Source organism: Schistocerca nitens, chromosome 8 (genome assembly GCF_023898315.1).
Source record: "Schistocerca nitens isolate TAMUIC-IGC-003100 chromosome 8, iqSchNite1.1, whole genome shotgun sequence".
NCBI lineage: Eukaryota > Metazoa > Arthropoda > Insecta > Orthoptera > Acrididae > Schistocerca > Schistocerca nitens.
Genome location: NC_064621.1, coordinates 607,107,348 through 607,227,219, shown reverse-complemented (window position 1 = coordinate 607,227,219; position 119,872 = coordinate 607,107,348). Strand labels below are relative to the sequence as shown.

General features: G+C 41.6%; 2 protein-coding genes across 2 annotated transcripts; one reads left to right on the top strand and one right to left on the bottom strand.

Moving 5' to 3' along the window:
* Positions 1 to 19,758: 19,758 nt before the first annotated feature.
* LOC126198742 (proteasome maturation protein) lies at positions 19,759 to 65,013 on the bottom strand. Its single transcript, XM_049935292.1, has 4 exons — positions 64,849 to 65,013; positions 64,579 to 64,676; positions 20,202 to 20,262; positions 19,759 to 20,109 (listed from the first exon to the last, which is right to left on the bottom strand). The coding sequence occupies exons 1-4, from the start codon at positions 64,849 to 64,851 to the stop codon at positions 19,849 to 19,851; spliced, it is 423 nt and encodes a 140-aa protein (XP_049791249.1). The 5' UTR covers positions 64,852 to 65,013; the 3' UTR covers positions 19,759 to 19,848.
* A 337-nt stretch (positions 65,014 to 65,350) lies between these two features.
* Positions 65,351 to 119,091, top strand: LOC126199245 (uncharacterized). Its single transcript, XM_049936043.1, has 5 exons — positions 65,351 to 65,466; positions 117,878 to 118,011; positions 118,091 to 118,336; positions 118,420 to 118,645; positions 118,753 to 119,091. The coding sequence occupies exons 1-5, from the start codon at positions 65,410 to 65,412 to the stop codon at positions 118,885 to 118,887; spliced, it is 798 nt and encodes a 265-aa protein (XP_049792000.1). The 5' UTR covers positions 65,351 to 65,409; the 3' UTR covers positions 118,888 to 119,091.
* The last annotated feature ends 781 nt before the right edge of the window (positions 119,092 to 119,872 follow it).

Here is a 119,872-nt window from a genome sequence, read left to right as displayed (position 1 = left end):
CCTGTTGTCCATCTTAAAAATGTAGCAGAAACTGTAATGTTTGCTGATGATGTAACAGCACTAATCAATTATCCAAACTCAAACTCACTACAGTTCATACAATACATGGTTTAGTACAGCAACATTTTATCCAATGTCTATCTAGCTGGCGAATGATGATCACCACAGTATAAGTATTTTATTAACTATATCTAAAAAGAAAGAAAGTGATGAGACTTACCAAACAAAAGCGCTGGCAGGTCGATAGACACACAAACAAACACAAACATACACACAAAATTCTAGCTTTCGCAACAAACGGTTGCTTCGTCAGGAAAGAGGGAAGGAGAGGGAAAGATGAAAGGAAGTGGGTTTTAAGGGAGAGGGTAAGGAGTCATTCCAATCTCGGGAGCGGAAAGACTTATCTTAGGGGGAAAAAAAGACGGGTATACACTCGCACACACACACATATCCATCCGCATATACACAGACACAAGCAGACATTTGTAAAGGCAAAGAGTTTGGCCAGCGCTTTTGTTTGGTAAGTCTCATCACTTTCTTTCTTTTTAGATATATTTTTTCCACGTGGAATGTTTCCCTCTGTTATATTCATATTTTATTAACTAATTAGATTAGAATAGCAAGCTGCTTGGAAGTTTGTTACTGACTGCACATGTACATTGATATGGACGGATGCCAGTGTCTTCAAGATGGGATGACGATGGCAGTTTTGCTACACATTGCGGTACCTGCTGGCTTGGTAGTTATTCCTCACTATGACACCCCGGTACAGAGAAGCAGGACTCACCACACCATCAAATGAAGGAGGCATGTTGACAATGGTGCTGACATCACAGAAGACAAAGTTTTCATTAGCTGTCATTAATGTCATACAGAATTCATTTAATATCATAGCGCATGTATGAACACAACAGTGTTATGAAGTGTTGGCGTATTGTAACTTTTCTTATTCTCGTAACAGAAAAAGATACTTACACTACACAGTTATGACATTTTGTAACAGAAGAAGCACTATAACTGTATTTCAGATGAAGAGTTTGCTATTATTTAGTAGACAAGTGAAGATAGATAAAAGCCTCCAGATACCAGCAAAGGACAATAGCAACAGTGAAGAAGTCCAAGCACAGAAGAAAATATATGGTACGTCTAAGCAGAATTTAAAGAGGCAGTGTTTCAGAACTCAAGAGTAACAGTGCTCATAGTCTGAATATATACTATTTCAGAGACCAGTAATATTTGGGATAGAAGTGGCTCATAGTTTAACCTCATGTAAAAGAAAAACCATGTGAAAAGTCCTTGGGGTCAACCGGGTTACAAGGAGGAGGGGAAGAGGACATTAGTGTTTAATGTCCCATTGACAGTGAGATCATTAGAGACAGAGCACAAGCTCAGATTTGGGAAGGAAATTGGCCATGCCCTTTCAAAGGAACTATCCCCGCATTTGCCTGAAACGATTTAGGGAAATCATGGAAAACCTAAATCAGGATGGCTGGAGACGGGTTCGAAGCATCATCCTCCAAAATGCGAGTCCAGTGAGCTGACCACTGTGCCACGCCCCTCGGTAACTGGATTACAAGTCAACGCATAGATAGATTAATCAGGATGCTCGGTTCAGAATTTTCTGTATTCAGAAGTATAAGAAAGTTGGCCTCTTTTGCATATTTCCATTCCCCATAGTTTTCTGGATTCATCGTCTGGGGCAGTGTACCTAAACTATATTGTGCCCACAATTAAAGTTCCAGTTTCAAAATGCCATAGAAAGAGAACCATGGTTCAGAATGACAGAAATTTGAACAACATATTATTGATGCAAGGGGAAACATATTGGAATAAAAAAATATATAACAAAAATTTGACAAATAGATGGCACTGTAAGCGTCAGAATATGCACAGCAACAGCCACGCAGCACATGACTGCTCTTCAGGTTGCATCCGTGACACCCAACATGACTGCCTCCATGAAGGATCACGCACAGCTGGTAAAGCTCTTTTACAATAACAGTTACTGTTCATCAGTAGTCCTACACAAGTTCTGAACATTAGTCTAATATCTGTTAAGGGTCTGGAGAAAATCATTATGAAATTCGAAAAGACAGGTTCTTTTCAAGTGCGGCAAATGGAGGAAAGCAGTTGATCCACCGTCTGTCAAAGATGTGGCCACAGCTTTGATAGAGGGGTCGAGCAGTGGTGTGCAAACAAGCAGTGCACGGGGAATTGCCCTAACTGGACATGCCTGTGAGCATGGTGCGTAAGATCCTACGAAACAACCATACAAAATGTCTTCGTTCAGAAGCTGCTTCCTGCTGACCTGCCAGCATGACAAGCATTCACTCTGGAATTTCTTGGCTGCATGTAAGTCCAAGGACATGTCAATAAGCAGAAATGCAGAACATGTGCAACAGAAAATTCACTCACATCAACATGTACTTCATTCTGCAAAGGTGACTGTGTGGTGCAGGTTGAGGGCATCGTTTAATGTAGGGCCGTATTTTTTTTTAAGAGATGAGTCCTGCAGGTCCTGTTACTTGTGCAGTCACGGGTAAACGCTATGGGAGACTTTTACGCACCAACATTATTCCAACCCTTTAACAGTGTGGATGTATGGGAACAATTATTTTTATGCAAGATTTTGGTCCTCTGCAGATTGCACAGCAAGTTAAGTGGCTGCTGCAGAGGCATTTTCGAAATTCTAGAATTATCAGCCATCATTTGCCTACAGTCTGGCTGTTCAGATAACCTGATCTTAATCCATGTGACTTATGTCTTTGGGATTATCTGAAAGATTCTGTGTTCTGTGCACACATTACAAGCGTAGCTGAATTGAAGGCATGCAATGTGTAACACATTCTGAGTGTGATCTCTAGGACAGTCTGATCTGTTGTGGAACGTGCTGTTTCTCAATTTCAACTTGTGACGTACAGTGGTAGACAGCATACTGAACATGTCTTGCGCCTGTCTCACGGCAATTAGAAACTGCTGTTGTTTTGCGTTTATAGGGCTTTTGCCCAATGACAATCAAAAACCGATTACATTTTGCTTCTTATGCAGTTTTTGGCCTCATGACAATTAAAAACCTATTTTTTCCATCCAATGTGGTACAACCTTGCCATGGTGGGTGGACTTGCCTAACTGACAGTGCCACAACTGTTGCCTGCCAAACTTGTGCATTCATGCACACTGAACTGTACAGATGGTGTAATGTGTAACTCGAACCATAGGCATCGTACTGCGATTCATCTGTCATTTGTAATCGACCTCATTTACATTAAGTTGCTTAAAGTGCCATGTATTCATAAAATTTTTGTTAATTTAGTTTTGTTCCATGACAAGAACATGCCATTCAAATTTGGTATCATCCTGAGCATTTCTATAGCATTTTGAAAGGAACTTTCATTATGGATACCCTGTAAATAAAGTGTTTATTCAGGAGATAACTGATCATCTTTAGGAGGTGTAATAGGATCTTTGACATTTTCCAATACATTTACTAACTGATGGTTTTTGCGGTTGATAGTAAAACATAAACCATGGACCTTGGGGAGGTAGGGTGGCTTGCCTGCGTCAACGATACAGATAGCCCTACTGTATGTGCAACCATAACGGATATCTGTGGAGAGACCAGACTAGCCCAATATTCATGAAGAGGGACAGCAACCTTATCAGCAGTTGTGCAGGCAATAGTATGGATGATTGACTGATCTGGCCTTGTAACATCAGCCAACATGCCTGCGTTGGTATTGTACGGAGGGGGGATGGGTAAGTAGCAGAAAGGAGACAAATAAAAAGAAATTAAAAGACTGGGTGTGTCGGTGAAATGATGGCTGTGTAGTGCTGGAATGGGAACAGGGAGGGAGCTGGATGGGTGAAGACAGTGACTAACGAAAGTTGAGGCCAGGAGCATTATGGGAACGTAGGACGTATTGCAGGGAAAGTTCCCACCTGCGCATTTCAAAAAAGCTGGTGTTGGTGGGAAGGATCCATATGGCACAGGCTGTGAAGCAGTCATTGGGATGAGGGATATCATGTTTGACAGCGTGTTCCGCAACAGGGTGGTCCACCTGTTTTTTGGCCACAGTTTGTCAGTGGCCATTCATACGGACAGACAGCTTGTTGGTTGTCATGTCTGCATAGAATGCAGCACAGTGGTTGCAGCTTAGCTTGTAAATCACATGACTGGTTTCACAGGTAGCCCTGCCTTTGATTGTATAGGTGATGTTAGTGACCTGACTGGAGTAGGTGGTGGTAGGAGGATGTAAGGGACAGGTCTTGCATCTAGGTCTATTGCAGGGGTATGAGACATGAAATGAGGGGTTGGGAGCAGGGGTTGTGTAAGGATGGACAAGTATATTGTGTAGGTTCAGTGGACGGCGGAATACCATGGTAGGAGGGGTGGGAAGGATAGTGGGCAGGACATTTCTAATTTCAGGGCACGACGAAAGGGAATCGAAACCCTGGCGGAGAATGTAATTCAGCTGCTCCAGTCCCGGTTGGTACTGAGTTATGAGGGGAACGCACCTCTGTGGCCAGACTGTGGGACTTTGGGAGGTGGTGGGAGACTGGAAAGATAAGGCACGGGAGATTTGTTTTTGTATAAGGATGGGAGGATAATTACGGTCAGTGAAGGCTTCAGTGAGGCCCTCGGTGTATTTTGAGAGGGACTGCTCGTCACTGCAGATGCCACCCGTGTGGCTAGGCTGTACGGAAGGGACTTCTTGGTATGGAATGGGTGGCAGCTGTCAAAGTGGAGGTATTGCTGGTGGTTAGTTGGTTTGATATGGATGGAGGTACTGATGTAGCCATCTCTGAGGTAGAGATCAACATCTAGGAAGGTGGCTTGTTTGGTTGAGTAGGACCAGGTGAAGCAAATGTGGGAGAAGTTGTTGAGGTTCTGGAGGAATGTGATTAAGGTGTCCTCACCTTCAACCCAGATAGCAAAGATGTCATCAATGAATCTGAACCAGGTGAGGGGTTTAGGATTCTGGGTTTTTAGGAAGGATTCCTCTAGATGGCCCACGAATAGGTTAGCATAGGATGGTGCCACGCAGGTGCCCATAGCCGTACCGCGGATTTGTTTGTAGGTAATGCCTTCAAAGGAGAAGTAATTGTGGGTGAGGATATAGTTGGTCATTGAGACTAGGAAGGAGGTTGTTGGTTTGGAATCCATAGGGTGTCTGGAAAGGCAGTGTTCGATAGCAGTAAGGCCATGGGCATTAGGAATGTTAGTGTACAGGGAGGTGGCATCAATAGTGACGAGCAGGGAACTGTGTGGTAAAGGGATAGGAACTGTGGAGAGTCGGTTGAGGAAATGGTTGGTATCTTTTATATAGGAGGACAGGTTCTGGGTAATACGTTGAAGGTGTTGGTCTATGAGAGCAGAGATTCTATCAGTGGGGGCACAGTAACCGGCCACAATGTGGCGTCCTGGGTGGTTGGGTTTATGGACTTTAGGAAGCACGTAGAAGGTGGGAGTGCGGGGAGTGGTAGGGGTTAGTAGAGAGATGGACTCTGGGGAGAGGTCCTGGGATGGGCCTGAGTTGAGCAGTGACTGGAGATCCTACTGGATTACTGGAATGGGATCACTGTGACATGTCTTGTAAGTGGAAGTATCTGACAGATGATGGAGTCCTTCTGCCACAAAAGCCTTACTGTTCAAAACAACAGTGGTGGAGCCTTTGTCTGCAGGTAGGATTATAAGGTCGGGATCAGTTTTTAGATGGTGTACTGCAGTTCTTTCTGTGGATGTAATGTTAGTTTGCATATTGAGGGATTTGGGGAATGATGATGAGGCAAGGTTGAGGTTAAGAAATTCTGGAAAGTTAACAGGGAGTGGTTTGGAGGCAGTGGGGGTGGATCACGGTTGGATAGAGGAGTGAACTGAGTTAGGCAAGATTCAGTATTGGTATTTGGTTGAGTCTGATTGGTCGGGTTGGTGGCGAAATAGTCCGGCCACAGGGGAGCATTCCCCTCGTAACTCAGTACCATCCAGGACTGGAGCAACTGAATTACATTCTCCGCCAGGGTTTCGATTACCTCTCGTCGTGCCCTGAAATGAAAAATGTCCTGCCCACCATCCTTCTCACCCCTCCTACCATGGTATACTGTCGTCCACCAAACCTACACAATATACTCGTCCATCCTTTCACAACCCCTGATCCCAATCCCTTACCTCATGGCTCATACCCTTGCAATAGACCAAGATGTAAGACCTGTCCCATACATCCTCCTGCTACCACCTCCTCCAGTCCAGTCACTAACACCACCTATACAATCAAAGGCAGGGCTACCTGTGAAACCAGTCACGTGATTTACAAGCTAAGCTGCAACCACTGTGCTGCATTCTATGCAGGCATGACAACCAACACGATGTCTGTCCGTATGAATGGCCACCGACAAACTGTGGCCAAAAAACAGGTGGACCACCCTGTTGCGGAACACGCTGCCAAACACGATATCCCTCATCTCAATGACTGCTTCACAGCCTGTGCCATATGGATCCTTCCCATCAACACCAGCTTTTCTGAATTGCGCAGGTGGGAACTTTCCCTGCAATACGTCCTACATTCCCATAATTCTCCTGGCCTCAACTTTCGTTAGTCACTGACTTCATCCATCCAGCCCCCTCCCTGGTCTCATTTCAGCACTGCACAGCCGTCATTTCACCGACACACCCAGTCTTTTAATTTCTTTTTATTCTCTCCTTTCCCCCCTCCGCACCTTCTCTCCTGCCCTCCATATAAACTGCAACACTTCACTGTCCGCTACTCCCACCATACTATCCCTCCCCCTCCCCACCCCAGCCTCCTCCTTATCCCACCCACTTGCCACTCCCATCATGCACTGGTGCTGCTGCTGTGTGAATCTTTTTGTTGCACCTATCGTGACTCAGCATCTCCGCTATATGGTGAGTAGCAACTTTCCTTCCATGGTATTGATAGATTGAAATTAGATACAGTGGGAATGAGTGAAGTGCAGTGGCAGGAAGGAGATTTCTGATCAGGTCAGTACAGCGTTAAAAACACAAAATCAAATGAGGTAATGCAGGAGTACACTTAATAATGAATAAGAAAATAGGAATGCACGTAAGCTACTATGAACACCATAGTAAACTCATTAGCACAGCCAAGATAGACATTTAGTCGACATCCACCATAATAGTACAACTTGACATGCCAACTAGGCCCACAGATTAAGGGACTAAATTTAATTTTGAAAGGTGACTGCAATTCAGTAGTAGTAGGAAAAGGAAGAGAAGGAAAAGTTGAAGGGAAACATGGACTGGGGGAAAGGAATGAATGAGGTGGGCACTTGTTAGAACTCTGCACAGAGCATATTTTAATCATTGCTAGCACTTAGTTTGAGAATAATGAGAGAGACGGTTGTATACATGGAAAGGACCTGAATAAACTAGTAGATTTCAGACTGATTATATTATCTTAAGACAGATCTTGAAATCAGATTTTAAACTGTAAGACATTACCAGAGGCAGATGTGGAGTCTGATCATAATTTACTGGTTATGAACTGAAGATAAAAACTGAAGAATCAGCAAAAAGGCAGGGATTTAGAGAAATAGGACCCGGATAAACCGAGCAAACCTGAAGTCGTTGAGAGTTTTAAAAGGCGCATTGTGCAATGTGGAACTGAAACAGGGGTAAGGAATACAACATAAGATGAACAAGTAGTGAATGCACCAGAGGACCACATAAGCAAAAAACAAGCCCCGGTAAAAATCCTCAGATAACACATGAAATACTAAACTTAAGTGACAAAAGGAGAAAATATAAAAATGTAGCACAGGAAAAAGGTGAAATCGAATACAAATGCCTAAAAAAATGAGATTTACAGGAAATTCAATATGGCTAAGCAGGAATGGAATAGCTAGAGGGGGAATGCAAAACTGTAGAAACATGGGGGAAAGATAGTTGCCATCTCCAGGGAAATTAAAGAGATCTGTGGAGAAAAGAGCAGGAGCATATGAGCTAACATCCCATAGATATTTGGGCTGACATGCGGTTCCTCTTCGTTGATATGTCTTGGCTCAAACTCGTCTAGGAGTTGAACTGCACATGTCACATTACACGCTGTAAATTAGACACTTGAGACCCTTTGTAATTGTCTGGTTGATGGCAAAATGCAAAGTTAATATAACATATAATAACTGTAATAATAATATCTGGAACTAAATTAAGGACCCATAAATGATGTAAGGCCACACAGTTGCGATTTGGTTAGAATAATGTTTGTTCAGAAAGCAAACCAACACAAAAAGTTGCCATATTTAGAATTACTGTTACACTCGAGTGCATATCCATTTGACAGAGTTCGATCACTCACAATCTCATCACGAAACACAAGTCCAATACTCGACCTCGATATTTACACGACAAGTTTGAGTTCACACCAGGCACACGGCTGCTCACCGTTCAGAGACTAAGTCCCACGATACCACACAATGTGAAATTTTCTACATCGTTTCACTTCCTAGCTACCTAGAGACCGAACATCCGCTTTCACGTCTCCACCAACACTGTTCCCTTTGGTGCCTAGACCAGAACTCTCCCTCTGCCTGTTCCCTGCATGCCGAACATCGTCACTCAACTGACTAGGGCAGTTCCATTTGCTGAAGCCGTCCAACTGATTGGCTACAGCTTATTCTACATTATTTTACATTTTAAAATATTTAAATAATCAAAGCTCGACCACTTTTACGTTCTAAATAAAGTAACAGTAATATCCATTACATAATAGACATTAAATTCTTTTACATAAAACCAATACAATTTCCTTCTTAGCTTTGAATGCCATGGCCAGTAGCCTTGCACAATGTGCTTTCTGATAAATAAATAAAGAACAACAGTAACTATTATGCACTAAGCTTTACAACAAATATTCTATTACCTAATGATTTAATAAGGTATCATGCTGTCATCATTCAATGTGTTTTGTGTGGAGGAAATGATGATCTGATGGTTAACTGAAAATACTGATAATTTACATTAACTATATATTTTAAACAAATAAAGTTACAGAGTTGATATTTACAACATGTGCCGTTTTAAAGATGCACTTCTATATGAAATATTGATCATTAAGATCGACCAAAGCGTTCAGATTTTAGCATTCAGGTCTTTGTTACAAAACTTGTTAGTTTCACTTTAACAGTAAATCCTGAACTATTATAGATATGATCAATATTCAAGTTTAATTGGGATCACTATGAAAATTTATGGAGGATGGTAGATTAAAATTACTGTGGCTTCATTCCCTGAATTATACAGAATTAATTAGTTTTCATAAATGCGTCCCTTTATGGCTGATCTTAGGTCCGCCCTATTTAACACTGCTACGTCTCCCTGGCCATTAAAAGCTTCTACGGGGTTTCCCTATGACGTAAGTTCTCGTCCGTCTGACTCGCACACTACAGCACTTAGGCCTCATTCAGCACAACAGACGCCTGTGAATTTCCCCATTTTGTGGCAAATCTGCGCTCTTTGTGGCACCCGGTCCTGGACAACAGAATTCGTTTCACAGTTCCTGAGGGCTGACTCTTTCGGCTATATACTTAAGTGAGAGCAAAAAGCTCGTTAACTCACAAGCTGTGTGAATATCAAAAGCTCAGAAGGCAAGCCAGCACTAAGCAAAGATGGGAAAGCTGAAAGGTGTACAGAATATATAGACAGTCTAGGAAGGAGAAACAAAAGTTAGGCCACTGTTATAGAAAGAGAGGAGAAAGTAGGTGAGGATGAGATGGGCGAAATGATACTGAGGGAAGATCTGACAGAGTGCTGAAAGACCTAAATGCAAACAAGCCATCTAAGTAGATGTTCCCTATGAATTACTGATATCATTGGGCATGCTAACCATTACAAAACTATTCCACCTGGTGTGCAAAGTATACGAAACAGGGCAAATACCTTCAGATTTCAAGAACAATGTTAGAATTCTAACTCCAAAGAACACAGAGCTGATAGATGTGAACAAGGTTGTCATCGGCGGGGAGGGGGGAGCGTGGGGGACAGGGTGGACGTGGCCCCATCACTATTTTTTTGAAAAGCAATTTCAATTTTTGGTGTCCTAATTGACACAAAAGGATGCTGTTGAATGAATATCTCCAAGCTTAACTTATTACACATAGTAATAGCTCTTGTGCAGTTAGAATTTAGGGTTTGCAGGATTTACTAATGTGCCAGAAAATCAATATTATTCACTAAAGCGACAATATACCAAGTTTATGTGTACTGTGTTGGTATGACTATGAGTGGTGAAGGAGCATGGTAGATAAGCACAAATCTGATTGCTTTTGCTATAAGTTTTTTAGAAGGGTGACAAAGAGACACATGGCTAACAATTGAATGCCATGCGACAATCACTTATAATCTGGTGTTGGTATAGTAATATCACAAACTGTATCAAGAGGAATTGCTATGAAGTGAGTTCAAAGCAGTCCACCCATAGTGATTTTTTTTAGGCAAAGGTATGATGGTAAACAAACATTTATTACAAAATGTATTTCACTTTACTCAAATTTACCACCACAATGTAGTAGAAACATAGTTTATATGAATTTATGAACTATCTCTTAAACTGATCTAAATACAGTACACAGACTATTAAGTTCTATATATAGGGTGTATACATGGACAAGGAAAAACATTCCTGGATTTTCCAGTTAAAAATACACTTTTCTCCAGGTGGAAACAAACATTTTCCTGAGCGGGGAAAAAAAAAAAATTGGCACACGCTTTGGAAAGATTTTTGATGAGCAGCAACTTGTACGCTGTGTATTTTTGTTTTATAGATGCATAAATACAAATTCCACCAAACATAACACATTGTCTGAAGTTTTGAAATCAAGATTGTAATATGCTTTTGTCAGTCAATCATGGTTCAGGTCACATAATCTCATCAGCCAATGACAGCAGATATTCAGAGCATGGGACACATGATGTAGTCGGCCAACAGCATCACTTAAGTAGTGTGAACACACAAATAGGGAAAGTTAATAGTTTAAATTAATATAGGTATAGTACAGCTACAAGAAAAGCTTAGCTTTCACATACAATATTGGTCTATTTGCGTGTGTTATGTTTTAAGATATAACAAATGTGCGAGTAAAATTTTAAATAATAACATAAATGTCTGGTCTTCTGGCCTGAAATTTTTCTAAATGGCTGGTCCTCAAAGTGTTAAGTTTCAAATGACAATCAAATGCTTCACGATTTGAGAAATTCATCACACATTCTCACATATGGCACAATTCATCTGGTGTAAAAGAAAATTACTTTGAAAGTAACGCTTCTCAAATTACCATTCCCAATATTTTTTTCCACGACCAGTTAGAAACGTAAACAGTTGTGACGTCACGCTCAAACAAACTAGTTACTTGTTATAAAGTATTGCATAGTCTTCGTCGTAAAGCCTTTGACACATTCTATGGAGAAACTTGGAAAGAGAATTAAAGTTCAAGGAGAGAAAATAAAACCTGAATTTTGTCGATGACATAATTCTAGCAAGGCAGCAAAGAACATGGAAGAGCAGGTCTTGAAAAGTGATTGCAAGATGAACATCAATCAGACTTAAAGAAAGATAAATGGAATACAGTCAAATTAAGGCAGATGATGTTGAGAAAATTAGATTAGGAAATGGGACAAAAAAGATAATGATTTTTGCTATTTGGGCAGCAAAGTAACTGATGATGGTCAAAGTTGAGATTCCATTAAATGCAGATGGGATATACGAGGGTAAGTCAATTATTATCCACAGTTTAGTTCTATTTTTGTTTATTTTGGTAGTACTGTCATTTTACGTTGATGACACATGCTTTGTTTATTTTTTATTATATCTTTGCAATTTTCAAGCTGCTAGGTTAGTTTCATTATTGCTGCCATGCTGTTAATCATAGCTGCTCTGCTCTCTATTTGCACCAAAGAAGAGCAACATTCAGTGATCCATTTTTTGTGCTCGGAAGGCGTATCAGTGCCCGAAATGCATCGAAGACTTTCGGTACACTACAGGAATAGTGTTTTGCCACAATGGAGTGTCTATGAACGGATTGAAACATTTCAAAATGGTCGCACAAGTGCAACGCACGATGAAGGAGTCGGACAACTGTTTACCGCCACAAATGAAGAAAACATTGAGCGTTCACGTGAAACGATTCTCTTACACAGACGATTAGCTATTGACGAAGTGGCACATTGTCTGCAAATTAATCAAGGTTCTGCCTACGAAATCATCCACAACAGACTTTGGTTTCATAAAGTTTGTGCCAGATGGGTCCCAAAACAACTCAAACAGTTGCATAAACATACATGCTTGGACATCTGCAAAAAACATTTGGATCGCTTTGGTAACAAAGGGGACAACTTCTTTGACAGGATTATTACTGGTGACAAAACATGTATCCATCATTACAAGCTGGAGGGTAAACTGCAGAGTATGGAATGGAAACATCCAAATTGGCCATGCAAGAAAAAGTTCAAGACCCAATCGTCCACAGGAAAACTGATGCTTACGGTTTTTTGGGATGCACAAGGTCCAGTACTGCAAAATTATGGGGAAAGGGGCACAACAATAAAGTGTACATTATAGTGAGTTGCTTACTGCCAGACTAAAGCCTGCAATTCGAAGCAAACGCCAAGGATTGCTGTCAAAAGGTGTTGTGTTGTTGCACAACAATGCCCGTCCACATACTGGTGCCCACACTGCTCAAACGCTCCAGAAACTCTGGATCATCTTCCATATAGTCCCAGTCTAAAAGCAGGCACCTCACGCATATGACCACCATCACCAGCACCTTGTGCCGGAATGGCAGGTGATGGTCACGTGTGCATGAGGTGTGCCTGCTTGTGTGAATGAATATATATCTGCATATGTGTGTGCGTGCGCGTGCACTTGGTGAGTAGCAATCTATCTCTTCCTTATACTGTTGTTACTCCAACGTGGAGTTTCTATTGTTTACACTCCTCTAAACAAAATTTTATATTGCGAATCTATGTAAACAAAAATAATACCTAATTCAATACCCCATTAGATCACTGTAAAATATTAAATAAGCATCGCATGAGTCATGTTGTATATTAATGATCTTGCAGACAATATTAATAGTAAAATCAGGCTTTCTGCACATATGCAGTTATCTATAATGAAGCATTGCCTGAGAGAAGCTGCATAAATATTCAGTCAGATCTTGATAGGATTTCAGCCATGGTGCAGACTGACAACTTCCTCTAAATGTTGAGAACTGTAAAATTTTGTACTTCACAAAATGAAAAAATGTAGTATCCTTTGATTATAATGTCAATGAGTACTGTTGGAATTGGCCACTCATACAAATACCTGGGTATAACACTTTGTAGGGATATGAAATGGAATGATCACACAGGCTCAGCAATGGGTAAAGCAGGTGGTGGTAGATTTGGGTTAATTGGTAGGTAGAATACCGGGGAAGTGCAATCAGTCCACAAAAGAGATTGCTTACAAATCATGGCTTTCAATTATTACTGTAGGGATATACAACAACTTCCTATGTATCACTCACTCAGGGATCATGAGGATAAGATTAGCATAATTACTGCATGCACAGAGGCATTCAATCATTCTTCCTGCACTCCATATGTGAATGGAATAGGAAGAAACTCTAATAACTGATACAATGGGGCATACCCTCTGCCATGCACCTCAAGGTGGTTTGCAGAGTATGGGTGTAGATTTAGAGCTGTCCTAAAAATGCTAAATCATTCAAAATGAAACTGCAAATGTGAAAGTTTTCCCACCAATCCAGAAGATGAATATTATGTGGTCAAGCAAAAGTAATATATTACTTCATTTGTTTCACTGATCAAACCTGAGACAACTTTTTCATTAAAATTAATAACTATGTTGTTTATTAAACAATGGAAACTACAGGATGGAATAACAACATTATGAGAAGGATAGATTGCTACTCAGTATATACAGGAGATATTGAGTTGACAAGCACACATTTAAGCTTTTTGTGTCTTCTTCTAAAGTGAAAGCGCGTGTGCATAAAAACGTGCACACGCACACATCATCTCTGGTCACAGAGGCTGTGCTGCGAGCCATCCAGCCTATGTTATCACACACAATGGTGTGTGTGTGTGTGTGTGTGTGTGTGTGTGTGTGTGTGTGTGTTCCTGCTTTAGAAGGCCTTTTGGCACAAGTCTTAAAAGTATAGTGTGTGCTTGTTGTGCCTGTCCGCAGTATCTCCTCTATATGGTGGATAACAAACTATCCTTTTCATAATATGTTGTTTGTTACTGCTAGGTGAATGACTGAAACAGACATAATGCCCATAATGTCTGTACATTCCTCGAAAATGTAAGTTATAGCTACCAAACATGTTGGACATTAACTGGAAAATAAAAATATTGTGACTGAAAAATAGAATGTTATTAATAAACTAGAGTCCAAACCTAGAAGAAGTTACAGACAGTCCACTAACATTAAAGTAGCACTGAAATTAGTTCCCATTTATAAGATGGAACCTGTAAGATGTGTGTGTTTACAGGGATAGTACACGTGAAGGGATGTATTTCCACTTGATATGTGCCTGAATTAAATTCATACACGAAAGGTACAGAGCAAAATGAAACATAGCCTTTGCTGGCTTATAAGCAAGTAAGCTCATGCTGAGATGCGGAAGATTGTGTTTCATATTTTATGTTTACCAAAAGTCTACTTCAATATTTTTCTTCCGATGTAATGTAGCTGACCATAACAGGTACCAACTACTAAATGCCATATGAAAGAGAGGAGACAATAAAATGATCAAGTGAGGTAGAGCACAGAAATTCAAAATTTTGCTACAGTAAAGTTGTTTTTGTTTTGTAAAATTGAAACAGTTTAAGTAACTAGATATGCTCATTCAGAACAGATCCATAAATACTGTAAATTTCAAGCTTTGAGTGTACAGTAACATAAGTATTTATTATGCGTTTTAGATTCTGATTTTAATAAAGTGTAGTGTCAGATGACTATCAGTTTATTGGATCTTGTTACAAAGTATTTCCGATGAAGATACTGGATTTTGGGCATGTGTTTAAAACAAATACTAAAATCAGTTTTTTTAAGCGAAAGGTGAAGTCATAGTGTATATTGCCAAACTAATGTAATACTGGATCCAAAACCAAATAATATAAAGGAAGATTGTATACACATCAAAGTTCAATATATTGCTAAACTCAAGTTAAGAACAAAGCTGACTGCTCTGAAGTAGAGGAAGTGGCAGAAAGCATGACACAGGGTATTCAGGGACTCCATCCAGCATGGGAATTTGCTCCCATATGCAATTTGAGCACCTTGACTACTCGCTCGGTAACAACACTCAGGTTCATAATAATGAAACTGTTTGGTGTTTACTGCATGCAAGACTTCACAGTACTATAACTGCTTGTCTGGTTTGGAATTAGTGCATAAATGTGAAAAAAGTTGCTCTTGTAATAACACAACACTACAGTAGATTGGGTCTCTTACATTTAAGTAATATACATAGCATGCATGGAGACCTAATGTACTGAAAGTCCTTCAAACTGTCATACTTTACAATATTTAACTTATATTTACTACGTATTGTCATCATATTACCTACACTGCACAGCCAGATGGATGTCTTCCACCCAAATATTCTGCACTTTGTAGATAGCAGGTGTTTCAAAATAAATGTGCAGTTTTAAAGGTTTTGTGGCATTTATTACATTCGACTTACAATAATAAATAATATCTCAAATGAAAGAGCAACTCAAAACAGATTTGTATGTCTGTCTGTGTGCCAAGGGAAGAGTATGGAATGACCATAGGTGCCTGAAGAACATATTGAAAGAGTGGGAGTCTTTCACGCATAGCCCCAAGAAAGTTTGGGAGGCTAGTTGTGAACTAGCAATTCCAATTATGTCTGTGTGGAGACTTTTAAGGTGACATTTACACCTGTTTGCAGTTCTTACCAGCTCTAAAGCCTACAGACTACAGTTTACATACCATCTTTGCAAATGAAATGTTGCTGCATGACACCGATTTTCTGGATCCTGTCATCTTCAGTAATGAATCGACATTTCATGCAAATGGAAATGGAAATGTGAACACACACAATGTGCACATTACTCTCTTAAATTCGATGTTTTTGTGCAATATCCCAACAAAAAGTTGATGGGCCTTTCTTTTTGGATGAGGCACCTGTAACTGGCGTTTCTTATCTTGATGCACTAGATCTGTGGCACTTTCCACAACTGGAAGAAGCTGAGTCATATAACTTCATTTGACAAAATAATGCCACTTCACCGGCATAACTTAGTATGCAAATGGGTAAATGACATTGTACCTGAGAGCTGGATTGGCCGCAAGTGGCCAGATGACAGACCTTGTTCTCCGACATCCACATTCACACACGATCTGATGCCTTGCGATTTTTACCTTCGGGGGTTCGTTAAGGATCATTTGTATGTGCTTCTGCTCCCAGCTGATCTACTCAACTTTTGAAGAAACAGCATTGTTGCAACAATTATTCTAGACACACTGATCAAGGTTTAGGAAGAACTCACTTATCGGTTCGATGTGTAATGGCACTCACCTCAAACACTTGTAAAACGTTTGAGTTGCTCTTTCATTTGATGTATTATTACTTAAAACCCATATACATATTTTGAAATACCCTATATACCTTCAGTTGGGAATGTACTCATATCTATCACTTTGTGTGTAATCATTTAATTGTGTAGACTGTTACACAGTGTCTTTTCATTGTGCCTCTTTACAACTCAACATGTCATCTTTATGGGGAGTAGCGATCTACCCTTTTCATAATTGTGGATATTTCAACGTGCATTTTCCATTGCCCCCCCCCCCCCCAACCCTTTTTTTGTATGGCATGGAAAGTTATGGAAGAATATAACTAGGAATAAAGGAAATCTCTCACCGAATAGTGGGAGAGTTAAGTCTTAGACAGGCACACACAGGAATGGAGTTCTACAGGTTGGCTGGAGTGAGGATTTGTGGTGGATGAGTGTAGAAAAGAAAAGACATGGAGCAGGAGGAAGGGTGGGTAATCAACCTTCCCTCCTGCTCCACGTCTCCCTTTTCCAATTACACTTACGCATTATGTATTTTGTTAATTTTACACAGTTTAAATAATGAATCTAAGGTGAAAACTTTATTTAAGGGACACAATATTAAAATCATACTTACCAACCTAAACAATGAGGTTATTCTGTGTTTCCTCTGCTGCTAGGTTTGTTCTGCATATAATGGTAACAGCAGTTGTAGTCAAAGATTTTCATTACTATTTAATCACTCACAGTATGATGATCAGTTGTTCGCAATCAACAAACATTAGGCATGAACCAAAACTCTTAATGATAGCCACAGTTTTAAATTCACTTCAATCTGCACTGGTTTTCAAATGGTATACAGTACTTCAAATACTTAAAACAGAAATGTTCTGAACACAGGAATACATAAAAAAAAAAAAAAAAAAAAAAAAAAACCAGCTTACATGACTACAAAATGCTAACCGAGATAATCTTAACATCAAAATTTATGACCATGTAGTAGATGACGAGAAGGATTTCTGCTATGTCAAATGAAAAATAATTCATCACAGATTAAGTGAAAAGGATAAAAGAAGTCCACTAGTACAGGCAAAGAGCAGTTTTCACTAAATTCTGTCAATTAATATCAAACATAGGTCTTAAAATGAGAAAGAAATTTCTGAAAATGTAGCTCTGGAGCACAGTATTGTATGAATGTGAATCTAGAACTGAGGGGGAAATGCAAGAGAATGTAAGTGAATGAGATGTGTTATAGATGGATGAAATCTGAATGGGTCAATAAGATAAGAAATCAGGAAGTACTCTGCAGAATTGGCAACAAAATTGTGTGTGGAAAACACTGACTAGAAAGAGGGTAAGGATGATGGTAAATGTCCAATCAGGGAATAGCTACAGTGGTATTAGGAAGCCATTGGAGAGGGGGGGGGGGGTAGGTGTTACAGGAAGAGAGGGAAGGTACAGGAAGAGAGAGACTAGAATATATAAATCAAATAATTGGTGCCATTAGGTGTAAATGCAACTCAAGGATGATGAGAAAGACCTAGGCGAGGAAATTGTGGAGCGCCATATCAAAGTGATAACAAGACTGATTACCCAAAAGAAGTTATCGCCTAACACTCCTAATCCGCTGTTTCATCTGTATGGTTACATTAAGGAAGACATTAGTGATGTAAGTAATGAATGCAAATAATAATTGCACCCATAGGCATTTCTGAAGATGACTTTTAATTAACAAGAAAAAGTTTAAGGACATTTCATACACACTTACCAACAGAGTAAGAAAGGAAAATTTGAACTAGTTGCAACAAACAGTACATTTATCGAGTTCGACAGCAAAAATAGTGACCACACATTTCAACAAAAACACATTCTGGGCTTGAATAACAAAATTACACAATTCAAATTAAATTAAATTCCAGGCAAGTGAATGGTGACAGGAGCGCAATAATTTAGCTACTGCAGACCCATATGAGTTTAAAATGTTACACCAACTGCACATGTGTTGAATAGTAAACACATGAAGGTCAAGCAGTAGTTACCTTTACTGGCCAATAATTAATTTAGTGGGTCAATAACTGTATGTTAAGCTTTAGGATTCACTAGTAGGTCAGCCAGGATTTGTCTCAGTTATCACTTTTCACCTACAGCAAATGTTGGTTAAGCTGAAAAACTCCAAGTTACATCATAGTTCACAGTCCACGTTAAACTGTAGGTACCGACATTTCTGTGTGGGTAAGTCAGTTTAAAGGCCAGAGGAAAGTAAGGAGGTAACACCTCCAAAATGGCCATGCCTAGTAAATCACACTGGTGCCCAAATCAACCACTCAGTTGTTTACCGCTCTACTTAAGCCACTTGCTCTGGCAACAGCTATTTAGCATTGAATACCAGTGACTTTAAAACTTGTAAGCTACTGAAACTTTTGTCCTCATAGAAAACCACCCACAACCATGACCGATAGTCTACAATGCATTTTTGCATCATGCTCAGCAAACAGCTGAAAGCCTAATTCATTGCTACACTACAGTCAGCAACAGTTTGTGTTCAAAGTCAAATTGTTTGTGGCAAACAACAGCATATATCAGGTGGCTGTGAGTGTGGGGCTGTGGGTGGGTAGCTTCCAGATGACTTATTCTCTATGGTGTTGGTCACATTGGGAATTCTGACAACACTGTTTTGAAAACATACAGCCAGAATATGCCACTTGCTGTTTTCATAATATCCTGTGCCACTGTGGTGAGCAGCATACTGTATTCCAGAGGCTTAAGTTCTGAGAAGTAGATTGCTTATTTCATTTACTGTACGTACATTTGACTTTGTTTCTTTTGGCTTTATAAAAAATATCTTGAAATTTGAGAAGTTTCTTCAACTTATTTTCCTCCATTTTCACAACATGGAAACACTAATAATAAATACTGTGTATCTACAACGTGCAATAAATACCTGTGGTCAAAGTCCAATATTCATGTTGATAGCTGATTTAGCTGTGTTGCCAAGCATGCCTTGTACTTATTTCGATTAATACTGAACCTTTTTAAGTTGAGTGAAGTTCAGTGTTATACAAAATAGCAAATTCATGAACTGGATTTTCTGCCAAAACTGATCTCAGTCAGTGAAGTTTACACATTCGCTCTAAATGTTATGTAGCTTTAAAACAACGCCATTAACTATAACGTCCAAAAAAAAAAGGGTACAACCATTGGATTTTTAAAACATTTTATTATAATGTCTAAATTACAAGTTATGATCCAAAAATACAGGAAAATGGGAACACACAGCATTAAAATTACTATTTGTCCCAAAGCTTCTCCAAAAGAAGGTGAGGTTGTGCCATCTCCTCACGGAACTCTTCGATGTTCAGTATGTCTTCGAAACCTATGCGGTCGTCACGCCCCGTCAGGGTGTCGTACATGAGATTTGAGCTGGGCAGAAAGGGCAAGTGACCCACCCTTCGTGCAGCACGCAGCTCCATTGCAAACTTCAGCGGCCCCTGCAGGCCTTGCAAGTTCTGCATCATCTGCATCGACATGTGGAGCTCGTTGGCAGCATACTGCAGTTGGAGAACAAAAAATATAACTAAATTTCAAAAATTTTACAATTCACTGCATTTCAATGAAAATAATTTTTTTTCTTTTCACTTACATTACTTTCAGATTCTTCCAAAGGATGTGAAGGAACTAATTTTTCTTTTGTTGCAGCAAGTCTGAAAAAGACAAGTATTAAATTTATGATTAATCCTCTCTCAAGCTGTTTATTCTAAACAGAGGAATTATCTTTAACCCTGTGAGAATAATATTTCACCATACTCATATCCCACAGAAAAGAAGAGATGTAACAGAAATAACTTAATGGAGGTATTAAAAATGAACCAAGACAGGAAACATAATAAAAGGACACAGCAGACAGCTTGTCAAATTTGAACAAAATAAGTGGGAAACATTATACAGAGAGAAAAAAAGAAGTTACCATTAAACGACACTGTAAGAGGCAGAATATGCAAAATAAAAGATGCAGGGTCCACAGTTGTTCCTCAGTTTGTATCAAAGACTCTTGGCATGACTTTCTCATGTGGGATCACGCACGACTGGTAAAGCTCTTTTACAAGAATGGTGATTGTGTGCCAGAAGCTCTGCATAAGTTCCAACATTCAATGGCATGCAAAACGGCACTGGCCCAATGTCTACCAAAGGTCTGGAGAAAATGGTTAAAAAATTAAAAAAGACAGGTTCTTTTGAAATGCAATGTGACAAGGGAAAGAAAACAACTGTCCGACGTCAGTAAAAGATGTAGCCACAACACTGCAGGAGCACTTGAGTGGTGGTGTGCACACATGCAGTGCGTAGGGATTTGCCCAAAACTGGGATATGCCTGTGAACACAGCGTGTAAATCTCTACGACACACACTGCACAGCTATCCACCCATAATTACCCATGTTCTGGAACTGCTTCTTACTGATGTGACAGTAAGGCCAGTGAAGCATCTACTGCAGCGGCATTTTGCAAGAGCTAGAATTATCAGCCGTAATTTTCCTTCAGTTTGGCCATCCAGATCACCTGATCTCAACCCATGTGACTCCAAGCTGTGCAGTTATCTGAAAGATGCTGTGTTCAGTGCTCCAATTACAAATGTGGCTGAATTAAAGGCACACACTGCATAAGACATTCTGAACATGAGCCCAGAGGCACACCGATCTGCTGTGGAATATACTGTTACTCAATTTCAACTTGTGGCATACAACAGTGGACAGCACGTCAACTCGCCAGTTTCACAATGATTAAAAATGGATTTCAGTTTCTTTTTATGCAGTTTTTGGCCTCAGGAAATTCAAAACCAATTTTTCCCATCCAATGCGATGTGACCCTGCCGTGGCGGATGGACTTACATAATTAACAGTGTCACAACTGCTGAATGCCAAACTTGTGCTGCGATACACGTGGCACAGTATGGCTGATTTAATGTGCAACTCTCACCATAACCATCATATTGCTATTCCTCTGTTATTTATTATTGTTGTTGTTGTTGTTGTGGTCTTCAGTCCTGAGACTGGTTTGATGCAGCTCTCCATGCTACTCTATCCTGTGCAAGCTTCATCATCTCCCAGTACCTACTGCAACCTACATCCTTCTGAATCTGTTTAGTGTATTCATCTCTTGGTCTCCGTCTACTATTTTTACCCTCCACGCTGCCCTCCAGTACCAAATTGGTGATCCCTTGATGCCTCAGAACATGTCCTACCAACCGATCCCTTCTTCTAGTTAAGTTGTGCCACAAACTTCTCTTCTCCCCAATCCTATTCAATACCTCCTCATTAGTTATATGATCTACCCATCTAATCTTCAGCATTCTTCTGTAGCATCACATTTCGAAAGCTTCTATTCTCTTCTTGTCCAAAATAGTTATTGTCCATGTTTCATTTCCATACATGGCTACACTCCATACAAATACTTTCAGAAATGACTTACTGACACTTAAATCAATACTAAATGTTAACAAATTTCTCTTCTTCAGAAACGTTTTCCTTGCCATTGCCAGTCTACATTTGATATCCTCTCTACTTCAACCATCAGTTATTTTGCTCCCCAAATAGCAAAACTCCTTTACTACTTTAAGTGTCTCATTTCCTAATCTAATTCCCTCAGCATCAGCCGACTTAATTCGACTACATTCCATTATCCTCGTTTTGCTTTTGTTGATGTTCATCTTATATCCTCCTTTCATGACACTGTCCATTCCGTTCAACTGCTCTTCCAAGTCCTTTGCTGTCTCTGACAGAATTACAATGTCATCGGCGAACCTCAAAGTTCTTATTTCTTCTCCATGGATTTTAATACCTACTCAGAATTTTTCTTTTGTTTCCTTCACTGCTTGCTCAATATACAGATTGAATAACATCGGGGAGAGGCTACAACCCTGTCTCATTCCCTTCCCAACCACTGCTTCCCTTTCGTGCCCCTCAACTAACTGCCATCTGGTTTCTGTACAAATTGTAAATAGCCTTTCGCTCCCTGTATTTTACCCCTGCCACCTTCAGAATTTGAAAGAGAGTATTCCAGTCAACATTGTCAAAAGTTTTCTCTAAGCCTACAAATGCTAGAAACGTAGGATTGCCTTTCCTTAATCTAGCTTCTAAGATAAGGCGTAGGGTCAGTATTGCCTCACGTGTTCCAACATTTCTACGGAATCCAAACTGATCTTCCCCGAGGTCAGCTTCTACCAGTTTTTCCATTCGTCTGTAGAGAATACGCGTTAGTATTTTGCATCCGTGACTTATTAAACTGATAGTTGGATAATTTTCACATCTGTCAACACCTGCTTTCTTTGGGATCGGAATTATTATATTCTTCTTGAAGTCTGAGGGTATTTCACCTGTCTCATACATCTTGCTCACCAGATGGTAGAGTTTTGTCATGACTGGCTCTCCCAAGGCCATCAGTAGTTCTAATGGAATGTTGTCTACTCCCGGGGCCTTGTTTCGACTCAGGTCTTTCAGTGCTCTGTCAAACTCTTCACGCAGTATCGTATCTCCCATTTCATCTTCATCTACATCCTCTTCCATTTCCATAATACTGTTCTCAAGTACATTGCCCTTGTATAGGCCCTCTATATACTCCCTCCACCTTTCTGCTTTCCCTTCTTTGCTTAGAACTGGGTTTCCATCTGAGCTCTTGATATTCATACAAGTGGTTCTCTGTTCTCCAAAGGTCTCTTTAATTTTCCTGTAGGCAGTCTCTTCTATCTTACTCCTAGTGAGATAAACTTCTACATCCTTACATTTGTCCTCTAGCCATCCCTGCTTAGCCATTTTGCACTTCCTGACGATCTTGTTTTTGAGACGTTTGTATTCCTTTTTGCCTGCTTCATTTACTGCATTTTTATATTTTCTCCTTTCATCAATTAAATTCAATATTTCTTCTGTTACCCAAGGATTTCTACTAGCCCTCATCTTTTTACCTACTAGGTCCTCTGCTGCCTTCACTACTTCATCTCTCAAAGCTACCCATTCTTCTTCTACTGTATTTCTTTCCCCCATTCCTGTCAATTGTTCCCTTATGCTCTCCCTGAAACTCTGTACAACCTCTGCTTCTTTCAGTTTATCCAGGTCCCATCTCCTTAAATTCCCACCTTTTTGCAGTTTCTTCAGTTTTAATCTACAGTTTATAACCAATAGATTGTGATCAGAGTCCACATCTGCCCCTGGAAATGTCTTACAATTTAAAACCTGGTTCCTAAATCTCTGTCTTACCATTATGTAATCTATCTGAAACCTGTCAGTATCTCCAGGCTTCTTCCATGTATACAACCTTCTTTTATGATTCTTGAACCAAGTGTTAGCTATGATTAAGTTGTGCTCTGTGCAAAATTCTATCAGGCAGCTTCCTCTTTCATTTCTTAGCCCCAAGCCATATTCACCTACTATGTTTCCTTCTCTCCCTTTTCCTACTACCGAATTCCAGTCACCCATTACTATTAAATTTTCGTCTCCCTTCACTATCTGAATAATTTCTTTTATTTCATCATACATTTCTTCAATTACTTCATCATCTGCAGAGCTAGTTGGCATATAAACTTGTACTACTGTAGTAGGTGTGGGCTTCGTGTCTATCTTGGCCACAATAATGTGTTCACTATGCTGTTTGTAGTAACTTACCCGTACTCCTATTTTTTTTTATTCATTATTAAACCTACTCCTGCATTACCCCTATTTGATTTTGTATTTATAATCCTGTATTCACCTGACCAAAAGTCTTGTTCCTCCTGCCACCGAACTTCACTAATTCCCACTATATCTAACCTTAACCTATCCATTTCCCTTTTTAAATTTTCTAACCTACCTGCCCAATTAAGGGATCTGACATTCCACGCTCCGATCCGTAGAACGCTAGTTTTCTTTCTCCTGATAACAACATCCTCTTGAGTAGTCCCTGCCCGGAGATCCGAATGGGGGACTATTTTACCTCCGGAATATTTTACCCAAGAGGACGCCATCATCATTTAATCATACAGTAAAGCTGCATGCCCTCAGGAAAAATTACGGCCGTAGTTTCCCCTTACTTTCAGCTGTTCACAGTACCAGCACAGCAAGGCTGATTTGGTTAGTGTTACTAGGCCAGATCATTTTTTTTTTTTTTTTTTTTTTTTTTTGTGGTTTTAGGGCGCACAACGTCAACGGTCATTAGCGCCCAGACTACTTTAGGAATGCACCGTGAGTCACAAGTTTAAAACAACAACAAAACGGAAAACACGATGAAAGACATACTGACAGGCATAGGATTAAAAAAGAAGACAGCATAATCAAATGTCCTTTGAGAGGGTTGTCAAATTGATAAAATGAAGAACGCGAGCAGCTGCTCGTGGGTCATCCGCTAAAATGGCTTCTACAGTACATGGCAGGCCAATATCGAGACGTAGGGTGTTAAAATTCGGACACGACGTTAAAATGTGGCGGACCGTCAGCAATTGCCCACATGGGCAGAACGGCGCCGGCGCAGCCGTCAGCAGATGGCGATGGCTGAACCGGCAGTGGCCAATTCGCAACCGGGCCAAAACTACCTCCTCCCGCCGAGAAGGGCGTGAGGAGGACGTCCAAGCCACGGGTAGAGCTTTCAAGGCCCGAAGCTTGTTGTCTGAAAGTGCAGCCCAATCGGCATGCCACAGCGAGACAATGCGCCGACAAATTACCCTGCTACAATCTGACGAAGGGACACCACAAGAAGCTGTCCGAGGCTGGAGGACCGCAGCCTTGGCCGCGGCATCTGCAGCTTCGTTCCCAGGGATACCGACATGGCCAGGAATCCACATAAAGCTAACCGGAGAACCGACGTCCACCAGCTGCTGAAGAGAGCGTTGGATCCGGTGCACGAAAGGGTGAACCGGGTACGGATCACCGAGGCTCTGGATAGCGCTCAGGGAATCGGAGCAGATGACATATGCAGAATGGCGGTGGCGGCAGATGTAAAGGACAGCCTGGTAGAGGGCAAAGAGCTCAGCTGTGAAGACCGAACAATGGCCATGGAGCCGATATTGGAAACTGTGCCCCGACAATAAAAGAACACCCGACCCCGTCATTGGTCTTAGAGCCATCTGTATAAATGAAGGTCATATTAATGAACTTCGAACGAAGTTCGACAAAACGGGAGTGGTAGACTGAATCGGGGGTAACCTCCTTCAGGAGTGAGCAGAGGTCAAGGTGGACGCGAACCTGAGCCTGGAGCCAAGGTGGCGTGTGGCTCTCGCCCACTCGAAAGGTGGCAGGGAGTGAAAAATGAAGGTGTTGAAGGAGGCGATGAAAGCGAACTCCAGGGGGTAGCAGGGCGGAGACATACAACCCGTATTGACTGTCGAGAGAGTCATCAAAAAAGGAACGATAAGATGGGTGGTCAGGCATTGCCAGTAGCCGACAGGCATACCGACAAAGCAGTATATCGCGCCGGTAGGTGAGTGGCAACTCACCAGCGTCAGCATGAAGACTCTCGACGGGACTAGTATAAAACGCTCCGATCGCAAGTCGTAAACCCCGATGTTGTATGGAGTTGAGGCGGCGTAAGATGGATGGCCGTGCAGAGGAGTATACGAAGCTCCCATAATCCAGCTTGGAGCGGACGATCGACCGATATAGGCGAAGGAGGACGGTTCGATCCGCTCCCCACGACATACCACTGAGAACACGGAGGACACTGAGAGAACGGGTACAACGGGCAGCCAAATAAGACACATGTGGAGACCAACTAAGTTTCCTGTCAAATGTAAGACCTAAAAATTTTGTTGTCTCCACGAATGGGAGAGCAACGGGACCAAGTCGTAAAGACGGTGGGAGAAATTCTTTGTAGCGCCAGAAGTTAATACAGACCGTCTTCTCGGCAGAAAAACGGAAGCCATTGGCGACACTCCACGAGTAAAGACGGTCAAGAGAACGCTGAAGACAGCGCTCCAGGAAACACGTACGCTGCGCGCTGCAATAGATGGTAAAATCGTCCACGAAAAGGGAGCCTGATACATCAGCTGGGAGGCAATCCATTATTGGATTGATCGCTATGGCGAAGAGAGCGACGCTCAAAACTGAGCCCTGTGGTACCCCATTCTCCTGGCGAAAGGTGTCTGACAGGACAGAACCCACACGTACCCTGAACTGTCGATCCATTAAAAAGGAACGAATAAAAAGAGGGAGGCGACCGCGAAGACCCCATGTATGCATGGTGCGGAGAATGCCCGCCCTCCAACAGGTGTCGTAAGCCTTCTCCAAATCAAAGAACACAGCCGCGGTCGGGCGCTTCCGCAAGAAGTTATTCATAATGAAGGTCGACAAGGTAACCAGATGGTCAACAGCAGACCGGCGCCTACGAAATCCACATTGTACATTGGTAAGTAGGCGTCGAGACTCGAGCAGCCAAACCAATCGAGAGTTAACCATTCGCTCCATCACTTTACAGACACAGCTGGTAAGCGAGATGGGTCGATAACTGGAGGGCAAGTGCTTGTCCTTCCCCGGCTTAGGAATCGGGACAACAATAGACTCGCGCCAGCATGCGGGAACATGTCCCTCAATCCAGATGCGATTGTAAGTACGAAGAAGAAAACCTTTACCCGCAGGAGAAAGGTTCTTCAGCATCTGAATATGAATAGAATCAGGCCCTGGAGCGGAGGACCGTGATCGGCCAAGTGCGGTTTCGAGTTCCCGCATGGTGAATGGGGCATTATAACTTTCACGATTCGAGGAGCGGAAGTTAGGTGGCCTAGCCTCCTCTGCCTGTTTGCGGGGGAGGAAGGCAGGGTGGTAATGAGCGGAGCTCGAAACCTCTGCGAAAAAGCGGCCGAAGGCATTGGAGACAGCCTCAGGGGCCACAAGGACGTCATTCGCGACCGTCAAGCCAGAAACTGGTGAGTGGACCTTAGTGCCAGATAGCCGGCGCAGGCTACCCCAGACAACAGAAGAAGGAGTAAAACTGTTGAAGGTGCTTGTAAAGCAGCCCAGCTGGCTTTCTTGCTTTCTTTAATAATACGACGACACTGTGCACGTAATCGTTTATAATTGACACAATTCGCCACTGTAGGGTGGCGTTTAAAGGCGTGTAAAGCACGTCGACGAGCACGTAGAGCGTCTCTACATGCTGCGGTCCACCAGGGGACCGGTACGCGACGTGGAGAAGAAGTAGGGTGAGGGATGGAATATTCAGCAGCAGAGAGAATGACTTCCGTGAGGTGTGCGACCTGACTATCGCAGCTTGGGAATGTTTGATCCTGAAAGGTCGCCCTTGAAGAGAAGAGCCCCCAGTCTGCTTTGGAGATGTTCCAACTAGATGAGCACGGAGAGGGGGTATGCTGCAGGAGATGGATAACACACGGGAAGTGGTCGCTCGAATATGTATCAGAAAGAGCATACCACTCGAACCGGCGTGCAAGTTGGGGAGTACATATAGAGAGATCTAAATGGGAATAGGTGTGAGATGTATCCGAAAGAAAAGTAGGGGCGCCAGTATTGAGGCAGACGAGATTGAGCTGGTTGAAAAGGTCTGCTAACAGGGAGGCCCTCGGGCAGGATGCTGGAGAGCCCCAAAGGGGATGGTGGGCATTGAAGTCTCCAGTTAACAAAAATGGTGCAGGTAGCTGAGCAATAAGTTGCATCATGTCTGCCCTGGTAACGGCAGACGACGATGGAGTGTAAACGGTACAAATGGAAAATGTAAAAGTGGGGAGATTTTTTTTTTTTTTTTTTTTTTTTTTATTTTGGTTTTAGGGCGCAAAACTGCTATGGTCATTAGCGCCCGGTCCGTGACTGAGGAAAGAATAAAAACTGAAAATGGAAAACAGCAAAAATGGGAACGAAACTCAAAAAATTGGACACTAAAAGCAGAAACAAGGCTTAAAAGTCCACTACAGAGAGGGGTTGATAGTCCCCGATAAAACTTCAAATGACTGACGTCATTTCACTGTCACTAATAAACTGGAGAACGCGGTCGGCTGAGCGCGTGTCATCTGCTAAAATCGACGATAGATCAGGCGATAGCTGTAGACGGGAGCGTAACGGATTAAAATAGGGGCATTCAATTAAAAGGTGTCTTACCGTCCACAGCTGAGAGCAGTGGGGACAGAGTGGGGGAGGATCGCCGCTTAAAAGATGTCGATGGCTAAAAAGACAGTGCCCTATCCGGAGTCTAGCTAAAATTACCTCCTCCCGACGACGCGTTCGGGAGGAAGAGGTCCAAGCGCAAGGAAAGGCTTTCACTTCCCGCAATTTATTGCGGGGAAGTGTTGACCAATGCGCATGCCATAAATGAGCAACTTTGCGACATAAACCGCTCCGTAGATCGGTGAAGGGAAGCGACTGAATAGCTGGCCGAGGAAGAGAGACTGCAGCCTTGGCCGCTATATCGGCCGCCTCATTCCCACAGATACCAGCGTGTCCCGGGAGCCAGAGGAACGCCACCGAGACGCCCCCCAGGTGGAGCAAGCGCAGACAGTCCTGAATCCGGTGGACCAGAGGGTGCACAGGGTAAAGAGCTTGGAGACTGAGGAGAGAGCTGAGAGAATCTGAGCAGATTACGTACTGTATCCGCTGATGGCGGCGGATGTAGTGGACAGCCTGGAGAACAGCGAAAAGCTCCGCAGAATAAACCGAACACTGGTCGGGAAGCCGAAAGTGATTTGGGGCGTCGCCAAGAATATAGGCACTCCCTACACCCAACGATGTTTTCGAGCCGTCGGTGTAAATAAAGGTGGCGTCCGTCATTTGTGCACATAGAGCAGCAAATGCCCGACGATAAACAAGTGAAGGTGTACCATCCTTGGGAAATTGACAAAGATCACGGAGCAGACAGATCCGGGGACGGAGCCAAGGCGGTGCTGTACCCCAAGTTGTCAAGAAGGTTTTAGGAAAGCGGAAGGAAAGAGAATGGAGCAGTTGACGGAAGCGGACTCCCGGGGGTAGTAGGGAGGAGGAGCGGCCTGCATACCCTACATCAAAGGAGGCGTCGAAAAAAGGGTCATGTGCTGGATTAGCAGGCATGGAAGACAGATGGCTAGCATAACGGCTCAGAAGGACCGCTCGCCAATTGGACAGCGGAGGTTCAACAGTCTCAGCATAAAGGCTTTCCACAGGGCTAGTGTAAAAAGCTCCAGACGCTAAACGTAATCCACGGTGGTGGATAGAGTCGAGACGCCGAAGAATAGACGGCCGAGCAGAGGAGTAGACTATGCTTCCATAGTCCAATTTCGAGCGCACTAAGGTGCGATAGAGGCGGAGAAGGACCACTCGGTCCGCTCCCCAGGAGGTACCATTCAGGACACGGAGGGTGTTGAGCGTTCGCAGACAGCGAGCCGAAAGATAGGAAACGTGGGAGGACCAGCACAGTTTTCTGTCAAACATAAGACCCAAGAATTTAGTGACGTCTGAAAACGGAAGGTTGACAGGACCTAGATGTAAGGAGGGCGGAAGAAACTCCTTACGTCGCCAAAAATTAATACAAACGGTCTTACTGGGAGAAAAACGGAAGCCGGTTTCGAGGCTCCAAGAGTGGAGGCGATCGAGACATCCTTGAAGACGGCGTTCAAGAAGGCTGGTCCGTTGAGAGCTGTAGTAGATCGCAAAATCGTCCACAAAGAGGGAGCCCGAGACGTCAGGAAGGAGACAATCCATAATTGGATTTATAGCGATGGCAAACAGTACAACACTCAGCACGGAGCCCTGGGGTACCCCGTTTTCTTGAGAGAAAGTACGGGAGAGAGTAGTGTTCACCCGCACCCTAAATGTTCGCTCTGCCATAAGTTCGCGAAGAAAAAGGGGCAGCCGTCCTCGAAAGCCCCAAGAGAACAGTGTGCGGAGGATGCCTGTCCTCCAACAGGTATCGTATGCTCTCTCCAGATCAAAAAATATTGCTACCGTTTGGCGTTTCCGGAGAAAATTGTTCAGGATATAAGTGGAGAGAGCAACAAGATGGTCAACTGCAGAGCGATGCTTTCGGAATCCGCATTGGGCAGGTGTTAAAAGACTGCGTGATTCCAGCCACCAAGCTAAACGGTAATTCACCATACGCTCCAAAATCTTACAGACACTACTCGTGAGAGAAATGGGGCGATAGCTAGAGGGGAGATGTTTGTCCTTTCCAGGTTTCGGAATGGGAACGACGATAGCTTCCCGCCATCGTCTGGGAAAGGTACTGTCGGTCCAAATTCGATTATAAAGGCGAAGGAGGTAACGCAGACTATGGGTTGATAAATGCAGCAACATTTGGACATGGATACCATCCGATCCAGGGGCGGAGGAGCGAGAAGAAGAGAGGGCATGTTGGAGTTCCCGCATGGAGAAAACAGTATTGTAGCTTTCGCGATTTTGAGAGGAGAAAGCAAGAGGTCGCACTTCCGCTGCACGTTTCTTCGGGAGAAACGCTGGCGGGTAATTTGAAGAGCTCGAAATCTCGGCAAAGTGCTGACCCAACGAGTTAGAAATTGCGACGGGGTCCACTAATGTGTCATGCGCGACAGTGAGCCCAGAGACCGGGGAGAAACTAGGCGCGCCCGAGAACCGCCGAAGCCGACTCCAAACTTCCGAGGAGGGAGTGAAGGTGTTAAATGAGCTAATAAAGAATTTCCAGCTTGCCTTCTTGCTATCGCGGAGAACGCGACGGCATCGCGCACGGAGTTGCTTATAGCGGATACAGTTTGCCAGAGTAGGATGGTGACGGAAAATGCGAAGAGCACGTCGCCGCTCACGGATTGCGTCACGGCATGCCTCGTTCCACCAAGGAACTGGGGGGCGCCGGGGCAATTCGGAGGTGCGTGGTATTGAACGTTCCGCAGCTGTAAGAATAACGTCGGTAACATGTGTGACCTCATCGTCGACGCTGGGAAAGCGACGGTCATCGAATGTCGCGAGAGACGAAAAAAGTGTCCAATCGGCTTGGGCAAACTTCCAGCGTCGCGGGCGCATATATGGCAGTTGAGGCTGCAGCCTAAGGACACATGGAAAGTGGTCACTCGAGTGTGTATCATCAAGGGCGAACCATTCGAAGCGCCGAGCAAGCGGAACAGTACCGATCGCAAGGTCCAAATGAGATAAATTTGTCGTGGAGGCAGACAAAAACGTGGGGACCCCAGTGTTGAGGCAAACTAGATCCGCTTGGTGGAAGACGTCGAGCAATAGGGAGCCACGTGGACAAGGATGTGGAGATCCCCAAAGCGGGTGGTGGGCATTGAAGTCCCCAACCAGCAAATATGGGGGTGGAAGCTGACCAAGAAGATGAAGGAGATCAGCTCGTGCCATTGGTGTGGACGATGGAATGTATACAGTACAAAGAGAGAACGTGTATCCAGAAAGGGAAAGACGGACGGCGACAGCTTGGAAGGAACTGTCTAAGGGGATTGGATGATAATGGAGAGTATCATGGAGAAGAATCATGAGTCCTCCATGGGCTGGAGTGCCTTCCACAGAGGGGAGGTCACATCGGACGGACTGAAAATGAGGGAGAACAAAGCGGTCATTAGGACGCAGCTTTGTTTCCTGAAGACAGAAGATGACCGGCGAGTAGGATCGTAAGAGGATCGACAATTCATCCCGATTGGCGCGAATGCCGCGGATATTCCAGTGGATAATGGACATAGGGTGAACAGAAAATGGAGGAATGTGACCAAGGGTGCTGTCAACTCAACGACTGCTCAGAGCTTGCGACCAACAGCATGGAATGGCATTCAGCCGAAGGCAGAAGATCCTGATCCATAGGTTGGTCAGGAGCAGCTCCTGCCACCAGCGATCGGCCGGTTGACCGGCCACCAGCAGTGCGCCTCGGCGACACAGAAGACGGCCGAGGGCGATTTCCGCCAGGTGGCGCTGTGGATGGGACACGCCTTGGCGGAGAAGGAGAGGAACTGGGTTTCTTTGTAGCCTTCTTGGAAGTATGAGGTTTAGAGGACGGAGGAACCGATGGTGGTGAAGTTGCCGTACGTAAAAACTCTTCACGAGTATGCTCTTTCTTCGAAGACTTGGTGTCTGACTTTTGGGCTCGAGATTTAGCAGAACCCGACGAAGGGTGAGCCAAAGAGTGGGCAGGCGAAAGTGGTGAAGTTGAACGGGCGATCTTTGCGCTGGCCGATCGGACGACCGTGGCACTAAAGGTGAGGTCGCAAGTCTGCGTGGCCGCCTCCGTTGTTGGCCGAGGAGAAGCAAGGACAGTGCTGTATTTGCCTGTCTGAGGCACGGTGGGCTGTCGACTGGCGAATAATTTCCGAGCAGCAAAGGTCGACACCTTTTCCTTCACTCTTATTTCCTGGATGAGCTTTTCGTCCTTAAAAACTGGGCAATCTCTAGAGGAAGCAGCGTGGTCACCCATACAGTTGATGCAGCGAGGGGATGGAGGTGGACAAGCACCCTCATGGGCATCCCTGCCACACGTAACACATTTGGCTGGATTAGAACAGGACTGGCTGGTGTGATTGAATCGCTGGCACCTATAGCAACGCGTAGGGTTTGGGACGTAAGGACGAATGGAAATTATCTCATAGCCTGCTTTGATTTTCGATGGGAGTTGCACTTTGTCAAATGTCAAAAAGACAGTGCGGGTTGGAATGATCTTCGTGTCAACCCTTTTCATAACCCTATGAACAGCCGTTACGCCCTGGTCTGACAGGTAGTGCTGAATTTCTTCATCAGACAGTCCATCGAGGGAGCGTGTATAAACAACTCCACGCGAGGAATTTAAGGTACGGTGCGGTTCCACCCGGACAGGGAAAGTGTGTAGTAGTGAGGTACGCAGCAATTTTTGTGCCTGGAGGGCACTGTGTGTCTCTAACAACAGGGTGCCATTCCGTAATCTGGAACAAGACTTTACAGGACCTGCAATTGCGTCGACACCTTTCTGAATAATGAAAGGGTTGACTGTGGAGAAGTCGTGACCTTCGTCAGACCGAGAAACAACAAGGAACTGTGGCAACGATGGTAGAACTGACTGTGGTTGAGACTCAGTGAACTTACGTTTGTGAGCAGACATAGTGGAAGGTGAGGAAACCATTGCGGAAGAATCCCCCATGATTACCGGCGTCTCCGATGGCGCGCTCCTCCCTTGTGGGGGCCCTCTCTGAGGGCACTCCCGCCTTAGGTGATTGTTCACACCTCAGGTCACACCTCCCGACAAACGGACGGAGGGACCAATCGGCACTTTCGGAAGGTATCAGCTCGGGTAATCACCCCTCCCTGGGCCTGGCCGTTACCAGGGGGTACGTACGTGTCCTACCTGTCTACCCGGGGCGGGGAATTACGCGTTACCCCGTCACCGGCTACGCATGGAAGTGCGTGGGTCGGCCTTCAGACACGCACAGGGAGGAAGAAAGAGAAAGGGAAAGGGAAAGGAAAGAAGAGGTCTCAAACGCCGCAGCGGAGAATAGGGTAGAGAGAAGAGGTAAGGAAAAGAGAAGGACAAAGGAAGGACGAAGACTTGCAAGTAAGGAAGGCGAAGAATGTGGTACATTTACAAGCGTCCGTCTCCGGACGTAGGCACAAACCATTCCCCCAGAGGGGGAGAAAAGGAAGGAAAGAGCCAGAGGTGAGGGGGGGGGGGGGGGGGGGCGAAGATGGGGGATGGGGAAGGATGCGGAAAGGGAAGGTATGCAGCCCGGAAAGGAAGGAAGGCCACATCAGCTCGGTGTCCCGTGCTCGCTACGCACGTATCCACAAAAGAGTTGTGGATCCCCTGGGGGGTAATAAAAGTGGGGAGAGTAATGCGGATGGCAACTGCCTGCAGGCCGGTGTGCAACGTGATGGGATCGTAGTAAATATCATCCCGGACCAGCAACATAACCCCTCCATGAGCTGGGATACCTACCACAGGGGGTAGGTCAAAACGCACAGAGGTGTAGTGTGCCAAGGCAATGTGATCGCATGGACGTAGCTTCGTTTCCTGGAGGGCTACGACAAGCGGACGGTGCAAGCGAAGCAGCAACTTCAAGTCCTCTCGGTTGGAGCGAATGCTGTGAATATTCCAGTGAATAAGTGCCATCGGAAGAAAAAAGGAAGATGAAAGAAGGGGTCACCTCGAAGGCCGCTGAGGGCCTGGCTTCGAGCGAGCACTGCCGCCGCTATCAGTAGGCGGACAGTCATCGTCCATTGGGTCTATAGGTTCATCGGCCATCTTGGGAAGATGGCCGGGAGGGGGAGCTTCCTCCGCCAGTGAACGGCCAGATGTTCGGCTACCAGCGGTGCGGCCAGGCGAAAGGGATGACGGCCTGGGGCGGCAACCGCTGGGTGGCGCAGGAGAAGAAATGCGCCGTGGCGGAGAAGGAGAGCTGTGCTTCCTATTAGCCTTCTTGGATGGTCGTTTGGTGGAAGTACCGGACGAAGGCTGGGAGGTCGAGGTACGTAGGAAGTCTGCACGGGACGGTTCCTTCTTGAAGGCCCGTGCATCTGACTTCTGGGTCTTCGTCTTAGCAGAAGCTGATGAAGGGGCTGGTGTCTGTGGGGTGATGGGACGAAGAGGAGACGTCGACCGCGCGATCTTAGCACTGGCCGAACGGACGACCGTGGTGCTGAAGGTCAGATCGCAGGTCTGGGTTGCCACCTCCCTGGTAGTCCGAGGAGAGGCGAGGACAGTACTGTATTTCCCCGCTGGGAGCAGCGTGGGCTTCCTACTAGCCAATAGCTTGCGAGCAGCCGAGGTGGACACTTTCTCTTTGACCCGAATTTCTTGGATACAGCGTTCTTCCTTATAGACAGGACAGTCGCGGGAGGATGCAGCATGGTCACCCTGACAGTTCACACAACGAGGAGACGGAGGTGGACAGTCACCCTCATGGGCATCCCTGCCACAAGTGACACATTTAGCCGCATTGGAACAAGATTGGCGAGTGTGATTGAAACGCTGACACTGGTAGCAGCGCGTAGGTGTCGGGACATAGGGGCGAACAGAAATAACCTCGTAGCCCGCTTTGATGCGCGATGGCAGCTGAACACTATCGAAGGTCAAAAAAAGTGTCCGGGTCGGTACAAGGTCATTGTTGACCTTTTTCATGACCCTATGGACAGCCGTCACACCCTGCTCAGCGAGGAAAGATTGAATCTCCTCGTCAGTCAAACCGTCGAGGGATCTAGTGTAGACCACACCACGAGACGAATTCAAAGTTCGGTGAGCCTCCACCCGGACAGGGAATGTGTACAGGAGTGTGGCCCGAAGCAGTTTTTGTGCCTGAAAGGCGCTCTCAGTTTCGAGTAATAAGGTACCGTTACGCAACCTGGTACAGGATTTGACAGATCCGGCTATGGCATCGACGCCCTTCTGGATAACGAAAGGGTTGACAGAGGAAAAATCCTTTCCGTCCTCAGATCGAGAAACGACGAGGAACTGTGGGGCAGGCGGTAGTACTTTTGTCACTGGTAGCTGGTCACGTTTCCGTTTTTGGGCAGAAGTCGAGAGAGATGGAGTGAAATCCATTGCGGAGAAATCCCCCATGATTGCCAGCGTCTCCGATGGCGCGCTCCTTCCTTGTGGGGACCCTCTCAGAGGGCACTCCCGCCTTAGGTGAATGTTTACACCTCAGGTCACACCTCCCGAGAAACAGACGGAGGGACCAATCGGCATGGTCAGAAGGTATCAGCTCAGGCAATCACCCCTCCCCGGGCCTGGCCTTTACCAGGGGGTACGCGCGTGCCTTACATGTCTACCCAGGGCGGGGAATTACGCGTTACCCCGTCACCGGCTACGCGTGCGAACGCGTGGGTCGGCCTTCAGGCGCGCACAGGGAGGAAGGAAGAAGAGGAAAAAGGAGGGAGAGAGAGAGAGAGAGAGAGAGAGAGAGAGAGAGAGAGGACAGTGTCTCAAACACCGAGGCGGAGACCAGAGAAGGCAAGGAGAAGAAGGCAATGAGAAGGCAAGGAGAAGAAGGCAATGAGAAGGCAAGGAGATTATGCAGGGGAAAGAGTAAGGAAGACAGTGAGGTGGAGAAGAGCAAAGAAAGGAACCAACCAAAGAAAGGAAGAAACGAGAAGTGAAAAAGCAAAATGACCGCAAATAGAGGTCGTGGAACCGTCCGTCTCCGGACGCAGGCGCTAACTACCCCCTTGAGGGGGTGGGACTCCTTTTAGTCGCCTCTTACGACAGGCAGGAATACCTCGGGCCTATTCTTACCCCGGACCCGCAGGGGGGTAGGCCAGATCAGTCAATCATCCAGACTGTTGCCCCCGCATCTACTGAAAAGGCTGCTGCCCCTCTTCAGGAACCACACGTTTGTCTGGCCTCTCAACAGTTACCCCTCCATTGTGGTTGCACCTACGGTATGGCTATCTGTATCACTGAGGTACGCAAGCCTCCCCACCAACGGCAAGGTCCATGGTTCTTGGTGTGTGTGTGTGTGTGGGGGGGGGGGGGGGTTGTTATTTATAGTCAAACCTATTTCCGCCATGACTCTTAAAGCACTACCTAGTGGTAAAATTTTTTTTCCATACCGCTTCCCCACAATTTGATAATATTCCATTGAAATTTCATGTCATTCTGAGCATTTTTGAACTGGTACTTTAATTATGATCAGCCTGTATACTTACGCCCCATTCCCTTTCACGATTCCAGCTGTGGATCTACATCAAATCTCTCTTTGTCCAAAAGTGGAACGACATCTGGTGTGCTACTGCTCATAGTAATAAACTACGCACAATCAAGGTGTCTACTGCAGTTTGGTGCTCTTTCTTCCATTCCTCTCGGAAGGAGTCCACTGTTTTATGCTGTCTACACATTGGTCATACCAGGCTCACCCATTGCTTCCTCCTGCATTATTAACCACCCCCATAATGTGGTTGTGGAGCCAGACTGACGGTATCCCACATATTGGTGAAATGTCCCCCCATCTTTTAGCCCTTTGCACTAAGTATAGTCTTCCTGATTCCTTAATTTTAATATTATCAGACGATTCACGGATGGTTGAACTGGTCCTCAGTTTCCTCCATGAAAGTGGTTTTTATTTCCAGATATAAAATTTTGCTTTACTCCTGGAGCAGGGGCAGGGTGGTTGTGGATGGGACCTCTCCATGTATTCTCAGTAGGGGGTCCTATGACCACTCCCCCATAGAAAGACTACCCCTTTTTTCCAGTTTTTAGACTTGCTCTTACCTTTTAAGCTTTCTACTGTGTGTGTTTTAACTTCATTATTTTATGATTTGACTTCCCTGACTGGATCCCTCCACTTTCAACGGACCCTCTTTCTTCTGTGAGTAACTTCGGAACTGCTGGACTGATGACCTCACTGTTTGGTCCCATAAACTCTCTCAATCAATCAATCATCTGACACTGTTTTGTAAGAATATCATTGTGTAATGAGCGTGGTAATGTACATTTGATTCTTTCTACTGCATACATCCAGAACTCTGATGAAATATTTGTATGCATGTGCTGTGTCCATGGACAAGGCCACCTGTCATGGACAAATAAGAATACCAAAGATTGCGGCACCATATGCCTGCTTGGATATGTGATGTCACATGGCGGATTTCCCTGGTCAAAACATTGCTATGGTGACCATGACGTCACTTGTGCATATTTATTTTTGTTGTATGCAGAAACTGGTGTTAATTGAGATTGTTTTATTGCATTTTTAGCATTTTTTACTAGTTGCGGTTAATAATGATTGAGAGTGATGGGTATCATGGAGTTCCTTCTAGATATTTCACTCAAGTTAGCTCTTTGATAGTAGATCAGGGAGGCGTTTTATTTCATTCTTGCTATATAGGTCAAGTGGTAGAGTTTTCTATACCAGTTTTTTAAGCGAGTTACAGTTTTTGTGGTACACAACACTGTTCGAGCTGCAAGGTTCGAGTGGAGTTTTTGGTAGAGCCTAACAGTGTTTTTGCAGCTTAATTTGCGTGTTGATATCATAGAGTTAAGTTTATCTATTTAGGTTAACTGAAATTGTCAATGCTAATTTTATGGATTCTGTGTTTAATGTAGACTTGTTGGATTTAGTGCAGGTCTTTGTTTGGGTATATATTTTATATTAGGAATGTCATTTTGTTTGTCATTCCCCAAACCCCCTAATTACTGCAGTTGTCTTCTTAGTTTCATGTTCTTCCTCAATTTATTTTGTTTATATTTTGTATAGTGGGATTGTTTTCCTTTCTCAGTGTCTTGAATGTGTGATATGGTTGCCATATTGCATAAGGGTGAAATGGTGGTGCCTGTCATCTTCATGTCGTCACAGGTCAAAGCTGATGGCAGTTATCAGACTTTAGGTATTTCCCTCACCAACATTTTGGTTGTAGTGTTACAAATATTGTGATGGAGCTTGTTGAAAATAAATGAAATGAAAAATAATTTAAAGTAAAGACATAAAGAAATTACAGACATTGGCTGTGAGCAGGCATTGATTTAAATCAATAGGGAAAGTCAAAAATATGCGCCGGACCGGGATTTGAACGTGGGGCTCCTGCACTGATCACTAAGCCAGGCAGACACAGTTGTCATCACAGCTGTAAGAAATACCCTAGCATGCCTCCTGTCAGACCCAAATTCTCAACTTATCCACACACTACTGTGAGTGTACCTTGACCATTATTCTCGTTATTCGTGGCATTAAACTGATTCCCAGAAGAGTTTAAGCCTAGTGTGCATCTGCCCTGAAGAGATCATTGACCATCCTCACCTCTATTATACATTTGTTACGTCTTGTTAATTTGACATGTCTGAAAGAGCAGACATCATTTATATACAACTTAGAACAACATTACAGCTGCAGTGGCATATGTATGTAAACATAATACTCATATCACACAGAACATTGCAGTATATGGGTTGATGTGACAGTCAATGTGAAAATGGCATAGCATCAAAATCAGCTGATAGTGATATTTATTACAACAATTGTGTAACAGCCAAGGTGAAAAATGGAATTGTCTTTCAATATATTTATGGCTGTGGCACCCAGTATGAAACAACTTATTCAATAAGTTCTTTTTGGATGAGTCTGTTTTGAAATATAGTGGCAGATATAAGCTGCATAGATTTTCTAACCAACTTCTTTAGTGTCCATCACTTATCTCTGCTTTGCTTCTTGTTCTCTCTGATGGACTCCATGTATAACTGGCAGCCAGTCTTCTCACTTTTCTGCAGTTGTGGTACAAGAGAAATCATCTCATCCCCATCGACATGCAAGTCACCAAAGTTCCGTCAACTCAAAAGACTTGCACCAGGCAACAGGCAACAGGTCTACCAGATGGGAGGCCCTAGCCACACGACATTTCCCATTATCTCCCCACATTCATGCTAAGCAAACTGAACGTATCTTGTTGTAGCCATTCATTTTGATGTTTTATTTGATTACTGTTTTGTAGTTGCATGAGCAGAGATGATAGCGAGAGCCAACTGTATATCATTTCCAGTAAATAACATTTTCTCAGCTTTAGTTACATTCATTTTCCTAAACTTATTGGTACAACACATTTTGCAAGCATAGGGCCACCATCAGGGGCCTAAATGTTAACTACACATTAGTTGTTAATTACATATTCATGTAAACTGCAAAAAGATTTTTTGCCAGTCACGTCAGTGGGGTTGTATTCTGAGATGTCACTTTCCAGAAACATTAATGATAACATGTGTTTTTTATTTAAATAATTTCAGAGTACATTATTATCTGCTACACAGAGTGCAAAATCAAAAACTGCTTCATCATTACTTGTCACCTATTCATTGAGGTGTGTGACTCTATGATCTGTTCATCTTGAGGCTTTATTCATTCTTATTAAGAGTTATCATGCTCATTGATTTCAATGACTTCCCTGAACAAATAAGTCTGGCAGGCCTTCCCCCCAAGGATGTGCATGGCAGTGAATTTTATTATTTTATTGGTCTTGCAGAGCAAATGCTCCACCACAGCTGATTCTCCACCTGTCTCAGCCTGCAGTACGATTTGTGTTCTATGATCCTAGTCTTGTGGGTCAGTTACCAATTCATCTTGCACCTGGTACAAGTGTATTAATGATTCCTTTTTTCCGGCTCAAGAGATTATTTGAAAGTTGGCCAGGTATTGGTAGGTGTATGCCACTTACCAATACACTCTGTAGTTGAGATTCTCATCATTCCTTGTAATCAGCACATTTAGAAAGTGTAGCTTTTGGTCCTTTTCTACCTCCATAGTAAATTTAATGTTGCTTTGAATACTGTTCAGATGTCTTATGAAATCGCCAAAATGTTTCCTAGAACAGCCCCACACAACAAACGTTTCATTGACGTACTCTAGCCAGTTCCCTGGGATGACCACATGATTTAGGACCCATAAAAAGACAGCTGAGAAGGCGGCATGGCCAAGGGCAGAGAGATGGTTGTAGATAGCAAAGACCAAAGGGTGATGAGAGTAACATCAGTCGATAGCCTTCAGGCTGCTCATCGAGTGTGAATAAATTAAAACACTGTGGAGGGAGGCCTGAGAAACAAAATGGAGGACTCCGTGAATGGTTAGAAGTGATGCTGTGAACATACTACATGATCATGGCAATACATGGTGTTCGAAACCAGGAGATGTCAAAGCGTGACACAAGAGATACTGTATTTTCCAGTCAACTAACAGTTGCTTTTGACGTTGACGTATCAATTGTATTAGAACCTTCAATGTAGAAGATGGTGGCACCCTGGAACTCTGCAAGGATGGCATGTAGAAGATACTGGAAAACCATAGGGGTGAGAGACCTTAGGATCCTGGAATAGGTCAGTCCTAATCCGTGGTCTAGGCACCACCACAGGAGGGTTATGGGAGGAAATATGTGGGGTGGATTCCAGTGAGTGGAGATGAAAATCCCAACACGAGGAAGTGAGACGCATGCCAACTGACAATCCCACCCATGGGCAGTCATCAGGAGGGTGATATCCCTCATTTGCTAAGAGGATACACGGGATAGTCAGGGAATTGGCAAATGGCGATTGTTCCATCATATTCATAGAGGAAGAATCCCCGCTTCTGTGAGGAGACTGTCAGAGGGAATAGTGCAATAGCCAGATACACCCCACAATGGTGAACAGGTGAAGTAGTTGCAAAGTGGAAGGAGCCGCTGAGCCATAAACCTGACTACCACAAAGATGATGTGACTTACCAAACGAAAGCGCTGGCACGTCGATAGACACACAAACAAACACAAACATACACACAAAATTCAAGCTTTCGCAACAAACTGTTGCCTCATCAGGAAAGAGGGAAGGAGAGGGAAAGACGAAAGGAAGTGGGTTTTAAGGGAGAGGGTAAGGAGTCATTGCAATCCCGGGAGCGGAAAGACTTACCTTAGGGGGAAAAAAGGACGGGTATACACACACACACACCTATATATATATATATATATATATATATATATATATATATATATATATATATATATATATATATTAAAAAGGGGGGAGGGGGGGACAGGGGCGCACTGTGGGTGGTTCATGACAAAAATACATAACCTGCATTTTGGAGGGAGAAAACTGGAAGTCATTGGAGGTGGCCCACGCAGACGCCTGTCAGATGGTGCCTTGGAGCCGGCGCTCAGCAGATGCTACTGCGTGGGAGCTGCACCAAATGCAAAAATCGTCGACGTACATAATCAGGGTAATCACAGGCCCAACAGAGGTTACAAACAAGCCCACTGATAGCTATGGGGAAGAGTGTGACACTTAGCACAGAACCCAGTGCGATATCATTCTCCTGAATCTGAGGGGTGCTGAGTGAAGTGCCAACTTGAGCCTGGAAGAGCCAGTGAGATAAAAACTCACAAATAAAAATCAGAAGGGGGTCACAGAAGCCCCCGTCATGGAGGGTAACTAAAAATGTGAAGGCGCCAAGCCATGTCATATGCCTTATGTAGGTCAAAGAAGACTCTGACAACATGCTGGCAGTTAGTAAAAGCCTGTCGGATGGCAGTTTCCAATCAGAATAAATGGTCGGTTGGAGATCGTTCTGCCCAGATTGGTTGGTTGGGGAGGAAGGGACCAAACTGCCAGGTCATCGGTCCCTTGTTCCGAATAAAACAATGCCACAAGGGTGAGAATAAAACAAGCGAGACACAACACAAAATGGAGAGAAAGTAAAAACAACAAGAATGATGGAAGGGCAACAAACACTTAAATGGACAAAAGAGGACAAGAAAACTACAGAAATGCAAGAAACAGATAGAAGAGATTAAAACAACAAAACAGATTACCAAGGCTGGCTGACCATGAGAATAAAAAAGAGAAGCCAGCCACTCTGCAACACATTAAAACCTCCACCCTAAAAGCACTAGGGTGCAGAACGCAGAGCGACAAAGGACATGCACTAAAACTTAGATCAAATGATAAAACCCACCCTCACAAATAAAGCGTAAAATTAAATCAGCTGATGAGGTGTTGTCAGATAAAATTAGTAGCAATGTGTCCGGTAACCAAGATTTCGTCGCACGGCACTTAAAGTGGGACAGTACACCAGAATATGGGCCACTGACAACCGGGCGCCGCATCGACACTGAGGCAGGTCTTCACGGTGCAGGAGGTAGCCGTGGGTCGCCCAAGCGGGGCCAATGTGGAGCCAGCAGAGAATCACAGAGTCCATGCGAGAGGCCAACATGGAGGACTGCCACACATTCATAGTCTCCTTAATGGCACGCAGCTTGTTGTTCATAATGAGACTATGCCATTCCGTCTCCAAAGCCATAAAACCTGGCGGTGTACAAATGAACGCAGGTCAGTTATTGGAATGCCGATCTAAATAAGCAGTTTCCATGTAGTCTGTTTAGCCAGCCTGTCAGCAAGTTCATGCCTGGGATTCCAATGTGTCCTGGGGTCCACACAAACACCACTGAACGACCGGTCCATTCTAGGGCATAGATGGACTCCTCGATGGTCACTACCAAAGGATGATGAGGGTAGCACTGGTCGATAGCTTGTAGGCTGCTCAAGGAGTCAGTACACAGAAGAAACAACTCCCCAGGGCATGAACGGATGTGCTCAAGAGCACGAGATATAGCCACCAGCTCTGCAGTGAAAACACTGCAGCCATCGGGCAAGGAATGCTGTTGAATATGTCCTCCATGGACATACATGAAGCCAACGTGACCATCCGCCATCCAGCCGTCGGTGTAAACTTCTTCTTGGCCTCAGTACATGTCAAGAATCTAGAGGAAGTGACAGTGGAGATCCGCGGAGTGAACTGAATCCTTTGGGCTGTGTGGAAGGTCCAGGCCAAGTCGCAGCCTAGGTGTACACCATGGAGGTGTACGCAAATGCACCACGAGTATAGGTGGTAAAGGCAAGGATTCCAGTTGAAATAGAAGGGATCGGACGTGAACTGACCTGGGCCGCCGATCGGGAGATGAATCGCCGTGGGTGGGAAAACGAGACAGTAATTCGGATGCGCATGAGAATTACGAACATGTGTGACGTAACTGGCGAGCAGTTGCGCACCCCTGACCTGCAATGGAGGGACTCCAGCCTCCGCCAGCACGCTGGTCACCGGACTCATCCTAAAAGCTCCCATCGCTAGTCGAACGCCACAGTGGTGCACTGATTGAGTTAACGCAACACTAAAGGTGCTAGCCATAAGCCAGACTCCCTTAGTCAAGGCGAAATTGAACAAGGGCTCTGTAGAGCTTTAGCAGCGTAGAACGATCTGCACCTCAGTTGGTGCTGTCAGGCAGCAAAGCTTAAGCTGCCGAAGACGAGGAAGCAAAGTCAAGCGGGAGTCGAAAACCAGTCCAAAAAATCGATACGTCTCCACTACAGTGAGGGGATTGTCAGTAAGGTAAAGTTCTGGTTCCGGATTAACAGTACGACGCCGACAGAACTGCATAACACGACTCTGTGGCCAAAAACTGGAAGCCGTGGGCTACAGCCCATGACTGCGCCTTGTGGATGGCTCCCTGTAGGCGCCACTCAGCAACACCAATACTGGTGGAGCAGTATGAAATTCAGAAGTCGTCTGCATACACGGGGGGTGACACGGACGGCCCTACAGCTGCTGCTAGACTGTTAATAGCCCCTAAAAATAGAGATACACTCAATACAGAGCCCTGTGGGACCTCATTCTCCTGGATATGGGAGGGAGGACTGTGGGAGGCACCAACTTGGACACGGAAAGTACGAAGTGACAGGAAATTCTGGATAAAAATCGACAGCAGGCCTCAGAGACCTCTCGAATAATGTGGCAAGGATATGATGTCACCAGATGGTGTCATACGGTTTTCGTAAATCAAAAAAGATGGCAACAAGGTGTTGGCATCTGGAAAAGGCTGTTCGGATGGCAAACTCCAGGGACACATGATTATCACTGGTAGAGCAACCCAGGCAGAAACTGCCCTGGCACAGAGCCAGTAGGCCATGTAATTCCAGGGCCCAACACAACCGCCAACACACCATACAGTCCAGCAGCTTACAAAGAATGTTGGTGAGGCTGATGGGCCGACAGCTATCCACATCAAGCAGGTTATTGCCGGGTTTCAGCACTGGTATGATGGTATTCTCCCGCCAGTGTGATGGAAAGATGCCATCGTTCCAGATACGGTTGAAGATCTCGAGGAGATGTCGCTTGTAGTCAGACGAGAGATATTTAATCATCTGACTGTAGATATGATCTGGCCTCGGAGCTGTATCAGGGCAATGCGCAAGGGCACTGAGGAGCTCCCATTCTGTAAATGGGGGGTCATAGGGTTCACTGTGGCGTGTAGTGAACGAGAGGACTTTCCCTTCCATTTGCCGTTTGAGAGTGCGAAAGGCTGGGGGGGTAATTCTCCGATGCAGAGGTGGGAGCATAGTGCTCGGCAATCGCATTTGCGGCGGTACGTAACACGCCACTTATGTTAACACAGGGAACACATGTTGGGATCTGGTACCAAAAACTCGTTTGATCTTTGCCCAGTCTTGGGAAGGTGACGTTTGGCACCCAATGGTCGAGACGTATCTCTCTAAACACTCCCATTTCCATCTTTTGATAATCTGGCGAACGATGGCACAAAGCCGCTTAAAGGCTATGAGGTGCTCCAGGGAAGGTTGCCTCTTATGCTGCTGTAGAGCTCACCAACACTCCGTAATTGCCTCAGCGACTTCCGGCAAAAAAAGGGACTGTCTTTCGCCAGGGGCACCCTAAAGAACGAGGGATCGCATTTTCTGCCACAGAAACGATCATTGTAGTTACCTGCTCAACCACCACATTGATGTAACCATATGAGGGAGCTTCAACGGTGACAGCAGAGGTGAAAGCATCCCATTCTGCCTTGCTTAAAGCCCATCTGGGCAGGCATCTGTGGGCCTGACGCCGAGGCAGTGACAGGAAGACGGGGAGGTGGTCACTACCACACAGGTCATCATGTGCTCTCCAATGGATAGATGGGAGAAGACCAAGACTGCAAACCGAGAGATCAATGACCGAGTATGTGCCATGTGCCGCACTGAAATGTGTGGGGGCACCTGTATTTAAGAGGCAGAGCTCGAAGTGAGAAAGTAAGGTTTCGACATCTCTGCCTCGGCCAGTAAGCACGGTGCCACCTCACAAGCAGTTATGAGTGTTAAAATCTCCCAAAAGTAGGAAAGGTTTAGGGAGTTGATAAATCAGCACAGCCAATGTGTTCAGGGGTACTGGACCATCTGGAGCAAGATATACACTGCAGACAGCCACAGCCACAGCTTCAAGAGGGGTTTGAAGGGGCACAGGTTCAATGCATACTGTGTTCAGGACACAGACACAAACTCCACCTGATACACTATTATAGTCACTACGGTTCTTGTAATATCCCTATAGCTGCAGAGGGCAGGGGTCCGCATTTCCGGGAAGCAGGTTTCCTGAAGGGCAATGCAGAAAGCAGGTGTAAAGCTTAACAGTTGCCGTAGCTCAGCCAGGTGGTGGAAAAAACTGCAGAAATTCCACCAGGGGATGACGTTATCGTGAGGCTGGGAAGATGTGAAGCATGCAAGGAGGCAGGTTATGCCTCAGGGTCACCTGCTGCCACCGACTGAGTATTTGTAGCCATTTCTATGGTGGATGAGGCACCAGTAAGATCCAGGTCCGCAGGGGACACTAAGATCTCCACCGCATCCTCAGATGCAGAACTGATACGGAGTGGTAGGTGTAGGGGCCACCAGAGAGTCCTGTATTTTAACAGACTTTTTCTTAGTTTGCTTGCTCTTTAGGGGCTTGCTGGGAAGATTTCTCCGAAGTAGTTTCAGGCATGGAGGAAGACCGTGAAGCTCTTTGTACAGCAACTTTTGGTTCCCTGAGCCACTGGCATTAGTGGAGACCTTGGAAGAGAGGGCCCCAAGGGACCCCTTTTGCACGAGAGGAGCCGGAGGAGGCTGTTGCTTCTGCAGCAGGGGGGAGGGGACCAATGTCCCCTGCGTCTGGGGTGGGCCTTGCTCCTGCAGTAGGTGCTTTGGGAGCAACGGAGGAAGATTTGCAACCTACCACCAAGGGAGCAGATGTATTCTGGTGGCCCGGAGGGGCCACTGTTCGTGGTACAAAGTGAGGAACCACTGGCACTTAGGACAGCAATGGTGACTTAGCTGCAACTTAGGGGTGCAATCTTTCAAATTTACGTTTAGCCTCTGTGTAAGTCAACCAGTCCAGGGTCTTGTACTCCATGATTTTCCACTCCTTTTGGAGTACTGGGCAGTCTGGTGAGCAGGGGGAGTGGTGCTCTCCACAGCTGATGCAAGTGGGAGAAGGTGCACATGGAGTATCTGGGTGCAGTGGACGTCCGCAGTCGCGACATGTGGCACTGGAAATGCAGCAGGAACAGGTGTCCAAACTTCCAACACTTAAAGCACCGCATAGGGGGAGGGACGTATGGTTTATGTTACAGCAGTAAACAATCACCTTGACCTTTTCAGGCAATGAATCACCCTCAAAGGCCAGGATGAAGGCAACAGTAGCAACCATGCTGTCTTTGGGTCCCCTGTAAACACGCCGGATGAAATGAACACCCTGCCGTTCTAAATTGGCACAGAGTTCGTCGTCAGACTGCAAGAGGAGATTGCGATGGAAAATGATCCCTTGGACCATGTTGAGGCTTTTATGGGAGTGACGGAAACAGGAATATCATCCAGCTTGTCACAGGCGAGTAACGCTCGGCACTGGGCTGGGGATGCTGTCTGAATCAAGACTGCACAGTTTCACATCTTGGACAGTGCTGCCACTTCTCCAAACTTATCCTCAAGGTGTTCAATGAAAAACTGAGGCTTCACAGGTAGAAAGGAGTCCTCATCAGTTCTGCTACAGACTAAAAACCGAGGCAAATATGGCTCTCTACGTTCTGTAGCCCTATGTTCCTCCCATGGTGTAGTGAGGGAGGGAAATGATTTAAGGTCATACCTGTTGGCATTGTATTCTATCTTGTCCTTCTTAGAGACTGCTGGTGCCATACGGTCACCAGCAAGAGATGACTTAGCCCGCTTCACTACAGGTCATCCGCCCTGATGCCACCCACTTCGATCGGGGCTCTCCCCACGGGCGCCACCCAGCCACAGCAAAGGCCAAGTGGCATGATGGCTGTTGCAGGGAGTCCTGATGCCCCAGGAAGACAGGCATCTACTCCTTGGCATATGTGGGGAGTTTACAGCTCAGGCATCAGCACAGCAGTGCGATCCATGTGTTGTCAGGGTGCTACCACCAAATGGGTACATGACGGCCCCACCACAATGGATTGGCTACTGTGCTGGATGTTGGGTGCAGAGAAATACAATATTGTCATGCGGACAAAAGAGGACATGAGACAACGGAAGAAGATGACGACATGCCCCAGAAAGGGTCTTCGCCCAAATAGTTGAATCGCACGTGGAGATGCAAATCCATGACAAGAGAATCAGGAGATTGAATATAAGGGTACTATGGATAACTCTTACACCACGTAAGGCATCCTTCCCCATATGGCCCACACTTCTGTAGAATTTTGAAAGTGGCAGGTCAAACCATAGAATGGAACCTGAACTCACAGGGCCAAAAGTGTGCAACTCCTTTTAGTCACCGCTTATGACAGGCAGGAATACCTTGGACCTATTCTAACCCCGGAAACCGCAGGTGGCATTCTGCCCGGAAGACACACCGAGATTCAAGTGCCCAACATGATTTGAAGCTAAGCATCCTCTTGAACAGTTTACAAAGTACATTCATCAGGCTAATCGGGCAGTAGCTATTGCGAGATGTTGGGTTCTTCCCGGCCTTAAGGATGGGGATAGCTGTACTGTCTCAACATTGTGACGGAAACGCACTCTTGAGCCAAATGCGGTTGAATACCCTGAGGAGACACTGCCTCTGGGGAATGTCGAGGTGTTGGATCATCTGGTTGTGGATGGAATACGGGCCTAGGTATATGTCTTGTGAAGATGTAAGAGCCTGCAAGAATTCCCACCCAGTGAAGGGTTCATTATAGGGTTCCATGTGGTGCAGGGTGTGAAACAGAGGGTGGGCTGTTCAACTCGGCATAGAAGGATACGAAGAGGACACTGATGCCTTCACAAAGTGTGTTGCAAGGTGTTCTGGGAGGACCATCAGATCAGTGCACAGAGTACTTTGGAGGTTAAGACCCTGGACAGTTGAATGTTGCTAGCAGCCCAGAAGGTTACAGAGCTTGGACCAAACCTGCAATGAAGAGGCATACGTTCCCTGAGAGAAAACTTAGCATCCCCAGCATTCCTATTTACTATTCTTAATAAAGTAATGAGCCTTAGCATGGATACGATTAAAGGCAAGGAGGTTGGTCTCTGAAGGATGGTGTTTAAATCGCTGCAGCGCCTGTGAGCAATCCACCACGGTACCAATCGACGACAAGAGGGACCTGTGAAAAGGGGGACAGCAGCGCCAGCAACATGAAGAAGTGGCAGAAACACCTTGCACAACCGCATCAATCGAATTCGAGATTGAGGAGTCGAAGTGCACAGCAGACATATATAATGGCCAATTGGCCCTGTGGAATGCCCAATGTGGGGGGCTGTCTACCTGGCGGCAGCAGGGGAACAATAAACTCACCAGAAAGTGGTCACTGTCACAACAGTCATCATCGGATGACCAATGAAGGGGAGCCAGGAGAGCAGGGGAGGTGATTGTAAGATTGACAGCAGTAAAGGTGCATTGAGCGGCACTGAAGTGGATACGGGAACCACTACTGAGGAGAGGCAAATCGAGGTCTGTAGTAAGTTGGTCAGTTAGGAGACCCCTACCCATTGAAGTGGCACTCCCCCACAGTGGGTGGTGAGCACTGAAGTCCCCAAGGATGAGAAATGGGGGGTGCGAGTTGCTGGATTAAGGTAGACTGTTCAACATAAGGAAGTGGCCTACCTGGATGGAGGTAGACATTTCAAATGGTGATTGGCATAGTTTTTGCACTCTAGCCACTATTGCTTCCCAGTTGGTATCTAGGGGGCTCCAGTCACCAATAACATTGGACTGAACTAAAGTGCAGACCCTACCAGATGCTACCCTGGGGCTGTCATGGTCCCAACAGAACGCCTGATACCATGAAATGTTGGAGAGTTGTCATTGTGGAAGGGCGTTTCTCCAAGAGCAAAACAGAACACAGAATAGGAGGAGACAAGACGACATATTTCCAGTAGGTGGTGATAGTATCCGTTGCCATTCCACTGGAAGATCATGTGGCGAAGGACCAGGGACCAGTTTAGACATAAAGAAGCTAAGAGGAGGTCATGTCACTCAGTCAGTGATCATCACCGACAAGGATGGGGTGATATCCACAAATAAGATGTCAGACTCAGGTTGCGAGAGGGAAGATGGCACCTCTGGGGGGCACCGGGGAGATCAATCACCAGCAGGTGCCGAAGAACGGGGGCACTTCTTCGACCGGGGAGAGGGAGTGGCTCCTGGAAGGCAGGTCGTGGGAACTGCAGGGGAGGGGGAGCGGAGAAGGGGACAGGGCTGGGGTACAGAAGAGGTAAGAGGAGGAAAGGATGTAACAGATGCAAAACTTGAAAATAGTGACATTGGATGGAGTCTCTCATACTTTTGGTGAGCCTCAGCATCAGAAAAGCGATCCAGGGACATGTACTCTTGGATCTTCTTTTCTCTCTTGAAAGTCGGTGAGCGATGGGAGTGGCGGTCATGACAATTGACACATACAGGTGGCAGAATACAGGGGCATTCCTTGTGGAGGGGGTGTCCAGTCACCACACAGAGCGTCTGTCATTCAGTGGGAGGACGTATGCCCAAAATGCAAGCATTGAAAGTATCTCATGGATGGTGGGACGTACGGCTTCACATCACATCTGTAGCACATAACCTTGACCTTCTCTGGGAGGGTATACTCCTTGAAAGCCAGAATGAACGTGCCAGTATCGATGCAGTTGTCTTTGTGACCCTTCTGTACACGTCGAACAAAATTAACGCCGTGTCACTCCAGGTAAGCCCAGAGTTCCTCGTCATTCTGCAGGATGAGGTCCCTACAAAAATTACTCCCTGGACCATATTGATAGACTGGTGAGGGGTAATAGACACTGGGACATTTCCAAGACGATGACAAGCACAAAGAGCTACAGATGGGGTGGCAGAACAAGCTTTGATCAACAGGGAGCCCAATGCATCTTACTACGAGACTACACTTCACCAAACTTGTCCTCAATATTCTCCACAAAAAACAATGGCTTTGTGGCATGAATTTGTCCCCATCTGTCCTAGTACAGGTAAGGCAGTGGGGAAAGTGTTTCAACCCAAGATAGTGAGCCTGGCATTCCTCCCATAGTGTAACCAGGGAAGGGAAGGCTGCTGGGTCATACGAAGCACCATTCAATCATCCTTCACCATTCAAAGATGTGGCTATTTGAGAATGGCCCGATTTTTGCAGTTTGATAAGCGTCATGCGCCGAGCATCCATCTTGATACCACCCACTCTGATCAGGGGCTCTCCCTAAGGATGCCACACAGCCACAGTAAGGGCCACCTGGCATGTCAGCTGTTGCCGGGAATACCGGTGCTCCGAAAAGACAAGCAACCGCTCCTTGGCATACACAATGAGGGATCAGTTCAGTGTCAGTAGTGTGATCCCTGTGTTGTCTGGGGGCTCAGCCAGATGGGTACACAACAGCACCACCACACGGACTGGCTGCACTTGCTGGTAACTTACCAGGGTTGAAGGGGGCTAAAGGGGAAGGGAGAGGGGAAGGAAGGAGGGAGAGGAATCCATACCGTAGATGCTACGGAGGGAGTTCTTCCCCAAATGGCTCACACTAAAAACAAAAAAAATTATGAATGGAGGTCAAACCTAACTGCAAACAGGATGGAAGAATGGGCAGAGGTAACAAAATTGCAAGCAATACGGTGAACCAGGTGGATATGGATAACCAGATTGATATAAATCAGAACACCAAGAGAGGGGAAGGAGAGGGCAACAGGGAGGGAGCGAGGACAGGGAGGAAGTGAAGACAGGGAGGGAGGGCAGGGTGAAGGAAATGCAGCCAGGGAAGGAAGAATGGGCTGCAATAACTCAAGGCCCCATGTTCACCACACACAAACTCATGAAAGAACCGTGAGCCCTCTGGGGGGCAGTGTCAGGTGTTGGACAAGTCCTGTATTGGAAAACTGATTTAAATTTGGTAATTGCAGTGGAGTGTATGAGAAACTGACAGGACAACTCAAGGAATGATGTTTTTAGAATGTCAAAAGAAGCAGTTGGAAAGAAATTGGAAAGTTTACATACTTCTCTGGAATGTAAACATATGAATGGGTGCATCTCCTCTCCTGAAATGCTAATGGTGGAACTGAAGTCAGTACGGAAATGTAACTAACTTGTTGAGTTCTATTAAAGTTGCTAAACAGAAAACAATGTAATTTTAAAAAGCTCCCAGAAAACCACATAAAAACAACAAATTACTTTTTCACATCCCAGAAATTTAAAAAATTTCATTTTACAAACAAGGACCAAACCACAAAAGATAACTATGGATATTCAAATAAATTTTTATGCCCCAATAATGCACACAAGATGCATCTAAAATTACTTAGAATTATGTTTTCTTTTAAAGGTAACTACCAACAATGACATTATCTTTCCATACAAAAACGTACAACTTAGAAGTTTTGGATTCCAAGGAAAAAAAATCTGATTTCTGAAATGTTATAAATAATGGTCAGGGGAGTATCTGACTTCCAACTCCTCTCTTGATTAGATGCAGCACTTTCACTTGTTAAAGTTTTTAATTATTTGGCAAGGGAATATATAAACAGTCCTACTGGGTTTTTTTTTTCCTTTTGTGTGTGTGTGTGTGTGTGTGTGTGTGTGTGTGTGTGTGTGTGTGTACAAATATTTCATCAAAGTTCTTTGGATGTAGGCAGTAGAAAGCATAAAAAGTATGTTACCAATCTCATTGCATAATGATATTCTTATGAAAATAAGAAGTGTCATATGATGCTGGGTGAAGAGTATGAGAAACTGACTGGAAAACTCAAGGTGTCTCTTCTGTTCTACAAAATGAGAGTAATGCAGATTATGGCCAATGGGACCTCATGGCTTAACTACAGGTGACATGTTAATCCATGCTATATTTTACCCTATTATTTTGTACATGACCGAATTCTAACTACAATTTTTGCACTGCAGTAGCATTCCACTATTAAAATGACAAAATAGTACCTTTCCACTGACTCTACAAGCATGAAGTTTATAAACATTTACACGTCCAACCATGTTTGTAACATCCTATTGAAACACTGATTCCTGTTGTCCCATTAAAGAAGTGTAGACAGGGCCAAGACACAATCAGAGTGGAAAAAATAAACTCAGACTTCCAGCCAGCCTTTTTAAACTCATGTAAAATATTCATGACACAGATGTCTTGTACAAATCAACAAGATTGCACATTTTCACACAAAGATTTAACGCAGCTAAGAAAACCTTTAAAGCAGAACTTTCAAACCTTAGAAAACAAGTCCACTGTAATGAAATCTCACAATTTACGAGGGCAGTTCAATAAGTAATGCAACACATTTTTTTTCTCGGCCAATTTTGGTTGAAAAAACCGGAAATTTCTTGTGGAATATTTTCAAACATTCCCGCTTCGTCTCGTCTAGTTTCATTGACTTCCGACAGGTGGCAGCGCTGTACGGAGCTGTTAAAATGGCGTCTGTAACGGATGTGCATTGCAAACAACGGGCAGTGATCGAGTTTCTTTTGGCGGAAAACCAGGGCATCTCAGATATTCATAGGCGCTTGCAGAATGTCTACGGTGATCTGGCAGTGGACAAAAGCACGGTGAGTCGTTGGGCAAAGCGTGTGTCATCATCGCCGCAAGGTCAAGCAAGACTGTCTGATCTCCCGCATGTGGGCCGGCCGTGCACAGCTGTGACTCCTGCAATGGCGGAGCGTGCGAACACACTCGTTCGAGATGATCGACGGATCACCATCAAACAACTCAGTGCTCAACTTGACATCTCTGTTGGTAGTGCTGTCACAATTGTTCACCAGTTGGGATATTCAAAGGTTTGTTCCCGCTGGGTCCCTCGTTGTCTAACTGAACACCATAAAGAGCAAAGGAGAACCATCTGTGCGGAATTGCTTGCTCGTCATGTGGCTGAGGGTGACAATTTCTTGTCAAAGATTGTTCCAGGCGATGAAACATGGGTTCATCACTTCGAACCTGAAACAAAACGGCAATCAATGGAGTGGCGCCACACCCACTCCCCTACCAAGAAAAAGTTTAAAGCCATACCCTCAGCCGGTAAAGCCATGGTTACAGTCTTCTGGGACGCTGAAGGGGTTATTCTGTTCGATGTCCTTCCCCATGGTCAAACGATCAACTCTGAAGTGTATTGTGCTACTCTTCAGAAATTGAAGAAACGACTTCAGCGTGTTCGTAGGCACAAAAATCAGAACGAACTTCTCCTTCTTCATGACAACGCAAGACCTCACACAAGTCTTCGCACCCGAGAGGAGCTCACAAAACTTCAGTGGACTGTTCTTCCTCATGCACCCTACAGCCCCGATCTCGCACCGTCGGATTTCCATATGTTTGGCCCAATGAAGGACGCAATCCGTGGGACGCACTACGCGGATGATGAAGAAGTTATTGATGCAGTACGATGTTGGCTCCGACATCGACCAGTGGAATGGTACCGTGCAGGCATACAGGCCCTCATTTCAAGGTGGCGTAAGGCCGTAGCATTGAATGGAGATTACGTTGAAAAATAGTGTTGTGTAGCTACAAGATTGGGGAATAACCTGGTGTATTTCAATGCTGAATAAAACAACCCCTGTTTCAGAAAAAAAAATGTGTTGCATTACTTATTGAACTGCCCTCGTACAAATGTAAGCAAAGCTTCCTGGAAACTGATCAATTACATATGGAAAAACCTCCACAACTAGGGACAGCAAAACCCTTATGTTTACAGGATGGTAATATAGTAAAAGAACCAACAGCATTATGTAACCTTTTTAATAATCATTTAGGGAATATGGAAGTGTACGATTCCACCCCTCTGCTTTGACCTATGACGTCATCAACATGGCGGAAATGGCTATTCTAAGTGTCTCCAACATGGCACCTATGATATCTCTACATACACACGGCACCAGACACTAAAATACGTATAAATAAGACAATAACATCTCCCTCCAAAAATATAATCAAACTATGGGACAACATGTCTGCTTGTCACATAAATGTCAGCTTGTGTCTGTATACGTGCGGATGGATGCGTGTGTGTGTGTGTGTGTGTGTGTGTGTGTGTGTGTGTGTGTGGGCGCGCGCGCGCGAGTGTATACCTGTCCTTTTTCCCCCCTAATGTAAGTCTGTCCGCTCCCAGGATTGGAATGACTCCTTACCCTCTCCCTTGAAACCCACATCCTTTCGTCTTCCCCTCTTTCCTAATGAAGCAACCGTTGGTTGCGAAAGCTTGTATTTTGTGTGTATGTTTGTGTGTCTATCGACCTGCCAGCGCTTTCGTTTGGTAAGTCACATCATCTTTGTTTTTAGATATATTTTCCCACATGGAATGTTTCCCCTATATATATATATATATATATATATATATATATATATATATTAAAAGAAAACATAATTCTAAGTAATTTTAGATGCATCTTGTGTGCATTATTGGGGCATAAAAATTTATTTGAATATCAATAGTTATCTTTTGTGGTTTGGTCCTTGTTTGTAAAATGAATTTTTTTAAATTTCTGGGATGTGAAAAAGTAATGTGTGTGTGTGTGTGTGTGTGTGTGTGTGTGTGTGTGTGTGCGCGCGAGTGTATACCTGTCCTTTTCCCCCCCCCTAATGTAAGTCTTTCCGCTCCCGGGATTGGAGACTCTTTGTCTTTAAATATGTCTGCTTGTGTCTGTATATGTGTCGATGGATATGTGTGTGTGTGTGTGTGTGTGTGTGCGCGAGTGTATACCCGTCCTTTTTTCCCCCTAAGGCAAGTCTTTCCGCTCCCAGGATTGGAATGACTCCTTACCCTCTCCCTTAAAACCCACATCCTTTCGTCTTTCCCTCTCCTTCCCTCTTTCCTGATGAGGCAACAGTTTGTTGCGAAAGCTTGAATTTTGTGTGTATGTTTGTGTGTGTTTGTGTGTCTATCGACGTGCCAGCGCTTTCGTTTGGTAAGTCACATCATCTTTATATATAGGGAAACATTCCACGTAGGAAAAATATATCTAAAAACAAAGATGATGTGACTTACCAAATGAAAGTGCTGGCAGGTCGACAGACACACAAACGAACACAAACATACACACAAAATTCAAGCTTTCGCAACAAACTGTTGCCTCATCAGGAAAGAGGGAAGGAGAGGGAAAGACGAAAGGATTTGGGTTTTAAGGAAGAGGGTAAGGCGTCATTCCAATCCCGGGAGCGGAAAGACTTACCTTAGGGGGAAAAAGGACAGGTATACACTCGCACACACACACATATCCATCCACACATATACAGACACAAGCAGACATATTTAAACTTTAAATATGTCTGCTTGTGTCTGTATATGTGTGGATGGATATGTGTGTGTGTGCGAGTGTATACCTGTCCTTTTTCCCCCTAAGGTAAGTCTTTCCGCTCCCGGGATTGGAATGACGCCTTACCCTCTCACTTAAAACCCACATCCTTTCGTCTTTCCCTCTCCTTCACTCTTTCCTGATGAGGCAACAGTTTGTTGCGAAAGCTTGAATTTTGTGTGTATGTTTGTGTTCGTTTGTGTGCCTGTCGACCTGCCAGCACTTTCATTTGGTAAGTCACATCATCTTTGTTTTTAGATATATTTTTCCTACGTGGAATGTTTCCCTCTATTATATATATATATATATATATATATATATATATATATATATATGTGCGGATGGATGTGTGTGTGTGTGTGTGTGTGTGTGTGTGTGTGTGTGTGTGGGCGCGCACGCCACTGTATACCTGCCCTTTTTACCCCCTAAGGTAAGTCTTTCTGCTCCTGGGATTGGAATGACTCCTTACCCTCTCCCTTAAAACCCACATCCTTTCGTCTTTCCCTCTCCTTCCCTCTTTCCTGATGAAGCAACCGTTGGTTGCGAAAGCTTGAATTTCGTGTGTATGTTTGTGTTTGTTTGTGTGTCTATAGACCTGTCAGCGCTTTCATTTGGTAAGTCACATCATCTTTGTTTTTAGATATATTTTTCCCACGTGGAATGTTTCCCTATATATATATATATATATATATATATATATATATATATATATATATATATCAATGGCAGCCAATAATACCAAAACACCAAAGCCTACAGCAAAAACTATAGAAATTGGAATCAGACATTTCCCTTGACACAGCTGACGGTAACTTACCAAAATGCCTATACCTACATATAAAAATATGAAAATTGGAATCTGGCATTTCCCTTGACCTGTACAGGTCAACTATAACTACTGGTACGAAAAAAACCAACATCTACAACTATGAAAAACAAAACCAAAACCATAACACCTCAAAAATTAAAAACTCAAACATCCCTATGTAAATTAAAACACACTCAACACACAATAAATTACAAATCGAGAGGAAAAAAAAAAAAAAAAAAAAAAAAAACCCCTACTTACCACCAACAAATTTCGGCCAACCATCACACACACACACACACACACACACACACACACACACACAGAGGACGCCATCAAACACAACAAGACGACATCTACAAACATAACCAACTCTAACTCCGTGCTGTAATAACGTCACACACCACAACACCCTTATGTCATGGGTCAAAGCAGACAGGTGGAATTGGACGCTTCCGCTGACCCAACATTTCATCTCACTAACGGGAAATTCAACACACACCTTAGAAGTTTACTGAGAGATACCATATCATACCCTTCAAGTATTGAGTTTTGATTTTGGTGAGACTAAAGAAAAATCATATGAACACAATAATCCTACCATTAAAAAACAAATACTCATCTGGATGGAATGGTATAAGTCTTGTAGTTAAAACATGCATAAAAATAGTTACACCACTAATGTACCTTATAAAATATAGTATTAAAGAAAGCACTTACCCTACTAGTCTAAAAAATAAGCATTGTTAAACAGTGCATAAGAAGGGCAATACAAAAGAGGTTTCAAACTACTGCCGAAGCTCACTGATCCAAACCTTTAGTAAGGTTTTTGAAATGGTTATCATTTCCCAGCTATCGGCTTACTTTAAACATAACAAATTGTTAACAGAAACACAGTATGGCTTTAGGAAAGATCGGTGCACAAGTACTGGAGTTGATGAATTTCTCCATAAAGTGTACAGCCTCCTAGAGCTAGGTATGAAGATAGCAGGCATATAATCCCAGATCTTTTCAAAGACTTTGACTCAGTCAACCATAGGCTGCTCATTAATAAATTGAAGACTTACAACATCAAGGAATCATCTATGCAATTACTGATAACATACTTGACAAATCGCAAACATTGTGCTAAACTTTCATGTAAAATAGATAATAAGGTAATAGAATTTAAAGCCTTCTAGAGATACTGCAGGGATCAATGCTTGGTCCATTTCTCTTCTTGGCTTATGTCAATAACATGACATAACCCTTCCACTCACATCTAGTAACCTATGTTGATGACACTAGCCACTTATTTTATGAAAACTACTTCGAGACTTTACACTCAGTTGCAGCTAAGGGTGTGATGAAAGTAACCACGTATTTTCTACACCAGGGTCTAAACACCAACATCAGTACATCCCAGCTACTAACATTTATGAGGCTGAAATAAACAATATTTGTGACATTACATCAGCAGGGATAGACAACATTAAATTTCTTGGTGTCCACATGAACAAAAATCTGTTGGGTAAACCAAATACTTCTGGGATAAATTCTAGTGTCCGATTCTACGCATCAGCTATGAGCAATGACGTCATACCTAAAGCAAAGATGCTACGTACAGGCAATCTATGAAGGCAATGGGTCATACTCGTAAACAAATGAATGCAGCATACTATAAAATTACCATCATATTTCACTCAGTTATTACTTAGTCGTGAATTGTATCTAAATGAATTGAAAATAATGAAAATAATCAAGAACAAAAATTAAAAACAACTTTTAATATCTGATAAGAAGTATTTTTGTAATTTATGTGAGTAGAAAAGCACAGAGAACCTTTAAATTGCATTACAGCAAAGTGCTTGGTGAAGTCATAATGTTAGAAAATAGTGTTAATTTTATTATTAATTATTGAATGTAACTGGAGAAGTGCAGGAAAGTTGGGGGTTTCGAGCAGGGAGAAACTGACATGCAAAGAAACAGTAGCATGAAATGTGGAGAAACCGATACACAAAATTCTAAAAGAAAAGCCAGTAAGCCTATACAACTAACGAACGAACATCTACAAAAAATAACGAATATTGGAATCACTAACTAGAATTAAACCACACAGGTAAGTTTATTTACCAAGCGCTCCATGATTCAAATGTAAATTATTTTTGCAGGTGTTTTATGCATTTCTACATTTGTAATTGCTCTCTAAAACTAGTGTGAACTATAACAAAAATTGGAATCGCTAAATACAACTGACCTATATAGGTCAATTCTAGTTACCAATTTCAATATTAGCCTACATTTTAGTGCACACACCTGCTGAAAAAAATTATCTAATTAATGAATGATCAAATGGCTGGAATCAGTAACTCAAATTGATCTATGTAGATGGTCACGTCTAATTACCAATTCCAAATATTCTATGGTGGTGGTGGTTTCGGGGAAGGAGACCAGACAGCGAGGTCATCGGTCTCATCGGATTAGGGAAGGATGGGGAAGGAATTCGGCCGTGCCCTTTCAGAGGAACCATCCCGGCATTTGCCTGGAGTGATTTAGGGAAATCACGGAAAACCTAAATCAGGATGGCCGGATGCGGGATTGAACCGTCGTCCTCCCGAATGCGAGTCCAGTGTCTAACCACTGCGCCACCTCGCTCGGTAAATATTCGATGGTTCATAATTTTGAACAGATTTCTATAGCCTATTTCTTATTCATCTCAGAACTACCATGAGAAAGTAACAAGTATTGTAGGTACAGCCTCCAAATTTTTCGCTTTTTCATAGCAGTGATGCAAGTTATACCATATCGTTGATGAAGAAACAATACCGCGTAACTGACAATTTGCCAATTTTTTGTTTTTCAGTCGGATGATGTCATTGACCATACGCACATCTGCTCTTAACACCATAATAACGAATTTTTAATTATTTACCCTGAAAAAATGATCTAAAACAATACCGCGTATGTGACACAGCAAATAAATAGATGGCAATACTGCGGAACTGTAGAGAATTAAATACCGCGTATCTACAATTTATGGATACTGTAAACAATATCGCGTAAATACAAAAGCGCATGCAGCCACAGCACATTGTTACTGCCTTATTACGTATTTAACAGTGCTCAAAAGTGGTTCCATGCTTGTAGCTTCATTTGTGATAATGGACAGCGACATAGATGATCTTTTTACCGAAGAAGAAATTGTTTCTCAGTTGAAATTAGCTTATGAAAGGGGAGAATCGTTCCTGAGAGTGACTGATAGCGATAAGAAAATTGTTTTATTATTCACCTTTGAATGTTAGTAGCACCGCAAGTGTCTTATTGTGATATAAATCAGAACGACCCCATGTCACTCGTTCTGTGCTTTATTCATTTCTGCCGAAGATTTCTAGACTGTTCACTTTCTTGTAGGATCTCCCGTTAATGCAGAACAAACAACAGGTGAGAAAAGTCTTAACGCTGAAGTTACATTTACCGAAGAAGAATTAATTTCGTATATGGGGTTCTCTGTTACTGTCCCTGAAACATATAATGACGCAGGTAAATTTTCTTGGGATTATTGTTAATAATATTACTGGTGCCGTCATTCTCATAAATACATGAATTTGAGCTTCATCTTTGTCTGCTTAATTAATATATAAATATTTTTCCATCTAGAAACTTCAGTGGCTGTATCCAACAATGTTCAAAATGAAACCACAGTCATTGTTTCCACTAGAGAAGGCAGTACTTCACACTCATTGCTATGCGATGGTGCTCACTGTTTGCCAAACACTCTGGATAAATTGTCGGAAGATAACAGAAGCAATAATAATGCTGACAGTGAAGGTCCAGAATTTTATGGTGACGCAAGCAGTGACAGCAAAAGGAAGTCTAAACCACATCATGAAGATAGGAAGAAAAATGCCAATAAAATTCTGAGAATGCATGGACAGGCGTATATTGGATACAAATGAAGTCGGTTTGGTAAAATCAGTCATGATACTCCAAGAGAGGCACGAAAATTAGGTCCAACATGTACTTCGAAGATGTGCCAGAAATACGCTCAAAGGAGGTGTCATCAGTTTTCTGCTGATGATAGGCAGGCAGTATTTAACACATTTTGGGAAACAATGTCATGGGATCAGAGAAAGGTTTACGTTATTAAACTTGGGGACATAATTTCAACCAAACATGCACGGAAGAACACTGGCAAATACATGAGAAAAGGGACGCTCATTTATCATTTCAAAAATGAGCTGGAGAAACATAAAGTATGCTTAAAGACGGTTCTCAATACTCTTGGGATTAAATAATGGACAGTCCGATATTGGCTGGGTAATTCCACGCATGGGATGAGTCCTGATACAGAATTGTCACGACCTCGAATCAAACAGATGAAGAAGAAAGATGAGAGAACCTTCATAAAAGAATTCCTGGACTCGCTTCTGAAACTTCCATCGCATTACTGCAGGAAATCCTCCTCGAAGTTGTACCTTGAGCCTATTCTACAATCCAAACAGGTGTATGGACTCTATGTGGAAAAATGTCATGCGGAGAAGGTTTCACCATTAAGTCAGGCTACCTTTAACTTGATTTTAGAAAATGGTAATATTAGCTTATTTTGCCCCAAGAAAGGCCAGTGCGACTTGTGTTGTAGTGAAGACGTGTGGAAGCAACACACAGAATGGAAAGAGTAGGCAAGGATGCAAAAAGATGCTGACAAGAAAGAAGCCCAGCAGAAGCTCTGCTCAGTGCATACCATGGACTCACAGGCCGTGAAAGTAGCTCCATTTTTAAGTGCAAGTGCAGTTTATTATAAAACAAAGTTGGCTGTTCATAACTTTACAATGTATAATTTAGAAAGTCATGATGCAGTATGTTACTGGTTCAATGAAACGCACGGTGATTTGGTTGCATCATGTTTTGCCTCATGCATCGTGGACACCCTATCCAGAATGATTAAGGAAAATCCCGTTCAAGTCATTCTGTATTTTGATGGCTGCACATATCAGAACAGAAATGTGATATTATCAAATTCTCTTTTAAGATTAGCAATTGATACTGGAGTATTGATCACACAAGTTTTTTGAGAAAGGTCATACTCAGATGGAATCTGGCTCAGTTCACAGCTCCATTGAGTTCATGGTTAAAGGACGTGAAGTTACACTTCCTAGCCAATAGGCTATGATATCTAAAGAAGCGAGAAAAGAGCCACAGCCATATGAAGTCCATTACCTAGATTATTCCTTTTTCATCAACTATGCAGAGAAAAGTTGGTTCCTGTACGACTCAATTAGGCCTGGAAGAGCTGTAAAAAATGAGCCTACAGTTACCAATCTGAGGGCACTACAGTACCACCCACATGGCATTATTTACTACAAGTGCTCTTTCAACGAGGTGTGGTAAGAATTACCGAGGCGTCCGAGGAAAATTCTTGGAGATGTTTGCTTCCCGAAACTATGCAAGGAAAGACGGAAAAATCAAGAAATTCAAATGGGATCATTTACAGCAACTTAAATCTGTTCTTCCTAAAGATTGTCATAGTTATTATGACAACATTCCTAATGAATGAAAATTATCGCGGAGGTAACTGTGTGACGAGTATCAGTGCAGTGTAATTCTCTGTTGCTGCTTTGAGTGACATTTAGGATTCTTCTTGAAGAAATGTGCAGACATTATCGCAACTATGTAAACAGTATATTTATTTAAAATGTTTCTATGAAATCTTTCAATAAAAATTATTAATGCTCCAAAACATGTTCTTACTAGCTTTCCCTTCACCAAATACCAATGTAAATGTGTCAAGTTGTGCCGGGAGACTGACAAACAAATACAGCATACGTAGCAGATCATGGCAGAAATACAAAGACAATTCTGCGTATGTGCCGTAATTAAGCTGAATAAAGCAATTTTTTTTTGTTTCACATATTTATTTGATCCAATATTTCCTTGCAGTGCTACGATGCAAATTTAGTGCCGCTGTGAAATGTATTAGGTACTTTAGACAGTTTTTTTTCTCTCGTGTAAAATTCTTATTTTGTTACTTACGCGGTATTGTTTCTTCACCGATGATATGTAGAAATCCTGTAACACTTTAGTGCACACACTTGTTGTTAAAACGATTTATATAATGAACTGTGGAATGGTTGTAATTTATAACTCGAATTAACCTGTATAGGTCAGTTCCAGTTACCAATTCCAGTATTTGTGAGGCACTACTTTTTGTGAATTTTCGATAGTTGTGTACTAGTCCCATTAGATTTAATAATAATTATTACAAGTTTATGTTATTTCACAGTATTATGACTTCATCATGCGCTATACTGCAATGAATTTACGGGTTCTCTGTGCTTTTCTTACTTGCAGAAATTACAATAATAATGAATTCAGACATGTATATTTCTCTTTTTCTGTTCTTTTTTATTTTCATTGCTTTTAATTCTTGTCAATATAATTTGTGACTAAATATTAATCACATGAACTGTGATTCTAATTTTATAGTATGCTACATTCTTGTTTGCAAATATGATCAGTTGCTTTCAAAGATTAACTCTATGTAGCCTATCTGCCTTAGGTATGACGTCATTGCTCAAAGCCGACAAGTGGAATCAGATACTAGAATTGACCCTACTTCTGTATGTGTGAAAGTAAGCAGTAGCTTGTATGTGGTAAGTCAACTGACATACATAGTCCAAAGTCAAACATTAAAAATTGTTTACTATGGGACAGTTTATCCATTTCTTAATTATGATATTGAACCGTGGCGTTGCGTGGCAGACCTGCACCTGCATACTATAGCAGTATTACAGAAAAGACCCATTAGGTCCTGTCAAGAAACCTTTGCCCAAGATAAATATTTAACAGTATATCCCTCGTATTTGTATAAACTTATATTTTTTTCTTAATAGTAAAAACAAAGTAAATAATAAGTGCAGTGATACACATAATTACAATACTAGAAGTAAGAGTAACTACTTCTGGCAAGGGCAAAATTAAAAACAACAGACAACAATCTTTATATTAATGGGCATATATGGTTCAACAAGCTGCCACATGCTTTGAAAACTGTTCCACAGGGAGTTAAAAGGCTTCTTAATAAATAAATGTTTATATTGACTCAGTGATTCTAATTTATTTGACATCTTTTGTAACATAATTAGACTATTAAGATGAATGTATGCACCACTACTGTACTAAGTGTTATCTATACTAATCTAAACAATCTATGTATGATGTTTGCAAAAGCCATCAGTTTGGCGGCCTACACGCATAAAATATATACACGTTATACTGCAGTTATAATGTTAATATAAATTTGATCACGTAAGCTAATGATCAGTAGTAGAATTAGTAATAATTTTTCATGTCTTCTCACCCGTAGACCATTGGATCCGGAACTCCATAATGGCCTTCCTGGATTTCGAACTTCCCTGCTGCAGAAGGCTTAGGTTTCACAGATGGCAAGCCAAAACTCTGCAACACGAAAACAAATAAATAAAACGATGAGTATCATCAACGATTTATGAAATTAAAGAGCATTTAAACGTTCAAGAGACCCATGTTGCAAATTCAAAATTGCTCTGTCATGTCAAAACTATTCACATTACAAATGAATTGACATAATATGGCATGACAAGAAAATTACCATTCTGATACTAGCTTATTCACAGGCTGTACTTTACACAAACTTATAGACTGGAGTTTATCTCCTAGTTTCCAAGAGCACTTCCACTATATCTCACTGTTTACAAATTATTTACAACAGTATCCTCTTTCGTCTTGACGCGCCAAAGATCACGATGTGGTTTGTCAGCAATTTTACCCAAAGATTATTAGTGATCTAAAAAGTTCATGGACGTTCGAAACTTCTCAAATATCCTTGAAATCGCCACATGCCTGAAAAATATATGAAATTAGCCAGTTTCGAGTTATATGAATAATATAAACTATAACTTATTCGAGTTTGCACAGCTTTATAAAATAATCTGTACATGAATTCTCCGTTCATATACTGCAGATGAATACGGAGATCTTTATTATAACATAAATTAGAATTTATGGCTCATTTAGTTATGAGATTGATTTATTGACGTAAATCCTGGTTTTTTTCCATTAGTCAGCAATTCCTTCTGTTGTTGATCTATCTTTCCAGCGATTTGTGTTATCAATTTTCCCGCGTGTCTGTTGTTCCAAATCATGCTGTGGAATGGCGAACGGGAAGGGGGAAATTCAACAAGCTTATGTACAGGAGAGTGATTCGTCAGTATGTATTGCTTCATATAGCAATTGTATTTACCCACAGATTTTTTTTTAAAACAGTTTAATTGTAGACAGTAGGGAGTTTAAGGAGTGATCCTTGACATTTAACGAAAAATAAACGGGCAAAGCATGTGGGGATATGGTGAAGACAATTGCTGACTTTTCTCGCTAGGAGTTGTCTATTGTGTGGCCTAACCCCCCCCCCCCTCATTAGTTCAGTTTTCTCGTCGTCGTATACAATAAGATCAAAAACAACTGATTTTTGTCGAGTATGCTGCAACTATGCGGATATGCAATTTCAGTATAATTGCTCACTTTCCTGAACCAAAAAATCCAATGCATAATGTTTTTATAACACAGTAGGTGGTACGTAGAGGTCGTGGTGCTTTAAATGATAACAGAAATTGCTTACATACATTGTTTCACTTGTCGCTTTCCACAAATCCTATAAAATACTTCTGTAACGTGTGCGAACAACCAATTAACAGTCAGTGCCAATGAAATCGCATAGATAACCATAGGAATTATTTCTTGATTATATATGCTTATGTACTTTTAAAAAAACTCGCTGCTGTTCTTTCAGCAGTCATCATCTGTTTTTTATGTGATTCACAAAAACAGGTTTACATCTAAGACTTCACATTATCAGATACCTATAATTGCAAGTTAAAGTTTGTTTAATGTGAGTTTTCGTGTTTCACCGTAGTATATATCCCCGAGCTCAGGTATCAGATAAATTATGAATGGAGATGGTAATAAGTTACTCACATTTTCTTGTTGGAGGGGTTTCCTGCGTGACGTCTATCAACAACCTGTTACAGACTTAGCAGTAGAATTTATAAACTCAAATTCTGAACGTTAGATAGTGATACATAGTCTGCATAAAACATAGTTGTAGCACTGTGCCTGTGGAAGCACTCTGGTTGTGGATTTAACAGCTCAACTTCTACACTCCACAAACCATTGTGAAGTGCATGGCAGGGGATACATCCCACTGTACAAGTTATTAGGGTTTTCCCACCATTCCATTCACAAATGGAGTGTGGGATGGATGATTGTTTAAATACATCCATGCATACTCTAATTAATGTAATCGTGTTCTCAAGATCCCTGTGGCAGCGCTAGAGGATTGTAGTATATTCCCATGGTCATCATGTAAAGCCGTTTCTTGAAACTTTGTAAGTTGGCATTCTTGGGTACTTTACACCTTCTTCAGAGGTCTGCAAATTCAGCTTCTTCAGCAACCCCTGTGACACTCTCCCACTGATCAACTAAATCTGTTACCATTCATGCTTCTGCTCTCTGTATGCATCCGATATCCTCTGTTAATCCTATTTGGTCAGGTCCCACACACTTAAGCAATGTTCTAGGATGGGTCGCATGAGTGATTTGTAAGAAATCTGCTTTGTAGACTGAGTGCATTTCCCCAGAACTCATTCAACAACCCAAAGTCTGCCACCTGCTTTACCCACGACTGAACTTATGTGACCATTGCATTTCATATCCCAACAAAGTATTACACCCAGATATTTGTTTGAGTTGGCTGATTCCAACTGTGTCTCATTGATATTGTAGTATACTACGTTTTTTGTTTTGCGATTTACACAGTTTTATGTTTCTGAACATTTAAGGCAAGTTGCCAATCTTTGCACCACTTATCAGGATCCGACTGAATAATTAAGTAGCTTCTTTCAGACAATACTTCATTAGAGATAACTGCATCATCTGCAAAAAGTCTGAGGTTACCATTAATATTGTCCACAAAATCCTTAATGTGAAACGTGAACAGCAAGGGTCCCAACATACTTCCCTTGGGCATACATGAAGTTATTTAAACTTCTGTCGATGAATCTCCATTGAAGATAACTTGCTACATCGTCCCTATCTAGAAAAAATAAACACAATCACAAATTTCCCTTGATACCCCAAATAATTGTCCTGGGGCAAATCCATTGGAAATTATCAGTTGGGGGTTGCATCATGGTTACAGATTTTAATGAAATTTGGTACAGTTAATAACAGCACTAAAGTAAGTTCGTATCTCAGCCTGGGGGGCTGAGCTAGGCCCTCCCAAAGTTACATTTTTTTTTTTTTTTCATCGAAAAACATGCCACCATGCGTGACCTCCTAGCTCCTGTACTAAATCAGATAAAACCAAAAGGTTGGTCTCATTTGAAAGGTAACACCTCTCCCTTGTAGGAGAAAGCAAGAATGTGTTGCAATGATTCATGGTTCAGAAGTAATACATTGACAAACAGCTACACAAGTTATCACATTTTTGGACGTTTCCAATATTTTTTCTCTCGTGTGAATAATTGTACTGAAACAATATTTGGTGTGTATAGAGAGGTGATAAGGCTGAATTCATACAACAAATTTGGTTGTGTTAGTTGCATGCACACATTGAGTTTTTGGATTTGGAAAATCCTGAAATTGTCAAAAATCATTATTAGGGACCTCCCCAAATGCAATGTGTGCAAGGTCAAAGCATGCTGCAAATTGCTTCATTATGTAGCTTGTATCTAAGTCTAATTACAGCCAAAATACCTTTGTGTTTCTCCCATTTATTGTAAGTCATTTAACAATGTTCTAATGCTGATGAACGTATTATACCAGGCCTTCAATGAGTGAATGACCTATGGATGGAAGTGAAAAATGTGAAAGTCATGACAGTGAATAGTTTCAATGGAATCCTAAGGCACTGAAATTACATGTAGAGAATAGCAACATTTCCCCCCTTTCGTTTATCACCAGAGAGAAATTAGTGGTAGTGGTAAACATTAGGTTGTCATGTTGGCAATGATTTCACACCATTATTGACAAACAGCTCATTATTAAACTCGTTTTCAGTAGCATAGCCAGAAAGTCTGGAAATTACACTCACGCTCACAAATTAAGGATAATTGCAAAATCTGGTGCCACACAACGTGGCACCACGCAAAACTGACGCTAATAGCAAAGGCACATAGGGAACACACACAACACAGATCTGCAAGTCCAGAGTATTGGTGATAAGTTGAGAAAACCGTTCCGAAACAAGTGCTACAAAATGCCATTGTTCCCTGCGCATGTACCCCAACATTAGTATGGAATACGATCCCCATGCACATGTACACAGGCCGCACAATGGGTTGGCATACTCTGGATCAGGTGGTCGAGCAGTTGCTTGGGTATAGCCTCCCATTCTTGCACCAGTGCCTGTTGGAGCTTCTGAAGTGTCGAATGGGTTTGAAGACCTGCAGCAATACGTCGACCGAGAGCATTCCAGACGTGCTCGATGGGGTTTAGTTCTGGAGAACAGGCAGGCCACTCCATTCGCCTGATATCTTCTGTTTCAAGGTACTCCTCCATGAAGGCAGCTCGGTGGGGCCGTGCGTTATCATCCATCAGGAGGAAGGTGGGACCCACTGCACCCCTAAAAAGGCGGACATACTGATGCAAAATGACATCCCAATACACCTGACCTGTTACAGTTCCTCTGTCAAAGACATGCAGGGGTGTATGTGCACTAATCATAATCCCACCCCACATGCTCAAACCGCAACCTCTGTACAGGTCCCTTTCAGGGACATTGAGGGGTTGGTATCTGGTTCCTGGTTCACTCCAGATGAAAACCTGGCAAGAATCACTGATCAGACTATACTTGGACTCATCCGTGAACATAACCTGGGACCACTGTTCCAATTACCATGTACTGTGTTCTTACACCAGGCTTTACGGGCTCTCCTGTGACCAGGGGTCAGTGGAATGCACCTTGCAGGTCTCCCGGCAAATAAACCATGTCTGTTCAGTCGTCTGTAGACTGTGTGTCTGGAGACAACTGTTCCAGTGGCTGCGGTAAGGTCCCAAGCAAGGCTGCTGCAGTACTCCATCAACCTTCTGCGGGCACTGGTGGTGAGATATTGGTCTTCTTGTGGTGTTGTACACTGTGGATGTCCCGTACTGTAGTGCCTGAACACGTTTTCTGTCTGCTGGAATCGTTGCCATAATCTTGAGATCACACTTTGTGGCATGCGGAGGGCCCGTGCTATGACCTGCTGTGTTTGACCAGCCTCCAGTCGCCTTAGTATTCTACCCCTCATAACACACAGTCACCATTAGCATGCCTAAAAATGTCTGCACACTTACTCGCTGCACCGTACTCTGACATGCACCAACACACCTCTGCGTATGTGGACTGCTGCCAGCGCCACCGTGCGATGACCGCAGGTCAAATGCACTGCATGGTCATACTTCGAGGTGATTTAAAGCCGCAAACCACCCACCAGAGCGATGTTTCACAATGTATCAGCATTATCCTTAATTTATGAGCACCACCAAGTTCTTTTGCAATGATTTCTTTTTTACAATGAAAGCTCTCCCATCTAGCACTAAAGTCATGCATTGGTTTTTGATTGTAAAGAAAGACTTTAATTTCATTGAGTCATGCTCAAGATCTACTGAATTCTGTTAGTTATATTTTAATTCAAATTGATTTTTCCTACATAAACACTGAGATGGATGGCACATGCTACTCATGATGGATGGGACGATTTATATGAGATAATTAAGTTAAAACCTATCCCCTAAAGCATCAAACCATGACACTGCTATCTTTCAGAGATGTTTTCTGAAGTGTCCAAAGTGCATTAAGCTAATTTCAACATTAAATTTTTAAATTTTCACTCTGTTTTATTTTTATGGTGTTAATCCAGAATTATTAGTCAAAACTGAAGACGACAATAATGGTGAATTACCGAAATTGCCCATTAATCTTGCATATCAAATAATAAATGTTTGAGTTCCAGCTAAAGATATCAAGGATTTAAATTAAACATTTTATATTCATTTCCTTGACTCCAAATATCCCATCTATCACTTGTGGAAAGCCCTTTACATGTAATAATAATTTATTGTTTTATATACAGACAGCAACTTAACATACCACATGTAATACAGTTCTGCCAGCCCAGGAATCCTAATTGGTCCACCACCATCATCGAATCACAGCTGAGCTGTCATGGTGCACAGTATTGAATCATCTTATGAGGAGTGTGCATACACTACAATTCAATATGGAAGTGAGTCATGAAGTGCATGGTCAGTGTATGGATGAAGAGAGAAATGTTTTCTTGGTACGGCATTAGAACAGGAGTGTCATAAACTCTTGCTGTAGACAATCAGGACTCAAACAGATGTGTGATTATAGTGATGAGGCAAAACACCTTTCTGCTGCTCATACAGGATTACAAATTGATGATAAGGAAACTTTGTGTCACTATCATGAGAAGGTATACCTGGACAATTTTAGAGAGAACTATATGCTGCAGCCAGGAGTTCAAATGATAACAGTAGGATTACACACTATAAAATCTACAATAAAGTTCTGAATAAGACCATTCAGGCAGCAAAGAACATGTGCTTGAAGGCAGAAATTGACAACTCGAGCAATAAAGTAAAAACGATCTGGAAATTCGTAAAGAAGGAAACGGGGAAAAATGCAGTTTGTAGTGACAATATCCAAATCAAAAGTGAGGGTAATCTTGTTAGCGATCCAAAAACAGTTGCAGACACATTCAACAACAATTTTTTAACAGTAACAGAAAAAATAGGTTTACAAGGGTCCATGAAGCAAGCCATCAATCTTTTGAAAGCTAGAGTACCTGGTTCAGTACAACACATTAAGGTAAAAACAGTCACTGTTCAAGAAATTGAAAGAGTTATTAAATCCCTGAAAAGTAAAATCTCTTCTGGAATTGGCAACATTTCTAACAAATTATTAAAATACTGCTCCAGCCATTTTTGATGTGTCACTTAAGCAAGGAAAAGTTCATGAGAGTCTTAAGTTGTTGTTGTTGTTGTTGTGGTCTTCAGTCCTGAGACTGGTTTGATGCAGCTCTCCATGCTACTCTATCCTGTGCAAGCTTCTTCATCTCCCAGTACCTACTGCAACCTACATCCTTCTGAATCTGCTTAGTGTATTCATCTCTTGGTCTCCCCCTACGATTTTTACCCTCCACGCTGCCCTCCAATACTAAATTGGTGATCCCTTGATGCCTCAGAACATGTCCTACCAACCGATCCCTTCTTCTGGTCAAGTTGTGCCACAAACTCCTCTTCTCCCCAATCCTATTCAGTACCTCCTCATTAGTTATGTGATCTACCCATCTAATCTTGAGCATTCTTCTGTAGCACCACATTTCGAAAGCTTCTATTCTCTTCTTGTCCAAACTATTTACCGTCCATGTTTCACTTCCATACATGGCTACACTCCATACAAATACTTTCAGAAATGACTTCCTGACACTTAAATCTATACTCGATGTTACCAAATTTCTCTTCTTCAGAAACGCTTTCCTTGCCATTGCCAGTCTACATTTTATATCCTCTCTACTTCGACCATCATCAGTTATTTTGCTCCCCAAATAGCAAAACTCCTTTACTACTTTAAGTGTCTCATTTCCTAATCTAATACCCTCAACATCACCCGACTTAATTCGACTACATTTCATTATCCTCGTTTTGCTTTTGTTGATGTTCATCTTATATCCTCCCTTCAAGACACCATCCATTCCGTTCAACTGCTCTTCCAAGTCCTTTGCTGTCTCTGACAGAATTACAATGTCATCGGCAAACCTCAAAGTTTTTATTTCTTCTCCATGGATTTTAATACCTACTCCAAATTTTTCTTTTGTTTCCTTTACTGCTTGCTCAATATACAGATTGAATAACATCGGGGAGAGGCTACAACCCTGTCTTACTCCCTTCCCAACCGCTGCTTCCCTTTCATGTCCCTCAACTCTTATAACTGCCATCTGGTTTCTGTACAAATTGTAAATAGCGTTTCGCTCCCTGTATTTTACCCCTGCCACCTTTAGAATTTGAAAGAGAGTATTCCAGTCAACATTGTCAAAAGCTTTCTCTAAGTCTACAAATGCTAGAAACGTAGGTTTGCCTTTCCTTAATCTTTCTTCTAAGATAAGTCGTAAGGTCAGTATTGCCTCACGTGTTCCAGTATTTCTACGGAATCCACTGATCTTCCCCGAGGCCGGCTTCTACTAGTTTTTCCATTCGTCTGTAAAGAATTCGTGTTAGTATTTTGCAGCTGTGGCTTATTAAACTGATTGTCCGGTAATTTTCACATCTGTCAACACCTGCTTTCTTTGGGATTGGAATTATTATATTCTTCTTGAAGTCTGAGGGTATTTCACCTGTTTCATACATCTTGCTCACCAGATGGTAGAGTTTTGTCAGGACTGGCTCTCCCAAGGCCGTCAGTAGTTCCAATGGAATGTTGTCTACTCCGGGGGCCTTGTTTCGACTCAGGTCTTTCAGTGCTCTGTCGAACTCTTCACGCAGTATCGTATCTCCCATTTCATCTTCATCTACATCCTCTTCCATTTCCATAATATTGTCCTCAAGTACATCGCCCTTGTATAGACCCTCTATATACTCCTTCCACCTTTCTGCCTTCCCTTCTTTGCTTAGAACTGGGTTGCCATCTGAGCTCTTGATATTCATACAAGTGGTTCTCTTCTCTCCAAAGGTCTCTTTAATTTTCCTGTAGGCAGTATCTATCTTACCCCTAGTGAGACAAGCCTCTACATCCTTACATTTGTCCTCTAGCCATCCCTGCTTAGCCATTTTGCACTTCCTGTCGATCTCATTTTTGAGACGTTTGTATTCCTTTTTGCCTGCTTCATTTACTGCATTTTTATATTTTCTCCTTTCATCAATTAAATTCAATATTTCTTCTGTTACCCAAGGATTTCTACTAGCCCTCGTCTTTTTACCTATTTGATCCTCTGCTGCTTTCACTACTTCATCCCTCAAAGCTACCCATTCCTCTTCTACTGTATATCTTTCCCCCATTCCTGTCAATTGTTCCCTTATGCTCTCCCTGAAACTCTCTACAACCTCTGGTTCTTTCAGTTTATCCAGGTCCCATCTCCTTAAATTCCCACCTTTTTGCAGTTTCTTCAGTTTTAATCTACAGGTCATAACCAATAGATTGTGGTCAGAGTCCACATCTGCCCCTGGAAATGTCTTACAATTTAAAACCTGGTTCCTAAATCTCTGTCTTACCATTATATAATCTATCTGATACCTTTTAGTATCTCCAGGGTTCTTCCATGTATACAACCTTCTATCATGATTCTTAAACCAAGTGTTAGCTATGATTAAGTTGTGCTCTGTGCAAAATTCTACCAGGCGGCTTCCTCTTTCATTTCTTAGCCCCAGTCCATATTCACCTACTACGTTTCCTTCTCTCCCTTTTCCTACACTCGAATTCCAGTCACCCATGACTATTAAATTTTCGTCTCCCTTCACTATCTGAATAATTTCTTTTATTTCATCGTACATTTCTTCAATTTCTTCGTCATCTGCAGAGCTAGTTGGCATATAAACTTGTACTACTGTAGTAGGTGTGGGCTTCGTATCTATCTTGGCCACAATAATGCGTTCACTATGCTGTTTGTAGTAGCTTACCCGCATTCCTATTTTCCTATTCATTATTAAACCTACTCCTGCATTACCCCTATTTGACTTTGTGTTGATAACCCTGTAGTCACCTGACCAGAAGTCTTGTTCCTCCTGCCACCGAACTTCACTAATTCCCACTATATCTAACTTTAACCTATCCATTTCCCTTTTTAAATTTTCTAACCTACCTGCCCGAGTCTTAAGTATGCAGTTGTAAAACCGCTGTATAAGAAGGGGGATAAGACGGATACTGCTAACTATAGGCCAATATCACTACTGACAAGCTTTCAAAGGTTTTAGGGAAACTAATGCATGACAGGATTGTTAAGCATCTCAGTGAACACAATAGCTTCAGCAAAAGTCAGTTTGGATTTCAGAAAGGTTTGTCAACAGAAGATGCAATATTTGCATTTACTGGCAAACTCTTCGAATCTATCAACAAAAAACTGAAAGTGATTGGCATATTTTGTGACCTAACAAAAGCATTTGACTGTGCAAGTCACCAAATTCTTTTACAAAAAGCTGCACATCTCGCTATAAGTGGTGCAGCAGGGAAATGGCTTGACTCATATCTGTCAAACAGGAAACAAAAAGTTGTAGTAGATAGACAAGATGGTGTCTTAGTATATTCAGAATGGGGTACCATCACATGTGGAGTGTCGCAGGGCTCAGTTCTGGGCCCCCCACTTTTTATTATATTTATAAATGATCTCCCTCTCTCTACGAAATATTGTAGATTCACCATTTTCGCAGATGACACTACACTACTTATTGATAATTCAGTAGATAAACTTGAGGAACAGCAAATAAGGTTTTAAATGAAATGGTGAACTGGTTCAACATTAATGGTCTTTCTTTAAAGTACTGTAAAACAAACTATATTCAGTTCCACAAAACATCCAAAGATGAGGAAATAGTAATAAAAATAGGTGAGCAGACAATAACCAGGGTAGATTCCTCAAAATACCTAGGCTTGCATATTGATAGCAAACTGAATTGGTCAAACCACATCCTGGATCAATGCAAAAGACATAAGTTCAGCAACATACGCATGCGCAGTTTTTCTTCCTATAGAAATATGGAAACCATGAAGTCAGGGTATTATGGTTACTTTCATGCAATTATGGCATTTGGAATTATATTTTGGGGAAATCAGCCACTGGCTAAAAAAGTACTGTGTGTACAAAAAAGAGCCATAAGGATCATGTGTGAAGTCCATCCTAGAGTCACATGCAGGAATCTTTTTAAGAAGCTTGAAACACTTACATCCACTGCACAATATATATTCTCTTTGATGTGCTTCATAAGGAAAGAAAAATCCATCTTTAAGCTGAATAGTGTATATCACAGTCACAATACTAGAAGGAAACATGATGTCCACTATGAACAGCCAAATCTAAGCATGGTGCAGAAAGGAGTCCATTTCAGAGGCTGTAAGATTTTTAATGCCCCCCCTTCAAGAATTAAGTGTTTGATAGATGATGATCTCTTGTTTAAAAAAACCTTAAGGCAGTTCCTATTGCAAGGATCATTTTATACAGTAGAAGAGTTCCTGAACTACAGTGTTTAACATTTCTTGTATTGTAAATTGCAAATGTATGCCCAAATTTGTATTTGTAATACCGAATATTTTTATTGTAAACATATATTTTGCAATATTTATTTCTCTGTAACACTTATTATTTTGTTATCTTTATCTATCTCTAAAATGTATTTTTTGTAGTGGGACCTAAGTTACTGTTACTGTTTTTTGTTTTGTAATCTCTATCTATCTCTAAATTGTAGTGGGACCTAAGTTACTGTTTACTGTTTTTGTTTTGTTTATGTATTACCTCAAATTCTGGCCAAAAGCTTGTAAAATTGACACGTTCCATATCCTGTGATAGTGTCACAACATGGATCACCGGAACAAGAGATAAATAAATACATAAAATATAAATAAATAAACACACATTTTTGGTCATGTATGTTGTGACCTCTTCTCTCGTCACAAGACTGTGGTAAAAAAGTTTCTGAGCATTTTTTCCGCACAACTGTGTAGGCAGATTTCTGGTAATGTTAATCTTACACCTGGCAAATCTCTATGCTCAAAATGTTATTGCATGATTAACACCATTATAAGAGGCAACCAAGAGAATGAATGTTCAATAGATACAAGTGACAGTTTTCGACCTACTGAAGAATTTGTAGCTGCAGTGAATACGGCCTGTAGTCCTCTCATTGTGTCACCACTTAAGAAACGGCATCTGAGTAGTAGTAAAAAGTCTCATATGGCCAAAAGAAGTACAAGAAAATCTGTTCTGCTGTTCATAAGCAGTTTGAAAACAGTCTCAAAGTTACAATACCTTATGATGAGGATCATATCCCTTCAACTTCCATCGAGACAGGCTCTGCTGGTCTTATTGAACAGCTAAAACAAAAATGTAAAACGGTTACCTATGAAACAAAAATCAAGATTATCAGTCTCCTTCCTTCGAAGTGGGCAACTGCATATTGTGCTAGGAAATTTGGGGTGTCAGAATATTTGGTTCGGAAGGCCAGGGCACTGAAGGAAAAGCAAGGAACCTTGCCTGATGTGTCACAGTGTGGACGTAAGTCTTTATGTGATAATGTACAACATGCTGTTTGTACATTTTATGAAGATGATGAGTACAGTCATTTGTGTCCAGGGATGGAAGATTTTGTATCTGTCCATTTGGAATGTGGTGTTAAAGAACACAAGCTGTATGCAGCTTTCAAAGAGACGTTTCCTCACTTATAAAACTGGTTTCTCAAAATTTGCACAGTTGCGTCGCAAATGGTGTGTACTCGCGGGTGCTCATGGAACCCATGCTGTGTGTGTTTGTATTCATCACCAGAATATGGAGCTAATGTTAGGTGTCGCCAAGCTTAATAAGACAACTACAGACTTACTTGAGAATATTGTGTTCTCTACAGAAAGCGAGGACTGTATGTTATATAAGTGTCATAAGTTCCCTGGAGTGCATTGTATTTCATCTCTTATTGCAGAATCAGAAGCACTGTGTTTGACTGAAGATGTCCAGTATATGCAGTGGAAACTAACAGATTAGTGTACATTGATATCAGTGGTGGAAACAGTTGATGGTTTCATACACAGTTTTTGCAACAAACTGGAATTGCTGAAAAGTCATCATTTTATAACAAAACAGCAATCACATTATCTAGCTTCACTGAAAGAAACACTTGGCCCAACAGAGTGTATTGTGATTGGTGATTTTTCTGGGAATTACTCGTTTATTGCAAAAGATGCAGGACAAGGATTTCATTGGCAGCAATCCAAGGCCACAGTGCATCCTTTTGTAGTTTATCACCGAAATCAGGGTCAGGGTCATCAACTGTAAAGACAATGTGCACAATAAGTGACTATCTCATTCACTCAACAGCTGCAGTACATTATTATTAGAAAACCATTATTCCCCATATAAAAGATGCAATGCCACACTCAGGAAAAAGTGCATTGTTTCAGTTTAAGTCTTACAGTGGTCTTTGGAATTCTTCTTGCTGTATCGTATCTCCCATCGCATCTTTGCCTATGTCCCCTTCCTTGTCTATAACATTCTTTTGAAGTTTGTTTGCTTTTTTATAATCCTTCTGTAGACTTATTCCACTTTCAGCCTTTCCTTATTTGCTTAGTATTGGCTCACCATTTGAACCTTTAATATTCATACAGCCTTTTGTCTTTTCCCTAAAAGTCTCCTTAATTTTCCTATACACTCCTCCACCTTTCCCATTGTCATGTGTGCTTCTGCAAACTTGCATTTGTCCTCCAACCATTCCTGCTTGACTATTTTACAAGTTCTGTTAATATCATTTTTTAGACAGCTGTATTCTCTTTTTACATGCTTCGCTGCTGATTTTCCCCCACTAATCAAGTTAAACATCTCATGTTATCCAAAGATTTCTACTGGCCATTCTCGTTTTGCCTATTTGATACTCTGGTTTCATCTTTCAGAGGTACTTATTTGTCTTCTACTGTATTCCTTTCCCCTATTTTAGTCAATTGTTGCCTAATGTTCCCTTTGAAACTCAACAACATCTAGTTCATACAGTTTATCCATGCCCCTGCTCCTTAATTTACTACTTTTCTGCTATTGTTTCAATTTTATTCTTTACTTTATAACAAACAAATTATGGTAAGAGTCAACATCTGGTTCTGGAAATGCATTACAGTTTAAAATCTTGTTTTGAATTTTCTGTCTTACCATTCATTACATAATCAGTCTGAAGCATTTTAGTGTGTCCAGGTCCCTTCCACATGTACAGTCTTCTTTCACAATTTTTGAACCTAACATTAGCAGTGATTAAATTGTGCTCTGTGCAAAATTCAACCAGATGGCTACCTCTTTCATTCCTTTCCCCCAGTCCTTACTTTCCTGTTATTGTTTCTTCTCATCCTTTTCCTGCCATTGAATTCTAGTTTCTTATCACAATTAAATTGGCAATAGTTTCTGATCACAATTAAATTGTCATCTCCCTTAAAGATCTGAATAACATCTTTTATCTTATCGTGCTTTCTTTCAGTCTCTTCATTATCTGCTGAGCTACTAGGCATTGCTGTGGTGGGTGTTTGTTTTGTGACTATTTTATCTTTCACAAAGTGTTTGCTATGCTGTTTATGGTAGCTTATGCACATTCCTAGCACACTGGACTTGTATTTGGGAGGACTCGGCTCAAACCTGTGTTCAGGCAGATGCTGGGATGTTTCCTTTGAAAGGGCACGGCCGATTTCCTTCCCCATCCTTCCCTAATCCGAGCTTGTGCTCCGTCTCTAATGACCTCCTCCCACATTCCTCTTTGCTTATTCATTATCAGACCTACTCCTGCATTATCCCTATTTGAAACTGAGTTCTTATACTTCACTCAACTGACTGGAAGTCCTGTTCTTCACTAATTCTACCTTTAACTTATCCATTTCTCTTTTTAATTTCTCTAACTTTCCTAGCTAATTAGGGGTGGAAAGGAATCCAGAATTTACTCCCTTAATTATCAATATTAGCAGATTAGCACAAGCTGGAATTGATTATTAGTACACTTTATAGAAGTAGCCTGCACTTGCTTTATCTACATATCAATTTATTAACTTGGCTTGTTCCACCTCCTTGAAGTCTCTCCTTCATGAAGGGATTTACATAACACGATATGCAAGTGCAGCAGCACTACTGATCATTTCTGCCACAAATCTTTCCTGGATGCCTTAGTAAAACAGAAAATTTCTAAATGTGCAACACTTCAGTTAATTACTACAATATAATAATCAAATACATCATTAGTGCAGGAGATTGGAAGCTACTGTGAATGGATGTGTGATGGGAGAGCTCCCGAGAGTTGTGTACCAGAGATACCAAAAGTGCTTCAAGTACTGTCCTCTGCTTGGGGCGTTACACTCATTCTCCCAAAAAGTTCAAGGCACTGTCTTCCACTGAAACAGAATCTGAGCCAGTCAGATTCACTTCATCTGTTGGTAAACATACTGTGTCAAGAAGAGACAGTTGCAAAATAGTTGAGATCTATTAATTGTCAACAGCTCAAATATACAGCGAATAATGGTACAATGTAGGGAAATGACAGCAAAGGATGGTAAGGAACACCAGGCTCACTCAGTGTGTATGCCTGGGGACATTCTTTCTGAATGTTAAACAGTATTCTGGCAGCCATTGAGGGAACAGGGCGCAACCAAATGCAGATTGTGGTACATGTTGGAACAAATGCATGTCATCTGGGTTCTGAGGTCAGATTTGGCTCATTCCAGTGACTGGCAGAGAAGGTTGAGAAGACCAGCCTTGCTCATGGAGTTCCAGTGAATCTCACAATTTTCACCACTGTTCTCAAAACTGATAAAGGACCACTCATTCTGAATTTGAGTGGAAAGCATGAACCAGAGACTTCAAAGGTTCAGTGACAAGTTAGACTGGAACTTCCTCCACTTGTGCCATAAGGTTGGGAAATGTAGGCTCTCTTTAAAAGGTGCGCATTAGAGACTGCTACGAGGGGCGTTTGAAAAGTCCGTGCAAAAATAAAAACTACTTACATGTTTGGGGTAAACCTTTTTTATTTTTTGACATCATCTCCTTTTAGACTTATACACTTCATCCAATGCTGTTCTAATTTGTTGATCCCTTCTGAATAATAGGAATTATCCAAGTCTGCAAAACAGCTATTAATTGCTGCAATCACCACCTCGTCTGAATAAAATCTTTGTCCCGCCAAATAACGCACTGCTTCCAATTGTGTCTTGCTCCCATCAGCCTCCATTGTTCATAGCAACTCGTAACCATTATTATGTCATTCTAGACCCACTCAATGGACAATGGAAGTACAGCTTTGGTTCCATCATTTCCTTTTTGTATGGGACCCTCTGCCTTGCCTCTGGACAGTTGCATGATGCACGTGCTTCCTCCCATTTGGACCTTGCATGTAGGGCTATGGATGACCGTCCCATTTTGGCACTCCTGTAGCTCACGTTGAGTTATTATCACATTCTGCTCACCGACTTCCATCCCAGTAACTCGTCATCCTCTTTTATTTGCATGAACATCCCCACTGGTTCTAGCTTTACTGGAGAGGTGTGCACCGTGTAAAATTTAAACATCGCATGCTTGTCTGCCACCGATACCTTCACTTACACGTCCAGCTGTGTGGTATCTATTTTTACATCTACTACTGCTCCATGTTAGTAGAAAGACAGGTTGTGGCTACAGGGCTCTGCCATTAACCATAGCTCTGGCAGTAATTCTCTCCACACCTTCATCAGCCCCTTCAGATATTGCTTGAATGACAATAAGATCGGACTCCGTGGCAAATGTAGAGCCTGATGAACGGCATCCTGCAACTCCACTCTTGTGTCCCAGACACTAAACCCAGTGACTTCTATGGTCTTGCATCTAATACTTGCATCTGTGCCTGAATTGCCTCTAGATCCGGGTTTAGACTGCTGAATAATGCTGTGACATAATCCATTAGTTCTCTAGTTATCTGTTGAAGCATGCATGTTTTGTTCGACACACCATTCTCTGGACTTGGAGTTCTCATGGAATGCCACTCTACAATCGCCCTATTCCTTCCCACCAATTCCATTGTGTCTTCATCTGTCGTATTCAGTTTGTTCACGTTGTTTGCATCCACTGTCCCAGATACTGTTTTTGAGTATCTTCCCTCCAGCTTGTATCAATCCTCATTTTTTCTTTTCATGGCTCGGTGATCTACTACTACTACTACCACCACCACCACCACCACCACCACCACCACCACCACCGCCACCACCACCGCTGCCGCCCCCACCACCATTTCCTGCCTCTGCTCCTTCAATTGCGCTGAAGGGTGCGTGATGAGTGGTGGAACCTAATTCTGTAGTGGAAACATTGTTGGCAGTTAAGAATGACTTTTATAGACTTCAATACATGACATAATGAGGTGACAACGCCTCTCTCTGTTATCCCTAGCTGGCACTGACTTACAGATGGCGGCTCCCACTCTGGCAACTGAGCTGGCACCCTGTGATGCTGATGATAGGTCAGTGGAAGACCCGCAACCTTTAGAGGCCACAATCATTGTCATCAGCAGCACACTACTTCCCTTGGTGTTGTGGAGTCCACACGGCCACTTACTCTGCTTGCACCAACACGACGGCGTATAAGGATGCTGTGTACATTTTATAACTCGTTGGCCTCCAACGGGAGTCAGCTGGCACTGTGGTGCTATATCTCATTAGGATCTCAGTGTCAGAAGTGGCAGCAAGCTCAGAACAGCAGGTCAATGGGGCTGTGGCAGCAAGTCCCGTGACAGACTCAGTACTGGTGGCAAGTGCAACACAGTCTTGAACCCTTGGCTACTGCTGGCAGTGTCCAGTCGCTTCACTGTTTGGCTTAGCTACAGTACTGTCATGCTGCTGGTTTCTGGTGTCAAGGTTTCAGCCTCTGCCTCAAAATCCAGACTTATTTATCTGCCTCTGCCATACATTTGTTTCACTAAAACCCAGCACCTCTTCATGTCCCCCATAACAAGGGACCTGCTCTGGTTTGATGACATACACGGTTACTGCTATGCACTGCAGTTTACTGCTGTGCTTGGTTATCCTGGCTTCACAATCCACTTCTGTGTATGTTACTGTGACCCGCATGTCACCATACTTGTGGCTACCAGCTCGCAGCATTAATGCAACACTCCACAGCGGGTTCCACATTACTTCTCATTACTTTTGCTAAGACTTATAATTTTTACTCAGAGAATAGTAGCGGTAGTACAATGCCCCCCTCCACAGAGGAGACCCGGTCCCTCGAGTCTTGTTCTGGCCCAGTTCTCTATTGTAATTCTATCTATCTTTTAATCTGTAAAACAAATACATAATACTAAGTTGGTTACTCATAATTACTACATAAATTACTATATTAATCTCTGACACCTCACTCGGGGTGTCCAGTCTACGGGAACTTGTATAGGGTTCTCGCAAAGCCTGAAGAGCTGTATGTTGCACCCTCGAATGGTCATAGATGTTCGGCATGCACTGTCGTTGACCTTGTCAGCAGCTGCAGCTTCACATTCAATAGCAATGTAGTTTCAGTTACGTGGTATGGGCCCTGGTACATTTTTAAAAACTTCTTATCTTTCCCTTCGGAGCTTAAGGGCTAGACAAAATCACCCACTGGTCTATGCTATACTGAGGGCACCTTTTTCTCTGTACAGCACCTCGAATGGTGACAACTCTGTACTAGTGTGTACTTTGGAGTTATATGTACTCACTGTGAAGGATAGATATGTGTCCAAATCTGAATGGTTAGGATTCACATAATAACTAAGCATATTCCCAATAGTCCGATGAACTTTTTGCATCACTCCATTAGCTTGTGGATAAAGTGGACTGGTTCTCAGCTTTTTTACTTTTAGTAACCAACACAATGCTTTCATCAGATCTGACATCAAGTTCATCCCGTGGTCTATAATTATTGTCTCTGGCACCTCGAACTTCAATAGCCACCTGTTAACCAACACCTGTGCATCTATGATTGCCTGCTTATCTGGCATCATGTAACAAGAAAAATTAAGCAGTAGGAGATCCAGGATGGAATAATGACAATATGTGATGAAAAAAATTATTTATTGTGGTCAACACAAAATGATTACCTGCTGGTGTTTGATTGATTGGGCCCAACTGTCCACCCCAATGAAACTGAACAGTTACGTTGCTTCTGGCAGTCTCTGCAGCAGTACCTGCTTCAGATTTAAATCTGCCCATTGTGCACAGTACACACAATTTCTGACATACTGATCAACATCATTCTTCTTTCCCTTCCACCAGTACGTTCCTGCCACTCTCTGATTTGTCACCCTGCATACTCATGGCCCTATAACATGCTGTCATGCATTTCACATAATACTTCTAGCTTCAACTTGGCTGGCACCACCACTTGTGTCCTAATTTTGTTTCTCTGCATACACATACTAAACTGCTGTTGCTTGCCACACTGTCTAGATTCCTCATCGGCGCTCTGTCCTGATTGCCATTCTCCACAGTCCTGACCTAGTGCTTGTACTACTGCTGTCTTGGTGTTCCACCCGTATGCATTTCCATGTTTCTTCACAGGTTTGTGGATTACTTTGTACTACAGTTCACTGAGATTCAACATCTATCATCTACTGCACTGATCCTTCGAAGCTAGTAACTACTTCGAAACAGTGTGGTCAGTTACTACCTTGAATTTTCTACCATGCTAGTAACACCAGAAGTATGTTCCTCCATACACCAGAAGTACATTACTATGCTAACCATCTCTCTCTCAATTTTGACGCAATTCCTTTCTGCTGAATTCAACTGTCTTGGAGCAAAGGCAATAGGACGTTCCTTATCCCCCACTTCCTTACTTAAAACACACCCAAGAGTGTGATTTGGCACATCACACGATAATAAGAACTCCTTTTGAAAGTCTGGAAACACCAACACTGGGCTCAACATTAACACCTTTTTTAATTCAGCAAATACTCCCTGACATTCCTCCGACCCATTTTCAGCAATTGGGTAAGTGGCTTTTTTAATATCTGCAAACTACACGATCTTCAGTATAATAATTTGCGAGGCGTAGAAAGAACTGCAGTGCTTTTATTATTCCTGGTACTGGAAAATCTTGCACTGCTTTTACTAAGCTGGGGTCACATCATCTTTACCAATGATATGGCCCAAATAGTTAACTTCCTTCACTACAAAGTGACAATTTTCTGTGCCGAGTGTCAAACAGGCTGCTCGTAATCGCTTGGACACCACCCTCAGATGATGTCTGTGCTCTTGCATATCCCTTGAAAAGTCAGTTATGTCATCAATATACACTAAACACTGATGCAGCTTCAATCCTCTCAGCACTTCATGTGGCAACTGTTGGAATGTCGTCAGAGCAGTCTTCAACCCAGAAGGCATCATTCTCTGTTGGTAGTGTCCCGAGGGTGCAGAAAACATTGTTTTCGGGCTGTCTTCCAGAGCCACTTCCAACTGATGGTACCCACTCCTCAAGTCCATTTCTGAGAAGTACTGGCTTTGTCCTATATTATCCATTGTCTCTGTGATGTTCAGAATTGAGTACACATCCATTGCAGTCTTACTATTCAAGTGGCAGTAGTCACAATAACAGCAATACTTCTTTAAAGCATCCATAGACTTGTTGGGGGTGATCACCATCCCCACTCCCCTTCCTGGCACCACTGCTCTCTTCCAGTACCTCATCAGCCTTGACTTATGACCTCAGCAGTTGAGTCCCATAGTGCTCAGAGCCTCATCAGCCAACTGTTGATTTATAAAGTCCTCCAAAACTGGCTGCAGAGATCATGGTATTCCCGTATGGCTTTCTATACACCAGTGCTTCGTTCTCTATCGGAATCCTGTGTTGTGTTATTTTTGTAGCAGGCAGCAGCCCTCGCAGAAAATAATAATCCCAAAATTCTAGCCATAGCCCCCCCCCCCCCCCCCCCCCCAATCTGTCTCCAATCTGTCCACTTTAAATACTTCAATTTCTTACAAAATGCTGTTCTGGTAGCATCCTGTGCCCTTTCATAGTCTACACCATATCTGTGGCAATCCTCCTCATCTGGAGTCTGTAGTGTAGCTAATGACATTCCCTTCGACAACTTAACCTCCTTGGTGCCAAAATGATCCACATTGTCGGGTACTACTTTGGCTCAGTTCCTCTCTTGTACAAATACAATGCTACATTTCACCAAACAACACACTTATTCACTACCTCATTACCTTCCAGTGTTCTCCTACACATATCAACTAGAAGTCAGGCTCCACATTTACCCATATTGACTTTCGTGTGCCTCCCAACACACAGTCATGTGAATCAGGCTTTAATGTCATTACTTGCAGTTTAACTAGGTTGTCTCATATACTAGACATTCCCCGCAGCAGGTGAACACTGTCAACAGTTTCCCCAAGCCGGAATATCTTGCCACTAAGTTCCACTGTATGTTGTCGTCGAAGGACAATTATGGCATGATGCAGAAAGTCTTACTGTAGTCCTCGCCTACATGAGACACCACCTCCCCACATTGCTTAAACTTGGTTGCCTCCAATGAAAATTTCATCACTACTGACCCCAACGGCTGCATATCACTATCTCCTACCTCACACAATTTGAAATGTTGTGGCTTCCACCTTCTCTTGTCTACTAACTGTCTTGAGGCCACTGACACATGCACCCGAGTGTCCAATGAAACTTTATATTCCCTACCATTTATCACACCCCTTATGGTACATTCCACCTCTGCATTAGTCTTTACTGGGAACTCCTTTCGATGGCTGTGGGGTTCCCTCTTGAGATTAATGGACACTTCTCACCACCCAGACAAGCTCTTCCATTCTCCCTGTATCCCTACCATTGGTTTGTATAATTCCTACTGTTGTTTCAATTAAACCACCTGGAATCCTTGCCATCTATCTTACCCCACTTTGGCTGGTAGCATTATTTTCGCAAGTGCTCCACAAGGCCACAATTAAACATCGTATATTCAATGCATGCATGGTCCTCCAATCTATTACTTCCGTGGAAACGAGAATTGGCTTCTTGCAACAATATTTTGTTCACCCTTTCACTCTGTGTTAACTCATAAGTATGCACATTTTGTTTCCTAATCCTATTCGCAAACTCCTCAGCCACTTTGTTATGCCTCGTGGAAACTGTACTCAACTGCTCATGAAAAAACCATGCACTGCTCTGCTTCCTATACCTTTGCTATCGTCCGTGCCTGAGTTGGTCAAAAGTTTGTGCACCGCGTAGCGCCTCTGTGTAATGAACAAGCGACATCACTTCCCCTGTTAAATGTAACTTTAGTATATGTAACAACTGTCTGTCAGATTAATCCCCTATGTTATCCGATGACGTAAGATCCTCCACAAATGCCAACTTGCCTTCAGATGTCCCACCAAAGAAGGGAGAAACAAGATTAACAACTGCCGGATCCACTACTGAAGCCTGTGACCTGAACATCTCTATTTCCTGATCTTTCTCTGCCAGTTTATTGTCTGTGACCACTTCATCTGCCCTTAATTGAGCCATGTGATTCACAGATGACTGTGTAGCCTCCTCATTGATGACACCTTGTGTTCTGATTTTGCCACTACATCCTCCTTACTCATCTTTATGACTAAAAAATAATACCTCAGAACATCACAAAAAATAATCTTCTAATAAAACAATGGAAACTCCAGGTAGGATTATTGATAGTGTAGGAAAAGACAGATTGCTGCTTATCATAAAGAAGACACTTTAAGTTTCAGACAGGCACAATTAAAGACACTTACATACTTACTGATGAAGGCTCTGGCTGATAGCATATGTAAGTGTCTTTTAATTGTGCCTGTCTACAACTTAACATACCTTCTTTGCTGTAAGTAGCAATCTGTCTTTTCCTACATAGTTAATCTACTAATAACCCAGAAAGAACTGGTAGTCACAGAACACTCTACCAACCTACTTTCTCTGCCTAATCTTGAGCCACCTGGACTCTCTACATTGCCTGGCCATGTCACCAAAACGATTACACGTAAGGCCAACAGCTGCTCCAGACTCAGCACAAGGGACAGAATGCCCAAGAAAATTGCACTGCCTACAACACACAGTTACTAACCACTCATTCCTAGAATTCCCCTTAAACTGTTATAAGTCCACTGGTTTCTCCATTTTCATAAAGCTACCTTTGTATAACCACACTCCCTCAAGTTCGATCCCATAACTACCACCACACAAGAACAAAAAATGTCTAACTCACTCCAAATGACGAAAGTGTAGGCTGTGGCTCAGGCATCACACTGCGAGAAGGGCACACCCTCCACTGGTGATTATGGCAATGTCAGCACACCTGGCACCACTCTGAAGGCTGCGGGGTGAGTGGTGGGGCCAAAGCTCCATTGGAAACACTGTTGACAGCAATGTGGAAGGCCAGCAACCTTTAGAGTCCATGGCCATTGACGTCAGTGGCATGCTATTTCCCTCAGAGTCGTGGAGTTTGCACGACCTGTCTCTCTGCTTGTGTCACCACGATGCCTCACAAAGGAGGCTGTGTGTGGGGTGTATCTCGTTGCCCTCTGAAAGAAATAGGATGATGGCTGGGGCTGTGGAGCCAAGTCCCTCTGGGAACTCTGTGTCTGATGCGGCAACAGGCTCGGACGGCAGGTCGGTGGAGCTGTGGCGCCAAGTCTCATGATGGACTTAGTCCTGACGCCAAGTGCAGCCCAGTCCCAAACCCACAGCTGTTGTGGGTGGTGCCCAGTTGCCTCATTGTCTGGCATAGTGATAGCATTATGGTCGCGTTGCTGGTTTCTGATGATGACATGTGATCCTCTGCCTCAAAATCCAGATTCGTTTACATGCTTCTGCCATGAACATTTCACTAAACATGTCACTTAGTCGTACCACCCATAACAAGAGACCAGCCCTGGTTTGGCGACATTGCCCTGCTGGCTTCACAATTGTCACTGTGTCGTACAGTTTACGGCTGCGCTCAGCTATCCTGGCTTCACAATTCACTTGTGTGTCTGTTACTGGACCCCCATGCAACCACTCTGGTGGCTGCTGCCTTGTGGCCATTAATCCGGCACCTCTTGGTGGCTTTCACACTACTACTTATCACTTTTGCTAAAGACATAATTTTTACTCAAACACTAGGTAGCAGCACTACAGTGCATATGCTGCGAGCTACTTCTTGTGTTCTTCCAACACCTGTGTTAGTACTATGTTTCTACTTCCTAATTTTTCAGAATAAAATTCAGTTATCAGCTGCAAATATAATTTTTTTCTGAAAAATAGGTGTTACAGTTGCTGAAAATTGCAGCCATGAATAAAATAATACTTGCTAATTGTTGCAAACACGAAAATACCATTTTAGTCTCCTTCTCTTGTTCTGCAGTACTGAATACGAAACTTAATGATTATTTGTGACTAGATAATACCACATCCTGTTGCCTGGATAACAAAACTCCATCCAGGTGATGATCTTGAAGTGTACAGGTCTGCTAAAACTAGCATTCTTCTTTCCTCACCATCTGAGAATGGCAGCCTAAGTTCAGGGCTTAATATCGCCTTCCCTCCCACATCACCTCCCCTCCCCTCCTCCCCCCAGAAATTTGCTGACACCAAACAGCACCTCTTACCAAATAACTAAAGGTAATCCTTACCCTACAGACACACACACAATCCTACCCAAAATTACTTTAATACACAGTATATTCTGCTGCATGTTCCTCAGCTTCTTACTTTTTCCTTTCTTCCTTGGTTCAACTAATATTCCCCCTGGTATTTCCGATGTGCTCTTGCAGGGTCATAAATGTTTAGCGTGTACAATCGTTAATCTCGTTGGCAACTGTATCTTCACATTCACAGGTGATGTGGTTTCAACCACTTGTTACAAGTCCTGGTGCTGCATCGTGATCTTCTTTGTATTCCTTTTTAGAGTACACAGACTCAGTGTTACTACCTGTTGCCCTATCTTGTATTGAGGTAAAATTCCCTTACACTTCACTGCTGCCTCTTGCCTTTCCAGTGCCTTGGGGTCTGCTTTCTGGACCTTCTTTCAAACATCTCGTGCCATTCTCACAAGCTCTTGGACTGACCCTCTGTTCCTGCTCCCTTTCTGCTTAATCATATTAAATTGTGACAGCATCTTCTTATCATACACCACCTCAAATGCCGACAACTCAGTGTATCTTTGAATTATATGCACTCACCTCAAAAGATAAATACATGACGACCATCCCTGTGGTGGGAATTCACATAACAACTAAGCATCCTCCCAATCATCTGATGAACCTGCTCCCTCTTTCCGTTTGATTGAGATGAAGTGGACTATTTCTTAATTTTTTCACTTTCAGCAACCAACACTGTTCCTTCATCAGCTCTGACATGAAGTTTGTCTCCTGGTCCATAATTATTGTCTCTGGCACCTGAAACTTCACCATCCATACTGCTGATCTGGCATCGGCACCATCGCAGTGTAATGTGAAAAATGGTCCAATATAGCCACAAAACAATTCCCTGCTGGGTTTCGGTTGAATGGCCATACCACACCCACCCCAGTAAAACAAAACGGTTCCGTCACTTCTGGCAATCTCTGTTATAATACTTGTTTCTGACTCAAACCTGCATGCTGTGCACACTGTACACAATTCCTGATGTATTGATCATTTTTCCTTCTTCTCTGCCACTACTTCTCCCCCACCCTCTGAATCATTTCTCCTGGCTCCATTCAGTTATCTCAACACCAAAGCAATAGGATGATTTGCAAACACCCTCACGAATTTTCTATAATAATTTGCAAAGCCCAGGAAAGGCTTTAACTCTTGCTTGTTCCTGGTACTGGAAAATCTGACTCCACTTGTATCAATCTTCGGTTAGTCGTCACACTATCATTACTAATCAGATGACATAAGTAATTTACTTCTTCCATTGCAGAGTGACAGTCTTTAGTACTCAGTAGTAAGTGAGCTGCCCGTAACCTCTAGAGTACATCCCTTTGTCATTGTCTATGTTGCCGCATATTTCTTGAAAAAAATGCTGAAGGCATCTAGATACACTGAACGTTGATGATGCTTCAATTCTTTCAACACTCTGGTCATCAAATGCTGGAATCCTGCGGGTGCATTCCTTAAACCGAGCAGTATCCATCTATACTGGTAATATCTCCACGGTACTGAAAATGCCGTCTTCTCTCTATCCTCTGGAGCCACTTCTAATTGACATTACCAACTCCTCAGTTTCATCTTTGAGGAATACCAGCACTGCCCAATATTATCAATGGTTCCCATGATATTTGGAACGGGGTAAGCATCTGTTGTCTAACTCTTCAAATGGCAGTAGTTACGGCAGAATCGATATTTCCTCCAAACCATCTGCAACATATTCAATACAATTACAGTTCTTGCGTCATCAAGGGCTACTACTCTCTTCTATTTTGCTGCAGGCCAACTGTTGATTGGTAAACTCCTCCAAAATCGGCTGCAGAGATTGTGGTATTCTGTACAGCCTCTGGTACACCAGCACTTCATTCCCCATAGGAATCCTGTGTTGCATAGCAGGCAGTGGTTCTTGTGAGGAGAACAAGTCTTGAAATTCTAGCAACAGGTCTTCCATCTGTGCCCTCCCTGCTCCCCTCATGCTTAACTTCTCCCACAATGCAGTCTTAGTGGCATCCTGCGCTCTTTTACAGCCTATACTTTCCATGCAGCAGTCTTCCTCATCTGTAACTTCTAATGTTGCCTCTAATGTTTCCTTCGCCAACTTAAGCTCCTCAGTGCCAAAATTATCCACATTCACAGATATTACCTTGACTCCATCCCCTTCCTGTACACGTACAATACTTTGTCTTAATGAACTACATGCTGCATCCAGTACCTCACTATCCTCCAGCAGTTCTGCTATATGCAGTGTACCAATTAGTAAGCTGTAGAAGTAACTTCGACTGTACGCCAGTGAAGTGTGTTGGTTCCCTTACTATTCGTGCTATATATACCAGCGATCTTGTGGACAATATTAATAGTAGATTTTCACAGATGATGCAGTTATCTACAATGAAGTACCGTCTGAGAGAAGCTGTACAAAATTCAGTCAGACCTTGATAAGATCTCAAATCCTGCAATGACTGGCAGCGTGCTTTAAATGCACAAAAATGTAAAATTGTGCACTTCACGAAATGCACAAAAATGTAAAATTGTGCACTTCTCACAATGAAAAAAGAAGTATCCTATGAATGTTATTAGTGAGTCACAGGTGGAATCTGTAGACTCACACAAATACTTGGGTGTAACACTTAGTAGGGTAATGAAGTGGAATAATACCATAGGCTCAGTCAGGGGTAAAACATGTATAGTCCCCACAAAATGCCGTGGCCGGTAGATGAACAGTTGGCAGGGCACGCGTAGGGAGAACAGTAGTGGTGGGGCTGGGACTTGTGCTTTAGGGGAAATGCTGCTCCAAACTGAAGCCTACACTCACATTTTTTGTAGATATTAACACTTGCATGGTGACCATTCAAAAAAAATCTGTCACCTCTACTTTGATTAATATCTAAAAAGAATTCTGCAGAAAATGCAGCGTTTTATTTTCACTTGGCTGTTAACCATTTGTAACATTCAAAGAAGTGTCACGAGTGGTGAATTTTGAGTAAAACCAACACATTTCTCTGGTTGCCATGTTAATAGTTTGCTTCTTTTCACAGAACGCAGTGGAGTATAACAGTGTCACCTCCCCAACCTATTGTACAGATGCAATTGTTAGAGAATTCTGAAACAGTGGTTTATTAAGTTTATTGAGGAACTGAGGAAAAGTAAGATCATTAGCTTATTAAAAAAGCACATCCTCGGTACAAAATAAATGTATATTGTCTTCTCTTATGTTGTTCCAAAACCCATAACATTTCTCATTTGACCAGCTATTGATGCCCACTAAAAATTACATTGTTTCATCAGATAAGTCTGTAGTTAGTGGATTAACATGTTAGATAATGAAGTTTTGCATAAGAACCATGTAGTAAAATACTCTCTTTTTTGTGTGCTATCAATTGTCAAAATTTCATTTCGATATCTCAAACCGTTTCTGAAATATGAGTAATGTGGGTATTTCATTCTGGATTCATCACCGCCACTGTGAGATAGAAAATAAATGTGCTGCTTCAGATAAGTTTTCTTGAGATTGGTAACACATGGAGATCTCCACCCAAATCTAAAGAAAAATTCAATATGTTAGTAAATTTTATACGCAGCAACATATCACGTAATTTGCACTTATCGGATCCCCATTTTTCATTGCAAGCTTTTTTGATTTTTGCACAGTATGTTACTTCCATGTAAATATGACAATAAATATGACCATTAACGAAATGATGGGCACATCATCATGAACCTTACACATAAAGCTGTAAGTAACACACAAATCTTATTTTTTTACCAAATAGTGTCTGCAAAATCATTTGAGAAAGATTGCAGGGCATGCGCCTCGATTCTGTTATCGCCGACCGGCCAAAAGGTGGCAAACACTCCCCATCTGAACAAATGAATAAACTCGCCTAGCACTTCGAGTGAAAATTGGTCACTGTGCATCAGGCACCTTATCCTGCGCGAACTATAGCACCATTTGGTTTATTTGTTGACTACTGGGGAAATCAATCAGTCTGCAAAGGAGATTGCTTACAAATCATTCGTGTGACCCATCCTAGAATACTGCTAAGTGTGTGGAATATTGAGTGTATCCAGAGAAGGACAGCACGAATGGTCACAAGTTTGTTTGACACATGGGAAGGTCTCACTGAGATGTTGAAAGAACTGAACAGCACACCTATCTCAAGAAAGTCTTCTAATAAAGTTTCAACAACGCTTTAAATGATAACTATAAGAATATTTTACAGCCCCCTACATATAGCTCCCATAGGGATTGTTAGGATAAAGATTAATTACAGCATGCACCGACACATTTAAACAATCATTTTTTCCTGTGCTCCATACTTGAATGGAATGGGGAAAAGCCCTAATAACTAGTACAGTGGGGTGTACACTCTGCCATGTATTTCACAGTGGTTCACAGAGTACAGATGTAAATGTAGAATGTTTCGAAAAACCGTTTACAAGAGATAACCTTAGATGAAATTTATGATGGTTCAAATAGTGACATAAAATTTAATCTATTTCATGATAAATTCATATCATTATTTGAAAATAGTTTTGACAATGTAGTGTAATTGGATAGATAAAACCATCTACTCACCAAGCAACAGCAGAACAAGCACATAAGAGAAGGTTATATTTACGCAAGCTTTCAGAGCCAGTGGCCTCCTTCAGGCAGAAGGGAAAAGAAGAGGGGTGAAGAAAAAGGACTGGAGAGGTTTAGGAAAAGGGTTAGATTTTGGAAAAGTCACCCAGAATCATGGGTCAGAGGAGACTTACTGGACAGGATGAGAAGGAAAGCCTGATTGTTGGGGACTGCACCGGACAAGCTTTGAAAACCTTAGAGCTTAAAGGTGGAAGACAGGGTAACATGCAAGAGAGAGGTTACTGCTAAAACATTGTGCACAAATTAATAAGAGTGAAAAGCTATGAGCATTGTACGTAAGAGAAAATAGTTTTCCTTATAAGCTAATCAGAAAGGACTTTGAACAGCAATGTAAAAATCAAACATCACTATGAGGATTAAAGTATCAAGTGAAAGGAAGGGGAAATGTGTCTGCTGGCAAGAACAAAGATCCTGTGGTAGTTGCTCATTGCTAAGCAAAGTTATTAAAACAATCTGGGATCATGCACATTATTTTAGAAATCAGTAAAACCGACAATAGACTTAAGACTATATGGGATGTAGTGAAATGAGAGAGGACAACAGGTCACAGAACAGGATAACATCACTGTTGAATTAAATGGAAGAGTAGCAAATATGTTTAGTAATCACTTCCTAAATGCAGTCGAAAATAAAGCAACAAACAGTCGAGGAGAAAAATCACTGCAGTATGTTGAAAAAGCAACTCGCATAAAATACAGTCATATTAAAGTATCCCCAACATCTCCTTCTGAATTTAAGAGATATATTCTCTTAAAGGATATAAAATATAGACTGGCAATGGCAAGAAAAGTGTTTCCCCATGAGAGAAGGTAACATCACGTATAGATTTAAATGTTAGGAAGTATTTTCTGAAAGTTATTGACAAAGTTTAGACAAGAAGAGAATAGAAACTTTTGAAATTTGGTTCTACAGAAGAATTCTGAATATTATTTGGGTGGATCACATGAATAATGAGGAGGTACTGAATAGAATGGAGGAGCAAAGAAATTTGTGGCACAACCTGTGTAGGAGGAGGATTGGTTGGTAGCACATATTCCGAGACATCCAGGGATCACCAATTTAGTACTGGAGGTAAGTGTGGGAGTAAAAACCATAGAGGGAGAGCAAGAGATGAATACAGCAAAGCAGATTCAGAAGGTTGTGGGTTGCAGTAGTTACTCAGTGTTGAAGAGGCTTGCACAGGATAGAGTTGCATGAGAGCTGCAGCAAACCAGTCTTTGGACTGGAAACCATGACGACGACATCATCAACAACAACAACAAAATTCTCTCAAAAATAAAAACTAATCTGGATTTTATGGTGTTTCCAATAGAATACTACAGATTTGTTCTGATATAATAAGCCCTGTATTATCTGAAATATATAATGCATCACTAACTCAAGGCATTTTTCTAGAGAGATCAAAATTTGCTGTTGTTAAACCCTTCCATAAGAAATGTGATAGGAGATGTCAAAAATTACGGACATGTTTCACCCATTATCTTCCAATATTTTTGAGAAGGTGATGTATTGTAGAATAGTATTCCACCTGACCAACAATAATATCTTCAGTAAATCACAGATTGGATCACAAATGAGTTGCTCAATTAGAATGCCATTTACATGTTCCCTCAGCAAATTTTACAAGCAGTAAATAACAAAATAGTGTTGGTTGCTATTTTCTATGAACTGCCTAAGGTATTTGACTTTATGAATCACAGTATTCTCCCTGATAAATAAAGGTTTTGTGCAGTTGATGCAGGGACATAGTCAAAGAGGAGTTCCATGGGTCTGGAGCCCCCCATCACCTAAATGAAATTATACACGACCTAGTTGTCATGTAGTGAAATAAAAAAAAAAATGAAGGTATAAGTAGCGTCAGTATCAGCCATGAAAGCTTACATTGTATGAAAGATATTTTGATTTTCAATCATACAAGGAATATGCACTTTCATTAGACAGCAAGGTGAATGATAGATTTAAGCTATCTATACATCTATAACACTATTGGCTATCGCCCATCCCTAGATTTAAGCTATCTATACATCTATAACACTATTGGCTATCGCCCAGCCCTATTTAGCCAAGACCAATTATTGGCCTTGTTTGAGCTTAATTGTTTTGTTAATCAGTTCAGTTCTTATTTACAGTTGAATTTAATGTAAGTGCTACCATTTATCATTTTTGCTCTGTGTGGTGTTGTGATAGTTTCTAATTATGGATAAGTTTGTAACAAGGAAAAAAAAATTAGTTCGTCTGCTAGCTTTATGAAAAGTTAAAAATAAGTGTGCACTACTATAATAGTTTAATTACCTGTCTATAACTGTTTAATGTTAGTGCTTGAGATGTTATTTGGATGCTGGTAGAACTTTGGTGTTGCAATATTTCAGTACTACACAAGACAGCGGTGCAGTAAATATAATGACAAATAACATTAAGTTAAAAGCAGTGCATAAACACTTTAATTTGTCTGTCATCCAAAAATTGCGTTGATCAACAAAAATATCACCCAAACGGCGATGGTTGCATTTCATTAAAAAATTTGCTGAATATTCTTATTAGTAGCCTAAAGAGAAGCGTGGTGGCTGGGTAGCTATCTTTGCAGCCAGTGGTAGTAATTATAGTGTAATAGATGTAAGTGCTTTCAGCATTGAGGGTGTAATAGAACTAGCAGCAATTAATTATAAGTGGGGGAAAGAGAACTTCATTATTATAGGCCTATACAGACCTCCATCTGGTAGCCTAGATAGTTTCTTTGATGTTCTTAATTACCTGCGTGTTGACATTGACAGTAAACACTGTAATAAAAATGGCTGGGTTAACATAATACTAACTGGAGATATAAACATTGACTTGCTGTCCAATGACTCTGTATCTAAAAAACTAATGCTAATGCTAGCTCAATTTAACTTAGCATTTCTGATAAACGAGCCCACTAGAGAGGTCAATAGTGTAAAATCATGCATTGACAACATTATAACTAACATGTCCCACTTTACATGCAGTGCATCAGTTCTGGAGCTTGCCATTTCTGACCACCACGCAGTACAGGTATTGATAGAAGCTGAAAATCTTCATGTCAATAGAAAAGAGAAACAATATGTGACAAAAAGAATGACCAATGACAACAAAATTAAAGATTTCAACAGTTTGCTAAAAAGCCTACAATGGGGTGAAAAAAACAGCATTACTTTCAGTGAGTTTTCATCAGATTTTTATTATTGCTTCAATGTCTCATGTCCAGAAACGACCTTTACAGTAAATGACTGCAAAAAGATACAAAAAAAATAACTGGATAAATCATGAAGTAAAAACAGCAATAGAGAAACTTAGACTTTTCCAATATGCAATGATAAATAATAACAATAATAATAGACTAAAGGTAGAATTTAAGAACTATCAGGATTACTATAAAGATCTTCTGCTAGAAACTAAAAGTAAATATGTAGCCACAATGTTAAGAAACTCTACTAACACAGGTTTAGCTGTTTGGAAAGTAATAAATAGCTTTAGGGGTTGTAAGGACAGATCAACAAGTGATTTTACTATAAACCATAAAGGGCATATCATGAAATGTCAATGTCAGATTGCAAATGTTTTTAATGAGTACTTTTCTTCTGTTGGAAAATCTGTCAATGACCATTTTAAGAATCTTCAGCATAGATATAGGGGCATTCCAATCAAACAAACCATATACTTGGCCCCAACCAATAACAAGGAAGTCAAAAACATAGTAATGTCATTAAAAAATACAAAATCAGCAGGCTATGATGGATTGTCTATCAGTACACTGAAAAGATGCATAGACAACATATCTGATGCCATGGCTACAGCAGTAAATGATGTAATTGCATCAGGTTGTTTCCCAGATAGTCTAAAGACAGCACAAGTAACCCCGATTCACAAGAAAGGTGATAAATCTAAAATTGAAAACTACCGCCCCATCTCAATCTTACCTGCATTTTCTAAGGTAGTTGAGAAAGTTATTTACACTAGACTAATGACATTCCTGAGTCAACACAATTTAATATTTGAAAATCAGGATGTCTTTATGAAAAACAAGTCAACATCAGTAGCATCAGCACAATTAATAGACAAAATAATAACGGCCATAGAGAACAAGGAGTATGTAACTGGAGTGTTCCTTGATCTAGAAAAAGCTTTTGATTGTGTCAACATCATCATATTACTTGACAAGCTGTGGAACCTGGGTATCAGAGGAACTGGCTATGAGCTAATAAAATCGTATATGAGCAATAGAAAACAATTTGTCTTGCTTAAAACAAACAGTGGGTCTTACAAATCTAAAATTACTGATATCAAATATGGAGTGCCTCAAGGTTCTGTCTTGGGACCCCTTCTTTTCTTGATTTATGTTAATGATATACAGTATTGTTCTCCTAACTATACAAAAATATTGTATGCAGGTGACACATCAATAGTGTGTAAACACAAAGACTATGAGAGTCTGGAGGTACAGTGCAACAGTGTAACTAATGAAATAGTCAAGTATTTTAATGAAAGCCATCTAAATGTAAGTGCTTAAAAGACTGCAATGATGGAATTTAACACAAGGAAACAAACAGAATTTGACATGAAATTATCCATAGGAAATGACATTGTAAAAAAGGAAAAATGGACAAAGTTCTTGGGAATTACAATCCAGGACAGCCTCAAATGGGACATGCATATTGGTTCCTTAGCACGTAAGCTGTCGAAGAATGTGTTTGCTATAAATATGATTAGCAAAAATTGTAAGGACATGTGTGTACTAAAAACTGCTTATCATGCCCTATTCTCATCAATCTTAAACTATGCTGTAGAAATATGGGGTGCAACAACTCAAGCCAACCTAAGTACATTATTAATACTACAGAAAAAAGTTATCAGAATTATTTGTGGTGCCAAACCTCGAGAATCATGTCGGAATCTGTTCCCAAAATTAGGTGTGCTTACCATTATAGGTGTATACATATTGAAAGTTATATTGCTTGTGAAAACAATAAATCCGAATTTCAACTGTGACCTGCACCAGTATGATACAAGGCAAAAGTTCAGATACCATGTAAATAGCCACAGAACAGCTTTATATGAAAAAAATGCACTTCATGCTGGGCTGAAGCTAGCCAATGCCCTACCAAAAAGTCTCACAACCCTTCCTACTAACAAATTAAAAGATCAGCTAAAAAGAATTCTAATTGAAAACCCTTTTTATTCCCTAGACGAGTATTATATCTGTATGAAAAGTGCTTCATAAGTATGTCAAGCTCATAGTTTTAAGTAACCTGCAACTAATATAATGTTGATAAAAACAATATTTGTAATATAGTGATTGTATACTACCAAATGTAAAATCCATCAAAATGTAAAATTTATTAATACAAACAAATCTTTAGCTTGTAATTTATAAACTGACGTATTCAGAAGAATAATCTGTATGATGTCCTGAAACTGTATTATTTCTAGGGATTGTATTTGATTATTCGATGTTGAATAAATATTATTATTATTATTATTATTATTATTTATGAATTCTCCCAATAACGGAAGACATTAAGCAAATGACATTAAGCAAATGACAATCAACTTTTTTTCTGGTTCTTCTTGTTGCTCCAATAGATCTTCATTCTTTTTGAGAAGGCTTGCTTTCGCTCTTCTGACCACTTCGGTCTGTACTGTTTTTGTTTTGGTTGCTCTGGTAAAACTTTCCACTTCTCTACTTTGTGCTTAAAAGTATCTCTGTCTGAAATATCGGTTGCTGTTATATCCGCGTTGGTGAGGTCTTTTCTAACTTCGATCATCCAAGGTGTTGAAGCTTTAAGTGAGGTTACGTAATTTATTAGCTTTCTGGTCAAACGGTTTTCTGGTAATCTGCTAAGATGACCAAAGAATTTCAGTCGCCTTTTCTTAAAATCAATTTCTATGTTTGAAAACTTTTCTGTTGTTTTGATTGTTTGCAGTCTGTAGCCATCTTTAGTCTGTCTCGCTCCTAAAATTTTCCTAATGATTTTTCTCTCTTCTTTTTTGATGTCTTCGAGTTCTCGCTTTCTGTTCAGTACTAGTGTTTCACTTGCATAGAGGACTGTTGGTTTTATGACGGTATTGTAATGCCGAATTTTAGTTTGTCTTGACAAGGATTTCTTGTTGTAGAGGTTGTGGACTAACCAGAATGCTTTTTTGACTTTTTGTAAACGATTTTGCTGTGATACTATTTCTTGGCCTGTTGGTTCAATGTATTCTCCGAGGTACTTAAAATACGGGATTCTATTGATTTTGCCATATTTTGTTTTTAAGCTTGCAATTTCTACTTTTGAACATAGGAATTCAGTTTTTTCAAATGAGATTTGTAGCCCAACTTTCTCAGCACATTCTTTGAGTGTGTCAATCTGTTTAATGGCGGTCTGCTCATCCTCCGCTAGTATTGCTAGATCATCTGCAAAAGCGAGGTATGGAATGTAAAGATTGTTTTTGGAAAAGCCAAGTGAAATTGGTTTCCAACACTCATTTTTCCGTAGTTGTTTCTCCCATTCCTCCATAACTTTGTCAAGAACGATGTTGAACAAAAGAGGAGAGAGTCCATCGCCTTGTCTCACACCTGTCTGAATGCCGAAGGGCTCCGAAATTTCTCCCATGAATTTTATTTTAGACTTCGTGTCAGTTAGTGTTTGTTTTATTAGTTCTCGTGTCTTGTAATCTAATCCCCTTTCTTCTAAAATTTGAAATCATGAGGGTCTATCTATTGAATCGTATGCTTTCTTAAAGTCTACAAATGTGCATACTAATGGCTTTTGTCTGAGAGCTCGCATTTTGACTATGGTTTTGAGGTTAAAAATTTGTTCTGGGCATGACCTGTTTGTTCTAAATCCTGCTTGGTATTCAGATAATTTTGATTCTAGTTGTTCTTGTGTTCTCTTCAGGAGACAGGCTGACAAAATTTTATAGGTGACTGGTAAAAGCGAGATCCCTCTATAGTTGTTCACATCTGATTTGTCACCCTTTTTGTGTAGTGGGTGAATTAGTGCGATCTTCCAGTCATCTGGGATTTTTTCGGTTTGCCAAATATTTTGGATAATGTGTGTGATTTCTCTGAGTGAATTTGGACCTAAATTTTTCAGGAGTTCAGCTACAATTCCATCTTCACCTGATGCTTTGTTATTTTTAAGCTTCTGGATATGTGAATAAATTTCTTCTTTTGTTGGTGGTGCTGAGTTTTCTGATACGGTTTCTGGTTGTATTTTCGGAAACCTCTCCTTAGGTTCTGGACAGTTTAAAAGCTTTGAAAAATATTTCGCTAGTTCTTCACAATTTTCCTTATTTGTTAAGGCCAGTTTACCATTTGATTTTCGGAAGCAGAGGTTCTGTGGACAGTACCCTTTAATGTGGTTTGCAAAGGTTTTATAGAAATCGTGTGTGTTGTAATTTTTAAAGTTGTCTTCTATCGATTTTAGTTGGTCATTTACATATTTCCGTTTGTTTTGCCGTAAACTCTTGGATGCTTGTTTGCAGACTTCAAGGAATTTCTTGTGGGTTTCTTCTGATTTGTTGCAATTGTAATTTTGAAACGCTTTTTTTCTCTCTTCTAGAGCGTCTTCACATTCCTGGTTCCACCATGGGTGTTTTGGTTTTTTACGTAGTGGGATTAGTTCTTTCGCTGTTTTGAGGATTTTAGTTCGAAATTTTGGCCACTCTTCTGCAGGTTGGTCTTCCCATTTTTCTGTGATCCTCGAATCTTTAATTCTGTGTAGGTCGAACTTCGGGATCACGGGTGTTCTCCTGTTACATTTCCTTTTAGGTGTGAATTTAATTTTAATTCTAGTTAAGTAGTGGTCTGAATCAACATTTGCGCCTCTGCGCACTTGTACATCATGAATTTCTTTTTGGTACTCATATGATATTGCAATGTGGTCAATCTGGAATTCTCCTAGATGATGGATGGGTGATCGCCATGTTTTTTGTTTTTTGGGTTTTTTTCGTAATGAGGTTGACATAATTTTGAGATTGTTTTGTTGGCATAACTCCACAAATCGTACACCATTTTTATTTGTAAATTTGTGCGCGGGGTAGTCCCCTACTGTCTTCTTATATTTGCGGTCCTTGCCAATTTGTGCATTGAAGTCACCAAGCAAAATTTTCACATCCTCTGTTGGAATTTTTGACATCTCTGTTTCGAGTTCTTCCCAAAATCTTTCCGTTTTTTCGGGCTCTTTTTTGTTGTCCCCATTTGTTGGTGCATGTACATTGATGAAAGTGTAGTTTTTGTTTGCATGTTTAATTCTCATTGTCATAAGACGATTGTTGATGGGTTTTACATCCTTTACTGAATCTAGAACTTTTTTGTCCACAATAAAGGCCATGCCAAATAGTGCTGCTCCTTTACAAATTGTCTTGTTCGTTCCACTTTTGAAAATTCTGTAATTATTATAGTCTACTGTTTCTGAGTCCCTGAAGCGTGTTTCTTGTACGGCGAGGATTTGGATTTTCTGTTTAGTTAATTCTGTCGTGAGGTTGTGCAGTTTTCCTGTTTGAATGAGCGTCTGAATGTTAAAGGTGCCAATGTAAGTATGTGTTTTCTGCGGTAGTTTACCAGAGCACTCCGACTTGCTCTCTCGTATAAGTCCAAGCTCCCCAGAATCCGAATGCTTGGTTGCCACTTTGCAGTGGGTGGATTGTCCACCTGGGGTAATTTTGTCTTTACTTGTACGAGTCATGTTTGCTTGTTATTTATTTTCTAGCTTTCGCTAGTGGTTTAGAACCAGGGATTGTAAGTTCCTGGAGCATGTTTTCAGCCGCACCTCCTGGTGGACAGACGCTGACCATACTGCCGCTTGTTCCAAGTCAGACGCAGCACGGGTTTTGGTTGTCATTTGGTCCGCGGGTGGTATTTTATTTCCCACCTACCCGGCATATCTGCCGAGCATTCCCCTATCCGCCACCTGGGGACGCGCCCGATGGGGGTTGGCAATCCCCTCACGGGTATTATTATTATTATTATTATTAAATGACAAAATATCAACCAGTCTGATCATGTGGGTGGTACTCAGTTATGAAAACCAGTTTTGAAACTGAATGGTGGGGAGCAGTTTGTGGAGAGTGGAGGGGTATGTGATGACAGCACATTCTATAGTTCGTTCATTTCTAAAAGATTTTGTTCAGTGGGCTGCTTGAATTCATCTGAGCCAACTGTGCTCTGCATCCCTCCCTCCTCTTTTATCTAAAATCTATTTATGCTCTTATAATATTATAAAAACGAGTAAGTCTGTGCACAATTAAATCTTAAAATATGCATGCATTCATGCATTACCAAATGACTAAACAAACACTATTGGAGATAAAACATGCAGTGTCAAAAATCAGTCTTTTGTTGCAATGCTTTTTATTTTATTTTAAAACAATATACAACAACCAGTTTTTGTTCCCCTTCCCCCACAAATTATTCATCAACTTGTAGTAGCTCTGCGTGTTGAGCCACTGAGATAGCAATCTCGGGATTCAAGAGACGAGGTGGTTTAAATCCATCCACCAGTCATCTTGAAAATTGTTTTCTCTGGTTTCCCATTTTCAATTTAGGCAAATGCTGGGGTTGGTCCCTTACTATACTCCACAGTCATTTCCTTCCAAATACCTTTCTTTCCTGACAGATTCCAGTTATCTTAAAGATGTGGCTCCCCTATTTCAATGAAAAGAGCTGCATCAAAGGCAAGCTGAGCATCTTTTTGGGGACTCCCAGCACTAAAAGCCATATGATAAATAAACAGTAATTCAAATTCAATATGAATTTTGTGCTGGTGTGGTTAAATTTAGTGGAGCTAAACTTCTAACTGGTGTTATTTATAGATCCCCAGACTCCGATTTCACAACATTTTTGCTAAAGCTAGAGGAGGTTCTTGGTTCACTTTATAGGAAATACAAAAAGTTAGTTATATGTGGTGACTTCAATATTAATTGTATAAGTGATCGTGCAAGGAAAAGGATGCTGGTAGACCTCCTTAATTCATATAATCTTATGCAAACCGTATTCTACATCTACATCTATACTCCGCGAGCCACCTTACGGTGTGTGGCGGAGGGTACTTATTGTACCACTATCTGATCCCCCCTTCCCTGTTCCATTCACGAATTGTGCGTGGGAAGAACGACTGCTTGTAAGTCTCCGTATTTGCTCTAATTTCTCGGATCTTTTCGTTGTGATCATTACGCGAGATATATGTGGGCGGTAGTAATATGTTGCCCATCTCTTCCCGGAATGTGCTCTCTCGTAATTTCGATAATAAACCTCTCCGTATTGCGTAACGCCTTTCTTGAAGTGTCCGCCACTGGAGCTTGTTCAGCATCTCCGTAACGCTCTCGCGCTGACTAAATGTCCCCATGACGAATCGCGCTGCTTTTCGCTGGATCATGTCTATCTCTTCTATTAATCCAACCTGGTAAGGGTCCCATACTGATGAGCAATACTCAAGAATCGGACGAACAAGCATTTTGTAAGCTACTTCTTTCGTCGATGAGTCACATTTTCTTAGAATTCTTCCTATGAATCTCAACCTGGCGCCTGCTTTTCCCACTATTTGTTTTATGTGATCATTCCACTTCAGATCGCTCCGGATAGTAACTCCTAAGTATTTTACGGTCGTTACCGCTTCCAATGATTTACCACCTATGGCATAATCATACTGGAATGGATTTCTGCCCCTATGTATGCGCATTATATTACATTTATCTACGTTTAGGGAAAGCTGCCAGCTGTCGCACCATTCATTAATCCTCTGCAGGTCTTCCTGGAGTACGTACGAGTCTTCTGATGTTGCTACTTTCTTGTAGACAACCGCGTCATCTGCAAATAGCCTCACGGAGCTACCGATGTTGTCAACTAAGTCATTTATGTATATTGTAAACAATAAAGGTCCTATCACGCTTCCTTGCGGTACTCCCGAAATTACCTCTACATCTGCAGATTTTGAACCGTTAAGAATGACATGTTGTGTTCTTTCTTCTAGGAAATCCTGAATCCAATCACAAACCTGGTCCGATATTCCGTAAGCTCGTATTTTTTTCACTAAACGTAAGTGCGGAACCGTATCAAATGCCTTCCTGAAGTCCAGGAATACGGCATCAATCTGCTCGCCAGTGTCTACGGCACTGTGAATTTCTTGGACAAATAGGGCGAGCTGAGTTTCACATGATCTCTGTTTGCGGAATCCATGTTGGTTATGATGAAGGAGATTTGTATTATCTAAGAACGTCATAATACGAGAACATAAAACATGTTCCATTATTCTACAACAGATTGACGTAAGCGAAATAGGCCTATAATTATTCGCATCTGATTTATGACCCTTCTTGAAAATGGGAACGACCTGCGCTTTCTTCCAGTCGCTAGGTACTTTACGTTCTTCCAGAGATCTACGATAAATTGCTGATAGAAAGGGGGCAAGTTCTTTAGCATAATCACTGTAGAATCTTACGGGTATCTCGTCTGGTCCGGATGCTTTTCCGCTACTAAGTGATAGCAGTTGTTTTTCAATTCCGATATCGTTTATTTCAATATTTTCCATTTTGGCGTCCGTGCGACGGCTGAAGTCAGGGACCGTGTTACGATTTTCCGCAGTGAAACAGTTTCGGAACACTGAATTCAGTATTTCTGCCTTTCTTCGGTCGTCCTCTGTTTCGGTGCCATCGTGGTCAACGAGTGACTGAATAGGGGATTTAGATCCGCTTACCGATTTTACATATGACCAAAACTTTTTAGGGTTCTTGTTGAGATTGTTTGCCAATGTTTTATGTTCGAATTCGTTGAATGCTTCTCTCATTGCTCTCTTTACGCTCTTTTTCACTTCGTTCAGCTTTTCCTTATCAGCTATGATTCGACTACTCTTAAACCTATGATGAAGCTTTCTTTGTTTCCGTAGTACCTTTCGTACATGATTGTTATACCACGGTGGATCTTTCCCCTCGCTTTGGACCTTAGTCGGTACGAACTTATCTAAGGCGTACTGGACGATGTTTCTGAATTTTTTCCATTTTTGTTCCACATCCTCTTCCTCAGAAATGAATGTTTGATGGTGGTCACTCAGATATTCTGCGATTTGTGCCCTATCACTCTTGTTAAGCAAATATATTTTCCTTCCTTTCTTGGCATTTCTTATTACACTTGTAGTCATTGATGCAACCACTGACTTATGATCACTGATACCCTCTTCTACATTCACGGAGTCGAAAAGTTCCGGTCTATTTGTTGCTATGAGGTCTAAAACGTTAGCTTCACGAGTTGGTTCTCTAACTATCTGCTCGAAGTAATTCTCAGACAAGGCAGTCAGGATAATGTCACAAGAGTCTCTGGCCCTGGCTCCAATTCTGATTGTGTGACTATCCCATTCTATATTGGTAGATTGAAGTCTCCCCCTATTACAATAGTATGATCACGAAACTTCTTCACGACGTTCTGCAGGTTCTCTCTGAGGCGCTCAACTACTACGGTTGCTGATGCAGGTGGTCTATAGAAGCATCCGACTATCATATCTGACCCACCTTTGATACTTAACCCAGATTATTTCACATTCGCATTCGCTAATAACTTCACTGGATATTATTGAATTCTTTACTGCTATAAATACTCCTCCACCATTGGCGTTTATCCTATCCTTGCGGTATATATTCCATTCTGTGTCTAGGATTTCGTTACTGTTCACTTCCGGTTTTAACCAACTTTCCGTTCCTAATACTATATGCGCACTATTTCCTTCAATAAGCGATACTAATTCAGGAACCTTGCCCTGGATACTCCTGCAGTTTACCAATATTACGTTAACTTTTCCTGTTTTTGGTCTCTGAGGACGGACGTTCTTTATCAACGATGCTGATGTTCTCTCTGGTAAGCCGTCAGGTATTTTATCGTTTCGCCCAAGGGGGGTCCCTCTAACCTATAAAAACCCCCGTGTGCACGCCACACGTACTCTGCTACCCTAGTAGCTGCTTCCGGTGTGTAGTGCACGCCTGACCTGTCTAGGGGGGCCCTACAGTTCTCCACCCAATAACGGAGGTCGATGAATTTGCAACCATTGTAGTCGCAGAGTCGTCTGAGCCTCTGGTTTAGACCCTCCACACGGCTCCAAACCAGAGGACCGCGATCGACTCTGGGCACTATGCTGCAGATATTAAGCTCAGCTTGCACTCCGCGTGCGATGCTGGTTGTCTTCACCAAATCAGCCAGCCGCCGGAAGGAATCAAGGATGGCCTCAGAACCCAAGCGGCAGGCGTCATTCGTTCCGACATGTGCTACTATCTGCAGCCGGTTACACCCAGTGCGTTCAATAGCTGCCAGAAGGGCCTCCTCCACATTACGGATGAGACCCCCCGGCAAGCACACCGAGTGCACACTGGCATTCTTCCCCGACCTACCCGCTATTTTCCTGAGGGGCTCCATAACCCGCCTAACGTTGGAGCTCCCTATAACTAATAGGCCCACCCTCTGTGACTGTCGGGACCTTGCCGGAGAATCGGCCACTGGCCCAACAGGCGAGGCATCCTGTGGTGGCTCGGAAACGATGTCATCACCACTAGGAAGCACCCCGTACCTGTTGGAAAGGGGTAAGGCAGCTGCCACGCGGCCAGATCCCACCTTCGCCTTTCGGCCAGGCACGCGCGAGCCCACCACTGTCCGCCATTCACCCTGGAGTGATGGCTGACCGGTAAGATGCTCACTGCCGGAAGACGCAGCGACATCAGGGGTTCCATGTGATTCCAAGGCCACCGTAGTAGGCATAGGTCTCACCACAGTTGCCCCAACGCCACTACGAGCCGATGCCTGCGCCTCGAGCTCGATGAGCCCAACAGACAAAGCCTCCACCTGCCCCCGAAGAGTGGCCAATTCTCCTTGCGTCCGCTCACAACAACCACAGTCCCTACACATGACTATGTTTACCCTACTCTATACGGTGACAAATTCCCAGGATAATCTTCTGATGAGCTACTCTGATAATCAAGAAACACTCACTGAAATACGAGACGCGAAAACTACGCTAGGTTTTCCCAGAAAAACTATTTAAAAGCTAAGCGCAGCAAATAAGTACAAAATAAATTTCTCTCCTAACGATCAAGAGCTGTTAGTTTCTATGCAGAGCAGATAAACACAAATAGAATCCCTTCCTTAGTGGAAGGTCGTAAACAAAATGCAAAATAAACGCTTTATACAAACAGTACTCGCTGCTGCTGGTGCTCTCGCTCTGGCTGTCACAAGACAACTGCAGATTCAAGTGACTAGTGGCTAACGGCCGCGAAACAAACAAAAGACGGTTTTAGGGCGCTTTCTGTTCTAAACGATCAAGAAAACACTAAGAAATCTAACATGAAAACTACGTAAAGTTTTATCAAGAACTGTTAGTTACTATGCAGAGCAGATAAACACTAATAGAATCCCTTCCTTAGTGGAAGGTCGTAAACAAAATGCAAAATAAACGCTTTATACAAACAGTACTCGCTGCTGCTGGTGCTCTCGCTTTCCAACGAGAGTGCAAGGGAACAGTAGAACAACCATAAACAATATTTTTGTTCATTCCTCACTACTAGAAGGGCATTCTGTTAGCAAAAAGGTGAATGGCCTTTCAGAACATGATGCACAAATTTTAACTCTAAAAGATTTTTGTGCTGCAACACATGTTAAACATAGTTATCAACTTTTTAGGAAAGCTGATCCAGTTGCTGTAGAGACCTTTGTAAACCTTATCAAGGAACAAGAGTGGCAAGATGTTTATAGTACTGACACAGTAGATGATAAATATAATGCTTTCTTCAAGACTTTTCTCGTGCTCTTTGAAAGTTGCTTTCCGTTAGAACGTTCAGAACAGGGTACTAGCACAAACAGGCAGCCTGGGTGGCTGACTAAAGGGATAAGAATATCTTGTAGAACATATCAAAACGTTAGAAACAGTCACAATCTAAATGCAGCAGCCCATTACAAACAGTATTGTAAGGTGCTTAAAAAAGTTATTAGGAAGGCAAAAACTATGTGGTATGCAGATAGAATAGCTAAGTCTAAGGATGAAATATGGTCAGTCGTAAAGGAAGTGGCTGGTCTGCAGAGACAGGTCGAGGATATAGAATCAGTGCATAGTGGGAATGTCCGTGTTACTGATAAGTCGCATATATGTACAGTATTTAATAATCACTTTCTGAATATAGCAGGTGAACTAAATATAAACCTAGTCCCAACAGGGAATCATATAGCGCTCGTAGAAAAAGTGTTCCGAGACTGTTACCTGAAATGCTCCTCCATGATACTGACAAGAGGGAGATTGAGTTAATAATTAAATCACTAAACAACAAGAACTCTCATGGATATGACGGGGTATCTTGCAGAATACTGAGGTATTGTTCTATGTATGTTAGCCCAGTACTTAGCCAATCCTACCGATTAAAGTACTCGGTAGTGAAGCCACTTTATAAAAAGGGAGACAGGGATAATGTTGACAATTATAGACCTATTTCTATGCCATCGGTGTTTGCTAAAGTTATTGAGAGGGTTGTATATACAAGGTTACTGGAGCATTTAAATTCACATAATTTGCTGTCAAATGTACAGTTTGGTTTTAGAAATGGCTTAACAACTGAAAATGCTATATTCTCTTTTCTCTGTGAGGTTTTGGACGGATTAAATAAAATGTTGCGAGCGTTAGGTGTTTTCTTTGATTTAACGAAGGCTTTTGACTGTGTTGACACAAAATATTACTGCAGAAGTTGGACCACTATGGAGTAAGGGGAGTAGCTTACAATTGGTTCGCCTCATACTTTAAGAACAGAAAGCAGAAGGTAATTCTCCGCAATATTGAGAGTGGTAGTGATGTTCAGTCCCAATGGGCCATGAATGGTAAAATACCAGTGGTTACAGGTGTTGGAGCAGCACCTTTTTTAGGATAGGTAAGACAGAAAGATGTCAAGTTCTACGAGAGGTCAGGATTGAAACAAATCTTCAGTTTAGGAAAGAAATTAAACAGCACAATTCTAGCACATTGGATCACCAATCACAGCTATCAATTATAAATTTTCACCAATCACCAGAAATTTTATTTCCACCAAGTTGTAGCTCAGTCCTAGGTAATTGCATTGATGAATTAAAGTCACCCAACCCAGTTGACATAATCTGCCTCTCTGAACACCGTGTGACCACTGGTATAGGAACTAGGCCTAAGCACAATGAGAAACTCAGACAGGAGAGTACTGCAAATGTTAGAATAAGGAAAGGTTCTCATAAAGGTATAATTAAAAATAATGTAAGTATATTTCATCAAAATATTGGGAGTTTAAAGAATAAAGTAGATGAGCTTCTGGTTTGTTTAGAAGATTTAGAAGCTGAGAATGAAATAGATATACTATGCCTGTCTGAGCATCACATTGTTACTGATATGGATAAGGTAAATGTAAGTGGATATAAGCTCTCTGCACATGTAATGAGAGAAAATATGGAGAAAGGAGGAGTTGCCATATATGTCAAAAGTTATCATTGTGCAAAAAGTATAGAAACAAAAAAGTTTTGTGTAGAGAAACATATAGAAGCATGCGCCTGTGAGCTGAAATTAAATAAAGGCACATTTATAATTGTAACTGTATATAGGTCCCCATCAGGAAATTTTCATCTATTTCTGAAAAATTTGGACTCCTTGTTGTGCTATCTGTCAGACAGGGGGAAGCAAATTATTATTTGTGGGGACTTCAATGTAGATTCTCTGAAAGAGGGTAATAGGAAAAATGACCTTGAAGTATTACTCGGTTCTTTCAATTTGACACCCGTTATTGATTTTCCTACTCGGGTGGTAAAGGATAGCAGCTCACTGATAGATAACTTCTTTATAGACCAAGATAAGTTTAACCAGATAAATGCTCAGCCTGTTGAGAATGGTCTTTCTGATCATGGTGCACAGCTAGTTACAATATATGACATAGCTCCGTTCAGCAATACTAAACAGTCCTCCAAAGTGGTACGTTCAGTCAACGATTTAACAATTGCAAATTTCAGGGAAAGCCTACAGCAGTTAGACTGGGATGAGGTGTACCGTGAACCTGATGCCAATTTAAAATATAATTTATTTCATGACATTTTTGTAAATGCATTTGAAAACTGCTTCCCCAAGAAAATAGTTAAATATACTCGTAAGAAACCTTGTAAGAAACCATGGCTTACTAAGGGTATAAAAATATCTTGTAACCGCAAAAGGGAAATGTATCTGACAGCAAGAAAGAGTAGTGACCCAGAAACTATCAAAAATTATAAAAACTACTGTGTTATATTAAGAAAAGTTATTAAAAAATCCAGGAGTATGTGTATCATGTCTGAAATCAGCAACTCTGATAATAAAATTAAAACAATTTGGAATATTATTAAAAGAGAAACAGGTCAACCAAGAGCAGAGGAAGACAGTATTACCATCAAATTGAATGAAAACTTTACGAACAAAAAGTCAGAAGTTGAAAATATTTTTAATAATCATTTTCTAAATGTTGTGGATATAGTAGGATCCAGGTGTTCATTAGAAGATGCTAGGCTGTTAATGGAAGAGGCCATACCTATGCAATTTGATACAATTGAAATCTCACCCACTTCTCCCTTTGAAATTAGGAAAATAATAAACTTGCTTAAAAGCAAAAACTCACATGGAATTGATGGCATTTCCAGCAAAATACTAAAAGCTTGTTCTCAACAGATAAGTAAGATTCTCAGCCACCTGTGTAATAGCTCTCTGGAACAGGGCATTTTCCCTGATAGACTGAAATATGCTATTGTTATACCTTTGCATAAAAAGGGGGATAGATCTGATGTCAACAATTACCGTCCAATCTCCCTTCTAACAGCTTTATCCAAAATTTTTGAGAAAGTAATGTATTCAAGAGTAGCTTCACATATCTGTAAAAATGAAGTACTAACAAAATGTCAGTTTGGTTTTCAGAAAGGTTTTTCAACAGAAAATGCCATATATGCTTTCACCAGTAAAATTTTGAATGATCTGAATAACCGAACACCACCCATTGGGATTTTTTGTGATCTCTCAAAGGCTTTTGATTGTGTAAATCATGAAATTCTGCTAGACAAGCTCAAGTATTGTGGCATGAGTGGGACAGTGCACAAATGGTTTAATTCGTACCTAACTGGAAGAGTGCAGAAAGTTGAAATAAGTAGTTCTCGTAACATGCAAAGATCAGCACATTCCTCAAACTGGGGAACTATCAAGAATGGGGTTCCACAAGGGTCAGTCTTGGGTCCTTTGTTGTTCTTATTATATATTAATGACTTGCCATTCTATATTCATGAAGAGGCAAAGTTAGTTCTCTTTGCTGATGATACAAGTATAGTAATCACACCTGACAAACAAGAATTAACTGATGAAATTGTCAATACTGTCTTTCAGAAAATTACTAAGTGGTTCCTTGTAAACGGACTCTCACTGAATTTTGATAAGACACAGTACATACAGTTCCGTACAGTGAATGGTATGACGCCATTAATAAATATAGACCTTAATCAGAAGCATATAGCTAAGGTAGAATATTCCAAATTTTTAGGTGTGTCCATTGATGAGAGATTAAATTGGAAGAAACACATTGATGATCTGCTGAAACGTTTGAGTTCAGCTACTTATGCAATAAGGGTCATTGCAAATTTTGGTGATAAACATCTTAGTAAATTAGCTTACTACGCCTATTTTCACTCATTGCTTTCATATGGCATCATATTTTGGGGTAATTCATCACTGAGGAATAAAGTATTTATTGCACAAAAGCGTGTAATCAGAATAATAGCTGGAGTCCACCCAAGATCATCCTGCAGACATTTATTTAAGGATCTAGGGATATTCACAGTAGCTTCTCAGTATATATACTCTCTTATGAAATTTGTTATTAACAACCAAACCCAATTCAAAAGTAATAGCAGTGTGCATAACTACAATACTAGGAGAAAGGATGATCTTCACTATTCAAGATTAAATCTAACTTTGGCACAGAAAGGGGTGAATTATACTGGCACTAAAGTCTTTGGTCACTTGCCAAATAGTATCAAAAGTCTGACAGATAACCAACAAGTATTTAAGAAGAAATTAAAAGAATTTCTGAATGACAACTCCTTCTACTCCATAGAGGAATTTTTAGATATAAATTAAGAAAAAAAAGAAAAAATATTAAAAAAATAAAAATAAAAAATAAAGAAAAACAAAAAACACAAAAAAATAAAGTTGTTATATTAACTTAAGTATGTTGTTAAATTAACCTAATTATGTCATGTATTGGAAAATTCGACTCGTTCCACATCATTACGAAATATCGTATTCATGATCCATGGAACTAGTATTAATCTAATCTAATCTAAACTGTTAAGTAGGGCGTTCCCCCAAGCATTGGTGCTGGGGCCACTGCTGTTTCTTATTTATATAAATGATATGCCTTCTAGTATTACAGGTGATTCAAAAATATTTCTGTTTGCTGATGACACCAGCTTGGTAGTGAAGGATCTTGTGTGTAATATTGAAACATTATCAAATAATGTAGTTCATGAAATAAGTTCGTGGCTTGTGGAAAATAATTTGATGCTAAATCACAGTAAGACTCAGTGTTTACAGTTTCTAACTCACAATTCAACAAGAACTGATATTTTGATCAGACAGAATGGGCATATTATAAGCGAGACGGAACAGTTAAAGTTCCTAGGCGTTCAGATAGATAGTAAGCTGTTGTGGAAAGCCCATGTTCAGGATCTTGTTCAGAAACTAAATGCTGCTTTATTTACCATTAGAACAGTATCTGAAATAAGTGACATTTCAGCAGGAAAAGTAGTCTACTATTTTCATACGCTTATGTCATATGGTATTATTTTTGGGGTAATTCTTCTGATTCAAAAAGCATATTTTTGGCTCAAAAACGGGCTGTTCGAGCTATGTGTGGTGTAAGTTTGAAAACCTCTTGTCGACCCCTATTCAATAGTCTGGGAATTTTGACATTGCCCTCGCAGTATATATTTTCTTTAATGTCGTTTGTTGTTAGCAATATTAGCTTATTCCCAAGAGTTAGCAGCTTTCACTCAGTTAATACTAGGCAGAAATCAGATTTGCATGTGGAATGCACTTCCTTGACTCTTGTGCAGAAAGGAGTGCAGTGTTCTGCTGCATCCATTTTCAATAAGCTACCACAAGAACTCAAAAACCTTAGCAGTAGCCCAAACACTTTTAAGACTAAACTGAAAAGTTTCCTCATGGCTCACTCCTTCTATTCTGTCGAGGAGCTCCTGGAAGAGCTAAAAAATTAAGCAAATTCCAGTGTTACATTGTTGATTTTCTTTATTTAAACTTACAACTTGTCGCCTGAATATGTTTCTTATATTTCATTTTATCTGTTTCTACAATCGTGTTATAATTTCATGTATTGACTCATTCCATGACCATGGAGACTTCTCCTTAACGTGGTCCCACGGAACAATAAATAAATAAATAAATAAATATTCCTCATTTAGGCTCATACATTTGTCTGCCTGGACATTTTTTTGATGCAGAAAATGATCTTTCTTACACTGCAAGAAGGGACAGATGCATACTTATTTGCATTTTCGCCACCTGAAATTGTTCTAGCTTCTCTGTCAAACAGAGATCTCTATTTCTAAAGCCCTGTTGCTAATAACAGCGATGTCCCAAAAAATTAGCGCTTGTCCGTTTCTGATCATTTCCTCGGTGCAAATCCAAGCTGAAAGGAGAAGAGTGTAAAATGACCATGGAGGGCAAAGGAAGACTGGAGCATGACTGCTTCTTAGTAGTTTGTCAAAATACAGCACTCCTAAATAATGAGATTATATCTACGCTTGTCATAAACTCCAAGATAATTGTCAAATTCAATGGTTTTGCATTCTTTATGCAAATCTTCAAAATAAATCAAAAACCTGAATGTCCTCTTTAGCAGATTAGACCCCCCCCCCCCTTTTTGACAAAATCCTAGCTACATCCTTGGTTGATGGTATAGCCAATCAGTGGATAATATCATGTCCAACCATAGGAATGCAGAAAATTGTACTCTGCAATTCAACCAATGTAATCAGGGCAGATTCTATGGACTGGGTAGAAATCGTGTCTGCGTTACTCAAGTCTCAATCGTACGTCCACTTTTGTTCCCCATGTATGTAAACAATCTTCTGTGCAAGATAGAAGAAGCAGAAGTAGCTCTTTTTGCAGATAACACTATCATTATAATCAGTCTGAGCGTACATACAACACCAGAAGAAATGATAAACAGTCTTCTTCAAAGTATCATTGACTGGTTTTCTCTGAATGGTCTCACTCTCAATTTCAAAAAGACAGCATATTCAGTTCTGCATACATAGAGGTATTGCACCAGTGATAAGTGTAACATATGGTGAGGAAATACAGTTTGTCCGCATTTGCACTTAGTTATTGCAAATCTTAGGGAGAGAGAAATGAGTAAGGTGACATGTTCTGCATTTTTTCATTCTATAATACCATGTGATATAATGTTCTGGGGCTAATTCATCTTTAAGAAAGAAAGTCTCTATAGCTCAGAATGTGCTGTAAGAATAATATGTGATGCTAACCATTGATCTTCTTGTAGACATCTATATAAGGAGTTGGGCATTCTGACTACTGTCTCACAGTATATTTATCCCCCATGAACCATATTGTAAGTACTCCACTACAGTTCAAAAGGAACGATGATGTACATAATTTCAATATGAGAAGAAAAAATGACATTCATTATTCCACATTCAGGTCATCTTTAGCATAAAAAGGGGTCACAATGCACAACCTAAATTTGTGATCGCTTACCCAGTGATATAAAATGTCTGACAGGCTGCAAAGTAAAATTTAGAAACAACCTGAAAAAGTTTATCCTTGGCAACCCCTGTTTCATAGAAGAATTTATATTATTTAAATGTGAAAAGATGATGGGTAGGAATTACTAACTCAAACATGTATATTTAAAAAAATAAAAAATGGTCAGCAAGTAGTCATATTTACATACTAGTGTGTATTGTGAATTTAGAATGACTCGTTCCACATCGTTAAGATTTATCAACAGAACTAATGATTTTTTGAAAATATAATATAATTGGTTGGATAAGAAAATATACTTGCCGTGCAGCAACAGGTTGGTGTGCAGCATCTTCTTCTTCTTCTTCTTCTTTTTTTATTGTGTGTATATTACATGCATTTTGGGCTTTTATGAAAGTTTTATTTACATGCATTTTGGGCTTTTATGAAAGTTTTATATTCACCTTGTTAATGACATTGCGAGGTCAAAGTGAGCAGCTTGCATCAGCAGGTTCAATATATCCTGTCTGGCACATTATTGCTCAGCTTCCTTAACACTTTCCAATTTAGAAATCTCATAGTTTATTAGAAACCATCTGAAAGAAGAAAAACTGTGCTGCACTATTGTCATATATTCCTTGGGTGTTGTAAGTAGACAATTTGCACAAGTCTTGAGACTGAGTGAAGCTATACATTAACAGAGAAGCAGCTTTTTTTAACAACTAGCTACTGTATCTGAACTCTATATCTTCTTCTGATGAAGGATGTTTTATGGAAAACAAATGGTGGAAAATAAACAGTCTTCATTTTTAATATTGCTGTGATCACAAATGAAATTATCATGGCAGAACACTATGGTTTAGGTGGTACTGTTGGCTTGTGGCTACAATCATATCTACAGGATCGGAAGCAGACTGTAATGCTAAATGGCTCTTCTGGAAAACCTGCCTCCTCTGAATGGGGCACGATAACATGTGGTGTGCCTCAAGGCTCCGTTTTGGGCCCACTGCTTTTCCTCATCTTTATTAATGATCTTCCTCTTTGTTCTGAGACAAACAGCAAATTTACCCTGTTTGCCGATGATACCACAATTCTAATTGACGATTTGATTGATCATGATCTTGAAAAAACTACAAATACTGTTTTTAATGACATCTTAAATTGGTTCTCCTCAAATGGTCTCTCACTCAATGCAGATAAAACTCATTATATGAGGTTCCACACATCACAAAGTAATCCCGATGAAATTGACATAAAATGTAGAGATCAACCAATACAGAAAGTTGAAGACACAAAATTCCTGGGTGCTCACATAGACAGTAAATGTAATTGGTCAGTTCACATTCTTCATCTATGTAAAAAACTTAGCTCGGCAACATTTGCATTACGGGTAATTTCTTCAGTGGCTGAAGTTGACACTATTAAGGTTGCCTACTTTGGCTACTTCCACTCATTGATGTCATATGCTATCATATTCTGGGGGAACCAACCACTTGCAAAGAAAGTTTTCACCATCCAAAAAAAAGCAATCAGAATAATGTATGGGGTCCATCAAAGACACTCTTGCAGGCACTTGTTTCGGAAGATAGGTATCCTAACATCTGCCTCACAGTATATTTTTTCCTTGCTGACCTTTGTCTGCAAAAATTATTCCATCTACCAAGACAACAGTAAATTCCATGGTTATAACACCAGAAACAAAAACAATCTACATTTAGAAATGAAACGTCTCACTCTGGTACAAAAAGGAGTTTACTACTCCAGCATTAAGCTGTTCAATGCTCTACCACTCCATATCAAATGTGTTCATACAGACCTGCCAAAATTTAAACAAGTTCTCAAAGATTACCTGACAGAGAAATCTTATTATACTGTGGATGAATACCTGAAAGAAAATGTATACCATCACTAAACTTATTGTGTCTAGAAGTAGTTCAATTTATTTTATTGTGCATTTGGGCATTAGCACACTTTTTGTAACAACAGATTGGCTGTACATGTATTTACTCTTGTAGGCCTAATATCTGATTTAACTTTGTGCTCTTATCTTTAACCTTTATTTTAAACTCCTTTTTCTGTCAAATGGTTGTTATGTTATCTAGCTGACATTGTATCTGTTACTGTATTTATAGTATGTCTTACTTAAACTATGTACAATTTGCCATTGAATTGCCCTTGTATTTATTGTAAGTTTAAATTGAAACCTGTACAATTTGACACATTCCATATCCTTGTGATTGACTCACTAACTGGATCTACGGAACAAGAAATAAATAAATAAATAAATAAATAAATAAGAGGATAATGGTGATGGTTGGTTAGAGGACATTGTAACGTAGTATTACAAGCATGAGCCGACATACCTATCTCTCGAAACTGTGAAGTTTTAAGTGTGTTTGTGTTTTGTATAAATGTGAATATTTTAATTATCTTATGTTATGTGGCTATGAACTGCATGTGGATAAAATTTAATTCTGATATTGATAGTGTTTCTGATACATATGTAAGACATCAAGTAGAATGGCCCCCTGAATGTGTCTGAAAATTGATATAATTGATATATCCTGAGAGAAAAATGTTGTCTTGTAGTTTTAGGGAAAACTAATAATTTTTTAAAGTTTTGTAATGGGGGCTTTTGCTTGTTTACATGTAATCAAAAGAGAAGTATATGATACAGCATTTTTATTTTGTTGTGGACAGTGTGATCTTGAACATCAGATTCATCATAGAGCAAATCTACTAATATTTACTAAAGTAGGATATAAAATACAGTGGTGTTTAAATATTAGGCTCTATCACTAGAACTAATATGTGTAACCATATTTATTCCTGCTATATTCATTGCTAATCCCCGTTGTTTTCATTTTTGTAGAATAATGACATCATTAAAGTGACAGAAGGAGAAGATAATGTCACTGTACCAGGGGAAAGTGAGGTGCACCAGAAGACCTACAATTTTGATGATATTTTGACAGATATATCCCCCGAGTCTTCTGGTGGAATTGAGTATGTAATTTGCTTTTTCAGTATGACTTTTTTTATAAGCAGGATAATTGATGATATTGCTAATGGCGTGTGGTTCTAGGGATGGATTCAGAGAATTTGCAGTACTTCTCTGTGGCCTAGGACTCACTGTGGATGAAATCAGACTTGTGAAACAACGCAATATTGACATAGAGACATTTCTAGCATTAAAAGAAACTGACTTAAAAATTATTGGAATTGAGGATGAGGAACGAAGACGTAAGCTAATTGAAGACATGCAAAATCTCTCATCAAAACAACAGCCTCAAGAAAATAAGGCACATATGAAATCCAATTCCGCAATTAGGTGAGTTAAAGATTGTTTCTCAGTGGAATAAATTGTTCTTTATTTATTTATTATACTTTATCAAGTATGCTGTTGTTTTTTAGTGTACAAGAAGGGCAGCAAATTGTATCTTTGACTGCGACACATTTAGAAGAGCTGGATTTGGTACTGGACACCCTGTTAAAGGCAGTCGCCCAAAATTATGACGACACTTTTGTGGATGAACAGTACTCCTCTAAAGCCGTCTTGCTTGTGGTATTGCAATTGGCGATGGAGCAAGCATATTGTCTCCATAACCAACTTCAAAAACTGCCTGGAGAATTGTCTCAGGTCAAAAGACTATCATTAAATATGTTGTATTATTATTATTATGAAAATTTGTGTATATGGTTTTGACAGGTTCAATTTTCATACACTGTACAATTTCTTTTTACCAGATGAGAAAGCAGTCCGACAGTCGGAGGGCGAAATATTTCTCCTGGAAAGTCGTGGGACTTTTGGTGCCTGCCACAGCAGTGGCAGTGATAGCGTTTTGGAAAATGAAAAAACATTTATTCTCACATATTGTGTGAAACATTTTTGAAACGTATGCCCATTGAGAACATAAGACTGCTTATGTCTTTAAATTATTATTTGTGTTGTAAGATAAGACATTATTTATTACTGGCTTACCATAATACTGACATAATTGCAGATAATTTCATTACAACACACAACAGTATATTGTTTTCATTTCCATTGATCTCAAATCCAGAAGAAGAAAATGCACAGCACATCAAATTATGTTGTTTCAATTATTTAATGCCACTCATGTGTACCCACTATCCTCTCCCTTTTAAATAAAACAGATTCATCTTCAATGCATACTAAACCATGCCCTCAGTAATACGTAGAAAGAGAACAGCCGATGTGTGTAGTCGCCGGACAGATATTGGAAAAATGATAGTTTCCGTTTTATGCGCTTACAGATGAACTTCAGTAATGACTGTATATTTCAAGAATGCTAGTTGCTGTAATTTACAAATTAAAGGAGGTCTAACAGATTTTGTATCTTAGTATATCTGGGTCAGAATGACAAAGAGAGTGACAGCTAGCTGTTTAGAGGGTACCTGCCAGGGCAAGAGCCATTCAGAGAATCAGCCTGGTCAGGCCTCCTGTTGTGTCTGCTGTTGCAATACCACTTTGCTGCTGCAGGTGCCAGTTACAGGCAACACTTACAGCTGGTAATGTAACAGTTACACGTTTTTATTGTTTGCATTGTTTCTGTGTGTGGCATATTTATTTTACTTGACAGAATGTCCTAAACTAATTGCTAAAGTATGCAGAAAAGTGATCAGATTATTACCACTATGCCAAGCAAATCCAAAACTGCATGTTAATGGTCAGGGTGTGACTGCATCCAAAGTGGAAATGCCCAGCTGTTTGCAGCTACAGCCATATTGTGTGCCCAGACAAATGTCAGTTGTCACCATCACCCACTCTCGTGCTCGACTGTCAATCGCTTTATTATTTTGATCAAGATACAGAATAACTATGCTTTATGAAGGAACAGCAGTA

Coding starts and splice junctions, on each gene's coding strand:
- LOC126198742 (XM_049935292.1), bottom strand. Junction 20,263..64,578: donor CCGGATCCAATGGTCTACGG/GTGAGAAGACAT, acceptor TGTCTTTTTCAG/ACTTGCTGCAACAAAAGAAA. Junction 20,110..20,201: donor TGGAAGAATCTGAAAGTAAT/GTAAGTGAAAAG, acceptor CTCCAACTGCAG/TATGCTGCCAACGAGCTCCA.
- LOC126199245 (XM_049936043.1), top strand. CDS start 65,410: ATGGCGAACGGGAAGGGGGAAATTCAACAAGCTTATGTACAGGAGAGT. Junction 118,012..118,090: donor GAGTCTTCTGGTGGAATTGA/GTATGTAATTTG, acceptor GTGTGGTTCTAG/GGATGGATTCAGAGAATTTG. Junction 118,337..118,419: donor AAATCCAATTCCGCAATTAG/GTGAGTTAAAGA, acceptor GTTGTTTTTTAG/TGTACAAGAAGGGCAGCAAA.